A 144179-nucleotide genomic window follows, 5' to 3' on the forward strand; every position below is an offset into this window, starting at 1 on the left:
TGGGAAGTATAGAAAGAGGAGGCAGGAGCACACCAAGATGAACTTTGCCTACTTTGCCATTTTATCTAGAGCTAACATACTATATGGCACACTGTTTAATGGTGAAAACTGTTCATCTTTGGCTAAGGTGGTGGGGTGGTCTTTGGTGTCATCCATAGTCATTTTAGAGAAAGGAAAGGAGAGGTTGATGGAAAGAGAGAGTTGATGGACCTGGAGAGGGGCAGAGGCAATGAGTAAAGCTACCTTTCTTGGATGAATATACCCATGGCAGATGGTACCTAAAAATATTAAAAGTAAAGTGATGAGGATAGAAGGAGACAAAAGAGGAATAAGGTGAGTAAGAGATAAGATGGAGAAGAGTGTTGTTCAGTAAAAGGTGTAATATGTCACTGGAATATAGTTTGGATGCCCTGTCAGGAGGTCTGGGAAGTAAAAATTCAAGATCATCTTGATTAATACTTGTTTAAAACTTGTACTAATGAGTATGAGGCAAATTATATTTAATTATTTTACTAATCATATCTTACTCAATAATGTAAATGTGATACTTTTCTTGAAAAATTATGTACTATTAATATAAAAGTGTGCACTGAAATCAGTAAAATCAAATTTAGTTGATTCTTTACCAAATAGTGATAATGTTCTTGAATAAAAAATTTCATTCTTTGCCTTTTGAGCAAGCCATTCAACAGAATTTCAAAAAACAGATAAAAGAATGTAGTTCTCAAGGATTTTATAGGTCCAGCTAGCTGTGCTACTGGCAGCAAAAAGAGAGATCAGATATACTGAGATCAAATATTAATTGCTAATTTGGAAAAGACACAGGTGGTCACTAGAACATCAAGTACCTTTTTTTTTAAATTTAATTTTAATTTTTTTTTTATTGAGAAGGAACGAACAGTTCTGTAACAATGCAAGTAAACTTAAGGTTTGTTTCAGAACAAATTGTACCTACGCAGTGCTGCTAGTACTAACTTGGTCAAAAGGCCTTACTTAAGCCAGAAGCTTTCAATTGGATAAATGACTTTTCTTTAAAAACTTTCTTACTGTGTTCTTATTTTTAATCTTAATAAAAAATTGTAAAAAATTGTAATATATTACAAACATCAAAAGTTCCCATGAAATGAGACCTCAAAAACAGGTTACTATTCTGTTGCAAACTTTGATCTACTGTAAAGCTGCTTTTTAAAAATGGCTTAAGTGCTAATCTTTTGTTGTTGTTGGAATGTCTTTTGAATTGGAATCTTAGTTTTTTAGTATCAATGAAGATTTAATTTCTCAGCATCTATACAATGCTAACTATTTGAAAACGATTTCTCTGATCTCAATCTCATAGCAAATGAGAAAAACAATCTTGTTTTTTGGATGATATGGTTATACTTATTAATATGTAAAAGTTTTGCTTTCCTTTTGTTTTCAGTGAGTCAATACATTTGCTATGGTATAAAGAGAACATTCCCGAGGGTAGAGATTATTTAAACTTAATCTGCATCCAATTGACTTTTAAATTAAAAAACCCAACAACCTATTATTCTTAATTCTGTATGTCACAATTATGATTATTCAGTGGATTGTGATCATTTACTATGTAAAAATTAGAGACCAACAGTGAATATCCCTCATATAAATCTGAGCTTCAGGACCAGCAAACCTTTGCACCGTTTATTATTGCTTCCTTAATGTCCACAAAGGTTTTCCCGTCTTCAGTCATTACTGCTAATCAGCCTGAGAGTGACAGATATTATATGGCTCAATTAAAAATACCAGTGCCATCGGCCTTAGCCTCCTGGGTATTGTGACTATTTGTGTTACGTTTCATAATTTTATTTCTGGTTGTTCTGTGACAATTTCCTGTTTAGAGACAGTTTCCCTTACAACGATTGTGAGCTACTTAATAGGGCCTACATATGCATACCTTTGTGTTTCTAAGGCTAAATATATATATATATGTATATATATATATATATATATATATATATACACACACACATATATATAATGTCTGGAACATAATACCCCTCCATAGATCTTTATTATATATAAATGAGTATCTAGAAATTTATATATCTATATGTATTTGAAGCATAAATCTTTGAGGATATGCCATCGTTACATTTTTATTTTTCAGGTGTTTACTTCCCTCTTTTCTTCAACAGTTGGTAGTATTTCTCCTTGGGGAAGAGTGTATGCCAAGGAGAAATGCTGTGGCAAAGTGCCATTCAGGCAGGTTTACTATTCTGGGCTCCTGAAGTGATTTGTTTCTTTGTCGGTTACAAAGTCAGAGATAACTATTCATATATATCAGCCTAGACTGAAGATGGTTGGCAATGAGTGAGGTTTCTTCCAGGATTAAGGCCATTTTGACATCTATCAAGAAGATGGAATGGGAGTGCTAGAGGGAAATAGAAACTTAACACAGGTGGAAAACAAGAGTAGCCCACAGTCTTCTGTCTTAAGGGGCTTCTTCAATCACTTTCTGGTGACAAAAATGAAAGTGGTGCAATTGTTCTTTTGCAGAGGTGGACTCTTTTGATGTCTGATCACTTCTGGCTAAATGATTATTTGTATTTACCACATCTTTCCCCCAGGAGATGGAGGCCTTTGGCATTCAATAATAAGGCCTAATTAATTGCAATCAATACAACATGCTTAGTATGCTAAACAACACATATTTTTCTCTTTTATTTTTCTGGAAATAACACACATTTATTGGGAAAAATATACTCTACACAGCTAATATACCCTTATGCTGCTTAAGTACACAAGTCTGGAGCCTGCATTGAAAGATCGTGCAAAACTGCAATAGCACTGTTCTGCCTCTAGAGTTGGTATAATTTTTGGACTACCGGTGGTTAAAGCAGAAGCTGACCCACAAAAACATAATTAAACCCCAGAAATTTAAAATGTCAAGGCCACATTCACCAAGTAAACATTCATCTTTCTAGTTTACATTTGATGTTTTCATACCGTAGGGGGCACTGCCAAACAAACGTAATTCTATCGCGAGAAGGGAGAATTAGAAAGTAAATACAACGGGGGTTATCGCAGAGCGTCACACGTTCTTTTATTTACTTTTCGCGACACAACTGAACAGATGTTTTACTTTAAAAAAAAAAACAAACAAACATCGAAGAGGTCAGGAGCCCTTTCCTTCCGTCACTTCATCTCACCTGGAGTCTCATTAGCTCCCCAGACCAGCGCTCGGCCCCGCGGTCAGGCAGCCCCTGGAGAGCATTCAGTAAACGGCGCGGAGTCCAGGCACGAACACAGGGTGAGGAGGGTTCGCCAGTCTCTTCCCCACCATGGTTTGTGGACGTGGATTTTTGATACCTTACCAGTCTTCCCAGCTCGTCACTCAAGCCAAGAAAAGAGAGTAAAAAAGCAATAAGGGTAAAGAAGAAAACGGGTAAGACTCCTGGCAGCCGCGCGCGCACGCGCGCCAGGACGAAACGCGGAGACCAGGAGGCGGGGCCGAGGCGCCGGGCTGGAGCTCCGCCTCCTTCCCCCTCACCCCAGCCCCCCCGCGCAGGGGAGTGACTGACTCTCGCCAGCCCCTCCACGTCAATCAACCCTCCTCCTTCTCGCACTCTCTGCACCTTGTTATTAATCTCAATACCGATATCGCGCGGACGCCTCTCCCCCGGCCCTCGGGGGTGTGAACGTGTGTGAGCGAGAGCGAAGGCACCGAAAGCTAGCGTCTCTGTGCAGCAGCCTCGGGCCCGGCAGCAGCAGGCGCAGCAGCAACCCCCGCAGCGGCGACAGCCCCAGCGCCAGGAGGCCAAGGCCAAGGCCAGGCTCTGCGCCGCTCTCGGAGTAATTGCCGCGGCTTCAGAGGCTGCGGGGGCGCAGCTTCCTCCGGCGGGGGGCCTTCGCGTCGGCGGCCGCGGCCGCGGGGCCTCTCCTGAGTGCCCAGGGTCACCGTCCCCGAAACCCGGCGGCGCGGCCCTTCGTCCCCCTCCCCGCCCCCAGTCCGTCTCCTCGCTCCGGTCAGCAGTCTTCTTCGCCGCCGCCTCTGCTGTTCCTCCGGCGGCCCGGCCCGGCCCGCCCGCCCCGCGTCCCCTCCGGCCGGTGCCTCTCCCCCCGGCGGGCTGCCTGCATGTCTTTGCTGCCCTCAGCCCCGCCGCCACCGCCGCCGCCGCCTCCCCCGCCGCCGCAGCACCAGCACCAGCAGCAGCCGCCCCGCCGCCGCCGCCGCCGTCGCCGCCCGGACCCCGGCGCGCTGAATGCAGGTGAGGAGGGGGCAAAGGCCCTCCGCGACCCCAGGCCCCCGCGCCTTTGCTTGCCCACCCGCCTGCGAGCCAGGTCCGGGCCCTGCCTGTCGCGGCCGCTTCCCTTCGGGGCGGGCGGGAGTGAGGCCCGCCCGTGGGTGTTTGTGTTTGCGTCTGCGGCCGCGGCTTCGGAGGGGAAGCATCTGTGGGGGCCTGGTGCGCGCGCGCGCGTGTTTGTGTGTGTGTCTGTTTCCCCTGCCGCGGGGAAATGGCTGCTGTTGCTCCTTCTGGGCCAGAGGAAGAGAATGAGGTAGAGTGTTTTTGTGCCTCCGAGTAGAATCGAGAGTGTTGGGAAGAGGAGCGCGTCCCCGGGGAAATGAGGTGGGAGAGGGACAAATGTGCGTGTGGGTGTGCGAGTTGGGACCCTGGCCGGCGGGGAGGCTGCCTGAGGACCCAGAGCGAGTGGGTGTGTGTCGGGTGTGGGGCTGACCCGTATCGCTGTCGGAGGCGGCGAAGGTTCCGGGGTGTGTGTTGGGGGTGGGGGGCGGGGGTCAGCGCCCAGGGCCCTGGACTCTGGGGGTGGATTTCGTGTGTCTGGGACCCTCGAGTGGCGTGCCTCCCCCTACCCCCATTTTGTGGCTGAGGCTCCGGTGCCTCGCAGGTGAGCGCTGCTCGGGCTTCGACCCGGCCGGGAGGGTGAGTGTGTGTGCGGCACACGCACGGCAGCCAGGCCGGGAGAGCTGCGGGTCGGGGCCGCGCCGCTGTTCCCGGGCCCGGCAGGAAGCGCGCCGGCCTGCAGCGCGGCCTAACCGCCTCGGCGCCCGCCCGCCCGCCAGCGCGCCAGCCTCCCGCCAGCCTTCTCGGACGCCTCCCGGGACGCCGGGCCCGCGGGGGCCCAGGGCGCTGCCTCGGGCCTGGGCAGGTGAGGGTCGGAGGCGGGACGCGCGGATTACCGTCGCCTCGGCCGCCTCCGCGTCTGCTGAGGGGAGGCGAAGGCATATTTTGGCGTTCGAACTGCAAGCTCTTCCCCTAGCCGACGGTGGGACCCGAGGGAAAGTGAATCAAAGCAGTAAATCTGGTGAATACGCGGTGTCCAGATCCCTTCTCTTCATCTTTCCCTGAAGGCTGGGTGGAGGGACTAAGTGCACATTTTCAGTCTTCGTTGCCTGTTTTTTCGTGGATAAGATATATGCATCTTTTTAAGATAAGAATTTTCTTGAGAGGCGGGGGCAGAAATGGAAGCTGGCTTCCCTGTTCTGTGGTGTTGGTGAGATTGGATCGATTTTGTACGTTTGAAATTGTTTTATCCTGCCTCCTAGGGGGAAAGGCGTGTACACGCCGAGCCGAGGAGGTCGGTGAGGAAGAGGAAGTTACTGTAGCTGTCATCGTCCTATTTAGCTTATAGGCTGTTTAGGTGGGTTGTTTTCAGGGAGTTTAGCTAAGCAGTTTGCACACGTTGGAAGCACAGTACTACATTTTAGGAGATACTACTTTATTGTCTCTACTTATCTTAATTGCCAATCAAGATAGTCGCTTACAAACAAGTTTTCACTCAGTCTTCCAAACCTAGATCAAACAGCCTTTATTTGCTTACCCAGTGGGTGTTTCTGGAAGGCTGTTTTGCAGAATGGAACTATAAAGCTCAACCTGCAAAGAGGTACACAGTGCAAATTAGACCCAAATATAAATTCGTATTTGGATAATTACTTGCTGATTTATTTTACTGCACCCTCTTTTCGTTTGCAGTTAGTTAGCTCATCTAGTTAAAGCCCTATAGATAAAGTCATGATACAGATTTGATCCTCGCAGCCCATGCTGTATATAATGGCCAGATAGCTCCATTTCTAAACCTGGTTTCACAAAGAAATGTTCCAGGCTGTTCACTGGGAGGGAAGAAAAGGAGTGAAGGAGAGCTGTTTTCTAAGACCATTGCAGGAAAAACAACACTTGTAGTTAAGTGGAAAAAAGGACTTGTTTTACAGACCTCAGAACTCTGGCTGTGCCCTATTTCTTAGCAGTTTGACCTTAGCAAGTTACCTAATGTGTGTCAGCCTCTGTTTTCTCATTTGTAACAAGGAGATAATACATTTATAGTAAGGTTGTCCTGGGGGTAGGATGAGAAAACTTGTTTGGCACATAGTAGATGCTTAGTTAAATATTCTTCTTCCTGCAGCCCTGATTGTGGGCATTGAAACACATATTTAAGTACAAATACCCGTTTGGTAACTGAGAACAATATTATGTAACTGTAAGTTAAAAAATCACAATAGAACATTTCGGAGTCCTTCGATATACATAAGGTATATATAAACAACTCTTGATGTTGTATTTTGTCTTTTTCCTAGAAATAAGGCTATCATTAAAGTAGCCTACTACATTAGTTTATAGAGGCTATCTAGTCATACTTTTTTTTCCCTAGTATTTTTGAATAGGCCATCGCAGTTTCTTTACTTTTTATGAATTCTTACTATGTAGCCCTGGAAATAGTGCCTTAAGCTGTATGCAGCACATACATGCTCCCATACAGTCAAGCATTAAAATGGATCAAGGAATCAGAGTTTACCTTTATACAAAAGTGTAAGTGCCAAAAAAATTGCTGTGTAATTCTTTTAGTTCATGTTGACTGATTTGGTAAACAAAACCCTCTTGGAATATTTTCCTGAATAGCTTAAGGAAAAATCCTCAATCAACTTTCAATAGTTTTCCATTTTTATTATTTTGTTTGGAGTCGTAAATGTGTTTTTCATTTCATTTTAATTGTATTTTGGTGGGAAAAAATGATTTGCAATTTAAGGTAAAGGCAATGGAGAAGTTGAAAGGATTTTTTTTTTCTTTTTTTTTTCTGGTGAGGGCAGGGTGAAGAGGATGTTGAGAGAAGTTTCATTGGTTTAAGTTTGTAATATCTATTTACTAATGCAGGGCTCCCAGTTAGGCCTTATTTATATTTATATCAGCAATGCTAAGGTTAAAAAACAAACAAACAAACTAGTATAGTTCCAAAATTTCGACACTTTTGTGAAGGAGAGTAGAATGCAAAATATCATGGTTTTGTTAAAGTGTGTCTTATGGTTGTGTGTGCATTTACAATGAACAGAATTAATCTGCCATATGGTTATATTTAAAGGAAGAATTAGGGGCGCCTGGGTGGCTCGGTAGGTTAAGTGTCCGACTTCGGCTCAGGTCATGATCTCACGGTTCGTGAGGTCCGGCTCTGTGCTGACGGCTCAGAGCCTGGAGCCTGTTTCAGATTCTGTGTCTCCCTCTCTCTCTGCTCCTCCCCTGTTCATGCTCTGTCTCTCTCTGTCTCAAAAATAAATAAATGTTAAAAAAAAAAAAATTAAAAAATAAATAGAAGAATTAATTCTTCCTTAAGGATTATGAATGATAATAAAATGAGTAAATATACTAAAACTATAATTTTTAATACTTTAAAAACAATGAAATAGAAATTAATTTTGTCCTTAACTAGGGCAAACATTTGATATTACAAATTAAACATTATGAATTACAGTGTTTTAAAACACTTCATAATTTTTTTATTTGTGAAAATTGAGGAAAACCTTTTTTGTTTTGGCTTTTATATTTTTAACGTTTTAAAATTTATCTATTAGATTTGAATCAGTTAACATACAGTATAGTATTGGTTTCAGGAGTAGAATTTAGTGATTCATCACTTACATATAACACCCAGTGCTCATCCTGACCAGTGCCCTCTTTAATGCCCATCACCCATTTAGCCCATTCCCCCAGCAACCTCCCCTCAAGCAACCCTCAGTTTCTTCTCTTTTAGAGTCTCTTATCGTTTGTCTCCCTCTCTGTTTTTATCTTATTTTTTCTTCCCTTCTCCTATGTTCATTTGTTGTGAGGAAAACATTTCTTGGTAATCATGAAAGTACTGAATATTAAGTCATGTGGACAGTAAAATTTATTAACAGTGGAACTGCTCATTCTATCGTTGTTTAAAGTAATTATGTTACAACAAAACCAAGGTGGAAAATTGTTTTAAAATTTAATGTTACTTCAATGGGCTTTTAAACAGTCTTTCCAAAACATCCCTTATAAATGTCTTTAATTAGGGGGAATTGAAATACTTAAACTTGTGCACATATTACTTTGGATAATGTTAAGTAGAGTAATAAATACACCAGAATTTCAGTGGCTTCACACATGTAAGTTTGTATTTTGCTCACGTGTAACAGTTCTGTGCAGGTGCTCCTGGTTAGCAGACTTGTTGCTTTCCTCTGTGTGGTATTTGAGGGACCCTGACTCCTTATGTCTATGTATGGTTCCACCATTCTTTAGGGCCTTGGAGCCCTGCATGTTGCTTACTGGCCTTTTAAGAACTCCCAGACTTAAAGTGACCAACATCTGCCCACATTTGATTGGTGAGAAGTTGTCACAGAGCCTTATTGGAATGCAAAGGAGATGGGAATGTAGTCCCCAGATGGTGGACAGCTTGGGGCATTTCATGATGTTGTTTTAGATGGTAGCATATATTTATGAAATTCTGTCAAAAAGGTGAGTTATAATACTTAAAAATTGCTTTCCATCTTCAAAGAGTAAAATTGGGCCCGGTGGGGTGAGAAGGAAGGAGTTAAAGCCACAAGAGGAGGAAGAGCTCTTTTCTGTGAGGACTTTGAATGACAAGTGAAATCATGCTATTTAAAGAGAGAAATTTCACAGAGAACATAACAATTGGATTTTATAACCTTTAGTAGGTCTCTCCTTTACTGTCTAGTTATCTACTCTCATTGTGGTCTACTGGGTTCTGGCTGTTGGAGCTTTTTTCTCTTTGTACTTTGAAATCCATTGAATTTCAGTTTCTGGGTTATAGTTTCTTGGCAAACAGTTTTGAATTTTTACTTTCTATTAGGATAAAATATTATTTTTAACTTTAAGGAAATTTTGTGGACCTTACTATGTTTTACTGTTTGCTGTTGCAGTTTGTAATTCTAAAGTCATCTTAATATATGTGAGACTTCACCCTGAAAGAACAATAAAATCATCAAATAAACAACAAAGGTTTAATTATTAACTTTGTGCTCATGTTTCATGATGAAGATATTACAATTTTCTTTGATTAACTGCACTAACACTGAGCCTGTTAAGGGAATTTTATCTCTGGACAACTTTAATTTTAATTGAATTACAAGTTACTCTTTCATTACTTAGGATTATTGTAATGTGAAAGCTTAGTGCTGTGTTCTCCTTCACTTATTTTTATTTTGAACAGTTTGGTTAGGGATCTATAGGAGTTTTATCTATCTATCTATCTATCTATCTATCTATATCTATGTTCCCCAAAAGGAAGACTTTTGAGTAGTCTTGTTAACTTCTCCCTGGTACATATTTTTAACATTTTGCATTTTGAAAATTTAAGCCCTTATTTGAGGGCCCATTCTGTATCCATTATTATACTTGATTCTAAAGAGAAGTATGAAAGAACTAGAAGAAACCCTTGCAAAACTTGTAGGTTATGAGTAAAGGAGATAAAACATATGATTTAGTTATTTCAAAACATTTAATGAACAAGCCCAAGTCACTACAGTATAAACTGTTGCAGACATTCTGTGAAGGAGTAACATGAAATGGAATGGTGGGTGGGTCAGGGACTACTTAAATTGAGAGAATTTTTTTGGTAACAGCTTTTTTGAAATAGAATTCATTTACCATAGAAATAGCCCATTTAAATAACTAGTAGTGTATAGTATATTCACAGTAGTGCAGCCATCACCACAGTTTTAGAACATTTTAATCACCTGAAATACAAATCCTGTATCCTTTACCCCCCCCCCCCCCCCCCCCCCCCCCCGCCATTCTCCCATATGCTTACTTCTAGGCAATCACTGATCTGCTTTCTGACTATATTCGCCTATTCTGAACATTTCATACAAATGTAACTGTAGTGTAATATGTGGTCTTTTATTTATTTTTTTAACGTTTATTTATTTTTGAGACAGAGAGAGACAGAGCATGAATGGGGGAGGGGCAGAGAGAGAGGGAGACACAGAATCGGAGGCAGGCTCCAGGCTCTGAGCCATCAGCCCAGAGCCCGATGCGGGGCTCGAACTCACGGACCGCGAGATCGTGACCTGAGCTGAAGTCGGAGGCTTAACCGACTGAGCCACCCAGATGCCCCAGTATGTGGTCTTTTATTACAGGCTTGTTTCACTTTGTTTTCAAGGTTTCATTCATGTTATAGTACTCATTCTTTTTATGGTTGCATAATATACCTTCATATGGATAAATACTACATTTTGTTTATCAGCTAATGGACATTTGGTTTGTTTTTACTTTTGGCTATTATATAAGTAATTCAGGTATGAACTTCATATACAAGTTTTTGTGTACATAGTTTTTAGCCCTCTTGAATATATGCCAAGGAGTGGAATTGCTGGATCATATTGTACTTCTGTGTTTGCTTGTTTTTAATTTTTTTAAAAATGTTTATTTTGGTAAAGAGCACAGCAAGCAGGGGAGGAGCAGAGAGAGAGAATCCCAGCAGGAACCGTGTTGTCAGCACAGAGCCTGATGCCAGGCTGGAATTCACAAACTATGAGATCATGACCTGAGCCAAAATTAAGAGTCGGATGCTTAACCAACTGAGCCAATCAGGCACCCCTTGTTTTTTTTTTAAATTTTACTTTTTAAGTAATCTGTACACTCAGTGTGGGGCTCGAACTCACAACCCCGAAATAAAAAGTTGCATGCTCCACTAACCAAGCCAGCCAGGCACCCCATGGTGCCTTTATGTTTAAACTTTTGAGGAACTTCTGTTTTCCAAAGCACCCTTAATGTTTCACATCCCTACCAGCAGTGTAGGAGGGCTCCAGTTTCTCCACATTCTTGCCAACGTTTGTTATATCTGTCTTTTTGATCATAGCTTTCCTAGTGGGTGTTAAGTAGTATTTCGTTGTGGTTTTGATTTGCATTTCCCTAAGGATGCTGTGTCTTTTCATTTGCTTATTGGCCATTTGTATAGCTCTACCTATCATCTATCATTTATCTATGTACTTATATTTGAGAGATGTGTATTCAAATCCTTTGCACATTTTTAAATTGTTATTTATCTTTTGATCACTGAGTTGTAAGAGTCCTTTGTATGTGTAGAAAGCAGTCCTTTATCACATACATGATTTGCAAAAATTTCCCCCATTCAGTGAGTTGTCTTTTCAGTTTCCTGATGATGTCTTTTGAAGAAAAAAATTTTTAAGTTTTGATGAAGTCTAATCTAAGTTTTTGTTGCTTGTGTTTTTGGTGTCCTATCTAAGAAACCATTTACTAATCTGAGGTCATGGAGATTTATCCTTCTGTTTTGTCCTAGGAGTTTTTTTTAGTTTCGGCACTTACATTTGATTTTTGATCCATTTTGAGTTGATTTCTGCATATGACCTGATGTAGGGAGTCTAACGTGGATATCCAGTTGTCCCGGTACCATTTTTTTGCCCATTTAATTGTCTTGTTATTCCTCTCAGATCAGTTAACTATAAACATGAGGGTTTATTTCTGGACTTAAAATTTTATTCCGTTGATCTGTTTGATTTTCCTTATACCAAAGTACTGTCTTGACTGCTATATCTTTGTTATTGGAAAGTGTGAGTCCTCCAACTTTGTTCTTTTTCAAGTTTGTTTTGGCTATTTGGGGTGTCCTTTATTTCCATATGAATTTCAGAATCTCCTTGTCAATTTCTATAAAGAAGTCAGCTGGAATTTTGACGGAATCTTGTCAAATCTGTAGATCGATTTGGGGAGCATTGCCTTAACAGTACTGTCTTCCTGTTCACAAACATGACATCTTTCCATTTATTTAGATCTACTTTGATTTCTTTCAATAATATTTTGCAGTTTTTAGAGTCTAGGTTTTATACTTATTTTGCTGCCTTTATTCCTGAATATTTTGTTCTTTTAGATGCTGTTGTAAATGTAAATGTTTTATCTTTGGGTTCATTGCAAGTATATAAAAATACAATTGATTTTTGTCTATTGATCTTGTATCTTGTAACCTTGCTGAACTTAATAGGTCTAATACTGTTTTAGTTCATTACATAGGATTTTCTGTATAACAAAGGTCATATCACCTGTAGAGATAGTTTTTACTTCTTTTTTAATCTGGATGTGTTTTGTTTCATTTTCTTGTCTAATTATCTCGGCTGAAACCTCCAGGACCTTGTTGAAAAGAAGTGTCAAGAACAGATACCTTGTCTTGTTCCTGATCTTGGGGGAGAGCATTCAGTCTTCCACTATTAAGTATGGTGTTAGCTGTGAGGTTTTAATAGATGCTCTTTGCTAGGTTGAGGAAGTTCTGTAACTAGTTTGTTGAATGTTTTTCTCATGAAGGGATCTTGGGGCATTAGGGTTGTTTTCGAGGGAAATACGGAATATGAATTACAAAAGTGAAGATACTGTGTCCAGTAATGAGGGCCTAGCTTTCCCTACCCTCTTTTTCCTTCTTCCTTATTTCCTCCCCTCCCTACTCCTTTATGTTCTCTAATGTTTTCCCATTGACCCATTTGCACACTTGGAGGGTTCTTAATCCTTTTCTGAAGATTTTCTGAATAACTTACATCCTTGAGGAGCAGTGGAGAATATTGTTTCTTTTGAAAAACATTCAGTAAAAATGGGATGTTTTCCCGTGATTACATTAATAGCTAGTTTGGTGGGGGATACAAGAAGCAGAGAGAATACTGAATCATAAATGAAGAACTAATCATAGAATTAAAAAGATGGGAATAAACTTTTGTGATATCAAGGGTATGGTGTTTTTTGTTTTTAAGTTTAAGAGAGAGCGAGCATCCCAAGCAGGCTCTATTTTGTCAGCACAGAGCCTGACATGGGGCTTGAACTCACGAACTGCCAGATCACGACCTGAGTCGAAATCGAGAGTTGGATGCTTAACCGACTGAGGCACTCCAGCATCCCAAGGGTATGGTTAATGAAGAATTCCATGTTTACTTTGAACCTGGTTGTTACCAGACTTTTCCCCCAAATATTTCAGCATGAATATTTTTGTTTTTGTAAGTTTTCTAAAAAACTTGATAGCTTTCTTAGGAAATTTTACTCTGCAAAGTAAGGTTATGTTTCAGTTGATGTGATTACCCTTTCATTTTTGGAACTTTAATTGTATTTATATGCAGTTAAATTCTGATTCGGTAAACACTTTTTATTTTATCTATTTAGTTTAAAATTTTAATGTTTATTTATTTTTGAGAGAGAGAGAGCGCAAGCTAGCAGGGGAGGGACAGAGAGAGAGACAGAGACAGACAGAATCTGAAGCAGGCTCCAGGCTCTGAGCTGTCAGCACAGAGCCCAACATGGAGCTCGAACTCACAAGCCATGAGATCATGGCCTGAGCTGAAGTTGGCCGCTTAAGCACCTGAGCCACCCAGGTGCCCCTCAATAAGTATTTTTTAAAAATGTTATTTCTCTGCATGTTATAAGTCTCAGAAGTTAAGTAACTTTGGGTTTAGCCAAGAATCTTCCTGTTTACAAGTCAGAATTGCAAAGTGGTGATAGATTTTTTGTTTTGTATTCTCTTTTGTAGTAGGATACATTTCATTTTTTTAGATCATGTTAAAATCTCATTGTAGATAAAAATTTATTTTTAAGTTTTTTGAAGAAATAAGTGGTTTACTTTGTTGTGAGAGACTCATCATTCATACTGAATAGATACCAGGTGATTTGAGGCTGTTAATATGTATTTATTAATAATAGAAATTGGTGACACCAAGTTATAGCACTTTATCTTTTATCTTTTTCCCCCAAATTACTTAGAGTCTCTAAATGAGTAGTGTAGATCAGAGTTCTATAATACTAGTAACTATTAAGAGAATAGAACTAAATTTAGGGTATACCAACTGTAAATGTCTCTTTATACAAAGACTTTCTTGAGATCTTTATATATTTATGGCTGTGTGACCATAATGCTTATATTTAAAGAAAAACCAAAAAAACTGGCATGAATATGTTCTGTTATAGGTTCATATTATTAGTTCAGTCTTCTGCAACTTATGAAATAATCTATTGTGAATAATGTACCAAATGATAATGTTGAAACAGTGTAAAAATTTTAATCACTTTAAAGTAACTAACTAATAAATAAGACGCTTCTACTGGCTATCAGCTATTGTATTCAGGGTTCTGGGTAATAGAAAGTTTGGAATAGTCTCTTCTAGGAAATGGAACAGATATTTATTGAGCTACTGAGTACTAAGGTTTGTGAAAGCCATCCGCTTCCCTTTAAGTGTGTCATCTAAATTCGTTTTCATGAAAATTCTGTGTATTAGAGTATGATTCTTATTCTACAGGTGGTTAATAATGTGAACCCTTGGATCCTTTACTTCCTAGCTCTTGGGAAACTTACTTCTCCATGCTTCAGTTTTCTCATCTGTAATGAGGAGATAATAATAGCTCTTATCTTACAGGGTTGTGAGAATTAAATCAAGTAATACCTATAAAATTTTTTTTAATGTTTATTTACTTTTGAAGGAGAGAGAGAAAGAGTGTGAGCAAGGGAGGGGCAGAGAGAGAGGGAGACACAGAATCCGAAGCAGGCTCCAGGCTCTGAGCTCTCAGCACAGAGCCCAATGTAGGGCTTGAACCCACAAACCGTGAGATCATGACCTGAGCCTAAGTTGGATGCTTTACTGACTGAGCCACCCAGGCTCCCCCCACCAAGTAATACCTATAAAGTGCTTAGAATAGTATGTGGCACATCTGTAGTAACAAAACAAAACTAAAAACAATATATGTTAACCATTACTGTTTTTTTTTTTTTTAATCGGGAGCTATACAAGTTAAATAACTTGACTCCAAAATGCTCCAAAATAAAATTCCTCTTTTATTACTTACACATATAAGGGATTTACGTAAGCAATTTACGCCCAGATGAATAGTGAGTATAAGCAGAATATGCTAACTGACAAAAACCATTAAGTGCTATAACATACAGAGTACATATGGGTTGGTAATCTACAGGGATAAGGAGGAGATAGAAGTTGATCTCACCTTTATGGCTAGGATAAGGAAGGAAAGGAAAATGTAGTAGAACACTGCAGCATCCATTTTTGTTCCTTTAACTTCTATTCCTTTGTATACATCATCACTAGAGAAATCCTTGAAAAATTCATTTGACATTGCTTAAATCCCGTTCCTAAAATCCTTTAGTAATAGTAATAGTTACTATTTTTTGGTTGCATACTATGTGCTAAGGGCCTTATATAGTGAATATCTTGGCTTTGTGGGTCACATTAAGATCTCTGTCCTATATTCTTTTTTTTTTTCGTCGTACTTCTTTATTCTTTCAACAGTCCTTTAAAAATGTAAAACCATTTACTGCTGGCAAACCAAGCTGTAGTTTGCTGACCTCTCTGCTGGGAGATTTACATGATTTCTTGTTAGAATCTTGGCAAAATTGATATTATTAATCCTTATTTTACAGTTGAGGAAACTGAAGCTTAGAGAGGCAAATTTGATGAAATTCATTTAGCAAGGAAATGACAGAGCTCAAATTCAGATTTAGGTCACTGGAATTCCTAAACCTGTGTGCTTTCCAGGATATCCTGCTGCTGCTTATTTCTTTTAGAAGAAAGTGGAGATTTCATAGAATTATATGTAAGACCCATTATGATCTTATCCTTGTGTACTTCTCCAGTTTTATCATTTATTACTCCTCTCTCCTGAACATATTCCCTAGACTTGCCATGTTGAGTGACTGATAGCCCAGTTTATGGTTTGCATGTGCCTATAGTATCGTACACTTTATGGCTTTTTTGATAATTCACCTTAGATAGTTTCTACTCTAGGAAACCTTGCCTGATGATTGTTCTAGTCCTTGCTTTTAGGCCCTTTCTGTGCTTCCGTAGCATCCTGTGCATTCCTTTTTCATAATATTTACTGGGTTGTCTTGTATTTACCTGGTTTCTGTTTCTACTTTTCTATTAAACTGTGAGTTTTTAAGGGCAGAAATACTTCACTTTGTAGCCCATGTGTTTATAAGGGTTAAATTCCTCCTACCATGTATCAGTGTACTGAGTGTTTAGTATATATTAGGGGCTTAGTAACTGTTTACTAAATAAATGAATAATGGCATTGCAAATGTAGAAATTACATCAACAAATACATAGTAGCAGAAAGACAAGTCCAGGTTCAAGTAGGAAAGAGAAATTTAGTTAATTTCTGGTTAATTTTCCTAGCTTCGGTAGAAACAAGGAGGCTGATAAGGCAAATTGGAACATGATTATTAGGGAGGGGTTTGAATGCCTAGGTAAGGAATTTTAGTTTTATCCTAGGTTCAACTCTGGAGCAACCAAGTGGTTTTTACATCTGTAAATTGAGATTCTCTTATTAATGACTGAATTTTGTTATAACGTTGTTTTAGATAATACTTCTAGGGCATAGCTATATATTACTTTTGATTACTCATAATTATTAATACCACTGTTAAACACATTCAGAGCATTGGGTGTTTTGAGCAGGTTGGTGGCAGGTTGAAATTATTTAAGAAATTATCTGGTTGAGGTATGCAGAATCATTTGAAGTCAGAATGGGAGGAGGAAGGCTCTTTTTTAAAAGAGTTAAAATGCAAAGTGATTAAGTCAAGAAATAGATCTGTGTCAGTTGGGATAACTAGAGCTTTTAATAAAATGACACTGGTGATTGAATATGAAGGAAGAAGTCAGATGACTGAGAAATCAGAAGGAGGAGACAATTCGGGGAAGAAAATTATGAATTCAGTGTTAGACAAATTGATTAAAATTGGAATGATTTCTATTTTTGCCTGGATTTAGGCCCTAATTGCTTTATGCCTGAGTAATTAGAATAGCCTCATGATTGTTGTCCCTTTCTGCCTCTAATGGATGAGTGGTATATTTGGATACGGGTGGATGTTGGTGGTATGGACCCTTTTGCAGAAGGCTGTAGAGCCTTTTTAGAGCAATGATTTTAAGCGAATAAAAGAAAATAAGATGAAAAAGGAACATGTTATATTAAAATACTAAAATATATAAAAACATTTGTGATATTAATATTGTGCCTTTTTGTCAATACATTTAAATTACAAGATCTAAATAACTACTATAATTTTGAATTAGTGATATATATAGGTGATATTTTGAGATATTTGTAATAACTAATAACTTACGTTAGTGACCAAAATTACAGGTACTGCTAATATCATGGTAGGTGTTTTAGCTCTAATTGAAAGAGGTACTAAATTTTCATTAGAGATGAGTGGAAGTGGTGATGTAATTTCTTTTCCAGACACCAGGTTAGTAATCTTTGCTTGTATTATGTTCTGGTTTCAAGCTATTTGTGTATTTTTGTCATAGTACTATGCTATTTTTTTTTTTTCAGGTGGCAACATTTTTTCATGTCTGCTTTTGGAAATAATATGTGCTCCCTAGATAAAAAAATGATATTGAAGACCATAATTTCCTGGTCATCTTATCTCATGGGAGATCAAAGACTGTTGGTAGTATGAACTGTTTTCTGTTTCTAGGCAATATGTACAATATATAACCACATAAACGTCCATAACTTACATGATTTTTAAATTTGCGTTCTGATTTAACAATGTATTGCCATTTTTTTGATCAGTAGATCTGCCCCATGCTTTTAAAAAAAATACAGCATTTTTAAAAAAGTGAGATATCACCATATTGCAAAAATCACTATTTTACAGTGTATACTTCAGTGGTCTTAGTATTTTCACTGTGTTGTGAACCACCACTGCTGTCTAATTTCAAAACATTTCCATCACCCTCAGAAGAAAACCTTATCCCTGTTAGCTATTCCTGTTTTCCTATTTCTTCATCTGTTGGCAATTACTAGTCTGCTTTTTCTCTTATGGATTTGCTAGGCATTAAATGTAAATGGAATCATACAATATGTGAATTTTTGTGTCTGGCTTCTTTCACTTAGTGTAATGTTTTAAAGATGATTTCATGTTGTAGCATGTACTAGTACTTCATTATTTAAAAAAAATTTTTTTTTAAATGTTTATTTTTGAGAGAGAGAGAGAGAGACAGAGACAGAGCGTGAGCATGGGAAGGGCAGAGAGAGAGGGAGACACAGAGTCTGAAGCAGGCTCCAGACTCTGAGCTGGCAGCACAGAGCCTGATGCGGGACTTGAACCCACGAACTGTGAGATCATGACCTGAGCCTAAGCCAGACGCTTAACCGACTGAGCCACCCAGGCGCCCAGTACTTCATTACTTTTTACGGCTGAATAATATGCTGTTATATGGGCATATCATATTTGGCTCGTTCATCTATCAACTGATAGACATTTGGGTTGTTTCCACTATTATATTATATTTATATTATATTATATTATGTTATATTATATTATATTATATTATTTCAACTATTATAAATAATTCTGCTCTAAGCATTTATTAACATATTTTTGTGTGGACATAGGTTTTCACTTCTCTTGGGTATATACCTAAGGGTGGAGTTACTGGATCACATGGCAGTTTGATTTTAATTTTTTGAAGACTGACAAACTTTTTCACAGCAGCTGTGTCATTTTACGTTTCCACACATTATGCTTTCTGATGGATGAATTGTAATCCATTTTATTGATGTGCTATAATTCAGTCCCCTACTGGTAAATTAATTGATTTCCTTATTTTTGATAATTAACACTAATGCAGAGAAAAGACACATAAATGTACCTTCACACTTTTTTAAAGGATAAATTTCTAGAAGTGAACTTGCTGGATTACAATGATTACACATTTAAAATTTTGAAATATCTTGTTGGGTTACCTTTTAGAGATGTATAAAATTATATTCCCATCAGTTGTGTAATGGGATGCCTGTTTCCCCAAACTCTTATTCATGTTATTAATCTTTGCTATTCTAATAATAAAGTCATACACTTTTAAAAAAAATTTTATATTTCCGTTTACCTTTCTTTTGGCCAATCTTTTGTGATTTGCCTGATTATGACCTTTACTTCCAATTTTTCTGTTGGGGTGTTGACATTTTTTTCTTATTGATTTGTAAAAGCTGTTTATATTTTAGAAACATTGCCTCATTATCCATTATAAATGTTAGAGATTTTGTTCCAGTTTCCTCTTGATCTTTTGACTTTATGACTTAGCTCTTTGCCTTACAGACATTAGATTTTTTTTTATATTGTTTAATCTGCCGTTTTTTAATAGTCTTTACTTTGTTTAGAAAAGTCTTCTGCACTCCAAGATTCTAAGATTATTCTGCATTTCCCTGCAGAAATGTTTTACTTATTTATTTATTTATTCCTCTGTAAATGTTTAGAATTAAATTTGTCATGTTTTAGTAGAGGAATCTTGGATTTTGTGGTTGGAGTCATCCATATTCAGATTTCAGTCTAGTCACTTACTCAGTGAGGTGTTGGATGTTTCACAACTTCTCTGTACTTCAGCTTTCTCATAGGCAAAATGGGAATTAATATGTAGTTTTAATTTTAGTAAAATTAAATGTGATAATGTGTGCAAATAGTCTAGCACAGTATCTGGACACAAACTGGCATTCAGTGCATGTTTTCTTATCTCTCCCACTCAAGTCTATCTTCTTCAGCCTATTTATAATCTGATTCAGAAGATGAGGGAAAAGTTTCAAGAAGTAGAGGGTGGTCCTCAGTTTGTAAAACCAGAGAAATCATATAGGATGAGCTGACTGAAAAGAGGGTTGAAAATTGATTTAGTAATTTTGAGGTCATTTTAATAAAGAACATTTTTCATTTGAGTGATGAGAGACAGCCATATTTTAATAGAATGAAGGCTAAAGCCATTCAACATACACTAAGGATGATTAAGAGTGTATGCGTTATCCTCATTATATGTTTGAGAAATAGTTGTAACTCTTCTTGTTTCTTTCATTGTTAGAATGCTGGTAAGAGGACAGGGATAGCAATACTAATACATATATAGTATATATAAATTGTAGACAAATTTACACCATTTTTACTATTAGTTGGAATTACAGTACTTGTAGCACATTTCACAGTGAGTTCATCAAACCAGTCAAGAACTACCTCTCTATTTGGATTTTATCCTTAGTACCCCTTTTTGGAATTTACACACATTCTTTCATTACAGTTATTTGTAGGGACGCCTGGGTGGCTCAGTTGGTTAAGTGTCCAACTTCTGCTCAGGCCATGATCTCATGGCTCAGGAGTTTGAGCCCCGCATCGGGCTCTGTGCTGACAGCTCAGAGCCTGGAGCCTGCTTCGGATTCTGTGTCTCCCTCTCTCTCTGCCTCTCTCTGTCTCTCAAATGTAAGTAAACATTTAAAAAATTACAGTTATTTGTAAACAATGTTATATATCCTTTGTGCAGTGCAACTTTAAGTGCATTTTAGAAAGAGATGGGAAATAAATGTTTACAATACAGTAATCATTGTTTACATTTTCCTCATCTTTCCTAGACTATAAGATTTTAGGGCAATGAACACAGTCCTAATAATTAAAAATAATGGATTTTTGACAGTTGTTTATAATGCAGGAGTTTTGACAAATGTTTATAAAGCATTATAAACTGTATTTTTTTCCTATAAAACAGCTTCAAAATAAAGTTTTAAAAAATTGCTAATAGGGGCGCCTGGGTGGCGCAGTCGGTTAAGCGTCCGACTTCAGCCAGGTCACGATCTCGCGGTCCGTGAATTCGAGCCCCGCGTCAGGCTCTGGGCTGATGGCTCGGAGCCTGGAGCCTGTTTCCGATTCTGTGTTTCCCTCTCTCTCTGCCCCTCCCCCGTTCATGCTCTGTCTCTCTCTGTCCCAAAAATAAATAAAAAACGTTGAAAAAAAAAATTAAAAAAAAATTGCTAATAAAAATGTTCATTTAGATTTTTCTCGAATGGAGAAATAATAGGTGTGCATTATGTGTAATTGGGTTTTAGAAAGTGGTTATCAAATTCTATTCCTTGACTCTGGGGTAACTGCCTGTTCCTAGTATGTTGCAAGTATATGGTCCTCATTTTGTTAGTCTCAAAACAAGAAGGAAATTCTGTATTGGTTAGCTTAGGAGGAAGGTAATGAGTTTAAGTAACAAAACAGGAAATTTGTTTCTCTGTGACCTTTAATGAGTTTGTGAGGTTGGCATTTTGACTACAGGATTGAAATTCAGAAGAGTTTTATATTTAGTTTGCTTTGTTGCTTTTGCAGTTATCTACTTGTCAAGGAGAAAAGTAGGAATCCAAGTAAATGCTACCTTTGTGGGGAAATGATGAACAATACTCTTCCTTCTGCTGACAAAATCTGGGTATCTGTATTTTATAATGGCTGGTTTTTGCTTTTACATAGGGAGGGCCAAAGTATCCTTTCCTGGAATCAAGCTTGACTCAAAGCCTTTGTAAGTTCTCTTATTTTTTATCCTTTTAAGCAACTATTTTAGGAACTGTTTTAAAGCTGACACCCCTTCCCTTCCAACCTTTTCCGCTCAGTACAAAGCACCACTTTCTTGGCAGTAATTTATATGAGTGGAGTGGGTACTCTCCTTAGGCATTTTTTCCTGCCAAAAAGTTAAGGATTAGCTCTATTGTTTGATGCTATCTGTTTTGGATCAATGTGAGTCAGCGTTGGCCCTGCCTTTTAAATTCTTTCATAATAAGGTGCTGGCACTTTGGAACCCTTTCCTTGATGGAGCTTTTCTTTGTGCCTTATCAAGTTTTAGACTTTGGTTACTAAGGCTTTTCTGTTTTATTCCACTATTTTTAATGGATTCTTGTATTTACATATGGCTTTTCTAAATTATACACCCTGGTTCTCAGATACGTTAAACTAGTTTTAACACCTTTAAGTGTGTATCTTGCTGAGTATATCTAATGACGAAGCTTTGTGTTATTTGATTCAGGTCAAAAGTGTGAGATAGTTTGATTACTCCCAGACTTTCATTGTTAGTCAAGATTTAATTAAGTTATTTTCTAAAGAAATAGAAAAGCTAAAATAATTAGAAGAGCTATTCAATATGAAGAGACATTCATTAGTTAAATTTTTATCGATACTATCAGGTTTAGTTTTCTAGTAACAGAAACCAGTTTCTTGAATTAGTGTTTATATTTTCTTGATGCAATGCAGCATTCTTAGTTCTACACAGATGATTTTTTGCTTACATACACTCAAGACATTACATTTGTGAAATATTAAATTCTTTGGTTTTATATACCACTAGAGAGGCAGAGCCTGATATTGGAAGGTAGGAGAAGGAAAAAGGTGATTTTATTTCCTATGAAGTATTAGAATGTTACTTGAGGCTTCCCCCACCCCCCACTTTTAAACATGTTGGCTGAGTACAGTTTTTCTAATGGATTTGTCAACTTTGATAAGAACTCTCAATCGTTGATATGCTTACTTTTTAACAATGTGGCTTATCTAGGTGATCTATAATCTTTTTACAGATTACAGATGCCCTTGCATCTTGTCTCAGAGTCTGAACATATTTACTCTTGACTTTGTTTTTAGCAGCAAACATGTTTTCATTTCTGGTAGGTTTGAAGACACAGACTGTGTTGTGGATTCTTGTTTACTCACTTTCAGATTGCACAGTCAAGTGATTTAGGAGAATACTTTGGGCAGTACTTGTTATTGATTGGCAATTTTAGGAGAATGCTTGAAGTAAATTTTCTGATACTGTAGGCATCCTTGTGAATGTAATACTCTTGCTTTTGTTTTTTCTCTCTCCCACTTAACTTTGGTAGGTATACTGTAATGAAAAAGAGAAATTCAAATGAGAATTTGCACCAGTCAGATACAGTGACCTTTGATGATCAGTATGCTAAGGAGCATGCTGGAGAATAGACAAATGACTTTGCATGTTTATCCTTGAACACATGCCAGATACATTGGATAGATCTGTCTTGACTACATAATAGCATCTTAAGTACCTGACAGGGTGGAAACTTTGTTCTCCATCTGTGGCTTTTTTCTTGCTTATCTGGATATCTTACAGCTTCTAAGAGGGATGTGAGTACTATTGGAGTTAGGCTGACAGTGAATGTAGAGGATAAGACTACAAATAAAAAAATTCCAAGCCATTTATTTATTTATTTTGTATCTGTGTTAGTGACAAAGTAGGAAATGAAAGAAAGAACTGCTAGCGTGAGAATTTGTTAGAGAAATGGGAACATGGTTTCTCTTGTGTTATCTCTAAGTTTGTTGAATGGTCAACTGCACAGTAATAGGTGTTAAGTTTGTTGTTCCTGTGCCAGAAAAATGAACTGTTCTGAGTCACTATGTAGTCCATTCAGGTTACATGGATTTAGGGGGTTAAGTATGATAGTAATAGGATTTGGGTATTCCTGGGTCTCTAGCCATAATATCATCTATCCATCTATCTTTGGGGTTTCTGAGGGGGCTATTCATATGAAAAAAATGAGAATTGAATTCTTAACTTTTTAATGTAGAAATTGTGCTGGACTATTTTAAAATCAGGACCTGTTTGGACCTCCTATGCTTCTATCCTCCCTGCTTCTAGATCAGTTTTTTAAAAAATCAGTTTGCCTAAAGAATCAGTTTGCTGAAATTATTAAAGTTGTTTTCTTTCTTTCTTCTTTTTTTTAACAAAATTTAAATCTGGTGTAGTTAACGTACATTATGTTATGTTTCCGGTATGTGCAATGGTGATTCAATAAAAACTGTCTTCTTTCACTCAGCAAAATTATTTTGAAAGTTTTTCATGTTGTCATGTGTATCATCAGTAGGTCATTCCTTTTTATTGCTGAGTGATATTTCATTCTTGTATTTACTACATTTTATTTATCTGTCAGCCTGTTGGTAGACATTTGGGTTGTTTACAGTTTTTGGCTATCATAGGTAAGAACATTGGAGATCAGTTGAGTCTTTGGACATATGTTCTTATTTTTCTTGGGTAAGTATTTAGTACTGGGATGTCTGGGTCTTACAGGTATATATTTAACTATTAAAGAAGCTGCCAAACTGTTTTCCAAAGTTTTACTGTTTTTCCTTATCTTCAGTGTATGAGAGTTCCTGTTGCTCCACATTCTTACCTGTCAGCCATTGTAATATTAACCATTCTAGCAGGTGTGTAGTGATACCGCACATTTTCTGTTTTATGGATTATGCTTTTCTGTTATTTAAGAAATTGCTGCCAGACTTACAGTCACTAAGATTTTTGCCTGTGTTTTCTTCAGGATGTTTTATAATTTTAGCTTTTACTTTTACAGCCCTCCTGTTTCTCTAAAACAGACATAAGGAAAACTCCTACAATCTAGAATAGTTGTGATTACTAGTGAATTAATAATACATGTAAATTAATACATGTTACATATTTTGAGTTAATTTTTGAATGTGGTGTGAGGTAAAGGTTGAGGCTTATTTGTCTGAATATGGCAATCTGATGGCTCTAGCCCTATTTATTAAATATTATCCTTTCCCTTTAGAATTGTATTGGCAACTCTGTTGAAAATTAATTGACCTTATACCTATGAATTTACTTCTAGATTTTCTTTTTGTTCTCAAATTGATCTGTTTACCTTTATGCTAACTTGTTGCCATGATTATTGTGGCTTTGTAATAACTCTTGAAATCATGTAGTATAAGCTTCTAATTTTATTTTTCCTTTTCAAAGTTGTTTGTTCTAGGTCCTTTGTAGTTCTATGTAAATTTTATAAATTAAGAAAAAAATTTTTTAACGTTATTTATTTTTGAGGGAGAGACAGAGACAGAGCATGAGCAGGGGAGGAACAGAGAGAGCGAGACACAGAATCTGAAACAGGCTCTAGGCTCTGAGCTGTCAGCACAGAGCCCCACGAGGGGCTCAAACTCATGAACCTTGAGATCATGACCTGAGCTGAAGTCTGACACTTAACCCACTGAGGTACCCAGGCACCCCTATAAATTTTTTGTAATGTTTATTTTTGAGAGAGAGAGAGACAGAGAGAGAGTGCGAGTGAGCAGGGGAAGGGGCAGAGAGGGATAGAGAGAGAGGGAGACAAAGAATCTGAAGCAGGCTTCAGGCTCCAAGCTGTCAGCACAGAACCCCATGCAGGGCTCGAACCCACAAACCCTGAGATCATGACCTGAGGCAAAGTCAGATGCTTAACGACTGAGCCACCCAGGTACCCCTCCATGTAAATTTTAGAATGTGCTTGTCAATTTCCTTTCTTTTTTTTTTTTTTTTTACCTTTTTTTTTTTTTTTTTAATTATTTTTGAGAGACAGAGTGTGAGTGGGGGAGGGGCAGAGAGCAAGGGAGACACAGAATCCAAAGTAGGCTCCAGGCTCTGAGCTGTCAGCACAGAGCCTGACATGGAGCTTGAACCCACGAACTGCAAGATCAGGATCTGAGCTGAAGTCACATGCTTAAGCCACCCAGGCACCCCTGAGCTTGTCAGTTTCTATAAAAACTACCTGCTTGGATTTGATTGAAATTTCATTGAATGTATAGATTGATTGGGGGAGAATTAACATCTTAACACTGTTGAATCCTCTGTTCTTTGAAGATGATGTATGTCTCCATTTATTTAGCTCTTTACTTTTTGTCAGCGTTGGTAGTTTTCAATGTCCAGATTTTGCACATCTTTTTTTTTTAATTTGAATATAATTGACATGATGTACATTAGTTTCACGTGTACAGCCTAGTGAATTAACGAGTTTTATGTTAATGAGTTTTCACGTGTACAGCCTAGTGAGTTAACGAGTTTTATTAACGAGTTTTATACTATGTTTGCACATCTTTTTTCCAGTATTGTATAACTTTTTAAAATTAATAAAACATTTTTAATGTTTATTTGTTTTTGAGAGGGAGAGCGAGTGAGCACGGGCTGGGGAGGGGCAGAGAGAGAGAGAAGCACAGAATCCGAAGCAGTCTCCAGGCTCCCCAGCTGTCAGCACAGAGCCCGACACTGGGCTCCAACCCATGAACTGTGAGACCATGACCTGAACCGAAGTCAGATAGTTAACTGACTAAGCCACCCAGGCGCCCCTCCAGTATTGTATAATTTTTGATGTTATTATAAGTATTAAAAAAAATTCAGCTTCTGGTTGCTTGTTGTTTGTATCTAGAAATAAAATAGATTTTGGGGGTAATTCTATCTTGTTTCCTGCAACCTTGCTGAATTTATTAATTCTAGTATCTTTTTTTTGTAGATTTTGTAGCATTTTCTGCATATACACAGTCATGTTGCCTGAGACCAAAGATGCGTTTGATTCCTTCTTCCAGTCTCAGTGCCTGTCACATCTTTTTCTTGTCTGATTGTGTGGGCTACAGTATTCAGAACAAAGTTGAATAGAAATGAGAGCAGTCATCTTTGCCTTATTCTTGATGTTGCCAGGAAAGCATTTAGAACTTAACTATGAAGTATGATATCTGTAGCTTTTTAATAGATGCCATTTATCAGGCTGAGTATGTTCCCTTTTATTTTTTATTATTATTTTTTATTTTTTAAAAATTTACGTCCAAGTTAGTTAGCATATGATTTCACACAATGATTTCAGGGGTAGATTCCTTAATGCCCCTTACCCATTTAGCCCATCCCCCTCCCACAACCCCTGCAGTAACCAACCCTCTGTTTATTGTCCATATTTAAGAGTCTCTTATGTTTTGTCCCCCTCCCTGTTTTTATATTATTTTTGTTTCCCTTATGTTCATCTGTTTTGTCTCTTAAAATCCTCATATGAGTGAAGTCATATGATATTTATCTTTCTTTGACTGACTAGTTTCACTTAGCGTAATACACTTCAGTTCCATCCACATAGTTGCAAATGGCAAGATTTCATTCTTTTTGATTGCTGAGTAATTCCATTGTGTGTGTGTGTGTGTGTGTGTGTGTGTGTATATATATATATATATATATATATATATATATATATATACCACATCTTCTTTATCCATTCCTCCATCGATGGACATTTGGGCTCTTTCCATACTTTGGCTATTGTTGATAGTGCTGCTATAAACATTGGGGGGCATGTGTCCCTTTGAAACAGCACACCTGTATCCTTTGGATAAATACCTAGTAGTACAATTGCTGGGTCGTAGGATAGTTCTATTTTTAGTTTTTTGAGGACCCTCCATACTGTTTTCCAGAGTGGCTGCACCAGCTTGCATTCCCATCCATTTTATTTTTTAAAAGAGAATTCTTTGATCTTAAATAGGAATGCTGCTTGGATTTTTCCAAATGCTTTTTAATCTAAATGTAGGTGGATTGTATTGATTTTTTGGAATGTTAGCCCTTGTATTCCTCAGGTAAGCACCACTTGGTATGATGTATCATCCTTTTATATATTACTAGATTTGATTTGCTAAAAACAACATTTGCTAAAAAAAACATTTTATGTGCTGTCTAGTTTTGATATATAGGTAACATTCACCTCAACTTTATGGAAGAGCTTGTAGAGAATCATACTGTTCCTTCTCTAAAGGCTATCCAAGGTTGAGAACCACTGGACTATAGATGATCATCCATTTCCTTCTATTTCCAAAATTTTAATTCTGTTCTCATATAATAGGAGGTATACATGCTCATAAAGAACAGCTTCTATGTCTTATTATTTAATGAATGAACCTCTTTGGAGATGAATTAGAAGTAAGTTAAGTTTTACACAGAGCAAGTTGGATGCTTGATTTGAATTTTTTAGTGAAGCAGAATTAACTCCAAGGAGCTGAACATCTATAGGAGAGGGAAGTCAGGATTTACTATACTTAGTGGAATGCTAGAGTTGGCTTGGGCTGGTTTGAAAGAACCAGTTGTTACTATTTTGTTGTTAATTTTTCAGGAATTTTGCAAGCCAGTTACTTATTCCAACCTATTAAAAAGTTATTTACATAACAAAATTAAACCATATTAGAAGCAAATGCTGAAAACTCATAATTTCCTACTTATTTACTAATAATAATTTTGAGGTTATTTCCTTCTGAAATACAATATAATGATATGTTACTGGACATCCTGTTGACAGCTTGAAATCTGCCTTTCAAAATTTGGAAATTTTGTACCACAAATACACATGGGGGTGTATGCACCACAGAAATAGGAACATGCTACAAATAGGGTTTAATTTGTTGTTGTTTAGGAACGTGAGGAAATATTAATAATCCAGCTTATCTTTTTTCTCATGTACCATTACAAAATCAGTTATCTACTTGGGAATGAAGTAAATCTCTGCAAATTATAAAATAAACATTTTACACTACACATTCTTTCTTTTTTTCTTTTTTAAATTTAAATTCCAGTTAGGTAGCATACAGTTTAATATAGCTTCAGGTGTGCAATTTATTTTTTTTCAAATTTTTATTTAAATTTCAGTTAGGTAACATACAGTGTAATATTAGTTTCAAGTATAGAATTTAGTGGTTCATCACTTACATATAACATTCCGTGCTCAGCACAGCAGGTGCCCAGCTTAAACTTTAATATGCTCTGAGTCTGTTGTGAATAGCACAAAAAATTAGGTAAACATTCTTGCAGTAATAGACAACCGTTATCAGCAAAGAGAGTGCTCATATTTAGCAGCACCCATGACCTCTACTTACTAGGTGCCATTAACACCATTGCCCCAGGTTGTGACAACCAGAACACCAGACATTGACAAATATATCCTTTAATGAACAAAATCACCGCTAGTTGAGAACCACATTTTTAGAGAGGATTTCAGTGTGTGCTATGAGACTGCAATTTGTCATTTTAGTATTTCTTGGAGTCATGACAGTTGCATTAATCAGTATTTTTTAGACTGCCATGAGTTTTATGCAGTAGATCTTTCTTACTTTCATGTTAGTACAGCTGCTTGATTTAGTTGTGCCTTCTAGATTGGTCAGTTGGTGACTGCTCAAAATGATGGCTTAAAAAAAATTCTTTCTTGCTTGTATATGGGCTGGGGAGGGGGGGGGGGGAGGGGCAGAGAGAGGGAGACAAAGAATCCCAAGCAGGCTCAGCACTGTCAGCACAGAGCCTGACTCCGGGCTCGAACTCACAAACCTTGAGATCATGACCTGAGCCCAGATCAAGAGTTGGACACTTAACCCACTGAGCCACCCAGAGCCCCTTTTCTTGCCTGTATAGATGCCATGGATTTATGGATTTAGGCATCTAGGGAGATTTTCAGTGGATAACACCAGGCCTCAAGGTTTTGGTCATTACGCTTTGGTTTCAGGAAGGAGAGACAGGGAAACACACACTGATGATTTTACTTCTTGTAGTGTGCTCAGAGGTGGTTGGGGAAACAAATATTTTCAATCTCAGGAAAGAAAATTACTATATATTTTTTCTTTAATGTTTATATTTGAGAGAGAGAGAGAGCGAGTGAGCAGGGGAGGGGCAAAGAGAGAGTGAGACACAGAATCCAAAGTAGGCTCCAGGCTCCCAGCTGTCAGCACAGATCCCGATGTGGGGCCAGAACTCAGGGACTGCGAGATCATGAACTGAGCTGAAGTCAGTTATTTTATTTGAGGAGTATTTTATTTGAATTAAAGTTATTGAACTGAAGAATAAATACAGTGTGAAGTGTTATTGGTAGTATGTTTTTAAAACATGCTTTTAGATACAGTGTTTATCATTCAGATGTCTATATTCTGGGAAGAATATGGTTTTGAATCTCTAAATTAAAAACATCTAGTATTTCCTTTAGATGTAGTTTGCTATATCAACATTTTTCATATTATTTTTTTTAATGTTTATTTACTTTTGAGAGAGCACGAGCAGGGGAGGGGCAGAGAGAGAGGGAGATACAGAGTTTGAAGCAGACTCCAGACTCTGAGCTGTCAGTACAGAGCCCGATGTGGGGTAGGGAGTCTTGAACCCATGAACTGTGCCAAACCCATGACCTGAGCCGAATTTGGATCCTCAACCTACTGAGCCACCCAGGCGCCCCTCATAATAACATTTTAAAAAATACTCTCACCCTCTCTCTGCTCCTCCTTCATTCATGCTCTGTCTCTCTATGTCTCTCAAAAATAAGTAAAAGTTAAAAAATAAATAAATAAAACAGGCCGCCTCGGTCACTCAGTTGGTTAAGCGTCCAACTTTGGTTCAGGTCATGATCTCATAGTCCGTGGGTTCGAGCCCCACGTTGGGCTCTGTGCTGACAGCTCAGAGCCTGGAGCCTGCTTTGGATTCTGTGTCTCCCCCTCTCTCGGCTCCTTCCTCATTCATGCTCTGTCTCTCAAAAATAAGTAAAAGTTAAAAAAATTTTTAAAAATAAAATAAAAATACTGTTACGCATGTATATGAGTGATTTATAGATGAAAAATATCCTTCATTCATAGCTTAAATAATGCTCAAGGAAAATCAGGTTAATTTCTGTAATCAAAATATTGGAAAAAGCTTCAGGAAAATATGAGTGCAACAGATGAATAAACCTTAGAGAAATTATATGCCACAGTATTACTTCTATGGTTTTAGGCTTTTAGTAACTATACATTTTGCAAAAATGGTTAAATATACTGCCTTTGATCAAGGAAAATACGGATGTTTAAATGGACAGTGATCCCTTTATGTAACTCATTTTGTGACTGTAAGTTTAAAATTACCTTCTCCTTTTTTTTAATATGAAATTTATTTCAAATTGGTTTCCATGCAACACCTACTGCTCATCCCAACAGGTGCCCTCCTCAGTGCCCATCATCCACCCCCCCAACCATCCCCCATCAACCATCAGTTGATTCTCAGTTTTTTAAAATTACCTTTCTTAATTGGTAGAATTTCTTTATTCATCTTTGCGTTTTTTAGAGTACAAAATTGTTATTTATCTTCATATTTTGTAGGTGTCTGTAGGTAATATATAACTTTCTCACTATTGATAACATGCTAGATTATTAGAATTATGTCAGGTTTTTTTTGTTTTTTTAAGTGCCACATGTGCATGATAGGAGGAGTGGCAGAGAGAGGGAGAGAGGATCCCAAGCAGGCTCCTTGCCGTTTGCACAGAGCCCAATTCTGGGCTCCCACAAACTGTGAGATCATTACCTGAGCTGAAATCAAGAGTTGGGCACTTAACTGACTGAGCCACCCATGCACACCTGTCAAAGATTATTTTTAAAAATGTGAAAGTTTCACATGTATCTTCAAATATGTCAAAACCTTTTTAGTTTTTAATTAAAAATAATAATGAAATACTGCACACCTATTAGAATGGCCACAAGCCATTTGCAGCACCAAATGCTGGAGAAGGTGTGGAGCAACAAGAGCTCTTTCATTGCTGGTTGGAATGCAAAATGGTGCAGTCACTTTAGAAGACTGACAGTTTCTTATAGAACTAAACATAGTCTTACCATATGATCCAGCCAGCAGTCATGATCACTTGGTATTACACAAAGGAACTGTAAACTTATGTCCACACAAAAGTTTGCACACAGATGTATATAGCAGCTTTATTCATAATTGCCAAAACTTGGAAGCAACCAAGATGTCCTTTAGTAGGTGAGTGGATAAATAAACTCTGGATAAATAAACTCTGGCACATTCAGGTAGTGAAATGTTATTCATTGCTAAAAAGAAATGAGCTATCAAGGCACAAGAAGCCATGGAAGAACCTGAAATGCATATTACTAAGTGGAAAAAAAGTCAGTCTGATAAGGCTATATAATGTATGATTCCCAACTGTGTAACATTTCTGGAAAGGACAAAACAGTGAATGCAGTCAAAGGATCAGTGATTGCCGGTTGTTAGGGAGGAGGGAGGGATGAGTAGGCAGAGCACAGAGGATTTTTAGGATAGTGACATTATTCTGTACAGTGCTACAATGGTAGATACTTATCATTATAGATAGGTCAAAGCCCATTGGATGTAAAATAGCAAGAGTGAACCCTATTGTAAACTATGAACTTTGGGTGGTGATGTGTCAGCAAAGGTTTATTGATTGTGACAGATGTACCGCTCTAGTGGGTGAATGCTGATAGCGGGGGTTGGAGGGGGAGGATACTGTATGGGGGACAAGGAGTATACGGGAACCCTATTTGCTGCTCAGTTTTGCTGTCAACCTGAAACCTCTCAAAAGTAGTTTATTAAAAAGTCCTTTCTTCCTATTATAATAACAATATATTGTCAGCATAGAAAAGTTAAAGAATATAGCTAAATAAGAAAAATAAAAATTACCCACAATTCTATCCTTCTTTCCTTTTTTCATTCAAGTTGGTACACGTTTTGTGTATACAGGTTGTTTTTGTTACAAAGATGGGATTATGGTATATGTAATCAGTTTTTGTTTTCAGTTAGCAATACATCTTGTATGCTTTCCCACATACATTAGTGTTCAACGGTTTTTAAAAATTGAATTAGTACCCATCTACAAGTGGAGAACAGATTGTTCTGGTTTTTAGAGAGATGCTTTTTAACTAAAAATAGGTTACCAGTTTTCTGGTTAGGCTACAAAAAGTAAATATCCACACTATTACCAATCTAACATAGTGTTTCTATTTGGCATTATTGTAGAACTGTAGATTGGCACAAATGCTGGGCATATTAAAACCAACTGATAGATTTGGGGTAAACCTTATTTCTGTAGTATTTTATATCTTATGTAACTTTGAAAAACTGTCATTTAATGATTTAAATAATTCTATATTCTATTTAAATAATTCTATATGTTTAAGTAAATAATAGAATTTTAAGGTAGTTGTTAAAGGAAACTTATAATAGGCTGTTAACAATATAAAAGTTACTGGTTTTATTAGAGGCTAGTTCTTTTAAAAAATTTTTCTATTTTTTTATTTTTAATATAATTTTAATATAGTTTTTTTTATTTTTAATTTACATCCAAGTTAGTTAGCATATAGTGCTGTGATGATGTCAGGAATAGATTCCATGATTCATCCCCTATGTATAATACCCAATGCTCATCCCAACAAGTGTCTTCTCTAATGCCCTTTACCCACTTAGCCCATCCCCCCCACCCACAACCCCTCCTGCAACCCTCAGTTTGTTCTCTGTATTTAAGAATCTCTTAATGTTTTGTCCCCCACCTGTTTATTAGTTTTGCTTCCCTTTCTTATGGTCATCTGTTTTGTATCTTAAATTCCTCATATGTGTGAAGACATACGATATTTGTCTTTCTCTGACTGGCTAATTTCACTTAGCATAATACCCTCTAGTTCTATTCACATAGTTGCAAATGGTAAGATTTCATTCTTTTTGATTGCTGAGTAATATTCCATTGTGTATGTGTGTGTGTGTGTGTGTGTTTGTGTGTGTGTAGTACATGTACATACATACATATGTATACAACCACATCTTCTTTATCCATTCATCCGCTGATGGACATTTGGGCTCTTTCCATACTTTGGCTATTGTCGGTAGCACCATTATAAACATTGGGGTGTATGTGTCCCTTTGAAACAACATACCTGTATCCCTTGGATAAATATCTAGTAGTGCAATTGCTGGGTCATAGGGTAGTTCTATTTTAAATTTTTATTTTTTTAAAAAAAAATTTTTTTTTTTAATGTTTATTTATTTTTGAGACAGAGAGAGACAGAGCATGAACGGGGGAGGGCCAGAGAGAGAGGGAGACACAGAATCTGAAACAGGCTCCAGGCTCTGAGCCGTCAGCACAGAGCCCGACGCGGGGCTTGAACTCACGGACCGTGAGATCATGACCTGAGCCGAAGTCGGACGCTTAACCAACTGAGCCACCCAGGGCCCCCTAAATTTTTTTTTTTTTTTTAATGTTTATTTGTTTCTGAGACAGAGCATGAGTGGGGGAGGGGCAGAGAGAGAGGGAGACACAGAATCCAAAGCAGGCTCCAGGGTCTGAGCTGTCAGCACAGAGCCTGACACGGGGCTCCACCTCACAAACTGTGAGATCATGACCTGAGCCGAAGTCGGTTGCTCAACCGACTGAGCCACCCAGGCGCCCCTATTTTTAATTTTTTAAAAAAATTTTTTTTAAAGTTTATTTATTTATTTATTTTAACTTTTTTTTTTAATTTTTTTTAATTTTTTTATTTTTGAGACAGAGACAGAGCATGAACAGGGGAGGGTCAGAGAGAGGGAGACACAGAATCTGAAACAGACTCCAGGCTCTGAGCTGTCAGCACAGAGCCCGACGCGGGGCCCGAACTCACAGACCGCGAGATCATGACCTGAGCCGAAGTCGGCCGCTTAACCGACTGAGCCGCCCAGGCGCCCCAAAAGTTTATTTATTTTTGAGACAGAGAGAGACAGAGCATGAACGGGGGAGGGTCACAGAGAGAAGGAGACACAGAATCTGAAACAGGCTCCAGGCTCTGAGCTGTCAGCACAGAGCCTGACGCGGGCTCGAACCCACGGACTGTGAGATCATGACCTGAGCCGAAGTCGGACGCTTAACCGACTGAGCCACCCAGGCGCCCCCTATTTTTAATTTTTTGAGGAACCTGCATACTGTTTCCCAGAGTGGCTGCACCAATTTGCATTCCCAACAATAGTGCAAAAGAGATCCTGTTTCTCTGAATCCTCACCAACATCTATTGTTGCCTGAGTTGTTTATTTTAGCCATTCTGACTGGTGTGAGGTGGTATCTCATTGTAGTTTTAATTTGTATTTCCTTGATGATGAGTGATATTGAGCCTTTTTTCCATGTGTCTATTAGCCATCTGAATGTCTTCTTTGGAGAAGTGTCTATTCATGTCTTTTGCCCATTTCTTCACTGGATTATTCTTTAAAGCAAGGATATACAATAATTTGGTTAGAGTTGGGGCACCTTATGTGGCTTAGTCAGTTAAGCATCGGACTCTTGATTTCGGCTCGGGTCACGATCTCAAGATTTGTGAGCTCCCCTGTCGTCGGGCTCTGCACTGACAGAGCCTGCTTGGGATTCTCTCTCTCTCTCTGTCCTTCCCCCACTCATGTTTTTTCTCTCTCTTTCTCTGTCTCAAAAATAAGTATTAAAAAATTATGGTTAAGGTTGATTTTACTAACATTGTAAAGAATATATAGCTTCTTAGTTACTATTGTACATATTTTTGTCACCATTCTGGAATGACTGGCATCACTTCCTAACCATCACTAGAGAGTGCTTTCTCATTTATTCATTTCAGAACTCTCTCCTGAGACGTAGGGCTTTATTATTTGGTATATTTCTTGCACTCTAATTTCTCCCCCCTTCAAAGAGAATCATGAGGAAACTGAATTTTACAATATTTTTTCCCCTTAAGGTAATTCATTTGTCCATCTTAATTTTATGGAACTGAATTGGTATAGCCCTTTTGCTTGTTATAGTTGATGTATCCATGTATAAAAACTAACTTAGTGTCTTTCACTGAATAAGTATTAATTCAGACATTTTATGCTTTTAATGTAGCCATTTATGTGTCAATGCAACTATAGTGTTTTTCAGTAAAAATGTGTTAATTCTGAAATATTTGAATAGAAATTTGGGATGGCCTAATAAACATTTCTAAAACTATAGCCAAGTATCACTGAGTAGGAATTTTAAATGAACTCTCAGAAGCATAAATTTTGGAGTTTTTTTGCATTTCTTAGGTATAAAATCATTCTTTCAGATGGAATAATCTTAAGTCTAGATTTCTACTTACATGTATTTCATGTATCTCATATTTGCATTTCACATATGTTTTTCAAAATCTGATAGAAGGGATTTATTTTAAACTTAAAAGAATGTATTTATTTTGAGAGAGACAGAGCACGCAAGCAGGGAAGGGGCAGAGAGAGAGAGAGAGAGACAGAGAACGACCCAAGCAGGGTCTGCACTGTGAGCGCATAGTCCTACACAGGGCTCGCTCTCATAAACCATTAAATCACAACCTGAGCCGAAACCAATAGTTGGATGCTTAACCAACTGAGGCACCCACGCGCCCCTAGAAGGGATTTATTTTAGAGCTAGAAGCTAGGCTAGTTGCCAACTCTAAAGAATCCTGTACTTAGAGATAGTTTAAGTGGATTCTCTTAATTTCAAAGAAGACTATGAGTACACATTTTAGAATTGGATCTTATGCTAATTGGATCTGTTCACTAGTAATTATAACTGTGGTTGCTGGAAAGCTTGGGTTAAATGTGATGGCAGTCAGTGCTGTGCTATAGTTTGCTTTTATGCTGGGAAGTGACAATATTTTTATTTATTTTTAAAAAATTATTTAAATCCAAGTTAGTTAACATATAGTGTAATAATGGTTTCAGGAGTAGAATTTAGTGATTCATCACTTACATACAGCACCCAGTGATCATCCCAGCAAGTACCCTGCCCTCCTTAATACCCATCACCCATTTAGTCCATCCCCCCAACACCCCCCCCCACCCCCCAGCAACCCTCAGTTTGTTGTCTGTATTTAAGAGTCTCTTATGGTTTGCCTCTCTGTTTTCATCTTATTTTTCTTTCCCTTCCCCTGTGTCGATCTGACTTGTCTTTTTCTGATTTATTTCGCTTAGCATAATACATTCTAATTCCATCGACATTGTTGCAAATGGCAAGATTTCATTCTTTTTGATCGCAGGAAGTGAAAATATTTTTGTATTTCCTGTAAGCACAGAGCTGTTAAGGCATTTATAATGCCTTATATTATCAGACTCTGTAGAATACATGAGCCCATTTGGAAGTGTGACTAGAAGAAATGCTACTGAGCAGAAGAAAGTAAAGAATGAAAGAAGGAGGCAACCAAGACTGGTAGTATCATGTTTATTATTAGACTGTCTTATGGCTGACAGATTTATATTAGGAAAATGATCTATAGGAAAGAGTCAGGCAAGCAAAACAGAATTTTGAACTTTCCATGGTCTTTCCTTTGCCCTCCTATATACAATGCCATATCTCCATACTTAGCATGATAATTTTTAGCAACCCTGAACTACTTATAATCCCCCTCTCTTGTGCATGTTTGAGACAGGGGGAGGAGGGAGGGAGGGAGGGGTTTAACTTTTCAAATGGCCCAGGTCACATAAGCTCTAATTGGCATTTATTAGTCAATAATAAAGTTGACTTATTGTGACTCTTTGATATTAAGTTACCAAGAGTCTGCAAAATGCTATGGATTTGTGTGATTTTACTTGCTAGTCAATTGATGCTATTTTTAGGCTAACATATTTACAAATGCCTTGAGAAGTTAGAGATAGGGAAATCCTACATTCCTGTTAGTTTATTTTCCTTTTTTACTCTCTTAGTGGTTTTTGGATGGGAAAGGAGTTTTTTCCCCCAACTTCTGTTTTACCAAGAGACAAGAAAGCTTAAATTACTGTGTTTCCTGAGTTTATTTCTGATGGCAATATTTTTAGTAATTATAAATTAACAGGTATATATCTAGTACATAACAAAAAAATTCCCTTATTCCTTTTTCACTCTACCCTCTTTCCACCCTAGCCCCTGGCAGCCATTTACCAGTGTTGTGTCCCATTAGTTTTGATTATTCTGAAATGTCCTATAAATGGATTCATACAGTACATAGTCCTGAATGAGTTGAGATGCAATTGACAAATTTAACATTATATTAGTTTTAGTTGTATGGCGTAATGATTTTATATATGTGTATACTGTGAAATGATTACCATAATAAGTCTGGTTATCAGACTTATATCACCACACATACTTAGATGGTTTTTTTCTTGTGATGATAACTTTAAAGATCTAGATCTTTAAAGAAAAAAATACATTTTTTAAAGTAGGTTCCATGCCCAACATGGGGCTACAACTCCTGACTCTAGAAGCTCAAGAGTCTCATGTTCTACTGATTGATCCAGCCAGGTGTCCCTAAAGATCTATTCTCTCAGCAACGTTAACATATGTAGCATAGTATTTAAACTTTTTTTTTTTAATGTTTATTTTTGAGAGAGTATGTGCTCGTGCACACAGAGGGGCAAAGAGAGAAGGACACACAGAATCCGAAACAGGCTCCAGGTTCTGAGCAGTCAGCACAGAGCCCGAAATGGGGCTGAGATCATGGGCTGTGAGATCATGACCTGGTGCTTAATCACCTGAGCCACCCAGGCACCCCTATATAGTACAATATTAACTCTAAGGTACCATGTTGTACATTATCCCCAAGACTTATTTTTTTAACTGGAACGTTATACCTTCTGACCCCCTTTATTCATTTTCCCTATCAGTCTGTTCTGTCTACAGTTCATTTTTAGTTTTTTTAGATTCCATTTATAAGATCATACAGGCTTTGCCTGACTTACTTCACTTAGCGTAATGCCTTTGAAGTATATCCATGTTGTTGCAAATGAGAAGGTTTTCCTTTTTATGGGTAAATAATATTGCAGAGTGTGTGTGTGTGTGTGTGTGTGTGTATTTTACCACATTTTCTTCATTCACTCATCTGCCAATGGATACATAGGTTGTTTGCATGTTTTGCCTATTATAAATAATGCTACAGTGAACATGGAGGTGCAGATATCTTGTTGAGATAGTGATTTTGCTTCTTTGGATACATACCCAGAAGTGGAATTGCTGGATCATGTGGTAGTTCTATTTTTACTTTTTGAAGAACATCTGTCTATACTGTTTTCTATAGTGGCTGTATCAGTTTACATTTTTACCAGCAGTACACAGGGTTCCCTTTTCTCTGCATCCTTGCTAACACTTGTTATTCCTTGTCTTTTTGATGAGAGCCATTGTGGTTTTGATTTGCATTTCCCTGATGATTAGTGATGTTGAGCCCATTGTCATATATCTGTTGATGCTTCTTGGAAAAATATATTCAGATCTCCTACCCATTTTTTAACTGAATTGTTTTACCTATTGAGCTGTATGGATTCTTTACATATATGTTGGGTATTAATCCCTTATCAGGTACATGATTTGCAAATATTTTCTCCCATTCTATAGGACATCTTTTCATTTTGTTGGTTTCCTTTACTGAGCAGAAGGTTTTTAGTTTGATGTAGTCCCACATGTTTGGTTTTTGTTGCCTTTGATTGTGGTGTCAAATCCAAAAATCATTGCTAAGACTTGTGTCAAGGAGCTTCCAGGAATTTTGTGGTTTCAAGCCTTACATTCAAGTCCTTAATCCATTTTGAGTTGATTTTTGTATATAGTGTAAGATGCACATCCAGTTTCATTTTTTTGCATGTGACTATTCACTTTTTCCAACACAGTTTGTTGAAGAGGCTCTCCTTTTCCCATTGTATATTCTTGGCTCCTTTGTTGTAAATTGATTGATTATATATGTGGGTTTATTTCTGGACTGTATTCTGTTCCACTGATTTACATATCTTTTTATGCCAGTACCATGCTGTGTTGACTGCTAAAGCTTTGTAATATAGTTCAAAGTCAAAGATCGTGGTGCCTCTAGCTTTGTCCTTCTTTCTCAAAATTGCCTTGGCCATTCAGGGTCTTTTGTGGTTGCATACAGATTTTAGAATTACTTGTTTTATTTCTCTGGAAAAGTGGCCGTTGGAATTTTGATAGTGATTATATTGAATCTGTAGATTGCTTTGGGATAGTATGGACATTTTAGCAATATTCTTCCAAACCATGAGTGTAGACTATCTTTCTGTTTCTTTGTGTCATCAATGTCATAATGTATTTGTTGTACTCATCTTTCATCTCCTTGGTTAAATTTATTCCTAGGTATTTTATTCTTTCTGATGCAGTTGTAAATGGGATTGTTTTCTTAATTTCTCTTTCTCATACTTATTAATAAAGTATATAGAAATGAAATAGTTTTGTGTGTTTTGTGTCTTGCAACTTCCCTGAATTTATTAGTTTGACAGTTTTTTGGTGGAGTCTTCAGGGTTTTCTATGTATAATGTCATGTCATCTGCAAACAGAATTTTACTTCTTTTAAAGTTTGGATACCTTTTATTTTTCTTGCCTAATTGCTCTGGTTATGACCACGAGTACTATGTTGAATTAAAGTGGCAAGAGTGGGTATCCTGTCTTATTCCTGATCATAGAGAAAAAGCTTTCGGCTTTCACCATTGAGTATATTTGCTGTGGTCTTGTCATACAGCCTTTATTATGGTGAGGTACATTGTACTTACCTTGAGTATTGTAATGATATTTTTAATTTCTCCCAATGCATTTGACATTCACCTATGTTGCGTTTATCATTAGTTTGGTCCTTTTTCTAGCTTGAGTAGTATTTCATTGTATGACTGTACCACAGTTTATGTAATTGTCAGTTGAAGATCATTTGATTTTTTTTTCAAGTTTGGGGGGCTTATGAATAAAGTTGCTGCAAACATTTACATACAGTTTTTTGTGTGAACATAAATTTTTCTTTTGCTTGGGTACATACCTAGAGATGAAATTGGAGGTTGTATAAAAGTATGTTTAGCTTGATGAGGAACAACCAAACTCTTTCACAGTGGCATTACTGTTTTTGCTTTCCACTAGCGAAATGTGAGGGTATGTGTGGGTGTATGTATGTATGCATGAATAGGTGTGTATGTATATAAGTATGTGTTTGTGTATATAAACATAAACACAAAGACAGGTATGTGTGTGTGATATCCTTGTTGGCCCTAGTATTGTATGTGTGTAGTGATATCTCATTGTCACTTGAGGTTGAATTTCCAAAATGCGTATAGTTGAGTATTTTTCATGTGCTTATTTTGTATTTGAGTATCTTTGGTGAAGTGCCTGTTGAAATCTTTTGCCAATTTTTTTATTAGGTTGTTTTTCTTAAGATTTTGTTTTGAGAGTTCCTTTTATATTCTGGAGTGCTTTTACAGATTTGTGTTTTGCAAATAATTATTCTCAATCCTGGGCATGTCTTTTCATTCATCTTTCTTTTTTTAATTTTTATTTTTTATTTGTTAATACTACATCCAAATTAGTTAGCATGTAGTGCAACAATGATTTCAGGAGTAGATTCCTTAGTGCCCCTTACCAATTTAGCCCTTCCCCGTTCCCACAACCCCTCCAGTAATCCTCAGTTTGTTCTCCATATTTATGAGACTCTTATGTTTTGTCCCCCTCCCTGTTTTGATATTATTTTTGTTTCCCTTCCCTTATGTTCATCTGTTTTGTCTCTTAAAGTCCTCATATGAGTGAAGTCATGTGATATTTGTCTTTCTCTGACTAATTTCACTTAGCATAATACCCTCTAGTTCCATCCACGTAGTTGCAAATGGCAAGATTTCATTCATTTTGATTTCCGAGTAATACTCCATTTTATATGTATGTGTATATGTGTGTGTGTGTGTGTGTGTGTGTGTATATATGTGTGTATATATATATATGTGTGTGTGTATATATATATATATATATATATATATATACACACACACACACACACACACACATACACACACACCACATCTTCTTTATCCATTCCTCCATCGATGGACATTTGGGCTCTTTCCATACTTTGGCTATTATTGATAGTGTTGTTATAAACATTGGGGTGCATGTGTCTCTTTGAAACAGCACACCTGTATCCCTTGGATAAATACCTGGTAGTGCAATTGCTGGGTCGTAGGGTAGTTCTGTTTTTAGTTTTTTGAGGAACCTCCATACTGTTTTCCAGCGTGGCTGCACCAGCTTGCATTCTCATCATTCATCTTTCAAAGAGGAAAAGTTTTAAATTTTCTTGATATTCAGTTTATCAGTATTTTTCTTATATGGATCATACTTTGTGTTTTATCTTAGAAATATTTGCCTAATCCAAGGTCTTAATTTTTCTCTTATGTTTTCTTCTAAAGTTTTATGGTTTTTGGTTTTACACTTAAATTTACTATCCTTGTAAATTTGTTTATGGTACACGGTTGGATTAATGCCTATTTATTTATTTTTGCATGTGGATGTCTAATTGTTCTAGCAGCATATTTTTAAAAATCTATCTCTATTACACATCTGTGGAAAATCTATTGGCTGTGTGGTTCTATTTCTAGTTTCTCAGTTCTGTTCCTTTGAACTATATGTGTCTATCCCTTTTCATCCATACAAAACTGTCTGGATTACTATATCTTTATAGTAAGTCTTGATATTAGATAGTGGGTGCACCCAAGTGTATATATTTTTTTTCAAAAGTATTTTGGCTATTCTAGATTTCTGTATATAAATTTGAGAATTAGCTTGTTGATTTTTACGTGGGGAAATATTTTGAAGAGGTAAAAGATGACTTAAACCATGAAGGGTGGATAGAATTGGACATCCACTGAAAGACATAAAAATGTATATATCAGAGGAAATAGAAAACACAAGCTACACCAAAAAAGTGAAAGGATAAAAAGGGTTAAGGGGAAGAAATCATAGTCCTGGAAAAATTGATGTTGTGAAAATTTTTTTCTAATTATCTCCCATTTTCTGCAGGATAATTAGATTGTGTTCGATATCTTTAGGTAAGTGAGAGGCAGTAAGTAAATACAAGAGGCATTAAAGCATAGTGATTGTTAGCTAGAGACTAAGACCTAATTTGGAATGTAAGAGAAGAATTGTAAGCTTTTGTTGTCCAAATCAATTACTGACGAAATAAAATGAAATGTGCTAATTATTTTGAAATTTTGAAGTGATTGGTAGATTTATAATCTCAGGTCTCCATTTTTCCTTTTATTATTTATGTTTTATGTTGCTTTTGCTGTGTTCTGGTATTCCACATATGAGGGAAAATTTCAAATGTGCAGAAAAATTCTATTCTGATCCCCCCCCCCCCCCCCCCCCCCCCCCCCCCGCATAGTGCTTTCTTTAGCTGACAAGTAGACTATGCCCTCACTGCTTTATGGAGTTAGAAGCTTCTTTTAGTTATCATTGTGGATTAACATAAAGCTACCTTTGGATTACCTTTAGAAAGAAGTATAGTAACCATTATGACATCTCATTTTCATCCATGTATGCCTATGCATTTTGTTTGGGTAGGTAACTAGTTTGGCTTGGAATTTGAAGTAGATCCCAAAGAATAAACTGAATAGAATGAAGACACATTGAATTCAAATATTATTATTATTATTTTTAGTAATGTCTACACCCAATGTGGGGCTTGAACTCATGACTCTGAGATCAAGAGTTGCATGCTCATCTGATTGAGCCAGCCAGGCATCCTGAGTCTAAATATTTTTAAAGACCAAAAGAATCCTTGTTACTGTTATCTAATTATTTGGTTTGTCAGTAAGGATCATAGAATAAATAATGTCGCAGTGTTAGAAGAGTATTTGCTATCACCTTAAATTAAATGTACTTATAAGTGTTTAGCCTCATTATCTTTGGTCCATTCCCCAATATTAAAACTTGGGGCACCTGGATGGCTCAGTTGGTTAAGCATCCGACTTCTGCTCAGATCGTGATCTCACAGTTCCCATGTGTTTGAGCCCTGCATCAGATTCCGTGCTAACAGTGTGGAGCCTGCTTGGGAGTCTCTCTTTCTCTCTGCTCCTCCTTCACTTGTGCTTTCTCTCTCTCTCTCTCTCTCAAAAATAAACCTTAAAAAAAAAAAAAGTAAATGCTTCCCTGTATTTCTTTGAAAAAACAATAAAACAAAAACTTACCATTCTTGTCCTGGGAGCTGTAGTTTCTCTACTTGTCATTGACCATTCTGTGGATTACCTATCACATTTGGCCCTTGAACAACTCAGTGGTTAGGAACGCCAATCCCCCATGCATTTGAAAATTCATGTACGACTTTATATTACCCTAATAATGGCCTACTGTTGACTGGAAGCTTTACTGATAACATAAAGCGTTGATTAACACATACTTTGCGTGTTATATATATTGTATTATATATTGTACTCTTATAATAAAGTAAGCTAGAGAAAAGAAAATGGTATTAAGAAAATCGTAAGAAACAAAATACATTTTCTGTAGTGTAAAAGATCTGCTTATAAGTAGACCTAAGCAGTTTTTTAAGGGTCAGCTTCATTACCCTTTAGTTGTACTCTTTCAGAATAGTGACAAGAGGGAACAATGCAACTACCTGATAAGGGGGTGGGTGGGGGGGGGGGAAGGTAGTAACAAGAAGTGCCAAATTCTTTATAGCACTATTTGGAAGTAAACTATATATTCTATAACTTTATTTTAAAGCAGCGCTATGAAAATGGTATAAGCTACGTGAAGGCAAGGATGTTGTTTATCTTGTTTACTTTAGAAGTCCTAGTGCTTGGTGTAATACATGATGGTAGTAGGTCTACAGTAAGTATTTGTTGAATAAATGTTAAACTGGTCAGAAACATGAAATTCCAAAAACCTGAGGTTATTATTTTTTTTTAAATAAAATGACTTTACCATCATAAAACATGGGTTTTGCTTTGTTTAGTTTAGAGTGAGAGAGAGTCATGAAAACTTTGGGGTTCTTTTTGAGTAGGCTCCACACCCAGTGTTGGGCTTGAACTTACAACCCTGAGATCAAAAGTCAGATGTTCCACCAACTGAGCCACTAAGGTGTCCCAAACTTTGGGGTTCTTTTTGAATGTTTGCATTATTACCATATATGGACTTTAGCTAAATATGTCATTGCAGATAAATGCCACCAGAGAGACCCTTGTATAGACCTGTAGTGGGAAATGCTAATGAAATCATTATTTCAGGGTATGTTTTAAGCTCTTAAGCGTCATCAGTCTTTATCACTATGATCCTGCTGTATGCAGTGTGATTTGCTAAGGCACTTTTTTTTTTTTTTACTATCTGCTGGTGAGCCCATTCAGGGAAGGTATAATGATTAATAGTTCTGTATAGTTAAATATTGATGAAGAAATAAAAACTTCAGAAATGCTGCAGCACAAGGGTTAGTTTGCTTTATTAAAAAAAGTTGAACTTAGATTTATTTTCTCAGAAAGCAAAATGGCCTTAATGCTTAAGACCAGATGGGAAGGATGGATATTAGGTAGGTAGGTATTCAATAAATAACAAATAATGTGTTATTTGGGAATAACCTTTGGGAATAAATGTCAGTATAATACAGATTTATCTGAGAATGTGTAAAATGCAATAAATCATAGACATCTTGCTCTAAAAGTTAAGCAGAACTATCTAGTGTGGGCTTAATTTTGTCTTCCTCTAACTTTGGGAACCCTGCCAGCATCTGTATTTCTGCCAAAGATTACTTTGCAGACTACAGTTGAGATGACCAGTTAATATTTGTATGGAAATAAATGTATGTTTAATGATTTTTATTTTAGAGTTGAGTTAGAAGTCTCTGATTCATTATGAAACATTCTTTGGTGCTTGTAGCATTCTTTCTTTCTTAGACTGAGTTCTAAGTAATAGTAATTGTGCTGTACTATAAACTTGGATAAAATGACCTTAAATTTGGACAGCATGTGAGAGGGAAACTTTGGTTTAATACCACAAGAACTTAAATCTTTATATGTACTATACAGGCTGCTCTTTTTTTAAGTTGTTCCAGATGACCACCTATTAACAGAAGTCCAGTTCTAGCTTTAAAAGTTTGCTCTGATTTGGCTCAGATTAGATTTTGTTCTGTTTGGGAGCAGGGAGCAGTTGTTATTTTATTAGCTTCAGATATAAAATTTGAGATTTGGGATTCTTTAGCAATAGTGTATTTGGATGTATTTCATATATATTTTGTAATATGCTGTTCATTGAAACGACGTGATATACAGGTATGTTACATTTTTTTGTTTTGGAAGCTCCATTTAAAATTTTTCTAGGGCAGGGGCACCTGGGCGGCTCAGTCGGTTTACCATCCAACTTTGGCTAAAGCCATGATCTCACAGCTCCTTCGTTTGAACCCTGCATTGGGCTCTGTGCTGACAGCTAAAAACCTGGAGCCTGCTTTGGATTCTGTCTCCCTCTCTCTCTGCCCTTCTCCTGCTCTCCCACTCTCTCTCAAAAATAAACAAACATTAAAAAAATAAAATACAAATTTCTAGGTCAAAATAGCTCTTGTGTTACATATAATATTGCTTGTAATTGAAAAATTGAAATACATTTTCTATGAAGTTCATATTTTATAAGTTTACATGAGGTTTTTCCTGTGGAACAGAAGAGAAACTAATGAAAATCTTCACTATGTGGTAGTGATTAATCAGCTTTCAATGGTGGAGATTAAAACTAGTTTACTTTTAGGATAGTTCATGTAGGAACTAAGAAGTCAGACATAATTCGGTTCTTTGGCCAGGACTGATGGTAACTCTCAGAAATTTTGCACTAGGATCTGGGAAGGTCATGTAGGTGCTATGCTAAGATCCAATGGATGGAAAGTGGGTGGCAGGTTTAAAGAAGCTTATGTAGTTAGCATTTGGGGAGCTATGTGGAGTATTTTTTATAGTGTTGAAATAGGGTCGAAGACTGGAAAGTTAGGTTGTGTTGCCAAAGGGGCTTTTATTGTACTCTATTACAAGATAAGGATACCCAGTATAAATTAGGTTGATGTAATGGGAGGATCCTCTGGGAACTGATGTAAGATGTTGTAAAAATTAGAAAGTCATGGAAAAACCAAAAGCTTCCTGTTTGATCAATTTGAAAAAGAAGATAGGGAAAGGAATTAGCTGTTAGGCTTTCCAAAATAAAACATTTCTATTTTTTAGATAAAATGTATTCATCACTCAGTATTTAAGTCTTGGAATGACCTGTATATGAGACTGTTAGAAACCACACTATCGGTGTCACATTTAAAGAGTTAAATACATTTGAATTAGTATTTTATATTTTAATTTATTTTGAAATAAGTTTTTGAGGTATGTCTCCAATGTGCAAAGTTGGTGATGAGGAACTGAGAGGGAAAAAATAAAGCTGAATAAGAGGCTTTAATATTACCAATTTCCCAAATTTGAATTCTCTAAGTCTTTAGTAGCAATTTTGAAAACCTGATGTTTGAGACAGTAGTGATCACCAGAACTGAAGACTCTACTAAGTTGCTTGTTAACCCAAAAGTAAAATGTTACCACTTTAATCAGACTATTGAAATTTATATTCATTTTTAATTAAGTGCTTGTATTTTCATTGGTTTCCTAATCAAATCTGGAAGAGATCTCTGACCGCTAATATGGCAGTATTAATATTACTTTGGTTTTACATGTAAACACTGGTAAACGTTTCATGGATTTGTTTTGCAGGAACAGATTTTATAAATTTTAGTGGATTTAGGAAGATGGAAACTTGTGAAAAATTAAAAAAAATCATTTTATATAGTAGCTGATTTCAAGATTAGAATTACAGGGCCAGAAGAGATGGCAATTATTGACCTATATAGATTTTTAAAATATTTAGGGAAATTGAACATGTCGATTAATTAGCATTTCCTGGGAATAATTTTTAGAAAAGCATTGACTGAAAATTGGCTGTGAGATGGAAAAAGCAGGAGGAAGGTGGCAGATTTTAGTATTACAAAGCATATATTCATTCCACAAATACATATTAAGGGCCTACTATGTGGAAGGAACTATATAGCAATATAAAAATGATATGCCTCCACACAGAAATGAATGATAGTCCCCTTAAGGAACATACCATCCAGTGGGAGCCATTATTAAAAACCACATTAAGTTGACCTCTATGTTTTATGAAAACGAATTAGAATTTTGAAACATTTGTTTTGCATATTTTGCAGTCTTTATTTTTTACCCATCTGCAATGTAGTTCATGGATTTTGTAGCATGTTGTTTGTGTGTTTTGGCTTTCCTTACTCTTGTGTTTTTGCAGATTTTCATACTAGTATGCAGAAGTACTCACAGAGGTACACATTCCTCATGCACGGTAGAAATTCTGAAAATCTTGTTATCTAAAAATTTTATTTTTTGAAGTATTTTACATAGGCCGAATGTGGTAGAAATCAAGTTTTTTTTTCCCATGGAAGATTATCATATTCTTTGTGCTGTATGAAGATCCTGGGATATGTATGGGAAATAAAAGGGTCAGTATGAACCAACTTGTACGATAAGATTAAAGCGGAAGGAAGGGCTTAACCTGGAAACTTGGAAGCAGACTACTGTTAAACAGATTAATAAATCTGGAAAAGTTTCTCTTTACCCCTTTTAAAAGAGGAAAGTGACTATTTTACCTTCAGAAATATGAGTAGATTATGGTGTAGGAAATTTTGATTCTGTTCTTATAAACTAGCTTTGATTTTTTTTGAAACATAGAATACCACTAATTTTTCTTTATTCTCTGTATATAACAAATTTCAGACCATGTGAAAGTAAATTACATTGAATTATAAATTCTAAACTTTAGTTGGAAACACTCTCAGATCGAGACACTTGGTTTTGGGGTGTGTGTGTGTATGTGTATGAAATATGAACAAAGAGAACCAATATACTAATAACAAGGCAACTTACAGATAGCATGTAGGATTTTAATTAGGTTCAGGGCTTTGTCATTTGCTATTATTGCTATATCTAAACTGGATTTTATTTTCTGCCAGTTACCAAGCAGTAATTCTTGTGTTGGACTCCTTGAATGGCTACTTTCAGTGCCATTTGTCATATGCTTCATACATTGCACACTTGAGGATTTTTATATCTAGTTTTTACCATTCGTGATCAGTCAGTGATTATTTTGGCAGTTACATGAAGAAGAGTATATAATAATACTAGTTTCAATTCGGTGGCATGGACACTTCTGAGAGTGAAAAGGAATGATGCTGCCTCAGAACAACAGGTTAAACCAAGACAGGCTCATACTAAGATATCATTCTGTGTGATGCTTTTGACTGCAAGTGATGAAAAACACAAGCTAAACTAGTTTAAACAATAAGTAATATATATTGGCTTGTGTATGCAAAAAGCCCAGTGTTCGGGAGTCCTACAGGTATGATTTGGTGAGGACTCTGGCTTTGTCTATTTTCTAGACTCTGACTTCTGTGGCTGGCTTCCCTTACAATCGTTGGATGGTTGCCAGTAGCAATCTGGGCTATATTCTTCTATGATTAGCAGGATAGAGAAGCCTGAATAGAATGCGTCTTAAGCTTCATGGTTATTAGATACTTCTGAGCTAATCTCTGTGACAAGAGGAATGTCATGTGCTGATTGTCTTAAATACAAGATATTTGAATATCACCGAGGCAAGGAGGACAGGATTACTTTGATATTCTTAGACTAGTCAAAATCCATTCAGAAAACTGGTGTAGGGTCTGTCTGTTTGGGAAAGCAAGGCTGCTAAAGCAAGAATGGGTGGAAGTTCGGGAAGCAACTACAAAGTTCAATGTGAAATGCAATGTCTTTGCTTATTCGCATTTTCCCTTATGCATCTGTTACTGAGTTCCTGCAAGAGCCTAACATACTGCAGACATGTTTTCTTCTAGTGAGAATTTCTAGTATGAAATGACTTAGCCTGGCAAGGGGAAAGGAAAAGAAAATTTACATCCCATTTTTCTTTTTTTCTGTGAGACTGTGGTAATTGTTGATTATCCTTTTTTTTTTTTTTTTTAACAGACTAATAGGGATGCCAAAGGAAAAATATGATCCTCCAGATCCTCGCAGAATTTATACCATCATGTCAGCAGAGGAGGTAGCCAATGGGAAAAAATCTCACTGGGCAGAATTAGAAATCTCGGGTGAGTGGAATCTGAAGCGTTTAATCCAGGATATAATAGCAATAATGAGCAAGAATTGAGTATTGTATTTATTCCTATGTTGTACATTTGTAATTAGATGAACTAATTGAGAAAATAAAAGATTCTGAGTACTGGTGTTTAATTTACCTGTGACTAAATATCTTTTTCCTGTTCTTTCTTTTGAAATAATACCTTGAGCCAGAGTTGGCATCTGAAATTGAGGACATTGGGAGTTTTGTTTCTGAGTAACCAGGTTCTTTGATATAATAGATTTAATTTTGGCTATTGCAGAGTAATTATTTTTGGAAATTGAAATCTTTGCCATTTTCCTATCATCCTAGTGTTGGCCTAGTAGGAAGCTTAGAAGCTGTTGATTCCAAAAAATAACTATATTACATGACCTTTCATGTTTAGGATTTGTTCAGATAGAATATGATTCCTAAAAACTTGCAGCCCTAATGTACTAGTGAGAAAAAAATCAGACAAACTCAAGCTGAAAAACTCAAACTGCAAAATACCTAACCTAGTAATCCTCAAAAGTGTCAAGGTCATAAAAAACAAGGAAAGACTGAGAAACTGTCACAGACCATAAGAGACTAGGGAGACATGATGACTAAATGCAAAATGGTATCTTGAATTGGATCTTATAACAAAAAGATGGAAAACTGGTGAAATCCAATATAAAATCTGTACATTAGTAATGTACCAATAATGTACAAAAGTAATGTACTAATATTAGTTTCCTGGTTTTGACAAATGTATCATGATAATATAAGAAACTAACATTAGGGGAACTGGATGAGAGGTATACAGGAACTCTATATTGGTAGCTTTTCTGTAAATCTAAAATTATTATAAAGTTAAAAGTTTATTAAAAATAGAATATAACTACTGTTTTTTTGTTTATTAATTGGTATAATACAGATAATGTAGAATGTGATACCCCTGTCCCCCCCCCCCCCCCCACCAAACAGGCTTTCATTGGGAAGCATTAAACCCACATTATAGTGTTAATAGCAAGAATTACCCGTATATTTAGCTTAAATGTAATCTGGTGGGTAAATGTTGGTAATCAGAAGAATGAATATCAGCAGATCCTATTGGGCTAACCCAGGGTTTCTCAGTTAGGCACTGCTAACACTTAGGGCCAGACAGTTCTTTGTGGTTGGGGGCTGTTGTGTGCACTGTAGGTGATTTAGCAGCATTCCTGGTCTTTACCCACTAGATGCCAGTAGCACTCCTCTTTTTTTTTTTTTTTTAAAGGACATTAATTTTAATTTCATTGTAGACATGATAATTGGAATTTTGAATTTTTTTAATGTTTATTTTTGAGAGAGACAGTGTGAGTGGGGGAGAGGCAGAGGGAGAGCTGTCAGTACAAATTCCCACATGGGGCTTGAACTCACAAATGTGATATTATGACCTGAGCCGAAGTCAGATGCTTAACTGACTGAGCCACCTAGGCGCCTCATGATATTGGAATTTTGATAATGAAGATAGTTCTCCAGCAGTTTGGGTCCTTAATATGATAGTTAGCCACATACATGTTTAAATATAAGTTAATATTAACATATTAATATATTAAGTATATATTAAGTTTAAATACATATGAATATTAACATGAGATATTACCATTTTGTAAATAATTCCATTAAAACACATGGGATAAAAGGTCGCTGTAATACATATCAGTGGACATCTTAGGGACTATAATTTACATAAGTTATAATTTTTTAAGCTGAAATATAGTTAACACACATCGATACATTAGTTTCAGTTATACAGCATAGTGTTTAGCAGTATTCCCGGCCTCTACCCACTAGATGCCAGTAGCAATCCTCTGGTTTTGACAGCGAAGAATGTCTCCAGAGTCCCAAAGTCCCTTGGGGAATAAAATCAAAATTGCCCCTGGTTGAGAACCACCTGATTAAATCCCAGGTAAGACTTAAATAAGGTTCTTTTACCACAGCCTCTCTTCACTTGAACACTTTCTTTCCTATTAAAATACAAAATCCTAGCTGGCACCTGAGCCTGATAATAGATAGCATGAAGGAACCTGTGACAGAACCCTGGACAGATCTGAGCTTGAGTTGACGACTGCTTGATAGCTATGTGAAAAAGTAACATTGACCATTTGACATTTTGTGGCCTCTATACACCTTCCACTGCTCTTTTAATCAAGATCTGTTGTTTCAAATGTGATATGTAATTAAATTCTATTTTACTTCTGTAAAGTTTATAAAATGATCTTCATATAAATTATTAAGATAATATCCCACTTTACAGCAGCTGCGGTTAGGTGATTTGCCCAGATCTATATAGCTAGTAAGCGGTAAAAATCAGGATTCTGAGATAGGTTTTCTGAATCTTTTCTAGTCCATGTGCTACAATAGCTGTCTGATGCTGACTGACTGATAAAGCTTAATGTGTGACCATTTCACTTGAGTATGTTGCACTTAGTGCAAAATCTTAAACCAGAGTTGTTGATTGTAGCATCGAAAGCTGGGAACGATACCTCTTTTATGGGTAAAATGGTTTTCCTAATGGTCAATCTGATGTTGGTTCTAAATCATCGTAATTACTCTTGGTAATTTAAAGTTTGTAGAAGAATCCAGGCCCAAAATATGGACAAACCTTTCACTATTATTTTTTGTGGAGTATGTAAGAAATACTTTCGTTAGGACTGTGCCTTAAAATTCAAGACTGTTCTGTCACAAAAGCTTAAGTCAGCCTGATGTTTTCCTTGAGAACTCACCATCACCCTGACTCCAGGGGTCTCCTTATTATGCCACATCTCATTTAATACATGGGGAGTTCATGAGAAATAATGGTTGTTAGGCAAAAGTGACATGAAATTAAAGAACAGGTAGGTTTGGAAGCAGTCAAATGGCATTAATAGAAAACTAACCTCAAAGATGCAGTATCTGTATATTGCAGTCTCTTCTACTACTTTTTAGTCCTTGGAGGTTAGTCTTTATCCTGGGCCTAGAATTTAATGCTTCAATATTTTGCCTTTTAGGTAGAGTGCGGAGCTTAAGTACGTCACTTTGGTCATTGACACACTTGACAGCACTGCACCTAAATGACAATTACCTTAGTCGCATTCCACCTGATATTGCCAAGCTTCATAATCTGGTTTACCTGGATCTGTCATCCAATAAACTCAGAAGTTTACCAGCAGAACTAGGAAACATGGTGTCTCTCAGGTAAGGAAATATTACTGATATGACTCACTATATAGAATTCTAAATTTACCAAATAAGAAAATTATGAGATATTAATCCTCTTGCAGTAGGATTTTGGTATGCATTTGAAGATCAAATGATAAAAATTGTCTAAACAGGGCTCGAGGTGGCATCCGTTGAACATTTCCTTTCTTTCAATTTGAAGCTTTCTAAGTAGAAGTGTGCTTGTCTTACCAATTTCTTTTAACAGCCTTGAGGTGGGTTGGGATTAAAATATTAGGTCTCGCTTTAGGCTCAGGCATGTGATAAGATAATCATAAATAATTGAGAAAATATTCTGATCTTGTAAGTAAACTTCTGGGAACATACCTGTTTTATAAGGTGAAGTATACTTAAATGTCACAAGTCCTTAAGGAAACCTTAGAACTTGATAGTAAATGGATTTATTTCTTGTCCTTTAGGGTTCTTTAAGAATTTCTTCATAGGAAAAAATTTTGTAGGTCCTTTAAGACCTTGTATAAATGTTTTTAGTGTAGGCAGGTATTGCTTTTCTATGTTTATTTGCTAAGTGGTAATTTTTTTTTCCCGGTTAAGTAGTGATATTTAAAATTGCTGTCATGTGTTTAAAATTAAACATTTATATTGTTTTAGAATCTTATTCCTTATTTTCTTAAAATACTTTTTAGTCATCTAATAATATGGCTGTTTATTTTTTCTGTAATCTGGCCAAAATTTCAAAATTATAAGCTTGGATCTTACCTATATTATCCTATTATCTGTATTATGCTTTATTATCTGTGGTTATATCCTATGTCAGTGATTGTTCATCATAGTATCTTAATGTGATTACAGTGTAATCAGTTATAAGAATTGATAAAGGTGATTGGTTGTTACATTTTTCTGTGGAGTATACTGGATTCAAGGATACTGGTTGTCTTTGGATACAAAGAATATCTGTCACTTTGATTTGGGTAGGCATTTGAGTGAGAGAGAAAAGGGAATGGAGTTAGCCTGTGAATGATATGTAGTTCTTGCAGCTTTAGTAATCTGTGCTGGAGAATGAATAAATTATAGAAACATTGTTAACAGTTGTGGTAGTTACACATTTTGTACATTTTTTGGATTGAATGTGTCTTGCAAGTAAATATAACTCATGGTATGTTAGGGAAGGCTAAGAAAGTAATTGTAGATATTAATAAAGTTTGATATATTAAACTTTTTTCTTTTCTTTTTTTTTTTTTTTTTTGAACAGGGAATTGCTTTTAAATAACAATCTGTTACGGGTTTTGCCTTATGAACTTGGTCGGCTCTTCCAGCTACAAACTCTAGGTTTGAAAGGTAAGTGATGTTAGAAGATGACAGTGTTAACACTCACTGAGTATTGAGGTGTTGTGAGCCTTTTAAAGACAATTTTGGTTACAATATAGGTAAGGTTTTCGCATAATTTTGAGAATGTAATTATACTTTCTCTTGAAAGTAAAGTGGTTCTTCAGTATCAAATTGAGCTTCAGCATTTCATCATACTGCCATCATTTTAACAAATTTGTATGGGGAAAAATTTTAAATATATTTTATATTTAATTTTCTGTAAAATTCTTACATTTCTTAGAGGAGGTATTTTAAATTGACACTGTAGTTCCGCTTGCCACCCCACCTATAAAAGAATGACTTAATAGGGTAAACCCCAGGCAGAATATTCCATATCAGGTTTTGATAGAGTAGATAAAATTGCACTGACATATTGTTTGTTATAAGAGAGAAAACATAACAGTAAAGATGAACTATACCTAATGAGAATGATTGTTCTGAATAAAGTATATCAATCCAAGATAGATGTTCCTTTGATAATCTCATCTCAGGCAGTTTGGGATGAAAGTCATTCTCAATTCATATTAATAGTGAAATTTGTTATAAAAATCTCTTATGGCATAGCATAGGAAGAAGGGTTTATTTTGATTTTAGAGGACTAAATACAGATGTACTATATTGGTTAAATATTTTACTCTATGCTCATGAGGAATGGACATTAATCAAAGCCTTATAAAGTAAACACTTCCTTATTTTATTTTCCTTCTTCAAAGACAATTTGAGTCTCTGAGAACATGTTCTGTTCTGTTTGCATTTGCTTATGTCATATAATGGAGTATTAAGAAAGAAGCTTGAATATGAATTGAAAGAATCCTGATATTATTGGTTGACATGACAGAAATAGTATTAGATTTCTTTGTATAGTTAATCTTTTGTAAATTAGATAATTATATGAATGGTATGTCTTGTGTTTTTACTCTCTCTGTAGGACTTTTTTTTTTTGATATTTTTTATCCTATATGAAGAACCAGGGGATACTTATATCTAAAATATTTTCTTGAAGATTAACCCCAAGGCATTTCATTTTTAACTGTTGGGACATTTCACCTTAATCTCTGTATGCTGAATCTTATTCTTATATGTTAGACTTGAAACAGCCATCCAGCTAGAATTGGAATGAGTGCAGGTCTGTTCTTCTCTATTAAAAAATATTATGAGGGCACTTGGATGGCTAGTTGGTTAAGCATCCAACTCTTGATTTCGGCTCAGGACACGATCTCATGGTTTAAGATTAACAGCATGGAGCCTGCTTGGGATCCTGTCTCTCCCTCTCTTTTTGTTCCTCTCCCATTTGTGCTTGTGTGCTCTCTTGGTCTGTCTCTCTCTCAAAATAAATAAACATTTAAAAAAAATTACAGAATGACTGTCATTTTTTATAATCTTATTAGACTCATGAAGCATGAAATTCACACTTTTGTACTGATCGTTGTAATTTTTTTGTCTCTAAGAATAACCATTGCTTCTTTTAACATCAATTAGAACAGCCATTTTTGGGGCACCTGGTGGCTCAGTCGGTTAAGTGTCTGACTTTGGCTCAGGTCATTGATCTCATGGTTCATGGGTTCGAGCCCTGCATCAGGTTCTGTGTTGATAGCTCAGAGCCTGGAGCCTGCTTCGGATTCTTCCTTCTTTTCTTTCCGTTCCGTTCCGTTCTTTTTTCTACCCCCCCCCCCCCCCCCCCCGCTCATGCTCTCTCTCTCAAAAATAAGCAAACATTAAAAAAACTAAAAAAAAAACAAACAAAAAAAAAACCAAAACAGCCGTTCTCCTCCTGCTAATATTGATGGAGAGCACATCAGTGACAAATGAATAATTTACTATTGAACTCAGTGGATTTACCCTTTGTACAATGTGATGTTCCTGAAAACGCAAATATTCCCTATCTTACTGTTTCATACCCCATTCCGTATTATCTCATGTAAAGACCTATTCCCATAAAATTTATACTAAGCATCAACTGAATGAATCATTCTGAATATCTGTTATCTCCTTGTCCTTCATCCATTTTACTAGTTAAAATCTTAGTCTTCCAAACTACTGTTTTTGGCTGGCCTTTGATCCTAGTGTCCTTTTGTTTACTGATTCGCATTTGTTAAAGTCTCTTCTTAGACTTCTAGTCCTTCAAATTGGGTACCAGCTCTGCCTCGTGAACTATCACTTAGCTTTGTTCATTCCTATGAATAAGTTTCTTTTTATTAAACTTCAGTTTGTTCTAAGGTAAATACCTATCTGCATTCCTTTTCTCTTTGAAAATCTATTATTCTGGTAGAGTACCACTTTCTCTTCAGGTGATCCAATACAGAAAAGCCAAGGACGTTTATTATGCTAAGGAAAATAGAAATAAGTCAGTCAAAGAAAGACAGATACCACTTGATTTCACTCATATCTGGGATTTGACAAACTTAACAGATGATCATAGGGGAAGAGAAGGAAAAATAAGATAAAAACAGAAGGAGGCAAACCATAAGAGGCTCTTAAATGCAGAGAACAAGGGCACCTGGGTGACTCAGTCGGTTGAGCATCTGATTTCGGTTCAGGTCATGATCTCCTGGTTTGTGTGTTCGAGCCCCACGTCCAGCTCTGTGCTGATAGCTCAGGGCCTGGAACCTGCTTCAGATTCTGTGTCTCCTTCTCTGTCTGCCCCTCCTCCACTCGTACTCTGTCTCTCTCAAAAGTAAAGAAACATAAAAAAAAAAAAATTTAAATGCAGAGAACCAAGTGAGGGTTGATGGGGGTGGGGTAAACAGGTGATGAGCATTAAGGAGGGGACTTGTCCGGATGAGCACTGAGTGTTATATGTAAGTGATGAATCACTAAATTCTACTCCTGAAGTCAAGACTACATTGTATGTTAACTAACTTGAGAATAAAAAAAGAAAAGAAACCCAGAGCCATTTCTGCCATCTTTCCAAAGTTTGAGATGGTAGAAACAGGATTGGTTTAGAAACAGGAATAAAATGTCCCTAATGAATGGTAGCTTTACATTCTTAGGAAGGTAAGACTTGAAATTTCCTAATCTGTTTTAGTACTCATAAAATGGCACTGTGTTTCCAGAAAAGGGAAGGGAGTGGAATGGAGCATTTATTTCACTTAGGGTAATACCCTCTAGGCCCATCCATGTTTTCACAAATGGCAAGATTTCATTCTTTTTTATGGCTGAATACTGTTTCTGTATGTATATGCCACATCTTCTTTATCCATTTACCTGTCAGTTCTCAACAGAGGTTATTTCCAGATCTTGGCTGTTGTAAGTAATGCTGCAGTAAACATAGGGTTGCACATATCTTTAAGGTCAGTTGATTTTTTTTTAGTAGACAAACAACGTTGCATTAGTTTAAGGTGTACAACATATTAATTCAACTCTATATATTAAGTTGTGCTCACCTCAGTGTAGCTAGCATCTGTTACCATGTAACACTATTACAATACCATTGACTATATTCCCTGTGATGACTTTTCATTCTCCTGACTTATCCGTTCTATGACTAGGAGCCTTTCCTATTCACTCATTTTGTCCATTGGCAGTTATCTGGCAGCCATCACTTTGGTCTCTGTATTTATAGGTCTGATTCTGCTTTTTGTTTATTCATTTGTTTTCTTTTTTATTCTGTATATAAGTGAAATCATGTGGTATTTGTATTTCTAACTTACCTAGGATAATACTTTCTATGCCTGTCACATCACAAATGGCAAGATCTCTTATTTTTAATGGTTTAGTAATATTCTTTTATATATATATACACCCTGTCTTCTTTATCCATTCATCTATGGATGGATATTTGGGTTGCTTCCATATCTTGGCTATTTTAAATAATGCTGCAGTAAACATAAGGGTGTGTATATCTTTTTGAATTAGTGTTTTCATTTTCTGGTAAATGTGCAGAGGTGGAATTATTGGATTGTATTAGATTTCTATGTAACTTTTTGAGGAACCTCTGTACTATTTTCCTGTTTAAAATTTTTAAAAATTTAAATCCAAGTTAGTTAACATATATGTAATAATGATTTCAGGAATAGAATTTAGTGATTCATTACTTACATATAACACCCAGTGCTCATGGCAGCGTGTCCTCCCTAATGCCCCTTGTCCATTCATCCACTCAACACCCCATCAGTAACCCTCAGGTTGTTCTCTGTATTTTAGAGGGTTTGTTTCCTTCTCTGTTTTTATATTATTTTTTGCTTCCCTTCCCTTATGTTCATCTATTTTGTGTCTTAAATTCCACATGAGTGAAATCACGTATTTGTTTTTCTCTAACTTACTTCACTTAGCATAATACACTCTAGTTCCATCCATGTTGTTGTAAATGGCAACATTTCATTCTTTTTCATTGCCAAGTAATATTCCAGTGTGTGTATACATACATGTATACACACACACACACACACCACACATCTTTATCCATTCATCAGTCGATAGACATTTGGGCTCTTTCCATAATTTGGCTATTGTTGATAGTTCTGCTATAAACATTGGGGTGCATTTGCCCCTCCAAATCAGCACTCTTGTATCCTTGGATAAGTACCTAGTCATGCAATTGCTGGGTGTAGGATAGTTCTATTTTTAATTTTTTGAGGAACCTCTATATTGTTTTCCAGAGTAGCGGCACCAGTTTGCATTCCCACCAGCAGTGCAAAAGCTTTCCTCTTTTTCTGCATCCTCACCAACATCTTTTGCTGCCTGAATTGTTCATTTTAGCCATTATGACAGGTGTGAAGCAGTATCTCATTTTGGTTTTGATTATTTCCCTGATGATGAGTGATGTTGAGTACCTTTTCATGTGTGTCTTAGCCGTCTGGATATCTTCTTTGGAAATGTGTCTATGTCTTTTGTCCATTTCTTCACTGGATTATTTGTTTCTTGGGTGTTGAGTTTATGTTCTTTATAGATTTTGGATACTAACCCTTTATCCGATATGTGATTTGCAAATAATCTTCTTTCATTTGGTTGGTTGCCTTTTAGTTTTGCTGATGGTTTCCTTTGCTGTGCAGAAGATTTTTTTTTTTTTTTTTTAATCATCCTGATGAGGTCCCAATAGTTCATTTTTGCTTTTGTTTCCCTTGCCTCCAGAGACATGTCAAGAAGTTGCTGTGGCCAAGGTCAAAGAGGTTATTGCCTGTCTTCTCTACGGTTTTGATGACTTCCTGTGTTTCATTTAAGTCTTATCTATTTTGATTTTATTTTGTGTATGGTGTAAGAAAGTAGTCCATACATGTCTTCTGCTTGTTGCTGTCTCATTTTCCCAGCACCATTTGCTGAAGAGATGGTCTTTTTTCCATTGAATATTCTTTCCTGCTTTGTTAAAGATTAGTTGGACATACATTTGTGGGTGTATTTCTTTGTTCTCTATTCTGTTCCATTGACCTATATATCTGTTTTTGTGCCTGTACCATACTGTCTCAACGATTACAGCTTTGTAATAATATAGCTTGTAGTCTGGAATTGTGATACCTCCAGCTTTGGTTTTCTTGTTTAGGATTGCTTTGGCTATTCAGGGTCTTTTCTGGTTCCATACAAACTTTAGGATTGTTTGTTCTAGCTCTATGTAGAATGTTGGTGTTATTTTGATAGGGATTGCTCTGTACTGGCTTCCATAGTGGATGCACTAATTTACATTCCCACCAACAGTGTAAAAGGGTTCTCTTTTCTCCACATCCTTGCCAAAACTGGTTATTTCTTGTCTTTAGATACCAGCCATGCTGACTGGTGTGATGTGATAGCTCATTGTGGTTTTGATATGCATTTTTTTGATGACTGTTGATGTTGAGCATCTTTTCATGTGTCTGTTGGCCTTCTGTATGTCTTTGGGAAAATGTCTTTTCAGGTCCCCTGCCCATTTTTAATCAGTTTTTTTTTTTGGGGGGGGGGTGTGACTTGCAGAGTACTTTGTATATTTTGGATATTAAGCCTTCATAGATACAGCATTTACACATCTTCTCCCATTCATTAGATTGCTTTTTTGTTTCGTTGATGGTTTCCTTCACTGTGCAAAAGCTTTTTAGTTTGATATAGTCCAGTTACTTAATTTTGCTTTTGTTTACGTTGCCTGAGGAGAGAGATTCAGAAAGATATTAAAACCAGTGTCCAGGACTTGACTGCCTTTGTTTTTCCTTTAGGCATGCTATGGCTTCTGGTCTTACATTGAGGTTATTAAACCATTTTGAGTTTATTTTTGTGTGTGGTGTGAGAAAGTGGACCAGTTTTATTCTTTTGCATGTACCTGTCCAGTACTTCTAATACCATTTTGGAACTGATTTTTTTTTTAATGTTTATTTATTTTTGAGAGAGAGAGCCCGAGCAGGGGAGGAGCAGAGACAGAAGGAGACAGAATCCGAAGCAGGCTCCAGGCTCTGAACTGTCAGCAGAGAGTCCATGTGGGGTTCGAACTCACAAACCGCCAGATCATGACCTGAGTTGAAGTCGGATGCTTTAGCGACTGAGCCACCCAGGCGTCCCGGAACTGATGTTTTAATATAGTATGAGGGGGTCTCATTTAGAGACTGATGTAATCCTGTTTTTGTTCTATGTATATAACCAACCATCTCACTATCATTTAGTGAATAGTTTTCCCTTTTCTCACTGATCATCAAGAAAGTCACCTATCAGCTATGGTAGGGTCTGTTTTTGGATCTCCATTTTGTATATCCAGAAGTCAGTTTGTCTAACCTTGCACTAATTACTACATTGTCATAATCATTTTTATGGCTTTATATTAAGACTTTATATATGGTTTGGGAATTCCCTTATGTTTTCCTTTCACAGTGTGGTGGTAGTCTGGCTGTCTTCAGTCCCTCATACATAAGAAATAATTTGTTATAGTTCACCAAAAATGTTGTTAGAACTTTGGGGCTGCATTGAATGTGTAGGTCAATTCAGGAAGAATTGACTTTGTTTTTATTATAATTATTTTTTATCATTATATTTTAAAATATAATTTATTGTCAAATTGGCTTCCATACAATAATACCCAGTGCTCATCCCAACAAGTGCCCTTCCTCAATGCCCATCACCCACTTTCCCCTCTCCCCCACCCCCCATCAACCCTCAGTTTGTGCTCTGCATTTTTAAGAGTCTCTTATGGTTTGTCTCCCTCCCTCTCTGTTTGTAACTATTTTTTTCCCCTTTCCTTCCCCTATGGTCTTTTTTTTAAGTTTCTCAAGATCCACGTATGAGTGAAAACTTATGATATCTTTCTCTGACTGATTTCACTTAGATTAATATCCTCTAGTCCCATCCACGTTGCTGCAAATGGCAGGATTTCATTCTTTCTCATTGCCAAGTAGTATTCCATCGTATATATATAAAGCACATCTTCTTTATCCATTCATCAGTTGGACATTTAAGCTCTTTTTCTATAATTTGGCTGTTGTTGAAAGTGCTGCTATAAACATTGGGATACATGTGCCCCTATTAATCAGCACTCTTATATCCCTTGGATAAATTCCTAGTAGTGCTATTGCTGGATCATAAGGTAGTTCGATTTTTAAGTTTTTGAGAATCCTCCACACTGTTTTCCAGAGCAGCTGCACCAGTTTGCATTCCCACCAACAGTGCAAGAGGGTTTCCCATTTCTCCACATCATCGCCAGCATCTATAGTTTCCTGAGTTGTTCATTTTAGCCACTCTGACCAGTGTGAGGTGGTATCTCGGTGTGGCTTTGATTTATATTTCCCTGATGATGAGTGACATTGAGCATCTTTTTATGTGTCTGTTGGCCATCTGGATGTCTTCTTTGGAAAAGTGTCTATTCATGTCTTCTGCCCATTTTTCACTGGATTTATTTATTTTTCGGGTGTGGAGTTTGGTGAGTTCTTTATAGATTTTGGATACCAGCCCTTTATCTGATATGTCCTTTGCAAGTATCTTTTCCCATTCTGTACGTTGCCTTTTAGTTTTGTTGATTGTTTCCTTTGCAGTGCAGAAGCTTTTTATCTTGATGAGGTCCCAGTAGTTCATTTTTGCTTTTAATTCCCTTGCCTTTGGAGATGTGTTAAGTAAGAAATTGCTGTGGTTGAGGTCAAAGAGGTTGTTGCCTGCTTTCTCCTCTAGGGTTTTGATGGTTTCCTGTCTCACATTCAGGTTTTTCATCCATTTTGAGTACAGTGTAAGAAAGCAGTCTAGTTTCATTCTTCTGCATGTTGCTATCCATTTCTCCCAGCACTATTTGCTTAAGAGACTCTTTTCCATTGGATACTCTTTCCTGCTTTGTCAAAGATTAGTTGGCCATGCATTTGTGGGTCCAATTCTGGATTCTCTATTCTATTCCATTGGTCTATGTGTCTGTTTTTGTGTCAGTACCACACTGTCTTGATGATTACAGCTTTGTAGTAGAGGCTAAAGTCTGGGATTGTGATGCCTCCTGCATTGGTTTTCTTCTTCAGTATTACTTTGGCTATTCGGGGTCTTTTGTGGTTCCATACACGTTTTAGGATTGTTTGTTCTAGCTTTGAGAAGAATGCTGGTGCAGTTTTTTTATTTTAATGTTTATTTATTTTTGGGAGAGAGCATGAGTAGGGGAGGAGTGGAGCGAGAGGGAGACACGGAATCCAAAGCAGAGTCCAGGCTCTGAGCTGTCAGCACAGAGCCTGATGCGGGGCTTGAACCCACGAACCGTGAGATCATGACCTGAGCCGAAGTCGGACACTTAACCGACTGAGCCACCCAGGCACCCCTGCCGGTGCAATTTTGATTGGGATTGCATTGAATGTGTAGATTGCTTTGGTTAGTATTGACATTTTGACAATATTTATTCTTCCAATCCATGAGCATGGAATGTTTTTCCATTTCTTTGTGTCTTCTTCAGTTTCCTTCATAAGTTTTCTAAGGTTTTTAGCATACAGGTCTTTTAAAGCTTTGGTTAGGTTTATTCCTAGGTATTTTATTGTTCTTGGTGCAGTTGTAAATGGGATCAGTTTCTTGATTTCTGTAAGAATTGACATTTTAATATATTGAGTCTTCCTATCTATGAATTTTAGCATCTTGTCCATTTATTTAGATCTTAGTTAATGTCTTCAAATAAAATTTTATAATTTTCTGCACATCTTTTGTATAGAAATACAAGTACAAGAAATACTTGTATAGAAATACAAGTAAGAAAAACTGATTTATAGTAAAGTTTTTGCCTAATTCTCATCCTTCTTAAAATTTGCCTGCGGATTCCTTTGGGTTTTGTATGCAGGTAATCATTTAATTTGCTGATGGTGGTTTTGTTTCAAAATCTTATGTGCTTATTTCTGGGTATTTTACTATAATGTTGAGTAGAAGTATTAATACTGGGTGGGTATGTTTCTATTCTAAATTTTAAAATAAATGCTTCTAATATTTTTCCATTAATAATGATACTTGCTTTATAGTTTTTAGTTTTTTAGTTTTTTTTTAGAAGTTTTCCTTTTTTAAAAAAAATTTTTTTTTAACTTCTATTTATTATTGAGAGACAGAGAAGACAGCATGAGTGTGAGCGAGGGGCAGAGAGAGGGAGACACAGAATGCAAAGCAGGCTCCAGGCTCCAGGCTCCAGGCTCCAGGCTCCAAGCTGTCAGCACAGAGCCCAACGCGGGGCTCGAAATCACAGATCGCGAGATCACGACCTGAGCCAAAGTCGGATGCTTAACCAGCTGAGCCACCCAGGCGCCCCAAGTTTTCCTTTTTTTAACAAAAGGTTTATTATTCATTTTTGAGAGGGAGAGAGACAAGCTGGGGAGGGGCAGAGAGAGAGAGAGAGAGGGAGACACAGAATATGAAGCAGGCTCCAGGCTCTGAGCTGTCAGCACAGAACTCGAAGTGGGTCTTGAACCTACAAACTGTAAGATCGTGACTGAGCCAAAATCAGACACTAAACTGACTGAACCAACCAGGTGCTCTGAAGCTTTCTTCTGTTTCTATTTATGCAAGTGCTGAATTTTATTAAATATTTTTTTCATCAATTATGAAATGATTATTTTTCTCATTTCATAGGTTGAGTTAATAAATTATATCTGTACAGTTTTTACTTTTTATTCCTTTTTAAATGTTTTGTTATGTAATCTCTACACCCTCTTTTGGGCTCAAACTTACTATGGTGTGATCAAGAGTTACATGCTTTTCTGACTGAGCCAGCCAGGTGCCCCATCATTTCCAATTTAACTACACTTGTCTTACTGAGATAAATCCACCCTGGTGCTTTCATATGCTGGATTTATTTTGATAATATATGTCAAGGACTGTGAAAGCTTGGAGATTTTTACTCTTATAAGCTAATAAGTTAGCCAATTATTGTTTCATGGATAGTGGCAGAAGACAGTGAGACTCCTGGGTCAGAGACAAAGAACATTATGACTTCAAACAATAAGATGGGCCCAACCAGCCACGTGCTGTGTACGCAGTGAGTTTGCATTGCACCTGCGTAGTTCAAGTCTATCACTCCAGCACTTTTGAAGGAAGAAGCAAATACTGTAGCAAGCAGCAAAAAGCTAGTCCTGATTCCCCAAAGGGCAAAGAGTTACATGGAAATATTACTATGGTTGCCTTAACCTATCTAGTTGCCAGTATAGCTAGCTATAGAAACTGCTCAGTATCAGACTGATAGGCCTCAGCATCTGTCATACTCACCAAGAATGAAGAGGGAACTACAGGGTCCCTGGTGGACTGCCTCTCTCCAAAAAATTTCTGTTAGGAATTTTAAACATATGCTCATGAGCAAAATAGACCTGAATAAGATTCTTCCTCTGTCCTCTTTAAAAAGTTTGTATAAGATTCAACTAACATGTTCCTTGAGATAATTCTATAAATTATTCTATAGAGAATAATTGTATAAAGCTGTCACTGCTAGGTGTTTCTTTATGAAACATATTTAATTACCACCCCAATATATTTGTAGTTAGAAGGATCATTGAGGATTTCTAATTGTTAATGAGTCAGTTTTGTTGGACCATATGTGTAGTATTGGAATTCGTTTGCTTTTTAATTTTTCAAATTTATTTGTATGAAAGTGGTCATAATATATATTTGTCCATTAGATCAAATTTATTGCTCAGATCTTTTGTCTTTACAAATTTTTGGCTATTTACTCTTTTAGTAATTAAGGTACTTAATGCTAAAATTTCCACTAAAATTGTGGATTTATTCATTCCCCCATGTAGTTCACCCAGCTTTTGCTTTATAGCTTTTGAGATTATTTTATTATGTATACTGTATACTACTATACCTTTTGGTGAACAGAACCTGATATTGGGTAGTGAGCCTCTTCCTCCTTTGTTAGTATTTTCATCTTAGTCTTTGTTTGTCTAATATTACAGCTGGGCAAGTTTTCTTTTGGTTAATGTTTGTCTAATATATCTTTTTTCATCTGTTTACTTTTAACCTTTCTGTGTACTTATGCTTAGGTGTATCTCTTGCAAATAGTATATAGCTGAACTTTGTTGTTAATCCATTCTGGCTTTATGTTGTTTTTAATGTGGGTTCAGATCAGTTGCCTCACCTATATTGTAATTATGAATATTTTTGTGTTATACTATTCTACCTTTTGATATCACCTCCCCCTTTTGCCTTTCTAGAAATATTTTTTCCTTTTGTCTATATACTTTTATTGCTTTGGAGTTAGTATGTTCTATTTTTAGATGTAGCGATTACTCTTGAAGTTATTCCTTAAGTATATTTTTGAAAAAATTAAATTTTTAGCAACTTTTTTACTAAGTTACAGTTTATAGTAGTGAAATTCACCCCTTTGGTGAATGTTTTGGTGGATGTTGTTTGTTTATAGTTTCATAACCCTCACCACAATTGAGAAATGGAAGTGTTCTGTCACCCCTCACTTCATTTGTTACTGAAGTCAACACCTACTCTCATCTACTTTCTATACTATATGGAAACACACACTGTGTAGCCTTTTGAGTCTGGATTCTTTCCTTTAGCATAATGCATTAGAGATTCATCCATGTTGTTGTCTATAACAGTAATTCATTTCTGTTGCTGAGTAGTATTCCATTGTGTGGATGTACAACAGATTTTTATTCACAAATTGAAGGACTTTTGGGTTTCCAGTTAGGGGTGATGAGAAATAAAAGCCCTGTGTAAACATTTAAAGACAAATTTTTGTGTGAAACAAGTTTTTATCTTCCTTGGGTAAATACTTGGGGTGGGATTGCCAGGTTGTATGGTAGATGTGTGCTAAACTTCATAAAAAAAAACCTTTTCTGTAAGCAGCTGTATCATTTTGCTTCCTCACCAAAAGTATGGGAGAATTTTAGTTGCTGTGCATCATTGTCAGCACTTGGTATTATCAATCTCTTAATTTTTGCCATTTTAATAGAATGCAGGGATATTTCATTTATTTCTTTAATAATGATACAATGTGTCTTTTCATGTGTTTATGTATCTTGATTCAAGTGTCTATTCAATTGTTTGCTTAGTTTTATTATTGAGTTGCTTTTTTCTAATTACTGATATTTAAGAGTTTATTATATATTCTGGATTCAGATCCTTTTTTAAAATAAGTGTTTTGCAAATATTTTCTCCTAATCTGTGGTTTGTGTTTTCTGTTTCTTTATAGGGCCACTCTCCAACTTTGTGATTATTTTTCACGTTTGCTTTTATACTTCTAGATGCTATACATTTCTACATAAATTATAGAATCAGCTTATTTTTGCAAAATATCCTGCTGAAATCTTTTTTGGGATTATGATGAACATGTAGATCAGTTTGAGGAGATTCGGTATCTTAATCTTGAGATTATGTTTTCCAATCTGTGAATACAGTGTATCTCTTGCGTTTATGTAGGTCTTCTTTACTCTATTTCTTTAATGTTATATAGTTTTCAGCATGAATATCTTACAAACACTTTGCTATATTTGTACTTATTTGATATTTTTGATGCTGTTGTAAATGATACTGCTTTCTAAATTTCCAGTTACTCATTGATATTGTAGAATTAAAATGCAACTGATTTTTAAATATGTTGCCCTGTCTCTTGCAACATTTGTAAACACCTACAAAATTCTGTAAATAGACACTGTTTCATTTCTTTCTTTCCCATACATAGTCTTTTAATTTATTGCCTTGTATTGGCTAGGACAGTATAAATACATGTGATGATAGTGCACATCCTTGCCTTGTTCTCAATTTTAGGGAAAAGCACTCAGTCTCTCACCATTAATTATATCAGTAAAAAGTTTTCAGGTGCATAGGTGCTTTTTCAGGTTATATAAATTTACTTCTATTTTGCATTTGCTTGAAAGTTTTTATCATTGATGGAAGTTGAATATGGTCAAATACTTTGTGTACAAGTTTTGAGATGATCATATAATTTTTCTTTAATTTGTTTATATGTTGAATTATGCTAATGATTTTCAGATGTTGAGCCAACCTCTATTCCCATTTTAAAAACCACTTGAAAAAAAAACCACTTGGTCTTTATGTATTCTTTTTAATATATTGTTGGATTTGATATGCTAGTATTTTGTTCAGGATTTATACATTAATGATCATAAGACATGCTGTAATGCCTTTCTTACAATGTTTTTTATTTGATTTCGGAATACTGGTGACCTCATAAGATGGGTTGGAGAGTGTTACTAACACTTCTAAAGTGTATTTTATTTGTTTATTTTGAGAGAGAGCGTGCACAAGTGGGAGAGGGGCAGAGAAAGAAGGAGAGAGAGAGTCCCAAGCAGGCACTGCACTACCAGTGGGGAGCCTGATGCGTGGGACTTGATCCTTCAAATTGTGAGATCATGACCTAAGCTAGAATTAAGAGTGAGATGCTTAAAGGACTGAGCCGCCCGGGTGCCCCAAGTGTTACTAACACTTCTATTTTCTGGAATAGTTTGCATAATAACATTTGTATACTGCTTTCTTAAATTATTGGTAGAATTTTCCAGTAAAACCATATGGTCCTGGAATTTTCTTTGTTGAAAGTTTTTAACTGTTAATTCAATTTCTTTCATTGATAAAGGACATTGAGATTATCCCTTTCTTAGTATAACTACCCCAGCTCTCTTTTCTGTTTGCATGGCATACCCTTTTCTATTCTTTTACTTTCATTCTATTTGTATCTTTGAATATATAGTATGTCTTTTATGGACAGCATATAATGGATTATTTTTTATTATTCATTCTGCTAATCTCTGCATTTTAACCAGAGATTAATCCAGTTACATTTAATGTGTTTGCTGATAAGGTAGGATTTTTGTCTGTCATTTTACTGTTTTCTATGTGTTAGGTTCTTCTTGTTCCTCTGTTCCCCAATTAATGCCTTTTTGGTTAAATGAGTATTTTCCAGTGTACCAATTTAATTCCCTTGTTTCTTTTGCCTATATTATTTTGAGTTATTTTCTTAATGGTTACCTTAGGGATTACAATAAAAATCTTAGTTATAGTAGTCTAATTTGGATTAATAGCAACTTAATTTCAATAATATAAAAAACTTTGCACCTATAGCTTCATTCGCTTCTCATTTGTTCTATTATTGTCATAAATATTATCTTTACATATTATATGCCCATCAGCATAGATTTATTATTATTGCTGTATGCAGTCGTCTTCTTAGCTAGATTAAAAACACTAATTGTAGTTATGCTATCTTCATTTATACTTATATAATTATCTTTATTGGCATTCTTTATTTAATCATATGAATTCAAGTTTCATTTCAGCCTAAAGAAATCCCTTTAGTATTTTCTATAGGACTGATCTAGCCACAAACTCATTCAGTTTTTATTTATCTGGCAATGTCTTAATTTCTCCCTTATCTAAGAAAGATATTTTTGCTAGATATAAAGTTCTTAGTTGACATTTTTTTTCTTTCATCACTTTGAATATGTCATTCTTCTGCCTTTTGACCTCCACAGTTTCTGATGAGAAAATACAGTGTTAATACTATTGATTGTCTGTACATGATGTGTTGCTATTTTCCTGTTACTTTAAGATTCTGTTTTTGATTTTCTGTAGTTTTATTATAATTTGTTTAAGTGTGGATCTGTTTCACTTTATTCTACGTAGAGTTTGTTAAGCTTATTAGATGTGTATATTAATACTTTTCATCAAATTTGGGATGCTCCTGATTATTTTTTCAAATTTTTTTGTTCTTTGCTTGCTTCCTCTTCTGGGTTTCCCATCCTACATAATGTTGGTATACTTCTTGTATGCTGGTATATCTTTAATCTCTGTTCATTTATTTTTCCTTTCTCCCTCCCCCCCCCCCCCCCCCCCCCCCCCCCCCCCCCCCCAGTTCTTCCAGACTGTTATAACTTTACCTGGCCTGTCTTTAAGTTCATAGGTCCTTTCTTCTGCCTATCCACTACTACTCTTGAGTCCTTCTAGTAATTATTTTCATTGTACTTTTCAACTTAATAATTTCTGTTTGGTTTCTTTTTTAATATTTTGATTTTTTTAATGTTTTTATTTTTTCTGGATTTATTGAGATGTAATTGAGATATAACAGTGTAAGTTTAAGGTATACAGTGTATTGATTTGATATACTTATATATTGCAAAATGATTATCAGCATACTTGTAGCTAACACCTCCATCTCATCACATAATTACCATGTATTTTTTGTGTTGAGAACTTTTTAAGTTTAACTCTCTTAGCAAGTATATACTACAGTGTAATTAACTATAGTCACCATGCTGTATATTAGGCCCCCAAAACTTGTTAATCTCCTAACTGGACCTTTGTAACCTTTGACCATTATCTCCCCTGCTTCCCTCCCCCCTAGCCACTGGAATCCGCCAGTATACTTGCTATTTCTCTGAGTTTGGCTTTTATCCAGGTGTTTGCTTAATGTGATTCTTAATGATTTTACTAGTTTGAATCACTGAGATCTGCCCATCTTCAGAAGAATAACAGTCTGTATTATCAGGGTAGACAGTGCTTACAGGAAAATGTAGCAGTAACCAAGAGAAGAGATGAGGTTGCTTCATTCTTTTTATCTTCCTGATTCTGTTTCCCTGTGCTTACTCTTTTCTCAGCTGGAGGTGACTATCCCTGAAAATTCCTCAATTGTTCTTATTCTGTCAGAAGTGGTTTTTTTTGTTTTGTTTTTCCTGAAAGATTTTCTTAATGCATTGTGGTTCTTTAAGTGGCTATCTTGGTAACACCAAATGTTGTATGTCAACTGAATGATCTTACATGAGTATCCACATTTATTGTCAGAAGAGATGTGAACTTTGTTTTGGCCTAAATTTTAGGAAAGTCAGTCCCAAAGCTGATATAACAAACATGAAACCTGTCCTATTTCCTTCCTGTTCCTGCACTTTGCTGAAAAATAATAGAAATTATTGCTTTTTAAAATTTGTGTTTATTTACCTAGTTTTAGAAGAGCTACTTATTTTTTTGAGGTATAATTGACATACAGTAATACTGTTAGTTTCAGGTATACATCATAGTGATCTGAAATCTTTATACATTATGAAATGATCCCCATGATAAGTTATTACCATTGATTGCCATACAAGGTATTATATTATTGGCTGTATTCTCTATGATGTACATTACATTCCCATGACTTATTTTGTAACTGGAAATTTGCTCCTTTTAATCCCCTTCATCTATTCTGCCTGCCCTTAATCCCTCCCACCTCTGGTAACCAATAGTTTATTTCTGATATCTGTGTGTTTCTGTTTTTTCTTTAAGTTTTATTATCCAAGTATACTTGACATACAATGTTATGTTAGTTTCAGGTGTACAGCTTGGGGATTTGACATTTGTGCACAGTACACAATACTCACCACAGTAAATGTGACTCTCTGTCACCATACAAGGTTATTGCAGTGTTATTGACTACATTCCCTATGGTGTACGTTTCATCTCTGTGATCTCCTTGTTTTATAACGAGAGGTGTAACCTCTGAATCTCCTTCATTGATGTTTCCTACCACTCACCCAGCTCCCCTCTGGAAACCAGCAGTTCTTTGTATATAAAGGTCTGTTTTTGTTTGTGTGTTCTTCATTTTTTTCAGATTCCACATATAAGTTAAATCATATGGTATTTTTATTTTTGTCTGACTTACTTCACTTAGCATAATGCTCTCTAGATCCTTCCATGTTGTCTTAAATGGGAAACTTTCATTTTTAATGGGTAAATAATATTTCATTGCCTACTCATACCAATTTTTTTCTTTGTAGATGGATAGTTGTTTCCATATCTCAGCTATTATAAATAATGCTACAGTGAACATACAGGTGCATATATCTTGTTGATGTTTTTGTTTTCTATTTGGTTACTTTTTGTGATTTTGATTTCTTTTTTCATCTTCTTTGTTGAGACATCATTGTCATACTTCTTTAGATATGGTTTTCTTTAGCTCTTTGAACATATTAAAATAGGTTTTGAAAGACTTGTAGTATAGTCCTCAGGTACAGTTTTTATTATCCTCAGAGACAGTTTCTATTCATTGTTTCCGCCCCCTGTTATAAGACATACTCTTGTTTCTTTGCATCCTTTGTAATTGCATTAAGAACTGGGACATTTTAAATAATGTGGCAACTCAAATTATGATACCTCCTATTCCAAGGGTTATTTGTTGTTTGTTCCTTTAGTGACTTTCAGAACTAATTCTGTAAATTTCATATTTTTTTTTTTATCATGTAATTATATTGAAATCTCTCTTCAGTTTAGTGTTCAGTTAATGCTTAGGCATAGATCTTTTAAAGTTCCTGGAACCAGTGAATCTTCCAATCTTGGCCACGTGGCTCTTTGTGTGTTTTGGGAAATGCTTTCAATAATTAGCCAAGAAGTATACCACTCTGCCTTAGCCTTTACTTCTTACTTGTGCACAGCCTCAAGATCAGGAAAAGGTGAAAGTACACTATTTTTTGGTCTTTCATGAGCATATGCAGAGCCCCCCACAGTTATGGTCTCCTAGAGTGCCTAGAATATGTCAGAGCTTTTCAAACTCTTTTTTTTATTTTTAATGTTTGTTTATTTTTGAGCAAGAGACAGAGTGTGAGCCGGGAAGGGGCAGAGAGAGAGAGAGAGGGAGACACAGAATCCGAAACAGGCTCCAGGCTCTGAGCTGTCAGCACAGAGTCTGATGTGGGGCTTAAATGTACGAACTGTGAGACAAGACCTGAGCCGAAGTTGGAAGCTTGACAGATTGAGCCACCCAGGTGCCCCTGTCAGAGCCTTTCAGAACCCTTATTGAGCTCTTATCCCAAGCTTTTCTTAAGCATTTAGGTTAGTCTGTTGTTTGCCTTACCTGTTTCTATGACCTCAGGCAGCCATAAGTTAGCATAAGTAAGCATTTACCAGTAATGGTTTCCTCAAACATGCCTTAACACTCTCCCTACCCTTCATTCAGGTTGAAGGCTTTTAGCACTTGGCAAGAGTCAAGGAACCACTACCAAAGAAGTCAGAGATAAATGACTAGTCATTTGAATGAGGCTTTGAAAGGCTGGAGCTCAATTTTGGTTGCTTCAGTGGTTGCCAAGCTGCCCTGGCAGTGAGGGACCAGAAGTTATCTAAACCCCAAAAATTACTGTCTTCACTGCTATTCTGCCCTTTTGTTCTTACAAAGGGGCAAATTTTTGGAAGTTCTTAGTCTGCCATTTGTGGCTTCATTTTCTATCCATTTCTGTTTTCAGCGAGGGGTGGTATTTTCTGTCTTTCAAGGAATTTGTCATTTTTTTTCTAAGTTGTTGAACCTAAGGACCTAAAGTTTTCTTAATATTCCTTATCCTCCTAATGCCTCAAGGCATTAAAGAGGGCTGTTTCCTAATCTTTAATTCTTGATATTGGTGAGTTGTGTCTGTTTTTTTTCTTCTGATCAAATGTAGGTTTATCAAAAATTTTTTTGCCTCTTTTTCAAAGTATCATGCTTTAGATTTGGTAGTAGTCTCTTGTTTTTCTGTTATAAATTTTATTGATGTCTCCTCTTTGTTGTTCCTTCTTTCTATTTTCTTTGGCATTCATTTGCTCATTTTTTAGATTCTTAATTTGGAAGTTAAGTCATTGCTTTTAGATCTTATTTTCTAAAATAAAGCTTAATCCTATAAATTTCCCTTTAGATACTAACTTAGGTACATCATACAAATTTTGATGATGTATTTTCATTTTAGTTCAGTTAAATTTCCTTGTGACTTTCTCTTTGACCCATAGATTACTTAGAAGTATAATGTTTAATTTCTTTTTTTTTTAAATTCTTTTAATGTTTATTTTGAGAGAGAACGAGAGTGAGCAGGGGAGGGCAGAGAGAGGGAGATACAGAATCCGAAGTAGGCTCCAGGCTCTGAGCTGTCCACACAAAGCCATTGAGGGACTTGAACTCACAAATCATGAGATCATGACCTGAGCTAAAATTGGCTTAGCCAACTGAGCCACCCAGGTGCCCCATTTTGTGTGTGTGTGTGTGTGTGTGTGTGTGTGTGCGTGTGTGTGCGTGTGTGATGTCTAATTTCAAAATACCTGGAGTTTTTTTAGTTCTCTGTTGTTGATTTCTAGTTTTATTATGGTCAGTATGCTTTGGTTTTACTTCTTTTAAACATGTCACAGTTTGTTTCCTAGCCCAGAAAATGGTGTCTTGGTAAATGTTTGTGTACACTCGAAAAGATCATATATTTTCCTCTGTATGAGTATGGTGTTATATAAATATCGTCATATCGGTTGACAGGTTTTTCTCATTTCCATCTCTACTGACTTTCTGTTTACTTTTTCTGTTGATAACTAGTGGAGGAGTGTTGAAGTCTTAAATACCATTTTGCAGTCTTGGGAGATATTATTCCACTCTATTCCAGCTTCCATTCTTGCTAATGAATTTTATTACCATTACCGTGTTTGTTTTGTTTTGTTTTGTTTTTAAGTAGCTGGTTATTTTCCCCAAAGGGTTTTAAGGCTTTCTATTTACAATTGTCCTTCACAAGTTTGCCGTACAATGTAAAATGAAATCCTTTCATGTACTTCTTTCTATATGTTGTGCTTCTTCTGTCAGTGTATTCATTCTTTAAAAATTATCTTGTGAAAGTTTGCAGCCTTTTTCTATTTAAGTAATGTGTCTTCTCACTTCTCTTTAAACTGTCTTTCCAACAGGCCTTGTTTCCTGTTGGCTGTCATATGTCAGAATCTAAATTTTTTTTCCAGTTTTCTTGTTTTTATCTCCTGTTGCCTTTGGGTTTTCCCAAAGGACTCCGAGCTTCTAGTTCTGTTTACCATAATCATCTGTTATTATACAGAAACAATACTGATGTGATTGCATGATGTGGAAGGGGAGGAAGAGTCCTATAGTTTTATGATAGGTCTCAGTCCCATTAAAAATGGGCCTGAATTAGATCTCCTTCCTACTTTCTCCACCCCAAATTAGGCTAGAGAGGGCTGGAGTGTTGGGTATTTACCTCACATTAAATGGTAAAACTTCACCTGATTATACTCTGGTAAAATAGTTTTCCTTGCATGCAGGACTTGTTAAGGAGAGCATTACTCTTCCTGCCAGAAGCATAAGGGGAATTTTTATCCAGTCTTTATATTAAAAACCTGGTCAGTCTCCTGGAAGTAAAACTCAGAGAATGTTGGATATTCCTAAGACTGTGTTCCTTCTTGAGTTTTTAATTCTCTAGTTAATGTCTTCCAAGCCTCTGACAATTTGTCGATTATGATTTAACCTGTTTCAACTATTACTAGTTCCATTTCTGGGCTTCTGTATCTGGACTTTAGCTGCCACTAGGCTGTGATTCTCTGTATCTGCCTGTTTGTGTTTAGGGCAGCAGTTTGCCTTATGATCTTAACTGTGGGGACAGAGTGACAACTTCCAGCTTCTTTCCTTAGATGTTGAGCTAGAGACCCAAGTCCTATTCTCTGTTTCTAGAGCTCCAACTTAATATATGTTAAGATTTTTCATTTTTATTTTTTTAAAGTTTATTTACTTAATTTGAGAGAGAGCAGCAAGCATGACCAGGGAGAAGGGCAGAGAGAGAGAGAGAGAAAGAAGAGAATCCTAAGCAGGCTCTGAGCTGTCAGTGTGCAGCCTGGTGAAGGGCTCAATCTCACAAACCATGAGATCATGATCTGACTGGAAATCACAAGTTGGACACTCAACTGACTGAGATACCCACGTACCCCAAGATTTCTTATTCTAACTCACATATTTTTACTGTTTCATATTTTATATCTTTCTCTTATTGATGCATTTTGGGTAGTTTCTTTGAATGTATTTTCTGTTCAACAATTTTATTTTTAGCTATAATCTGCCTAACTCATTGACCATGATTTTTTTTGCTAGTACATTGAGTATATGTACTAAACTACCCAAATATTTTAGTATGCACCTTGACTGACTGATTCATTCATTCATTCATTCACTCATTTATTTATTTATTGATGGATGCACCTTTTTTATGGTATCATTCATTCTTTCTCATACAGGACTATTTGTCTTTCAGTTAGAATATTGTCTTCAAAGATAAACAGAACTTATAAAGGTTAATTCATTGTGCTGATTTGTGATAGTACTTCAGAATTGACTAAGTTTAATATATATGTTTACATATATAGGTGGTTTTGGCAAACAAATTGTAGGCAGCTAGTATAAACAGTGAAATCTGGAAAGAAATAACTTTTCTGAAATTTTTATGACTGTCTTAAAGTATTTCTTTAAATTCACATAATTTCTTAAAATTAATGTAACATTAAATACTGTAACATTCACTTTAGAAAGTTAGTATTTTGTTTTATTGCATACATTTGTCTGGTCCTAACAATTGTAAGTCTTACAGATTTTATTTTTGTATTCTGATTTAGGCAATCCTTTATCACAGGATATTCTCAATTTATACCAGGACCCAGATGGAACCCGAAAGCTACTGAACTTCATGCTTGACAATCTTGCAGGTAAGTCTTAATGACAAAATAGTGAACTCAACATGTATTACTGCTAGCTTATATGTCACATGTTGCTTAAGAGCATCTGACCTTTTTTTTTTTTTTTTTATAACTTTTTACAATTTTGGAGTTATTATATTTCATGGTAGTGGGACAATCTTTTCATATACCGAGTACTTTCTGTTTACCAAGCAATATGTTACGAGCTTTAGTTATATTATTTAATCTTTCTAAAGAACCTAGGAGGTAGGAATTTTTACTGGTTGCACAGATGCAAGTTCTGAGATTCAGAGAATAAAATGTGATTTTCCCAAATTACACAGCTGGTTCTCTTGATCACAGGTACATAGTTATTAATTGTAAGCAGATTACATGGATCCCACACACTGTACACATTTTTTTGTGAACAAAATTACTAGTTTGATTCACTACACATTCGGGGAAATTTTGCAAGCAGGATTTTGATTAAGAACACCAACTCTGTCATAAAATATTAGTGACAAAAATGTAATTTAAAAAACCAAATGCAATCAGGAAACATGTGCTTATGGGCAATGCATAATCTTAAAAAGAATTTAAAATAACTCTAAAGTTACTGATTTTGTCCCTTCATTTCATAAAAACTACAAATTCAATTTCATGATATACAAAAGAAAAATGTTTCAAAATAGTACAACCTAAAGGAGTTTTTGTGTTTGTGGATTTCAATAATAGAATAAATCTCTGTTTTTAAGATTTCAAAAAAAAGAAAAAAGAACACCAAATATATCTGACTAAAATAGTTGTATTCCAAATAGAAATTTTTTTAATATAAGAAGTCTATTAAGTATTTGACTTAAAACTTGTTTTTGCTTAAGCACTCAAAATATGAGTAAATGTATAGATGCTTGAATTCAGATATTTTTCTTGGAATAATGTCTTTCTAAAATATAGAATCCCAAACAGAGACATCTAGATTCCAGCATCAGGCCATCATCACAATATGTTGTCTATACTTTTTTTTTAAATATCTCCATCATAGAAGACACCTACGTAAAAAAATTTTTAAAAATGGTGATATTTACAATAATGTAAAACCAAATTAATATCATTGCAAATTTTTTTGGCTTATAAAGACTAAAGTTGATTGATGAGAGAGAGATAATAAACTTGAGAGGTTCTTTCAGTAACAAATTAAGACTATCTAGCTAAAAGTTTAATTCAGCTGTATATATAGCATGTGTACACTAATTCCTTTTTGCTTTAAAAATACAATTCTCCTTTGTCAATATAGATGTAGCCACTTGACCCGGTCATATGGCATGTGTGTGGGGTTTGTGTGTATATAATTTTAAAGGAGGTCTTCAGTGCTTTAGTTATGAGTCATTGTTGGCATATATGTTGCAGACATCTTCTCCCATGCTCTTGTTTGCCTTTCTACTTTCTTAATTTGTCTTTTGATGAACAGAAAACATTTTAACATAATTGAATTTATTGAGCTTTTCTATTATGGTATTGCTTTTGTGTCCTTTTTAAGAATTTTTCCCTACCCCAAGCTCAAGAATATATTTTCCTATATCTAAAAACTTCATTTTTTTACTTGTAACATTTAGAGCTATAATCTTCCTAGAATTGAAATTTGTATATCATAGGAGTCTATATTCATAACTTTTCCATTTGACTTTGAGCCTTTTATGGGAAAGACTGTCCTTTCATTACTGTATTTTAGTGCCATCTTTCTGATAAATTGTCATTGTATGTATGGGTTTATTTCTGGGGTTTTGTATTCTCTATTTAATTCTGTCTTTATGATAATATAACAGTGTCTTTAATTATGGTATTTTTATAAGATATCTTAAGATTCAGTAGAGTAAGCCTTCCGTCTTGATTTGATTCTAAAGTCTAAGCTAGTGTTGCCCCCATCCTTCTTTACCCTGTATTTTCATTAAAATTATTAGAATTGGCTTTTCAGGTTTCTCCCCTCCCCCAAAATATGGGAATTTAGGTTGAGATTATATTGAATCTATAGATTGCTTTGGAAAAAATTGACCTGTTTACAACACTGGATCTTCTAATCTAGCAGTGTTGAATATTCTTTCATTTATTGTGCTTTCTCTAATTTCTCTTGATACTGAGTTTTAGGTTTCTGTGTAGTATTCTTTACATTTCTTATTACATTTATTCTAGGTGTTGAGTTTTTTGATGCTCTCATAAATGGTTTTTGTTTTTTTTTTTTTTAACGTTTATTTATTTTTGAGACAGAGAGAGACAGAGCATGAACAGGGGAGGGTCAGAGAGAGGGAGACACAGAATCTGAAACAGGCTCCAGGCTCTGAGCTGTCAGCACAGAGCCTGACGCAGGGCTCAAACTCACGGACCACGAGATCATGACCTGAGCCAAAGTTGGCCGCTTAACCGACTGAACCACCCAGGCACCCCATAAATGGTCTTTTTGAAAATGAATCTCAGTAAGATTATTATTGCTCATTTATGGAATACAGTTGGGTTTCGTATATTTATTGGTATTCAGACACCTTGCTGAACACTTGAAAGTGCCTTTGATAAATACATATTCAGCCATTTCACTAAAATCTTTTTAATCCTAAGGTATTTTTATTTTAATTCTACAGTTGTGTCATTGCACATAACAACACTTTCATTACTCTCTAATTCTTATCTTTTGTTTCTTTTTCTTGCCTTATTGTACTTGCTAAGATCTTTAGTAGGTGCTAACAGTAGTGGTAATTTGTCTAATTTCAAAATTTATTAGCTTTTTGAAATTATGATTAAGTATGGCATTCACTGTAGTTTTTATATATATCAGATTAAGAAAGTTCTATTCCTAGTTAGAGTTTTTCATTTTTTAATATGAACAAATGTTAAATATTATCAGATGCTTTTTTTCCTTAAGATGAGAATATGTTTTCTGGCCTTTATGCTGCTAATTTGGTAAATCCATTGATTTTAATGCTATACCACCTTTGTATTCAATTCAAGTAGGTTGCAGTATAGTATTATCCTTTTTATATATCCCTTTATTCAGTTAGCTAATATTTTACTTAGGACTTTTTGCATGTAAGTTTAAGTGAGATCGATCAATAATTTTCCTTTCTTCAATATTCTTGTCAGGTTTTAGTATAAAGATTATACAGGCATCACAAAATTTATTTTCTGTTAATTGGAAGAGAATATTTATGATTGGTGTTGTTTCTTAAATGTATGGTAGAATACATCAGAGTCTGGGGTTTCTTTGAAGGAAGTTTTCAATTGCTGATTTAGTTTCTTTAATAACTATAGTACTGTTCTGATACTCCATTTATCAGTTTCTGAAAGTTGTGTTTTTTGGTAATTTTCCCATTTTATCTAAATCTTAATTTTTTAAGAAAATCTTCAAATTTATTTCCATGAAGTTCAGAATATCTTTTAATGTTCATTTGATAAATAGTGTTGTCTCTTTTTCATATTCCAGATATTAGTTATTTGTGTTGCTTTTATTTACTTCATGCATAGTCTTGCCTGCAGGTATTTAGCAATATTTCTTTGGGAGAAAAAAAAAGAGCCAATTTTTAGTTTTAGTAATACTCTTATTATTTTTTTTAACATCAGTGATTAAAAATTTTTTTTTAATGTTTATTTTCGGGACAGGGAGAGAGAGAGAGAGAGATGGGAAGAGAGAGACAGAGACAGAGACAGAGAGAGAGAATGAGCCAACGAGCGAGCAGGGGAGGGGCAGAGCCAGAGGGAGACAGAATCCAAAGCAGGCTCCAGGTTCTGAGCTGTCAGCACAGAGCCCAATGCAGGGCTCCAACTTGACCTGAGCCGAAGTTGGATACTTGATGAGCCATCCAGACACCCCTGATATCAGTGATTTTTTAAATCTTTATTCCTTGGACTTTCATCTGTTATTTTTTCTAACCTTTTAACATCTAAATCATTAACTTTTAGACTTTGTTTTTTTCCCAAAGTGTTTATTTATAAATCTCTCTTTAAATCTGGCTTTTAGCTGCATTCTTCAGGTTTCAATTTGTATTAATTTTTTATCATTCAGTTCAGTATATTATCTAATAGCTCTCATCATTGTTTCTTAGATTAATCACTTAGAAATTTCCTTATTTCTAGGAGATGTTTTATTTGTCATTGATTCCTACCTTAATTCCATTGTGGTCAGAGAGTAATTTATTAAAAAAATTTAAATATTTTATTTATTAGGCAGCATATGCTTAATTTTTCTAAGTGTTATGTATGCACTTAAACAGAATGTACATTCTGTACTTATTTGGTGCTGCATTCTATATATATTAGTTTAAGTTTATTAATTGCCTGAGTATGTCATACTTGATAATTACTGATTTTTATTCATTAGCGACAGAGCTGTGTTAAGATCTCCCATTTTGATTATAAATTTGTTTATTTTTTATGTCTCTTGCAGGGATCAAAAGGATTGATTCTTTTATCATGTAATGGCCTTCTTTGTTCCTAGTATTTCTTATTAATTACATATAGTGAGGGTTTATTTTATATACCTTACCTTTCTGGTTATTTGTAATGTTTACCAGCTCATTATGTACTTCTCATTACTTTATTGATATAGCTATATGAAAATAGCTATGCAAATTCTTCTTGGTTAAAATTTGCACAGTATATCTTTTTCTCTTATGTTTAATGTTCTGTTTCCTTATATCTTAGTAATTCCTTCTGTCTTGTTTTGGGTTTATTTTTTTTCTTGTTTTTGAAGTGAAAACTTAGATTTTTTTATTTTAAATCCTTTCTATTTTATAAATCCAAGTATGTAGCATTATATATTTCCCTCTCAGAACTACTTTAGCTGCACCCCGCAAATTTTGATATGTTGTATTTTCATTTTCATTCTGTTTAATGTGTTTTTTTTTAATTTCCTTTGAGACTTCCTCTTTCATTCATGGGTTATTTAGAATGTGCTGTTAAATTTTCTGTTCTTTCTGTTACTCTTCTTTGATTCCAGTTTGGGACCAGTTGGAAAACATTCTGCATTATTTCAGTTCTTTTAAGTTTACTGGTGTTTGTTTCATTGTCTTGGCTAATGTTACATGGGTGCTTGAAAAAGCAAATATTCTGTAGTTGTTGGTGGATTGTTCTATAAATGTAAACTATGTTAGTTGGTGGTGATGTTCCACTCTTCTATATCTTTTCTAAATTTTCTACCTAGTACTCTTATTACCAAATACTGACATTATAGTGTTGAACTCCCCAACTGTAATTGTAGAGATATCTGTTTCTACTTTCAGCCCTGGCAGTTTTTGTTACATGTATTTGAAGGTACATTGTTTGATGTATACATATTTAGAATTACTACATAGTCTTGCTGAATTGAACCTTTTATTATTAAGTAACAACCTTCTTTTTCTAGTATTTTCTTTGCTCTTAAGTCTGTGTGTCCGATGTAAACATAACCACTCTACTTTTTTTGTTGTTGTTTCTTCCTAGCATGGTATTTCTTTTTCCGTTGTCTTTCAACTTTACTATGTTGTTGTATTTGACATAAGTTTCTTATAGACAACATATAGTTATGTGTCTGCCCCACAAGAGTCTGCTGTTTTAATTTGTATATTTAGATCATTGCATTTTAAATAATTAGCAATAGAGGTCCCTGGGTGACTCAGTCCCTTAAGCATCTGGCTCTTAATCTTGATTTAGGTCATGATCTTGCATTTCCTGAGATTGAGCCCCCAGTCATCAGGCTCTGCACTGATAGCACGCAGCTTATTGGGATTCTCTCTCTCCCTTCCTCTCTCTGTACCTTCCTGTGCACGTTCTCTCTCTTTCTCAAAATAAATAAACTTAAAAAAAATTATTGATATGTAGCATTTAATTGTGCCATTTTAAATAATTGTTTTCTGTTTGTTTCCCATATGTACTTTGTTTATCTTTTCTTGGTTTCCTGTGGGTTACTTAAATATTTTTTAGGATTCTACCTTGTTTTATTTGTGCTATTTTTGAGTATATTGTCTTCTATAATTTTCTTAATGTTTGCTCTAGAATCACAGTATACATAGTTAGTGTAGTCAACTGATAAAGGTATTTTATCACTTTAAGTGCATTATCGATGCCTTCCACTTGTGTGCCTCACACTCCCCACTTTTATTAAAATATGTATTTTTTTTTTCTTCTACCTGCACAGAGTATCACACAGATGTTATGATTTTTGCTTCGGCCATCAGCTATGACTTAAGAAGCTCATGTGGAGAAACATAATCCATTATGTTTACCCCTGATTTTACTCATTGCTTGTTCTTTCCTTTTTGATGTTCTGGTTCTTCTGTTACCATTTCCTTTCTGTTTAGAGAACTTCCATTATCCATTTTTTAAGGGCAGTTCTGTTAGCAACAAAGTCTCTTGGTTTTTCTTTTATAACATCTTTATTTCCCCTTGATTTCTGAAGGGTGGTTTTGCTGGGCACGGAATTTGTGGCTTGACCGTTCTTTCTTTCAGCACTTGAAAATGTGCCACTTCCTCTGACTACCATGGTTTCAGAAAAGAAACCCATTGTTCCAATAGGTAATGTGTCCTTTCTCTTTGATGTTTTTGAGATTTTTTTTTCTGTCTTTAGTTTTCAGTCTATGATATGTCTTGGTGTGGATTTCTTTGGGTTTATTCTACTAGAAGTTTGCTCACCTTCTTGAATTTGTAGGTTTATGTCATTTACCAAATTTGAGACATTTTCATCATTGTCTCTTAGAATACTTTTAAGCCTATGTTGTTTCTCTTTTCTTCTTGACTCTGATGATATGAATTTTAGAGGTTTTGTCTCTCAAGCTCTGTTAATTGTTTTCCCACAGTTTATTTTCCTTTAATTGTTCAGATGGAAGAAATCTCAAATTACTAATTTTTTTGTTTTTTTTATTTTTCTTGCCCTTTCAGTGAGTTTTGTTATTTTTTATTACATTTTTAAGTTCAGTAATTTCATTTTGGTCATTTTTTAAAAATTAGAACTTCTTTGGGCTTTTTATTTTTTCATTTGTTTCAACAGAATTTGTAATTACTTCTTGAAGCAGCTTTATGATAGCTGCTCTAAAATCTCTGTCAGATAATTTCAGCATCTAAATCATCTCTGTTGATCTCTGATGGTAGTCTTTTCTGCCTTAGTTTGTGATAATCCTGGTCTTTGGTGTGACCAGTGATTTTTCAGTTGTACTCTGGTTGTCTTGAATGTTATGTTTGGAGACTCTTGAAGCTTTTATTATTAAAAAAAATTTTTTTTGATGTTATTTTTTGAGAGAAGGAGACAGAACAAGGGAGCATGGGAGGGGCAGAGAGACAGAGACAGAGACAGAGAGAGGAAGGGAGGGAGAGAGACAGAATCCTAAGCAGGCTCCAGGCTCTGAACTGTCAGCACACAGCCTAATGAGGGGCTTGAACTCACTGACTGCCAGATCATGACCCGAGCCGAAGCTGTTCGCTTAACCAGATGAGTCACCCAGGTGCCCTTTGTACCTTTTAAAATCAAATGTCAATTTTAATAGGCAGTTGCCCAGTTTAGGTTTAGCATATGGGTTCTGTTAGCCCTTCCAGGCTCAGCTGACACCCTCAGTGTGGGCAAACTAGGCCCATTGCTGCTGGTCCCTGGAGGGGTGGGATGTGTTGGCTCTCTTGGGCTCTGGTAGAGAGATTGCCATGAGCACTTTGGATTACCACCGCCACTGAGTGTGAGTTTCTCATGTAATATTTGTTGCATTTCTCCTTTTTGGCTTCACTGGCCAGAGGAATCAGAATTTTTTTGCTGCCCTTACCCAGCTGTCTAGCACCCATTGTGGCATGTATGGGAGATAAAAATGGGAGGATTACTGTTTTATCACATTTTAAGTATAATGCTGAGAGATTACTATGTTAACTCCTGTCTCTTGTATTCATGGGGACACTTATCTTCCATATTGATCCAAATTCTGGTACTGTTATATCTATTAAACAGTGTTTTGTTTTGTTTTTTTTGATGGTAGCCCATATAATTATATTTCTGTTCTTTGTCATATCACTGACATTGTAGTTTCATCTTAGAAATTAATTTTAAGTGTATGTCCATATGAGTATATCATTCTCCTTGTAAGAAATGTTAAAAATTCCTATTAAGACTAGAATGTTTTTTGACCATTACCTTTAATTCCATGTTCCCTCCATGTAAGTAAACACACTTGTAAATTGGGTGTGTATTTGTGTAGATATTTTTCTAGACTTTGATATGTAAAAATTACACCAGTAGAAATGTTATGGTATTACTTTTCATGTGTGTTTTTAAAATGTTTTTTAATAAAACATTTTATCATTGCATATTTTCTAATTGTTTTCATTCAGTTTTTCTTATATATTTTTCTATTTTAACACACATGTATCTATCCCTTTTTTCTTAAACTATACCATAGATTTCTCTAAAATGAATATTAGCCATTTACCCATGTTTTTGCTGCTATAAACAGCAGTGTAATGAGTATCTATTTGAATGCTTCCTTAAAAATTTTTTAAATGTTTATTTATTTTTGAGAGACAGAGAGAGACAGCATGAGTGGGGGAAGGGCAGAGAGAGAGAGGGAGACACAGAACATGAAGCAGGCTCCAGGCTCTGAGCCGTCAGCACAGAGCCTGATGCGGGGCTCGAACTCACGAGCCTCGAGATCATGACCTGAGCCAAAGTCGGATGCTCAACTGACTGAGCCACCCAGATGCCCCTAATGCTTTTTTTTTTTTTCAACTTGTTTTATTTTTTATTTTTTTAAATTTACATCCAAATTAGTTAGCTTATAGTGCAACAATGATTTCAGGAGTAGATTCCTTAGTGCCCCTTACCCATTTAGCCCATCCCCCCTCCCACAACCCCTCTAGTAACCCTCAGTTTGTTCTCCATATTTATGAGTCTCTTCTGTTTTGTCCCCCTCCCTGTTTTTATATTATTTTCATTTCCCTTCCCTTATGTTCATCTGTTTTGTGTCTTAAAGTCCTTATATGAGTGAAGTTATATGATTTTTGTCTTTCTCTGACTAATTTCACTTAGCATAATACCCTCCAGTTCCATCCACATAGTGCAAATGGCAAGATTTCATTCTTTTTGATTGCTGAGTAATACTTCATTGTATATATCATACCACATCTTCTTTATCCATTCATCCATCGATGGACATTTGGGCTCTTTCCATACTTTGGCTATTGTTGATAATGCTGCTATACTCATTGGGGTGCATGTGTCCCTTTGAAACAGCACACCTGTATCCTGTGGATAAATGCCTAGTAGTGCAATTGCTGGGTCATAGGGTAGTTCTATTTTTAGTTTTTTGAGGACCCTCCATACTGTTTTCCAGAGTGGCTGCACTCCCTGCATTCCCATGAATGCTTCTTTAGCAGAAAGGGCTGAATCCAGGAAATAGCATTGCTGGGTCATAGGGGATATGGATGTTTAAAATTTTAAAAGATGTCCTCCCAGATAGCCGTACCAATTTATATTCTTACCAGCCACATATGCAAGTATTCATTTCTTATCACCATCACCAACTCTGGATATATTAAAAAAATTTTTTTTGTCAACCTGGATAAAAACATGCTGTCTCATCTTTTTCCTGATTACTGGTGAGATATAGTGTCTTTTCATGTTTTTGACTCTTTGGACATTGTTGGTGAATACTATGCATTTTACTTATACTGATACACTGTGATACATTAATTAAAATAGATTAGTAATGTTTTGGGAAGCACCAAAATGGCAGCATCACTGTACATGTTTTATTTTGAGGATTCTTTGATTTCTGAATTTTTAACCATTTGCTGATAAGGAACCCCAACAACTAGAAAGTTCCTTGTTTACACTGCACTGTATTTATATATTGGGCTTTCCATTTTTTACATAGTTGCCGTGATTGTGGCATGGCACTCCTGGCAGGCATGATTGTTTTCCAGGATTCAGTATGTTGATCCAGCTGCCTGGTTTGTTTGCCATCTTATGATAAGCTTCATTTCTTTCCTGGCAAGATATGGAATATGCAAACTAATGTTTGTTCCACTCTGTGAAAACTATGGAAGCTAAAGCAAGCATCGTTTAGGTAGATGTTGGAATACCAAAATGCTCAGTAAGGTGAAACTTTAAAAAAACTTTTTATAAATGTTTATTTTTGAGAGAGACACAGAGGCAGGGAGAGAGACAGAGCATGAGTGGGAGAAGGACAGAGGGAGAGGGAGACACAGAATCCCAAGCAGGCTCCAGGCTCCGAGCTGTCACTACAGAGCCCGACCCAGGGCTTGAACGCACGAACTGTGAGATCATGACCTGAGCTGAAGTTAAACACTTAACCAACTGAGCCGTCCAGGCACCCCTTTAAAGTGAAACTTTCAAGATCTTAGATATTCTGGGCAAAATTACTGTGGCTGGATGAAGATAAGAGTGTTTTGTTTTAAAGGAACATATTTCTCAGCCACTAAATACCCTGGGAAAAATCCACAAACTTGAATCCAATTATCCTGTAATTGTGAATGTTCTTAAAAGGAAGAAGTAAAAGCGGTAGTTAAATCTTGGTGAATTTTCTCTCATCTGGTAGTTGGGTAGCTTTTAGTTCCATGGTATTGATAATCATATCTGAGTAATTAATGTTTAACCAATGCCTTCCTTTTTTTCTCTATAGTGTAGTTCTAATCTCTTGCTTTGCATGGATGTTCTAAAAGAGAGAAAGTTTAAAATCAAGAAATGAAGGCTGTGTAAGTGGAAATGCCAATTAGGAGTTTCCTAATGTTCTTTTCACATTTTCATTTGTGTATTTTCTTCATAGGTCTCCTTAAACTTCTTTTGTCTTCTTTATATTTCAGTATTAGAATTTTAAGTCAGTTTGTGAGGCATTAAAACTAAAGAGACAACAGAAGTTGATTTGACATTTTTAAGTAAATACTACTGATTTTAGAAGATGTGAAATTAATATTTAAAATTTTTTTCCCTTCAGTTCATCCAGAGCAGCTTCCTCCGAGGCCATGGATTACATTAAAAGAACGAGACCAAATTCTGCCATCAGGTAATTTTTCTTATTCTTCCTTGTAATAAAGCCTTACAATTGAGTAAATAAATAAATAAGTAAATCAGGCCTTCCAAGTGACATCTTCACACAGGGTATTGGATGACTTAAAAAAAAATGAATTTTCCTCTGAAATTTTAAACTGCTTCAATACTTTATCTTTCTTGAGTGGGTAGAGTGGCAGCACTTGGGAGAGAATAATTTAGACTGAGTTTATACTTGCTATATTGGAAACAAAATATGATACCAGGCCAGTGGTGTAGTGATGGTAGAAGGTAAGTATTTAAGCAATTCAAGGATACGGTTTAGCATTTTTCGAACTGCAGTATTGTAGAAAATATAAATTTTTTATGTCTTTGTAGAGACCAATAATGATTTGACATCATTTATAGTGGTTCTTACTGCTTATTAGACATTTTATAATTGGGAATTCTACTTACAATAAGTTATGAATTATTATTTACCCAAATGCCTTCTTTTTAACCATAAGAGTATCTAATTTTTCATTATATCTAATTTCATTTTTTAAATTAACAAATGAAAACTTTATTGTTTTAATACCAAGGTTGAACCAATCACTGAATACCAACACTTTAATAATTTTTTAAGGCTAAACCAGGGAACTTATTGTGTACTTTTTAAGGCCTTCTGTTTGTGCTGTATGTTCTTTTTTAAAGTCAAGAGTATTTAGAAAAAATTATATGCTTTGGTATTGAGAAACATCTTCATGGTTCTGTTTGCATTTTAGTAACACTGAGAAATATCAGATCTACAGTACATTTCTGTGTCTTCCAGAGTGCCTCTTTAAAATTTTAAAATCTTTCTGTGCCTCTTTAAAAGTGCAGAGGCAGTAATTTTAAAACTACCACACTCTAGAGCCACAGTGTCAGCCTGTTCTAGGAGCCACTGTATCAGGTGGTATCACGAGAAACACTTCTATTAACAGGATACACATAGATGATCTGAGTAAAGGAAAACTTTAGGTTTTCTACAGACCCTTAACTTAGGTGGATTTATTTTGTTTAGCCTTCCTTAATGCATAATTAATTGTTCCCTTTATGATACTAAAAACACCATTTTTCTGGTTCTTCAAAGTAATCCCTTTTTGAGTATGAGTGAACATAATCTTGAAGTGAAGCTTTCCTACTACTGCATACCTACTTTTCCATTAAGAAAAAGAACAACAGAAACATGTTTTTTGTCAGTTATTGAATTTTAGAAGTAATGCATTCTTGGGTTTTCCTTACTGAAAAATGAGTATGAATTTTTCTTGGGATGTATTGTACTTTTCTGAGTAGAATCTGAGTGCTAAAATGTGCCTTTTACTTCTGGTGAGTAGGGAGATGTGCATAACAACTTCTGACAGTTAAGGGTGATTTATAGGCACAAAACTATAATGATAGTTTTGGAAGAATGAGTCCCAGATAGTTAAAAAGGTAACAGTGTACAAAATGGCCACCAGTCAGATGCCCAGGGGTCCATTGAACTAAGTTTCTCTTAATCCTTTTCTCATCATCTGAATCTTTACCAGCTTCAGTCAAGTAGTATTACTCATTAATTGGATTCCTCATCTTTTATTTAAGTGTGTCATTCTCAAGAATATGGACTTCCCATTATAATCACCTGGGATGCTTTTTAAAAATATGAATATCCAGACCCTATTATACTAACTTAATTAGTCTTGAGTAGGATCTTGGGTACGAACACTTTTCAAAGAAAACGCTGGACAAAGTGATTCTAATGGACTGCCTGGATAGAGAATTACTGATAAAAATCAGGGCTTTTCATACTAATGTATATGTGAATCATCTGGGGAATTTGTCAGCTTATAAGGTTCTGACCTAGTAGGGTCTTTGTGGTACCAAAGATTCTGTGTTTTTGAGTTCCTAGGTGATGACTGATACTCTTGTTCCTCAGAACACATTTTTGAGTAGCAAGGATTTAAACCTTGGTCTCCTATTAGTTTGCTCACAGTCCTTTTATATATAGTTCAAGGGCATTTTAAAATGAAAATTCAATTTTGGAAATGAACGTATGATTTGTCAAAAAGGATTCTCACAACTAAACTTTGTCCATATATTTCTGGCTTAGAGCAATATGAATAGTAAGAGGCCCCCAAAAGTATTAAATAATGGGTATTTTGTTAATAAAAATTAATGAAGTTAGAGCCTTTTAATGAACAGAACTAAAATTTACTTGTGCAGAGCTTTGCTTAAAAAATGTCAAAAAATTAGCATTCTGATTTAGAATTTGAATTTTTATTAAAATATATTTCCTAAAAATCTAAAATATGAACTATATGTCTAATTCTAGTAAAAGCTCTTTGATGTGATGGACTCCAATGAAGTTTTAGTAGGTCCAGTGTAACAGAATTTTGCCCAGGGCATCTCACAGTGCTGCCATTGGGGCAGGTTTGTGTGCCATGTGTGCTTGTGCAGGGACGCACATGACGCCTCTCTGGAAAAAGTTGCCTAATTTTCTCCCTTTTCTCTTTTGTTTTTTTCCTCCCAATTCTTAGCATCATTCACGGTTATGTGTTACAATGTGTTATGTGATAAATACGCCACCCGGCAGCTATATGGCTATTGCCCGTCCTGGGCATTAAACTGGGAATACAGGAAAAAGGGAATTATGGAAGAAATTGTTAACTGTGATGCAGATATCATTAGTCTTCAGGTAATACTATAGAAATTAAATTTTCTGGGGGCACATGGGTGGCTCAGTCGGTGAAGCGTGTGGCTCGTGATCTTGGGGTTGTGAGTTGGAGCCCCACGTTGGGTGTAGAAAAAAGAAAATAATGAAATAATAAAATAAAAAAATTTTTTCTTAAAAGATTGAAACTTAAAGGTGAACTTAATCTTATTTCTGGGAGAGAGCCTGTGTTCAAAACAAAACTCAAATTATTTTCTTTTCTCTTAAAAAAAAAGATAATTTTTTTTTTTAACGTTTATTTATTTTTGAGACAGAGAGAGACAGAGCATGAACGGGGGAGGGGCAGAGAGAGAGGGAGACACAGAATCAGAAGCATGCGCCAGGCTCTGAGCCATCAGCCCAGAGCCCGACGCGGGGCTCGAACTCACGGACCGTGAGATCGTGACCTGAGCTGAAGTCGGACGCTTAACCGACTGAGCCACCCAGGCGCCCCAAAAAGGATAATTTTAATAAGCACACAAGACATTTCCACAGAGGAACTGTTTTGCTAAAGTCCAGTCATCCACTTAAATGCATTTACTCTTAAGCGAAAATTGCATCCATTATTCATGTTAATAGTTCATCTTATGAACACATCACTGGTATTGCTGAAAGAGAAAACTGCAGAAGGTTGTGTCTTTTTAGACACAGATTCTGATGGAATCTGTAAAAAAAAAAAAAAAAAAAAAAAAAAAAAAAAAAAAATTGTCCACTGTTCCTTAATGACAAATATTATAAACATTAAAAAATGTTGTACTGTAAATAATGCATTTTTGTCTTGTTTTAAAAACCATCTCTGAAATTTAGACTTTCCTGTTTTATAACATTTTATTATGATGAATTTAATTGAAGAAGCATCTTTCTGTTGAGATGTGTTTTATCACTTCTTTTCAACAGTCAGCTAATGAATAGCCAAGGTTTATAGGTAGTGTTTAGTAATTTTTTCTTAGCAACTTTCGAAAGAATATTAAATGTTTATGAAGTATTTAAAAATTGTAAGTGTTATAATTTCGTGGCTACTTTTCAGCGTAGCCTGAGAAGAAAGATTTACTTTTTAAATACTTGTTTTTTTTAAACTAGAATAGCTTGATAATTTATCTTTATGTTGTTTATGGTTTATGACTTCCTGGGAAATAATAAAAATCTTCAAAAGTTAAGTTTTCTTATAAACACTGAAAACTGACATAGAATTGGGGAAGGAAGCAATAGACAAAGTTGGCTTTGTTGTGGTTACTTAATTGTCCTCTTTTTATTTAGTATTTATAGTAATAATAGCCTCACATTCCTCTAAGTATAGTTTGAAAAATAAAAACATCATAATTTTAAAAAGTATTTTTTTATTGTAATAGTAATTCCATAGTCTAAAATCTTTATCCTAGAGAAATTGAATATTTTGAAAAAATAAATAGAATGATGGGAGAAAACACCTAATCTCATAATCCAGAAATCGTTGCTGTGTTAAAACTTATGAAGTGTTTGTTGTACACAGATATTAAATTTGCTTTCCTATTTATTTACAGATATATTTTCAAAAATAAAGTTGAGATCATGCTATTGTATTTAATGCACTTTCCATATTAATAAAATTCTTCAAAACCAATTCATTATATGAGTATACATTTATTGAGTAGGCATTTGTTCTGCTGTTGAACATTTAGGCTATTTGTAAGCTTTTATTATAAAGTCATGTTATAAGCATTATAGATAAATCATTATGTTCACATATTATTTAATTTGGAAAGATTTGTTAAAAATATTTTATGGGTCAAAGAATAAAATTGTCTAGCTTTATATAATACTGGATTAGCAGAGACCATTGGATGATTGGTATTCAGTTACCTAAAAATTCCTTAAAGTAGAGCTTTTTGTTGATAGATCTTAACCTTCTCACTTTTAAGTATCATTCCTTTCTACCACAGTTGAGAAAGATAAAATTACCTCTCTATATAAAATTTACTATTCCCTCCTGCTTAATTTATAATATGCCCCGTTTTGCCAGATTTGAGGAATTAAAATATAGTAGAATGAACTCTAAATTGGGACTAAAGAGACTTGGAACCAACTAGCTGTGTGAACAAGAGAGAATCGTGCAAGCATTTCGAGTGCTTTCAGGTTTAAAAGCTGCCATTGTCAAATGGCTCCTGCTAGCTGTAAGAGAAGATAGACAATATTTGTTATGTGAATTATGCTAACTTAGTCACATCTCACTCATAATGCTAAACATTTTTATATCTTGATTAGAGTTTTCCTCTGTCATGTCGATGACAACTTTTCTTTCACCTCAGGAAGTGGAAACAGAGCAATACTTCACTCTCTTTCTGCCAGCATTGAAGGAGCGTGGATATGATGGGTTTTTTTCTCCAAAGTCACGTGCCAAAATCATGTCTGAGCAGGAGAGAAAGCATGTGGACGGTTGTGCAATATTCTTCAAAACAGAAAAGTGAGTTAAGGAAACAAATAATAATAGTGTATACTGACTTTAATTATCACAATTTGAAATTGTCTTTGATTTAACCCTATAAAATGAACAAAAAGCTAGAAAGCAAGTGATGTAAAAATTAAAGCTGTTGGTAGTGTTACATTTCTTAGGCTGTGTCTTGGAAATAAGAGTCTTTATTGTATTATTCTTTATTTTTTATTACCAAATTACACTAAAAATTTTGAGAGTTATGCTTGAATATGGGATTATCATGTTTCTAAATATATTTTTATGAAGTAAATAGTTTTTGTGTAAATAAAAGGTAGTGTAGTGCCTTTTAAGATTTGAAATGAGTGATGTGATTTTCTTTCTGTGATTTTTGTTTTGACAGTTGGCTTTCTCAGAATCATTAGTTTTATTAACCTTTTTCAGTTAACATTTCATGTATTGAATCATTTACTAAATGTTTACTGAATATTTGCTTTGTGACAAGTGCTGTGCTAGTCAAATTAGGCACAAAGATAGACATGACATAGCTCCTAATGTCACTCAGAGCTCTAGTAGGAAAGGTAATCATATAAGAAGATAAAAATAAGATATATACAAAATAGAGATCTGCATAGGTAGGTAAGAGAGGATGGAAGGGAGACAGCTTATTTAAGGGTTGATTGAGATAGAACAGTGGAAAGCAGTCATTATCAAACACACAGAAAACATGATTTGTGTTTTTTCAGAGCTGTTAATGTCATTGATTAAGTCAAAAGGTGAGAATGTTATGAATGTACATATTAGAATACATAAATGATCTTGTAGAAGCTTCTGGTTGTGAAGTCGTATGCATTAGATGTACGACACTGCATTCCCTGCTTGAGGGTGCAGAGCCACAATCTGTCATCTTTTGAGTGCTGGCTGAGCGGCTAGATGGTTAGAGGCACATTCTTTAGTTATCATCTTAAGGAAAAGAGAAAAGCACATTTTTTGCCTCAGAAAGGCTGCTAATTTTAGAGTGGAAAATTGAAGGAATCTCCAATAGAAGACTGAAATATGTAAAGTCTGATAGAGGTTGAATCCCGTGTTTAATGATTTGGGTTTGATACATTGGATAGGGAATCATCTACTTATAGGATAAGCATATAGATGTTTGTTACTATTTTCCGGTGTTGTCCCCCTTTTAATACCAGTTATAACAAAGCCAGTTACATGTTTTTATTGATACAGGCATACTTACTAGCATATTATGTTATTTTAAGTGAGTTAAGTGAATTTGAAGATACTTGCCTACTTTTTCTCATTTGTACCTACTTTCCTGTCTTTTCTGTGAATTTTTGTTTTTTTTCTGTGAGTTTTTAATATATCTCATTTTGGCTAATCATTAGTGCAGAGGCCTGCAGTATTTGACTGAGGTGAGAATATACTAAATTCTTCTAGTTGGCTGGTGATTTTTTTTTTTTAAACAAATTATAGAATAACAATAGATATTACTTCAATAATAATGTTAGGCCTTTTACTTTATTTTCTTATTTAATTTTTTTTTAAGTGTATTTATTTTGGGTGGGGGGCGGGGTGGTTAGAAATGGAGACAGATGGAGAGAGAGAATCCCAAGCAGGATCCACGTTGCCAACTCAGAGACCGATGCTGGGCTCAGACTCAAGAACCATGAGATCATGACCTGAACTGAAATCAAGAGTCATAGCCTTAACTAACTGAGCCACCCAGGCGCCCTTCTCTTATTTACTTTTTAAAGCACCCCTCAGAACTAGGAGTAGAGCTATATCATCATTTTTATAGGTGAGAAAACCAAAGTACAGAGAGTAGCCTGGCTTGAGAATCAAAGCTTTTAACCATGGTGCTAAACTGAATCTTTAGGTTGCTTGTTGAGCTTCCGGTATTACTTGTACCTCTTATACAGTTACCTTATTTAGAAAAATTGCCTTGAATTTGATGTTTGTTATCTGTGTTCATATACACATTTCTTGAGACACCATAATTGAAAAAAGAATACTGATAATATTGAGATAAAACATCAGGTTCTTTTTCCATTTGCCATTGTTTCTTCTGGAAGGAAGATAATATAATTTTTATTATTCCCTTCATAGTTTGAGAGGAAAATCTAAAATGCCTTGATAATTTACTAGAGGTAGTTAAGATTTGAACTAACAATTATAACTATTATCTAGGGAATGTTAAACAGTTAAGTATTTTAAAAGTTGATGTTTGAATTATTAAAAATGCTGCAAATTAGTTAAGAGATGAACACATAGGGAATACTTAGGTGCAGCATTTGGTTTTCTCCCCTACTTCAACTCTTTTTGTCTGAATAATAAGTAACATGGATTCAGTAACAGATGAATACTTTGAGTATAATACCTTATTATATTCTCTTCTGAGCAGTACCAAATACTGTTGATGTCAAATGAGCTAATTATCCAATGCCAAACTATCCGAAATTTAACACAAAGTATACTACCATGCTTTTATTCTATTCTTTCTTCAGATTGGAGAGATAGTACAGTGCTAAGAAAAGAATTTTTAAGCCAGGTGGTTCTCCTATTTATGTAGCTATATAATCTTGAATGAGTCACTTGCCCTTTCTGGGCTTTTCTCCTTTGTATATATTTGTATATTGCCAGGTGAGATAATTTCTTTATATAGTTAACAAAACTTAAAAGTCAAATGGTAGTTGTAGGAAGAGTAGTTCCAAATCTCATTCTCAAAGTATCATTCTTCTAAAACCAGAGTATCTCATAATTTTTAACCTTCATAGATGACAGCTTATCTCTTCATGGGAAATGGCAGAAGGTAGGTAACAATAAATAGAAACTACAATTACTGTTTTTTACAAAATACTGTAATAAAAATTTGTTAACCCATTTTGATGAAAGGATAAGATATTGCTTAGCAAAGGCTAGGACACATATTACCAATTTTCTGAGAATTGTAATACAATAAAATAGTCCTTGTGTCATATTCATTGCAGTTTAATTTAATCATTGGGGCTTCAGAAGGCACTTCAAGATTTGGCAGGACCTTTTGGTCAACATTATGAATGTTTTTCAGGTAGTTAGATGCATGGGGATACCAGAAACGAGAAATTTTGATTCATAAAAATGCCAAAAGTCAGCTTTTGGTTTGTCCTTTATCTCAGTAAATATTATCTTCAGTCCAAAGTATTTTATAAAACATATATACATATATGTGTGTATTTTGTTGTGTGTGTATGGAAAGACTGTTAATATAGATAAGTTTTTAGACTCAGAAACTTAAATTTCCTTTTGCCATATTTTGTCCTCTGGCCTTAGCAGTTAGTAGAAATGGGCTTGGAACCAGATACATAATTTGAAGAAATTGAAAATGCAGAAAAATGGAGATGAAACAAGATCCAGATAATGACTTACTTGCTGTTCTCGAAGTTAGCAGTTCTGATCTGAACAGTTTAGCTTTGTTTCACATCAGTGAGAAAGGGAAATAGGAGAACAGCCATTTTAGAACAAGTGACCATTACTGTGAAGAGACAGTCTCTTCCAGTAGGATTTAGAACTAGGTTGTCATGGTGCTCAGTCCTTGCTGTATTGTCTGTGCTTTCTAACCTGCTTCCAGTCTCAGAGGTACCAGGTAAGGCCAAGTCTTCGCTTTTCCTTCCTATGTTAATACAGTAGTTTTGTGCTTGAGAAGAGGGCACCCAGAGGTTATAGTTTCATTCCAAAATGACCAATCATGATAATTCTATCTCACTGGTTTCTCATATACTGATTTCCTCTGTCCTAGGTAGTGGTTGCCTTAGAATTTGTCTGTGTGATTTTTAAAAACCAGATTGTGATTTCTAGTTTATAATGTTAACTCTCTCATAAATTTAGTCTGGAACATAAAATTACTGCTTGGTGCCACAAATGCCACAATAGATACAATAACTGCTTCACCTAACTTGAGAGATTTCTTTCTTTCTTTCTTTTTTTTAAAAGTTTATTTTTGAGAGAGAGAGACAGAGGCAGAGTGTGAGTGGGGGAAGGGCAGAGAGAGAGAGAGGGAGACACAGAAGCTGAAGAAAACTCCAGGCTCTGAGCCGTCAGCCCAGAGCCCGATGCAGGTCTTAAACTCACAGACTGCGAGATTATGACCTGAGCTGAAGTCGGACGCTTAACTGGCTGAGCCACCCAGTCACCCCTAACTTGAATGATTTCTTATATGGCTAAAATGATCAAGAATGTGAAAGTGGTTTCAGTGTTTCAAAGAGTTGTACAAAGTTACGTAGGATAGTACATAATCTACTTTTCTTCCCTATTTATGCTGGTCTCTAAGCTTACCTTTTTTAGCAAGTTATTTTCTGGCACTCCCATGATTATTTAAAGGGACCCAAGAACATATTTTATAGCATCTTATACTGAATATACAGTAAAAACTTCCATTTGGTTTAGGTTTAGGAGTGCTGGAATATGATCCAGAAAGGGTCATAGTTTACCTTGCTGTGGTTATACTTTTGACTATGTACCTTTTGTTCCTTTTGGCTTGTAAATGAATTCAGGGAGGGAATATTACTCAGGTCTTACAGATTGTTTTGTTTGCTCATAGTTGGCATTCACTGTCTCTCTCTACCGTTGAATTAATTACATCACAGCCTATAAAATTACTTCTAGATCACAGGCTAGTAAGAAATTGAGTTATCTCTTTGTTCTGTTTGAAGGGCTGTTTTGGACATGTTCTTCCTGTATTTGAAACATTCATCCTAATAATCTATCTCAAATCATGTGAAAAGGTGGGGTCTTTGTTTTTTTATTATATCAATCTTTATTGTATATGATCTCTCTTATGCCCATTTGACTTTCTGTAAAATAACACTTTCAGAAAGGTAAATAGAAGACTTCTGAGACTAAAATAAAGAAAATAGCATCAGGAATAATGCTTATAGCATATGTGTACTAGGTATAGAATAGGAGTACTAAAATGAATTGAAATAGAGGCACATTTAAAAGTTTTTACTCATTACCAAGGCCTGATGGTTTGGATTAGTGAGTGGAAAGCAGCTATAAACCAATATGTTTTTTTCAAAACATTTAATAGAAGGAATGAGGAAGACCTCTCTGTATGTCAAAATGTCACCTGTATGTAAATCTGTGAGACAAAAAGTAGAAGCAGAGTGGAGTGCACTGGCTGTGTGTAGGGAGGAAATTAAGAAGTAAGGTAACCAATTAAATTGGTAAGGTAATTTGGATGGAAAATGGAGAATAATTTCTTACTATATTATAAATGTAGTATAAAATATGAAAAGAAGACAAGCTGTAGGAGACTATGGCTATCTTCACTAGTGTTGGAAATGTTCTTAAGGAAGGGTACCTAAAAAAAAGTTCTTGAGCTACAAGAGGCACATCTTACTTAATTCTCACTGTGAAGAAGGAACTTTCTTTGGTTCCTTAGTTCTCAACTATCTCTTTGGATCTTCAGCTATTGGTGAAGTAGAAATGACAAAACTTGAGCGTGACTCTGTCCTCTTTAGTATTTATAAGTGCCAAGGAAAGGAGTATTAGTTAGAAGGACATATATACTCTGTTTAGGAAAACTGGTTTTGTTTTTCTGAACTTTTTGAAACCAAAGACATTAAAAAGTTGATAATCCAAGAAGACTGGGAAGTTATAAAAGTCAAAAGTGAGGCAATACAATAATTAATTATACCAGTTGGGAAGAAAGTTTGGAGAGGTGGTTGGAAGCATGTAGTAAACTAAATAATTGTTCAGGAATCACTTTTATTTATTTTTAAAAATTTTTAATTTTTGTTTATTTTTGAGAGAGAGTGAGTGAGGGAGGGGCAGAGAGAGAGAGAGGGAGACAAAATCTGAAGCAGGTTCCAAGCTCTGAGCTGTCAACACAGAGCCTGATGTGAGGCTTAAACGCACTAACTGTGAGATCACAACCTGAGCTGAAGTTGGACACTTAACTGACTGAGCCACTCAGGTATCCTGTGGGATTCATTTTTAAATGATGTGTTTTTTATTTTTTTTTCCAATGGAGAAAAGTCAGTAACTAAGCATGTATTTTTATTTCTTTATTTAAACACTTAAAAAAGTTTTTTAATGTTTGTTTATTTTTGAGATGGGGGGGAGGGCAGAGGGAAAGGGAGACACAGAATCCAAAGCAGGCTCCAGGCTCTGAGCTGTCAGCACAGAGCCCGATTTGGGGTTTGAACTCACGAACCAAGAGATCATGACCTGAACTGAAGTCGGACACTTTTAACCGACTGAGCCACCCAGGTGCCCCCATTAAAAATTTTTTTAAATGTTTATTTTATTTTTGAGAGAGAGAGAGTGGGGGAGGGGCTTAGAGAGGGGGAGACATAGAATCAGAAGCCCTGATAGCAGAGAGCCCAGTGTGGGGCTCGAACTCATGAATTGCGACATCATGACCTGAGCTGAAATCAGATGCTCAAACGACTGAGCCATCCAGGTGCCCCTCAAATGTGTATTTAAAAAAATTGTTTTTAACATTTATTCATTTTTGAGAGGGAGAGAGACAGAGCATGAGCGGGGGGGGAGGGGCAGAGAGAGAGGGAGACACAGAATCCGAAGCAGGCTCCAGGCTCCAAGCTGTCAGCACAGGGCCTGAAGTGGGGCTCAAACGCACGGACTGGGAGATCATTACCTGAGCCGAAGTCGGACGCTCAACCACCGTTTGAGCCACCCAGGCGCCCCTCAAGCGCATATTTTAAAAAGAAGTTGATTGAGAGGTGTCTGGGTGGCTCAGTTGGTTAACCGTCAGATTCCTGATTTCAGCTCAGGTCACAGTATCACAGTGAGTTTGAGCCCTGTGTTTGGCTCTGCACTGACAGTGCAAAGCCTGCTTGGGATTCTCTCTCTCTCCCTCTCTCTCTGCTGCTCTCCCACTCACATGCATGCATGTGTGTGCACACATGCATTCTCTCTCTCTCTCTCTCTCTCTCTCTCTCCCTCCCTCCCTCCCTTCCTCCCTCAAAATAAACAAATTAAAAAAAATTGAACCTGTGATCTTTGCCAAGAAGATTAAGAAAAAGCAGAGGCTTGGTGAAAGCGTTAAGGCAACAAGGATATTTTAAATACCATGTACTGTAAAGAAGGGCTATTACCCATTGTAGGTTGTGTAATCACTAATTGAGGATCAAGACAAAAAAAAAAAAAAACACTGGGTTTACATCTTCTGTTTTGCTTTCACGATCTCTATTGAGAATTATCTTCAAAGTGGAAAGACCAAAGTAAGACAAGTGAAGAGGAGATTGGTAAGACAGGAGAGTCAGTATACTGACTGAACTAGTTAGGTTTCCATATCAAGATAATTACACCTTTTGGTACTAAAAGATCTTGCAAAAGTATAACTATAGAACTGGCATGGGTAATCTATTATGAATGTTGCAGTATAGAAGTTCTAGGTTGTTGAAGATGAATAAACCATCTCATTTTTCTAAAAGATAAGGTAGTTTGGTGTTCCCCTGTGGAAAGGAACAGAGAAGAAATAGAATTGGGCATAGAGAACAGAGTTGTGTTGCAGGCCTGTGAACAGCCTCAGAGGACTCTGCCAGCTGTAGCTTTGGAGCTGAAATGACCTGTGAGAGTTAACCCAGGAAGGACCCAAATCCCCAAACCTTTATCTTTTGCTTTTGATATATAACTGTATGAGGGCCGCTCCTAGAAGTACTTGACCTTGGATGAAGTAGCTCTTTGCAGCTGGAGCAATTCCTGGACAATTGATGAGGAAACTGGGCACTGTGTTTCCATAATCATTCCTTTGCAAAGTCTTTGCAAAGTTTAGGATCAATAGGTGTGAAGTACCTGTAAAAAGTCTTGATACAACGTTGATCCTCAGTAATGGGCAGCATGTATTATTTTTATTACTGGTTCTGTCTTATTGAGACTTTCGATTATTTCAGAGAAGACCAATACATACACATAAGATTTGTGAAAACCAAAAGATGGCAGGGATATTTAATCTTCTGGAAAAAAAAGGATGAAGTTTTAAAGGGCCCTTAAACAGTAACTTCTTGGACATCAGCCATAACAACTTTTTTCTAGATAGGTCTCCTGAAGCAAGGGAAATAAAAGCAAAACAAACAAAAGCAAACCTGGGACTACATCAAAATAAAAAGCTTCTGCACAGCAAACGAAACAGTCAATAGAACTAAAAAGCAACCTATGGAATGAGAGAAGATATTTGCAAATGGCATATCTGATAAAGGGTTAGTATTCAAAATATGTAAAGAACTTGTACAGCTCAACACCCAAAAAACCAAATAATCCAATTTAAAAAATGGCAGAAGACAAGAACAGACATTTCTCCAAAGAAGACCTACAGATGGCCAACGAGCACATGAAATGATGCTTATTATCACCTATCAGAGAAATACAAAACTACAATCAGATATCACCTCACACCTGTCAGAATAGTTAAAACCAACAACACAAGAAACAACAGGTTTTGGCAAGGATGTGGAGAAAAAGGAACCTTCGCACTGTTGGTGGAAATGAATACCGGAGTATCCAATGTGGGAAGTAGTATGGAGGTTCCTCAAAAAGTTAAAAATAGAACTACCCTATGATCCAGCAATTGTACTACTGGGTATTTACCAAAGAATACAAAAACACTGATTCAAAGAGATGTATGCACCCCTATGTTTGGAGAAGCATTATTTATAATAGCTAAGATAGGGATGTCTGGGTGACTCAGTTGGTTAAGCGTCCGACTTTAGCTCAGGTCATGATCTTGCAGTTCGTGGGTTCGAGCCTGCTTTGGATTCTGTGTCTGTGTGTCTGTCTGTCTGTCTCTCTCTCCCTCTCCCTCTCCCTCCCTCTCCCTCCCTCTCCCTCTCCCTCTCCCTCTCCCTCCCTCTCCCTCCCTCTCCCTCCCTCTCCCTCTCCCTCCCTCTCCGTCTCCCTCCCTCTCCCTCCCTCTCCCTCCCTCTCCCTCTCTCTCCCTCTCTCTCCCTCTCTCTCCCTCTCCCTCCTCCTCCCCCTCCCCTGCTCATGTGCTCACGCTTGCACTCTATCAAAAATAAACAAACATTACAATAGCCACTATATGGAAGCAGCCCAAGGTGTCCACTGATTGATGAATGGATAAAGAAGATACACACACACATTGGAATATTAGTCATGAAAAAGAACAAGATCATGCTATTTGCAATGACATGGATGGAGCTAGAGAGTATAATGCTAAGTAAAATAAGTCCGAGAAAGACAAATACCGTATGATTTCACTCATATGTCGAATTTAAGAAACTAGCAAAGGGGGAGAAAAAGAGACAAACCAAGAAACAGGCTCTTTACTGTAGAGAACAAACTGATGGTTACTAGAGGGGAGGTGGGTGAAGTAGGTGATGGGGATTAAGGAGTGCACTTGTGATGAGTACTGGGTGGTGTATGCAATTGTTGAATCACTATATCATATACCTGAGACTTAACACTGTACGTTAACTAACTGGAATTAAAATAAAAATTAAAAAAGTCAAGTTCCCTTAATATGTGAGTGGGTGTACTAATGAACAGAAATTCAAGAAAGGGTACTCAATAGAAATGAAGTCTGCTACTCTTAGATTCTTAAGGAAAAAGAAAGAGTAAGGGATAAAATCATTTGAGGGTACAGAAAAATATTTATATGCAAAAATGTTCAATAGCATTGGTTATAATAGCTCAAGTCAGAAATAATTTAAATGTCCACCACAAATCAGTTAAATAAATTGTGAATCTGTAAAGTGGCTTATATAATATAATCATATGTATTGATTTTGAATAATAATTTATAGGGAAGTATCCCTGATAGAATGTTTATTAATAAGCCAAAATATAAAATTAGAGAGTATTATCTTAATTATATAAAAATATTTGTATGCAAATGCATGGAGAAAAGTCTAGGGAATTATATTGACTTGTTAATGGGGATGTTTGGTTGCAGATAACTTTCAATTTTCTTTATATTTTTTCTTGCTCCCAAATCTGTACAATAAACATATGTAAGATAATAAAGTAACGTTTTCCCATTTGTTTTTAAGCACCTATAAAATGCAGGACTGAAGAGACCTGGTTTAAGAGCAGAAAAGACCAAAATTAGTTCTTATTTGGCTTATAATTAATATGGCTCTCCCCAAAGTGCAGTTTCTGTCTTTATTAACAAAAATAACAATCGCAAATGAAGAAGGCACTAGTTCATTGAGTTGTTCAGGTGAACAGCCATCTCACACCATATGTCATATAAGGAGTTGGCCATTTCTTTTATTAGAAAAGACGTAATGGTGTGATATTTAAAGTAGTGTCAAGTAGAAGAGATTCTAGGTTTTAATCTATATTCTTTTAAAGAACATATCTAGATCGAGCTTTATTGGGTGAAAGATAGAGGGAAACAAATTTTAGTTGATGAGGGCATTTCTAATTGTTGCATACCCTCCCTCTCTCACAAGGACCTGACTTCAGTAGAATTAAAGTATTCCAGCACTAAAAATATTACTGTTAAAACAGGATTTTCACACTTTCCTACAGAGCCTTGGATTCCTATAAATAAATCTCAAGAGTTCTGTAAATATTTAGAAGGTACTTCAAAAACTTAGTACAAATAATTAAACTTAATTTAAAAATAACATATTCACCCAAATATTTCAAATATCAAATGTTAACACTTTGCAAATTAATAACATGTTTTGGATATGCTGCTTGATAGACTTGTTTTGGTGCAGACCTGAATCAAATTTTCACCTGCTTGCTTAGGTTTTCTGAGTTCAAGGTCAGTTATTTACCACTTATATCTGTGTGTCTCCGTGAATCAGGATGTTTCTTAATACTCTGCAACCAAAACAAAATACAGAAATAAGTTGGATACAGAGACTTATACAAGACTATAATCATCAGTACCCTCTGATTTAAAATTTTTTTATTTGTCAGAACAGATTCATTGTTTTCAGTGATTGATTTATTCAAACACAATACTACTTTAATTTGTTTTATCTATGGGAATATTGCCAGAAATTGTTTGAAAAAGTCTGATATGGAGGATGGTCAAGTCTACCTATGGAACATATTTTGAATCTTCTCTTTATTTCTCTTGCCTTAGTCCAAGCCACCATCACCTGTCATTTATATAACCTCAAAAACTTTGTTTGGTCTCATAATTCCCACTTTAGCTCCTGTAATCCATTCTCTACTAAGCATCTGGAATGATCTTAAAACATATAAATTAAGTAATATGTCCTTGCTTAGAACCTTCCATTATTCCCTTTCCTCTCTAACATCATTTCATAGCCTTCCATTATTTCTTCCTTCATGTTTTAGGAAAAGATCACCTCCTTAAAGTAGAGAATGAAAACTATGCTCCCTTCTATCACTCTGGGTTAGAAAATAAATATGATCTGACTTTTTATTCTTCTCCATGCGTGAGACCTCTCCCAGAATTGGAGCAGGGAGTGGAGTATCGTTTGTCTAGCACAGTGTCCTGCAGCATAGTAAGACTTTAGTCAATATTTTTAAAGAGATAATTGCATATTTCTGTTTCAAAGCTAGGAGGAAAATGGGGTAGTGTAGGCCTGTTAAAAGGACAGAGGTGTCTACTCCATGTAATACTTAGCAAAAAGTAGTATATTTAGTAGGTTTTGGCCATTTATAAGATATTTTACAAAACTGATAAAACTAGGCTTAAAGAGTTTAAATGGCTTGACCCAAAATCATACTGCTATTAAATTTCAGTGCTAGACTCAATTCTATTAAATACTATAAGTCTACAATACTTAATTTGTAAGTAAAGAAAGAAAATACTATTAGTGCAGAAACTGTAGTCCCAGAGGGAGCCATTTTCTGCCTTATAGAAGCTGTTAACCCTGAACCCTTACATAATGTAACTCCAGCTTTCTGGAAAAGGCGAGATAGTAAAGTTGGCTTCTCCTTAGTTGAGATAAGGGTGTGACCCTGCATTTTCTTGACAAATCTCTTGATGTGGTAAGAATAAAACTGCAAACAGGGTACGTAGATTTTACTCTGTTCTTTCTCCTTAATATATATATATATATGCCATAATATATATATATTATGCCTTCTTTGCTACATGGCACTTCTAAGAAAGTTCTTAATCTGACTTCTTATGTTTCACAGGCCAGAGCTGATTGCATGGCCCTTTGCAGATGGAAGATGACTAGGGAGACAGTAAATTGTATCTGTGTCTTGTGCTCCCTCATTTAATGCCTTTTAGTATGATAGTCCAAGTATCTAATATCATAATAATAATGTGTTGTGCCTTTTAGATTTACTTTGGTGCAGAAGCATACAGTGGAATTTAACCAAGTGGCAATGGCTAATTCAGATGGATCCGAAGCTATGCTGAACAGAGTGATGACAAAAGATAATATTGGTGTCGCTGTGGTATTAGAGGTCCACAAAGAACTATTTGGAACAGGTGAGTGCAGTTTAAAACGTTCTTACTAAAAATAAATACCATCCCATGCTTTCCCATCTTAAACAAGTGCACAGACTCTTTATTTATTGCACAGTTATTTTCTTGTCTTTAAGGAAAGTTAAGGGAGATGGGCGGGAAAATAACACTATTATGTAAACCATCGTATATTTCTAGAGATATTACTTAATAGGTAATTTCTAAAAAGGAAAGTCTTTAATATTGCAATTAATTCCAAAAGGTTATTTGAAGTAGGAAATGCTTTAGTTAGGCTGAATTTGGAAATTATGATGAGTTGGTTCTGTTTTTCGCCATATTTTTAGCTTCTTGAGTGTGAAATCTTTTGTCTTTAAGGTTAAGCACTTGGCAAGTTTTCTCTAATTTCTTTGTTACATCTCAGTCATTGTCAGGGTAAAAGCAGGATCTTTTATCTACCTGGTACTTATCTTTTACATTTTAGATTATTTATAGCTTCCTTCAAAGTCAGAAACTCAATATGTACTTTGCATATCCAAACCTTTTTCCCCCCTTTCTGCTGCCTGCCTTTGAGCATTTCATTGTTTACTTAACTATTATATTTTAGGCAAGAGCACAGAAAAGATGTAAGACCACATTAGGGCTTTATTTTTAAACTTTTTCATGTACTTACTATAGAAGAAAAGATTTTTGCTTTGGGTATTGATTTGTATTATTCAGACCATGCTTGTCAGACCTCCTTTTCTCTCTGTTCTTCAGTTTATCCCTCATCGTACAATCTTTGATACAGAATTAAAATTTTTTTCTTCTTTTTTTTAGCCTTTCCATTTTTACCTACTTTTATGTCCTTTCCAGTCCCATTCTTTCAAAAGTTTGGTACCTCTTTGTCTGGTAATGTGAAAATTGAGTTTCTTTGGAGTTTTATTCTCCTTTTACTTTTCAGAAGAGTAATTATAAATTACACCGTAGACACTTTTCACATTTTGAAATATGTCTCATAGTCCTATGAGAGGAATTTAATATTATAGAAGGTGTTCATGGCCCCTTTGTTTTTAATAGTTTTTAATTTTTAATATAGTGAACATTTAGTCTACAGCCAGAAGTGACACTATAAAACTTACAGGAAAGAATGGAGCTTAGAGAATTTTGGCCACAAATTTTTATATTATGATCAAATTGCATTAAAAATGACTGTTTCTATGTTTGTAAATCATGTGTCTGATAAGGGGTTACTCTCCAAAATATATAAATATCTCATAAAGCTTAGTAGCAAAACAAAAAAACAAAAAACAATCAGGTTAAAATATAGGCAGAGGGTCTGAATAGACATTTTTTCAAAGGCAGAGATGGCCATCAGGCATATGAAAAGATATTCACCATCACTAATAATGAGGGAAATGGAAATCAAAACCACAATGAGATAGTTATAGTAGTTAGTGTGTCTATTATCAAAATGACAAGAAATAACAGGTCTTGTTGAGGATGTGGAGAAAAGAGAACCCTTGTGCACCATTGGTGGGAATATAAACTGGTGCAACTACTATAGAAAACAATATGGAGGTTCCACAAAAATTAAAAACAGAACTACCATATGATTCAGCAATTCCACTTCTGGATATTTATCCAAAGAAAATGAAAATACTAACTTGACAAGATATATGAACCTTCATGTGTATTGCAGCATTATTTACAATAGCCATGACATGGAAGCAACCTAAATGTCCATAAACAGATGAATGGATACAGAAAAGGTAGTATATATGCACAATGAAATACTATTCAGCTATAAAAAGAATATCTGCCATTTGTAATGATGAGTTGACCTTGAGGGCATTATTTTAAATGGAATAAGTCAGAGAAAGAAATATTGTACAGTCTCACTTATCTATGGAATTTAAAGAACAAAACAAATGAGCAGAGAAAACAAAACCAAAATGTCAATTGTACCTCAATAATTTTTTTTTTTAATTTTTAATGTTAATTCACTTTTGAGAGAGAGAGAGAGCACAAGCAGGGGAGGGGCAGAGAGAGGGAGAGAGGGAGACACAGAATGTGAAGCAGGCTCCAGGCTCTGAGCTGTCAGCACAGAGCCTGATGTGGGGCTGCAACTCATGAACCGCCCCCCCAAAATCATGACCTGAGCCAACTGACTGAGCCACCCAGGGTGCCCTCAAATTTTAAAAAATGACTCCTTCTACCACATATAACAGACACTTCAGTTACTTATTACTCAACATTGAAGATAATTATACCTTGGTGTAAGGTGAAAGGAAACTATCAAAATAGTAGACTAGAAAGTTAGGTCTTTTTCTGCAGAGTTTATAGTTTCAATAGAAAAATTTAAGAGACATTTGTATAGAATTTTTTTTCGTAGTTTCAAGTTTTTATTTAAATTCCAGTTAACATACAGTGTAATGTTAGTTTCAGGTATAGAATTAAATGGTTCAGCACTTACATATAACACCTACTTCTCATCACAATAATCGCCCTCCTTAATACCCATTGCCCATTTAACCTATCCCCCCATCTCCCTTCTAGCAATCCTCAGGTTGTTCTCTTTATTTAAGAGTCTTTTTTATGGTTTGCCCCCCCCCCCCGACCCCCGCCTGTATTCATCTCTTTGGTTTCTTAAATTTGGTGTTTGTCTTTCTCTGATTGACTTATTTCACTTAGCATAATACTCTCTAGTTCCATCCATGTCATTTCAGATGGCAAGATTTCATTCTTTTTTGATGGCTGAGTAGTGCAACTGCTGTATCATAGGGTAGTAATATAGAAATTTTAATAGAAAAATTAATTTTGCATGTTGACTAATATGACATTAGTATAAAAATGTATAAAGTAAAAAGTGAAAAGTTCCATATCTCATTCATACTCTCTTGTTAATTTCTTTACTCATTACTACATAGAGACTGTATGTGTATAGTTATATTTAAATGCATCATGTCACACAAAGTGAGCTTTGTGTTTTAAATATCTTATGGATGTCTTTATTAACTGTTGTTTATGAATGTTAACTGAGTTTAATTTTCACAATTTTTAATGTATTATCTATCTTGTCTCCCATTTCAAAAGCTAATGCTTTGACAACATTTAAAAAATTTTAGGTGGTGGGGAAGAACCTTAAAGTTTTCTGGTTGAATATCTCACTTTCCAAATGAACCTGAGTACCAAAAAAGTTATGTGACTGGCCCAACACCAAAGTAAATAGTAAAAAAAAAACCCAAGTCGAAAACCCAAGTGTCCAGATTTTGAAAGCACATTACTCTCTAAGTCTCCTTTTTAAAATTACTTTATTTGGGTGTGTGATATGAATTTGTTTTGGTAGGAAACTTCCTTCCTTACGTAATTTGTATGATTTATATATATATGTATATATATATGGTGTTACTGCCTTTTCTTATGACCTATCACTCATGTGCTCAGGGAATGCATGGTGAATGAGTACTGGGCAGTGGGAAGAATTTAAATTTAAGGTTTAGGTCATTCAAATAACTGAAAAGCTGCCTCATTAGGTAATTGTGATCTTTAAATGACAGAGATATTTAAAGTACTTCTTTACAGCAAGAACTCATCAAATGAAGTACTAGAATCAAATATTGATTATATCATGATACAATTCTTAACTTGGGCATATAGAGCAGAAGTTGGCAAACCTTTTCTGTAAAGGGCCAGATAATTAATATTTGGACTACATGTAGTCTCTGTCACAGTCTTTCCAAGAAATTTTTGTAGAAATTTTTAAAAATGTAAAACCAGGCTTAGCTCATACAGGCTGTATAAAAACAGGTGGTGGGCCAGATTTAGCCCATGGCTGCAGTTTGCCTACCCTGATCTAGAGGAGTAATTCCTATGTAGGGATTACCAGAATCTTAGCACATCAGCTTCTAAAAACTACATTTTGAGATAAAGGGGAAGATATACATTAATGGGGAAAAAAATAAGGAAGAGGCTGTGGATTTGAGGGAGAAAACCTTAAGATGCTGCTCTTTTGATACATAAAACAATCTTCTCCTTTTTCTAATGTTTAAATTTAGGTATGAAGCCTATTCATGCTGCAGACAAACAGCTGCTTATAGTGGCAAATGCCCACATGCATTGGGACCCAGAGTATTCTGATGTGAAACTTATCCAGACCATGATGTTTGTCTCAGAGGTTAAAAACATTCTGGAGAAAGCCTCTAGTAGGCCTGGCAGCCCAACTGCAGATCCTAATTCCATCCCGCTGGTGCTATGTGCAGATCTTAACTCATTGCCAGATTCAGGTATTTATAACATCATTTCCTCATTGCTTTCAGTTTTACTCTAACTTCTCTTTGGAGGACCAGCCACCTCCCAACTTTTGAGTGGAGAATTTCTCTGCTAAATTAGAGAGTGTATTAATAAGACTCCTGGGAAGATAGGGCATGGGGTTAATTGAGAGTTTAGTAAAGAAGCTATTTCTAAAGATGTGTACAGGGTTAAGGGACACAAAACCATGGGCGATGCAGTACTCTACCACTTGGGGAATTTGAGGCCCTTTACCACACCTTCACCTAAAGGTTTGGAAAGTGGTAGGAACTGCTGTCACAACTTGGAAAATGTAGTTCTAAGGAGAGGGTTATGTAGTAGGAGCAATGGCTTTAAATTATAACTGATGCTGTCAATCTCTGGCATCAACAGAAAATGAGTCAGGGGGAAATATATATCCCTACCTCACTCTACTCTCCTGCCAGTGCTGCCCATTGACCAAATGCAGCTAGAAGCTAGAGTTGGAGGGGGTTTGTAGTTGTTGCAAGTAAAAATCAGCCTCCTGGAGCACAGAGTGTAATGGGGAAGAGGCAACCAGGAAATATTTAGCAGCAGGAGCTATCTAAGTTTAGTAAGGTTGGCCACATTTTAGTGAATTCATTAAGTGATATATGAATGCTGATAATAGGTGCAGAAGACTGACCAACATTCTCCTGGGATTTGACATTACTTCTTGAGCTCCACTAAACTACTTTATGTCCTAACTAATTTTAGATCTTTGCAAAAAACTAGTTCTGCATTTTAGATATTCAAGTTCAAATGTAAAATGTTCAGTTATTACTATTTTGCTATTACTGAAGCATATTCTAAATTTTGTACATTTTCAGTAAGCTATTTTAAATTGTTTAGATAATCCCTCAATAATAAATGTGAAATAACCCAAATGTTTGCAATTGGAAATTCATAAAAGTCACAAATCTAGAAAATATTTACTTTTTTCCTTAGTAAATAAATGCTGAAATCATCCTCTTACAAATGTTTGTCTTTAGCCCCTAACCCAATTGACACCTTAACCATGCCTTCTTTTCTAAGTTCTGTTTTTTTGAGTTGAAATGCTCTCAGGTATAAGTTTCTCCCATCTCAGTTAAGCCAGTGAACTGTCATTTGAAAGCACAGCACGATGAGCTGATTCTGGAGCCAGACTGTCAGAGTTGGATTCGGTTCTGCCACTTAGAAGTGCAATCTATGACTAAGTTCTTTATTTTTAAATAAGAGGGTAATAATTTTATCCACCGCATAAAGCTGCTTGTGAGGTTTAAGTGTATAAAGCAGTGCCTGGCATGTAATAAATCCTAGATAAATGATCACTCCTTTTCACTTCTTCACAGTACTGATACTGTGTTTCATCATTTATTCATTATATGTTGTTATCATTCCTGATCACAAATAGAAAGAGATGGCTGACCGTGTTCACTGATCATCATCATTAGGGTTGTGATATATTTTTCATTTTACTTATTAAATGGAAGCAATGTATTTTTGAATGCTTCTACTCTCTTTAGCTTTTTAGACACATCTAATATTTTTGACCAAGTAGTATATCTGGAGTATATGATGTTCTTTATAGTATCAGACTGAAAGAACTCCCTGTAGCTCAAAATAAAGAATATTTCATAGCTGAAACTATAAATATTGAAATGTTGAAGATGCAAGATCTATTTTTGTTATAAATGATTTTTTATTATGTATGCTATATTTTACATACTCCGAAAGTTGATTGCATGGAACAGTTAAATACTAAAGAAGTAGTGGTTTAGGATAATATTCTAAAAGCCTTCAGAATCAAAACCTTCTTAGTGAATGCCACCTTGGGCCCAGGAATCATCTTTAGCTTGAAGTACCATTAAGAAAACTGAAGATATTTCTGGGTGACCCTGATGCTTTGCTCTGAAGTAGGCAAATACCCTTCAGTTTGATTTAACCATAAGAAATTGTTGGTGTTTGTTTATTTTATTGTTTCTTGTTTTGTTTTGTTTTGTTTTGAACTGTCACAAAAAGGCAGTTGCATATGGGTCAACCTAATAATACCACTCTGAACCTGGTACATCCACCTGACCACAAAATTTTGGTCACAAAGTCTTACATAACGTCTAAATGCTAAATGATAGTATTTCTTCCTTCTTTATTCTGGTAGGTGTTGTGGAATATTTAAGCAATGGAGGAGTAGCTGACAACCATAAAGACTTCAAGGAACTAAGGTACAATGAGTGTCTTATGAACTTCAGCTGCAATGGAAAGAATGGAAGCTCAGAAGGGAGAATCACACATGGCTTCCAACTGAAGAGCGCCTATGAAAATAACTTGATGCCTTACACCAATTACACCTTTGATTTCAAAGTGAGTGACCGCCTCTGAGCTGGTATAGAAATTATTTCAAATACAAACATAGGGCAAGGAAGGTCTATATTATTATATGCCTAATTGTATAATATTCAGGAGTTTTTATATTCTCTGTCTTGGCTAACTTTGTCCCTAAATGTAAGGAGGTTTGTTATTTTTCTTTTTTGTTATTGCTGACTTGAGAATTTTTTGAACCCTGATTTTTTCAAATTTCAAGTAATATTGATAAATAGCAAAAACTTCCAAAATGCTCACTTTGTGCCAGGCACTGTTAAAAGCACTTTGTTTAAAAAAAAATTTTTTTTATGTTTGTTTGAGAGCAGGGGAGGGCCAGAGAGAGACGGAGACACAGAATCCGAAGCATGCTCCAGGCTCTGAGCTGTCAGCACAGAGCCAGATGTGCTTGAACTCATGGACCATGAGGTCATGACCTCTGAGCTGAAGTCAGATGCTTAACCGACTGAGACACTCAGGCACCCCAAAGCACATTATATTTTTTAATATCGTTAATCTTCACCTGTCTATACCATCCTTAAATTTCAGTAAGAATCTAAATGTTAAGCATCCTGATTAGTTAAGTTCATCTTGAATGAATATATAATATTCTCTTAGAAATTTCTTAGTACATTCCTTTGATGTCTTGGTTACCTTTAAATTTTCCAAGTTTCTTTGGAAGATGAAGTTACAGAGGGTTGTACTTAGGGTCTGATATATATCCATGTAGTCAAACTATTACATTCCCAGGCAGGAGAACAAAAGAAAGATACCTTTGCAGAATAAGAAAAAAAAAAATTTAGAGGGCCCATTGTACAAGACAAATTGTTCTTTAGAAAACGATTGATTGTAGTGGTTTTCTGTAGTCAGGTTTACTTTCCCTTTGCCAATTTATCTGATCACTCTGCCTGTAGCTGTTTTATTGTTTGACTTTCTGGCATTTCAGGCCATCTATACCAAAATCTTATACTATCCTGAAAAAAATGCAGATTTTAGAAAGTCGTTTGGTGTAAGAAGCCTAGAGGGAATATAATAAAAATACCAAAGGAAATTTTCAAAATGGGCTCGTCACACCTCCAATAACTTTTTTTTTATATTTTCAGTGCTTGTTAGCCCCTTTCTAAGGAACAAATAGTAGGAAGAAGAAAGGAAATTTGTGCGCTGATGGTATTAGTCAGCTTTTGTAATCATGAAGTGGAGAAAAAATTGCTTAGAAGAAAGTGAATCTAATTTTAGTATTTTTTATGTTAGAGCAGATAATACTATCTCTAGCGATAGTTGCTTTTGTTCAAATCACTCATATGCAGTAATGTGCTGGCAGATATTTAATAACCAGATTTCTGCGAATTAGAAGCCCTAACTTGTGGTGTTTGTTGATTTCTGTGGTGTAAGTATTCCCACTATGGTAGATTTCAAGCTCCCAAATAATACAGTTGAATTCAGAGTTGAGATGAAGCAATAAGAAAGCGGGAACTAGCCTACTATAGCACACTGCTGGTCTTCCATAAGCTTAAAGGAAACCTCTAGACTTAATGATACACAGTTTGTTATAAGTTAATTGTCATCTTTTTGACTGTATTGATATATGATACATCTCTGCCAGCACAAGCCAGAAAACCTAAATTAAAGTTTCCTAAAATAAGTGTTTAATAATTCTACAACTTGTTTTGGCAAGTGTGTGGTTAAAAAGACCAAATCATTTCTAAGTCATCTAGGCTTTGATAGAAGTTATTTTTTCCTTGTCCACAAAGTGAAAATTTGGGTTATTAAACTAAGCCATCTTTCTTAATCTTCTGAATTGTTTTAAAATCCTTTGTTGATATTTCTTCAAAAGATTTTATGTTTTTAATAATTGTATCAAAAATCTTATTGGGGCACCTGGGTGGCTCAGTTGGTTAAGCGTCCAACTTCGGCTCAGGTCACGATCTCGCGGTCCATGAGTTCGAGCCCGCGTTGGGCTCTGTGCTGACTGCGCAGAGCCTAGAGCCTGTTTCAGATTCTGTGTCTCCCTCTCTCTCTGACCCTCCCCCATTCATGCTCTGTCTCTCTCTGTCTCAAAAATAAATAAACGTTAAAAAAAAATTAAAAAAAAAATCTTATTGAACCATTTGCACTGTCCAAAGACGTACAGGTAAAGAACCAAAGGTACATTACCCAGAGTGTTTGATGTTTGAATATGTAGGATAGGATGAGATGGAAGGACAGTTATAAATCTCTGAGAGACAGGCATGTATGGGAAGATAAATATTCTGGCTGGTTGGCTAGATCAATGGATGGGATGAGGGGGTGGGATAGGATGACCAGAGAACAAACTGTAAGGGCATTCCTAACAGAGAATGAAGCTTTTATCCAAGTAACAATGAATGTTTCAATTTTATACAAAGCATTTTATACCATCCCAGTATTAAAGGCAGTCAGTAAAAATAGGTAATATCAAATATAAAAATGTTATGTAATTAGTATTACATACAGATCCAAATATAATATTCTGTCATCCCATCAGTGGATTGTTGTTATTACCATTATTTTTTTACTTGGCTTAGCATTTGTTTACTTTCTTGGTCCTTGATGAGGTTAGAAATGTAGAAAAGTGATATTTAGAACTCAGATTCATTTAATCTAGAACTTACTTGGAAAAAAAAAAAGGGTGAGTAAGCAGTTACGAAAATTACTTGTAGAACAGGTGTCTTAGTGATAGCTAACAATACGCACCACAGACTGTGTGACTTAGACTGGACGTGTAAGATCAGGGTACTGGCATGGTTGGGTTCGGATGAGGGCCCTCTTCCAGGTTGCAGACAGCTGTTTTCTTATATCCTCACGTGACAGAGAGGCTGAAAGAGCTCTCTCTGGGGTCTCTTTTTATAGAGCAACTAATCCCATTCATGAGAGTACCACCTTCATGACCTAATTACCTCCCTAAAGTTTGTACCTCTTACTGCCATCACATTAGGAGTTAGGATTTTTGTGAATTTGGGGGGAACAGAAACATTCAGACCATAACACCAGATTCATTGAATTAACAGCTTAATTCAGACTTTCTACTGCTGCTGCTCTTTCCCCATCAATCTAAGGGTGTGCCCGAACCAGTTAATGAAAAGAGGAAGGACAATTTTCATATTTTGTCAAGTAGTAAGTCTGAAGTCTTTCTCTGTTACATTATGAAATTTATAATATACGATTTTCTCTTTTATAAGACAATACTTAGCATAATGCTGGCTCATAAATTATTTTCATCATTTTTACTTTTTTTCCAAATACAGTTTTATAGACTTACTATAGTTTTTCCTAATACAGACTGTTTTCCCACATTGTAGCCTTTTTTAAAAACAAGTTTGAGTCAAAAAAAGATTAAAAATCATTAGTTTAGTAACCTACTTTATAGATATAACAATGTGTAAATGTGCATACATATGTACAAATATTTGGGTGAGTTTGTAGATATGATCTTGCTAATAAGGGTTTTGATAAGAGCTTTTGCTCTGGATGTTTCAAACTAAGAAAATAGGTACAAGTGATACCTCCAATTAAATGCATCTGACTTTCTGGCGTGTTTAACATCTTTCTTGGGGCCTATGTTTGCAAAGGATTCTGCAAGTCTAGCAGCTGATGTGCATAATGACACTCTAATAAAATGATGTGGGAGGTTTATGGAACATAAGTGACAGAATATTTCATTTGTGTTTTGTTTAGTTTATAGTTGAAGGAAAGGATGGTCTCATAAATGCTAGTAAATCTACCCTGACCCTTGTTAACCTTTTTCCTAAAATGCCACTGCAAAATTAGGCATTAGCCAAAATGAAAGGATAATACCTTGTACTCACATAATTTCTTAACTATTCGACTTGGAGTGTTAATGGCAGAAAATCCTTGGATTCAAGTAGGTACCTTAATTTGTGGGAAGGTTAAGGTTTGTAAATGTTCAGCAAAGCCCTCTTCCTCAAAAGAACTATCTCCTTAATTTGGTCATGGTCATGTCAAAATCAACCTGAGGTAATTATTTCCAAATTTCATAATAAATTTTTTTCACCAAAAGTTTTTTTTTTCTTTCTTCTTTTTTTTCTTAAGTAGCCCATTTCACTGTGATAACCATTTAAAATATTGCTGGAACTCATTATGTATAGCATTTGTAAGTAGATACTTCTAGATCTGGAAATATTTCTTCATACTTGGGCTCAGGCTCTCTTGATGTGGATAGGAAGAAATTTGACTTTGCTGTCTTGTCTCCACAGCCTGGGGCAAAAAAAAGCACTTCAGTTTTAAAGCTTAATGATCAGACAAACCAAATCACCTAGTTCTCAGAGACAAAACTGATATAAATATATAGGGCCCTGCTGAATATTTTTTGCTAAGGAATCCAAAATTTACAGTATATTTATAGTTGTGAAAATGAGTATTCTAAAGAACACATTAGAAACGTTAACTGTAGGTAGTATTTTGTAAGTATGTAGCATATCTGGGAAAGCTGAACTAGAACTGGCAAATCTGAAAACATGCTTTACCATGGCTTTGTGTGTTTGGTATCTTGATGTGTAGATAATGGAAAATAATGCCAATTAACATTAAAAGAATTAATTTGAGTCCTACCTTTTCATTATGCATTTATATTAAAACAGCTTATTGTAAATGATTTAGTGTAGTTCCCATAATGTTTATACTGATGGATTTAATTTCACTAACCTAAGCAAGACATTTTTAAAGATGCCTAGACATAATTTGGTGTGTTTAGCTTCTCAGTTTGCTTACCACTTACGCACAAATGCAAGGCTTTATGACTCCAGTAGAGCCCTGTATTTCCCTATTTAGCCGTCTTTATTTCATGTCCTACCCACTGAAGATTTGAGTCTTACATGACCCCATTGTCAAGACAACAGGTACTACAAGTACAAGTTACTCAGGTATTTGGCTTTTACAAATTATGGATTGTTTTTTATATATCTTGAGTTACTCTTTTTTTTCTAAGCATATTTTTTTCTTTTTTCTCAATCCCCAATCTCTTTCCAGGGCGTGATTGACTACATTTTCTATTCCAAGACTCATATGAACGTGCTTGGTGTCCTGGGGCCTTTAGATCCTCAATGGCTGGTTGAGAACAACATCACTGGGTGTCCACACCCTCACATCCCTTCAGACCACTTCTCACTGTTAACACAACTTGAACTCCACCCTCCACTTCTGCCTCTTGTCAATGGTGTTCACTTGCCTAATCGGAGGTAGTGGAGTACTGCCCCGCAAAGACGGGGAGATCTGTTGCTATGGACCTGTACAGTTGTAAATCAAAGTATGTAGGAGTGAAGTATGGCCATCCTTAAGCTGCTTCTTCAGGTTCCTTTCATTATGTGTTTGCTCTAAGATTTTGTACATTTTTGTGCATATTGGTATCATTTGGCACTAGGGCTGGAACCAAAGTATTACTTTCCAAATTTTTAATTTAACATGTTTTTAAATTGGACCTTTTTCATATTATCTTAGAGTCAGCATTTGTAATTAATAAGTCACCAATTCAAGGCCCAACAAGTGTATTTGTTTTTCCAAAACAAATACTTTCTTTTGAATGGTTTCAAATCAACCATTTTTGTAAAAGGCAATTAAAAAGAACTATAAATATAACATTTTAAACTGAATGATGGCATGCCTTGCAGGAAAAATTTCTTGGATTTCTGTTTTCCATTATAACAAACTGGTTTTTGACTCCCCAAGTCTTTTGCACATTAACAAAGCACTTAAATTTGCTAGATCTGTACATAAACGATGATATAGCCTTTAACCATAATAAGAAAAATTGAGAAATTAAAGGTGGTTGCACAATATGCTTTCAAAATCAAGCATTTAACAGTACATGACAGTTGGGCAAGTGCTGGTTATTTTTTTGTTTTGTTTTGAAGAATCACTCTGTATTTTGTTCCTCTATTAGTTGTAACCACATTAGAAGTATTAATTTTAAGACTTTCTCTCCAGTTTATTTATTGGGGAACAGTGGGTAATTTCTACTGCCACACATCTTGAAAATAGAATTTTTTAACATTTAGGATACCCACAAAATTAGTGTCCAGTATTTTTAATTATTCCCATCCACCTTTTTCTGCCTGGTTGTGCTAAAGAAACAGATATGATCTGTACGATTTTGCAGGTATAATCAAATGTTAAACAAACAAACAAAAACCAGAACAACTGCTGAATGAAAAGACCCTGATCAAAGTTTTAAAAGGGAAAAGTGATACAAATATTTCATGTGTTTCCCAAAGTAGGGCAAGTGTCTGCTGGTTTTGGCTTTTTGAGGTGGAAAAGATTTTGGAGGGAGAGAGAACAGGGAGTAGTTGAAAACCTCAGATCATTTTTCCTGACTCTAGTTGCCAAATGGCCATTATATGCTTTTAATCTTTGTTTCTGTTGTCTGTCAGGGTTGAATTAAGAAGCTACTGGTTTATTCCCAACTGTTGATGCTCTTTAGAAACTTTGGAATCCTTTTTTTGCCCAGGAGGGGCCAGTTGAAAATCTGTGACTCAAGAGGCAGTGAACGTAATAACCGTTTTCTGGGGGAAAAAATTGGTTGGCTACTTGACGTTAATTATGGCACAGTAACAGGAAAAGGTTGTGTCTGTGTTTTTAAGTTTTTCTTTATTCTGCTTTTTTGCTGCTAAAAGAGTTTTCTGAAATTTATATTTTAAACTTTTCATGCACTTTACTGTTTCTAGTCTCAAAATGTGATATTTTTAATAAACAAGAAATTTTCCATTATGTGAATGAAATTTTAAAAGAAAATAGCCTATATTTGTGTCTCACTAATATATAAAGTACAGGTCAAATTTAAATTATTTAATTAGTTTTAAATATATACAATTTGTCTCCTCTTTCAAACCTGACATCGTAGGCTGTTTTATTAGTCTTAAATGATGCATTTCCTTTGGTCATTTTATACTAATTTCTTCCATAGTAAATTAATCAGGCTATATAATATTTCCCCTGAAGGGTAATTTTAGTGGGACGAGGGTGGTGGGATGATGTAATGTCGTATATGGGATCGCATCAGAAGGGTTCTGTAAAGCCTAAACTCCCTTTTAAAAGTGCCTAGTGATAGAGGCGTTGTTTGTCATCTTTTATAATTGGAATGTAATTGTAGTTGAGTGAAGTTTGATGTAAATAAAATATTCTTTTAAAAATGGTAAAGTACCAGAATAAACAAACAGAAACAAAGAAACAACCCTTAAGGTGACAGATTTTCCTCAATGTGCAGGTATCCCTTCTTATATACCTCAAACATTCAACATCTAGCCATGCAAATTGATTACCTGAACCATAGTACTGGAAAGTAGAATAGCATGAAAAACTTAATTTTGTGGACATTACCTTTTTTTGTAATCAGCTACTGTATGTTTTATTTTAAATCTTTTGTTTTGGGTGGATTTTCTGCTCTGGAGGTATATGCACTAACAAAACATTTTCCTCCTTTCATATACGCATGTTAATTAGCAATGTGAGCAATATTTCCTACCATACTTCACTCCCGATATTTTTTGAGATGTTTGTATAAAATGGAATTTAAAGTTCACTTATGATTGTATATGAACCACAGAGGAGCCCATTTATTAATAAAAAAAAAACTTTTTTAATAGTTAAATGTAGAGGGAAAAAATAAAAAAAAAATTGGGAAACATTGTAAACAGCTTAAGTTTATTTTGTGTATGATCGAGGCACTCTGTTGCAGGAAGGTGTGTAATTGGGTTCTCTCTGCTTCCAAATGCACTCTTTCAAACCATTCATTATCCTGTGTATTTTTAATGTGGTTTTAGTAAATGTTGGTAGTAGCTCTGTTGAAGTAGGTAATTGTGTTATGTTTTGGGTGGCACACACACTTGGGGCATGGTAACCCAAATTTCATGTGCACGGTTTCCCTTTAGCCCACTGCCCAGATTTCACACACTTTCACCCTTTGTTCCCTTTGTAAAAGGAGTGGTATCTGTTTTGAGCTGCCAATTCAGATGATCAGAAATGCTGCTCTCCTCAGTATTGTCTTGTTAAAACGCATGCCATTTGGAACTTTGGCAGTGAGAAGCCAAAAGGAAGAGGTGAATGACATAGGGTATATATTCAATGAAAGTAAAATATTTATGCTTATATACTTTCTAGTTCTCAGAATAAGTTTAATAAGCTTTATGCCATGGGGCTGCTGCATATTTTATGTGAAGTTAAGAGAAAATTTGGGCATTTTTAGGTTGTGATAATGTGTTGTGTTTTTTTTTTTTAACTGTTAAATATGATTTCTGATCTTTGTGTAAGAACTGGAGTGTTCTTTAAATTTATTGAAACAGTGTTTGAGGAAGGGAAAACTGCACTGTTTGCTATTACAACAGTCCTACAAGTGCATGTCAAGTCACCCACTCTCTCAGGCATCAGTATCCGCCTCATAGCTTTACACATTTCGATGGGGAATATTGCAGCATCCTCAGGACTGACATCTGAGAAAGGCTCAAATCCACTTACTGCTCCTTGCTTGTTGACTTTGTTTTAAAATATTGTGCCTGGTGTCAACTTTTAAGCAACAGCACTGCCTAAAAGCAAGCAGAGAACAGAATCCCAGCACCATTCTATAGGCAACTTTTTAGAATTCAGATATAGTAAATCTGTTCGAGATTTATGATGTTTTATGTAAAAAAAAATTTTGTACAACGTAGCTGAATATTTTTGTTTCATTTCTTTGATGTAAGGCGTGTGAACGTTCGTTTGAATATCACATGTTAAAGTCAGGTAATGGCACAATGGGTTCTGAGACCAGCTTCCCCCCCCCTCCCTCCCATTTGCCTTGTTCCAAGCTCTTTCTTTTCAAATTACTTTTCAATATTCATAGGCAGATACTTAATTTTACTAATAAGCATCCTGTGTGAATGTATTAAAGAAGCCACTGTGTTTTAGTGTTATAGTTTGCAGAAGTATAAAGCTTCGTTCTTCTTTGTCCCTCTTATTTGGTATGTTACAGTTATGTATTGAATCACAGAGATGGGAGAAAGTTGAAAGATATCTAAGGCTCATATCACTTGATTCTACGGTGGGTTGTATTAGAATTGAGGATGTGGCACATTAAAACTGGAACATGGGCAAACATAACTATGTTCCATTTAAAAATTGTATCTTCTAATTATCTATTGTTAAGTGGGTGAAAAATTAAGTTTGCATTTGTATTCCCAAAAGTTTCTAAAAATCACAAATGCCATCTGTACTTTCAAATCAAATAGCAAGAAGTAGAATAGCACAAGACAAAATAGGTTAAATGTGTTCTTTGATGGAATCAGAGGCATATTGTTTTCATTCCTAATATAGGGCTAGATTTTCTAGCGAATTGGCTGTGTCCCAGTACTTACAGTACTTACTTGTTTCTAAGTCTTCTATTCTGAGAGATTTTAATAGCTTTGTAAAATGCACTGACTGATCAGTAGCTTTGGCCACAGAAAACATAATCAATTTCTGATACATTTGGCAGGCCATAGAATAATGGTTATATAGCAAGCAATGACTTTATGGCACGTTTTAAAAATAGCATTCAAATATACTTTTTGACAGAAATGTGAATTCTCACATTTATAAGGTATTCTCTTTCCTACCTGCCCTCCCCTTTAAACAAAAATCAACTTTCTAATATGTAGATTTGTTTAATCTTTTCCTTCTGAGTTGTATCATGTTTATAGAACTGTGAGAATTCTAGGTAGACAAATTAGGAAAATCAGAGTATTTTTCTAAGCCAGGAACTTCAAATAAAGTTTTCAATTTGTAGACTGAGAGAACTTTTGTAGTTACGATTGCTTTGAGTGATTTTAATTTTTTTTATGGCATCGTGATCATCAATTTCAAATCCAAGTAAATTAGTACACCTTTAACCTGGCTTATTTACCAAAGTTGTAATCTGTTTAAGAACAGGATGCCAAAAGCATCTTTCATTTTACAGAACGATTTGGATATCTCTGTTGTATAAACGTCACCTTAAAGTTTAAGGGTAAGAAGAAAAAAGGAAGCACTTACACTGCAGGGTGTTCTGAATACGAGCCACAAAAAGAAAAAAAGGTTTTTTTCAGGAAGGTGGTAAGGGAGAGCATGCATATTTCTTGTTTTAACCAAATACCTTCTTTATGTAAGGTTCTCTGTTGAATTACATAAGTCCTATGGCAAGAAATAGGGAGATACTAGGAAAAGCAAGCTTTGTTAACCTACTTAGTAATTTCTTTTGACGTAGGTTTGTTTGGGTTATTCTTGGAACCAAAGGAAAACAGGCATGTTGAGGTTTTATTCGATGTATATTATGACATTGAAGTAATGGAATGTTTTTAAGTAAAATAGATTTTACTTTCAAAGCATATGAAATAAGGACATTTCTGCCTATTAAATGTTCATTTTTTATGGCACTTACTATAAATTCAGTAGCATTGTACTGAAATTAGAAATTGTGTTATCAGAAATAAATCATATTTTGAAAAAGGTATGTAAATGCCAAGTGATATGACTCTTTTGGCATAGTAGCTTGGTACATTCAGCTTTCAGAAACTTTGAGAAGGCATAGTTTGGCACCTATTAGTAGTTATTTTTCTTATAATCTCCCCAGATTTAGATAATTTCCCTACTTGTATGTGTGTCACTTTTAATTCTAAAGGCATAAGAATCATGGTAACTTTTAGAAGTGGTCCTTTCTTGCTCATTTCAGTTTTGTGTTAATTTCTAGTTACTGACCTATGACTGTATTTCCTTTCAAACTATCAGTGGTTATATGTACCACATTTGTTGAATTAGTTATCTTAAAACTCACACAATTGGCTCAGCGTTGATGTGTCAAACAATGGCTTTGCTTCTTAACAGGCTTAGTTTCCTGCTACTTGTTTCAGTGTTGATACAATAAGTGATGCAGTAGTCTGGGTGTGTATGTATTAAGCTGTACTGTTCTTTCTCTGTGCTTAACTTGCTAAAAATATATTCCCTTACCTATGAAATTCCTGAGCGGTGCTCTGCCAACTTTTTTGGGGGGGGAGGAGTTTGGATGGCTGTATTACTGCACACTGGATCTGGAATTGTTCAGTGTTGTGAGTGGCAAATTTCTTAAACACCAGCAGCACTGAGAAGTGCACTATGGGCATTCGTACAGTTGTCCAAATGCAAGCAATTCTTTCATCTAGGAGAAGTTGAGGAATAGAGTTCATTGGAGTACTTGGAATATTTTGAGGAGGATGAACGTTTCAAATTTGGCTTTTTTACCTCTGGATGGGGTGGTATGGAGGGAGATTTTTTTTTTTTTTGTAAAGAGAAAGCATGTTTGTACCTTCTCTTTCGGAAAGGCCAGGGTGTTGGTCATATTCACTATAGGTTAACTTATATCTTCTTTTGTGATTTCTTTCAACCATAAAACAAGTGCCAACTAGTTGTCCACGAGACGATCTACTCTTCAACTCAATTTACCGTTTGAATAGGGAAGGATTCATTTATTCTCATTATTTGGCATTAAGCTAATTTATTATTTTGCATAAATTTGAGTAATTATGTGGCCTATAAAGTGTTTTTGTAGCAAATTTAATGGTTGGAAAGAAAAGCACTTGAGTTTAAAACTGAGCAAGATATTTTGGTAATTTTTCCCCTGAATACATAGTAGTTTCTATTGATGTCCCAAAACAAATTCTCCTGTTTTAGGTTGTATATTTACTTTGCTTTTGTCCTAAGAAAACGCCAAGCACTAAATCAATTTGTTACCGTGTTCCAATAATCAGTTTAAAATCTAAGATCTTTCTTTTTTCTTTTCTTTTTTCTTTTTTTTTCTTTTCTTTTCTTTTTTCTTTTCTTTTCTTTTCTTTTTTTTCTTCTTTCTTTCTTTCTTTCTTTCTTTCTTTCTTTCTTTCTTTCTTTCTTTCAGAGATTTAATGAAGTGCCATGTAATTGTAGCTACTAGTGTTTAATGTTTAATAGACTGGTTCTGTGGTGTTCTAATCATTTAACACTCTGTCATCCTTGAGAAAGTGGTTCTTTCTTATTGAACACATTCTCTCTGACAAAATCACCAGCTGCTTTATTTTTCTATTTATTACAGTTAAACAGTTGATGAGGTCTGAAACTTGACCAAACTGCTCAGCTGAGATGTTTTTCCACAATAGACACTGTACAAATGTGCGTGTATAAGGACACAGTTGGGTGGTAGTATTTTTTCGTTAATGTGAACATTGATTAAACAAAGCAGTCCTGCCTTTTAAATCTTGTGGCAGCTCAGAAGGGAGGTGCTTAAGAACCTTAACTACTATGTCAGATGACAAAATACTTTTTTCCATTTTGGAGATTGGGTACTGCTCACACATGATGTATAGGGCTAAATATATGCTTGTTTCCTTGCACCTGTGTACTTCCTCTTCTCTCCCTCCCTTTCCTTCCCCTGTAGGCAATAAATGGCCATTTTGCAACTGCATACCTTTGTCTTGGTTTTTTACTCTTTATCTGTGCAGTATGTGTCTGCTTTTAGGTGAGTATATCTCTTGGAAAGTTGAAGTAGGAAGCCAAGGTAATTCAGGCAAAAAATTACAAATTTATGCTACATATTTTTTCTCTGATGAACTGCTTAAACAATACTTGTTTAGAATAGATTTGGAAGTTAGCTATATTTATGACTTGCTTTGGCTGAAGAAATCTGAGCAGAGAGGAACATGTGTCACTTCTGAGTGAAGCTTTAAGACCCAGTGTGCAATTTGCCATATTCCCTTCTCTTGCCTTGGTGATAATGTGGAAGCCTGAGTTGAGATCCACCTTCCCATCCTAGATCCTTGAGTGACTTTGATGAGCAGAGCTCCCCTGCTGCCATGCACAGAGCATGTAGGTTGAGTGAGAACTGCCAAATCTCAATGTCTTCTCAAACTGAAGTTTTGTTATTGCAGTATGAGCTAGCCCATCCTGATCTACAGTCATCAGATCTGCCCAGTTACTGACATAAACCACTCTTAATTAATAGGTGGACCTCTCAAGACCCAGAGTAAACTCATTCAATAAATATTCAAGTATCTACTATGAACAAGCTGCTTTGGGGATATAAAGTTGGACAGGTTCCCTAAGTTCCATTTATGACACAGAAAATATCAATGTATTTTAGTCATAGTAAAGGTATCTAAAATCTTAGAATCTTGGAAGTGGGGAGGGAAAGGGCACACAGTGAAATAATTAGTAATTTTGAAACTATGGGGATATTCAGTAGAAATATGATTTTAAGACACAGTGTGATTAAGACCACATTGTTCTTGAAGAGCATGAAACAAACTGAGCTATCCAGTTTAACAAGGGCTTAGGGAAGATAATGGCAGATTCTTCTGGAACAGATTGCGAACATTGACAAATCTATAGGCTAAAAGCTCAATACCTACGGATTGGTCCTTTTTACCCAGGATCCAATACAAGCCTGTCACTGACCCCAAGAACCCTCTCTTTTTAGAGGCCTTGATGTTGGCCAGCCTTTAGGAAGTACTCCAAAAGTAGAGTCACTTGAAGTGTATCTTGAAGGGACCAGGTGTTGAGACACTGGCTTATTAAGATACTCCTAAAATAGGGCAGTCAAGACACTCACCAAGTGTCCTTGCATTCCACCATGTGACCTTGATCAAAATGTACCCTTCTTGGTAAAATAGGTGTAAGAAATGAAATGATTCAAAAAGCAGACACCAAGACCAGCTTGCATACGGATCATTTATTTGGAGAAGTGATCCCAGCAAAGAGTAGGGTAGGAACAATGGAATATGGAGAACCAAGTCAAGGGTACAATTTTGAGCTGAGCACCTCTGTGGGCGACTGGGGCGTAACCTTGCTATTGACCCTTTGGGAGCTGACTAGAATGCACCTCAAAATTGTCTTCATGAGGGATGGGAGAGGAGAGTATTTATGGGCTCCCATGAGAAAAGGGTGTTCATTCTTTTTCCTATGTTTGTGCATCTGTTGTGCTGAATCCAATATAATAGTGGATAAATGGGGTGGTGCAGAAAGCAAAAGGCAAAGTGCTGTTAAACTTGTCTGACATTGGTTGCCAAGCTATGATGTGCATAAGGAATGAGCTGAGAGGATGTGAGGCAGAGGACAAGAGTCTGACACAATGACGCACTAATCTCAACAAAATACGGAGTAGGAGAACAAGGTACAGTCCATTGTTGCAACTGATTCAGAGGCTATGATTAGTATTTGTCACCTTCTCTCTTGCAGATTTTACTCAGCTTTGCACCAGCACACCATTGGGTCTAGATTGCTTTTCTAAGGTTTGGTAATCCAGACCTTCATCCCGACGAGATGTTTTGTGCTTGTTGGGCATGTTTATGGAGTTTGCCCAGTCATCCCTACACATGAAAGAACCAAGAGCTGCCCCATGAATCCCTTGGATTCTAGATATGCTCATTCCTGCCTCCCGTTGTGTAGCAGCAACCCTACCTTCTCATGTTAATATGATGTATTTTTTTTTTAATGTTTATTTTTGAGAGAGAGACAGTGTGAGTGGGGGAGGAGGAGAGAGAGAGAGGGAGCCACAGAATCCAAACTAGGCTCCAGGCTCCCAGCTTTCAGCACAGAGCCTGATGTGGGGCTCAAACCCACGATCCATGAGATCATGACCTGAGTCGAAGTCGGCCGCCCAACTGACTGAGCCACCCAGGCGCCCCTATGATGAATTTTCTATACCAGCATTGTGAGCCCCAAATGACCCCTTCCTGGGGACAGCCTACATCCAATGCCTGGGAAGTTAATGAGTATTATTAAGGTTCAGTCTTAGTCCACCTCAGCACCTCTGAAGTGCCATCCCATCCTCAGAGTTTTCAACTAATTGCACATTAATCTCTATTTCAGAATATGCTTCCCAAGGAACACAACCTGCCACATCAAATTTCAAGGAATCATGCCAGCAGCAGGTTTTGACTGCCTCCAGGACTTCTTGCTAAGACTTAGATCTTGAATCACAGTAGAGTGCCACCGTGCCAATAAATTGTTCCTTATGCAGTCTTCCTTAGGTCTCTCAGATATAACACTTTCAAGATCCACTTCCATGTGTTTCTTTAGTCCTTGGTCATAATGTTAGCCCAGGCCTTGGAATTCTCTGGATGTGGAAGCTAGTTTCTTCTGGCTTAAGTGTTGTATACCTCTGCTCAGGCAGTGCTGTGATGTCACTAGTTACTGATCTCAAGTTCAAAGAGGGGAGGCATGCGTGGATCTTAAGGAGGACAAGCAGTCTTTTGGGGCACCTTCTGCAAGTAAGAACTTTGCAAGTCATGCAGGCAAAGCGAGATTTCTTTGTTCTAGCAAGAGACAGGGCTGTAAGAGTTCAAGGACATCGGGGAATTTGAACTTCTCTGGCTTTTCTACCAGATGTTCCCATTCCAGGTTTCTGAGTTTCACTTTGACACCCTTGAAGATTATGCTCATATTCATTGTGGCTCTGCTACTATTATATAAATCATGGGCCTGATTTTTAGCACTGTTTGCCCCATGGCTACTGAAATAATTATTAAGCACTGCCCTGGATTCACAGCATATCTTGAGTTATAGCTGGGTAATCTGAGCCTGTCATTTTATTTTTTCAAGATGTCTGAAGTCAGTTTGGAGAACCAGACAGCCCCACAATTCTTACACTTAAAATTGTGCCATGCTATTTAAATGCTACTGCTTCTCATGTAGCCAGTGCTTCTCTTACAATTGTACTTCAGATCTATCACCAGTGAAAGCATACTGGGGTCATCAACCAACAATGGAGTGACTACAGAGTGATCCAGGTCCAGAAGCATTTGCCTTGTTGGGCTACCTCTGTTAATTTTTGTCTTGGCCTAAGTTTCTCCAAAAGACAGCCTGGAAGATCTTCTTGCAGGTAGTTGATGTTGGGATGTGATCTTAAGAAACAAGAGAGGACACTAGGAAGAGTTGAACAGGGAAAGAGGGAAAGCCAGTTCAGTGGTGAGTTCTTGAGCTGATCACTTCTGTGAGCAGCTGAGACTTGATCCTACCAGGAACCCTCCGAAAAGCCAAGTAACATGTGCCTGTAAGTGTCTATCTGAGGAGTGGAAGGGGAGATTTATCCATTGGATCCTAGGCTCTCTTGGTCAAAGTTCACTTACCTGGATGTTAACTCTCACATATGTTCAGGCTCAGCTTTTATCCTCAAATATGACTTGGGGGATCTTGAACTTCTGTTAAAACAAGCCAAGGCAATGTACTTAAAGTTACAATAGCAAACGATAAAGTTCTTATTAAAATAAATTTAGAGAACCCCTGTGTTTTCTAAGCATATTATATATACTTGTATCCCTTTATTGTAGATCATGGAAAATATGTAAATTAATATAAAAACTAGAATTTACTCATATAGGTCTTATTTTGTGCCGGGCAATATTTATATGCTTTATATATAAGAAATCATTTAATCTTCACAACAACCCAATAATATATGTACTGTAATTCTCTTAATTTTTTCAGGTGAGGAAACAGGCTCAGAGAGGTTAGTACTCAATAGCTGTGTAATCTTGGTCATGAGTTGGTGTAGGATACAGGAAAGGGCTCTGCAGCAGGTCAAGACTAGAGTGCAAGTGGCCCCTCCTATTGGGCCATGCAGAACTATGGCATTAGAGTTCCAGCTGCTGCTACACAGTGGGAGAAGGGAGGAATATATTTGGCATCTAGGTGAACATTTGAGTGACTCTTGGCATTTCCTTGCTCCATTTTGCTGTTAAATTGACAAGTGTAAGAATCATGGCCTGAAAAGGGCATGGTAACCAGGTTCTAGGTTACTCTACTAGATCAGCTACCAAGAGCAGTAGAGATGCTAGTTGAGAATGAGAGGAAGCTTAGGGTGAGTGGCTAGTGGAGGAGGGAGATGGTATCATTTGTAGCCCCTGAACAGCTGCAGCACGAAACTAGTTCTTCTTACTAATCTTTCCCTTGTAAGTTTTGGAGGGCAGAAGATGCAGATGCTTTCAAAATGTATTATATAAAACAAGTGACTGAGTGGCTCAAAGTGGTGTTGTGGTGTTCCCTCTTCAGGACTGAAACACTCTTTCATCTGAGAGGACTCTCCACTGAAAATGCTTCTGATAAGTCCTCTAGGCTGAGGAGGGACAACTGCCTTACCCAACATTATGCCCCATTCTGGGAGGAGTTACCCATCTGTGGCCAATGGCTGGTAAATGTAGGCTTAATAAGTTAATAAGCCTTCATATCAACATGTGACAATTCTGAATGGACATGGCCATCTCTAGAGTCCCCATGGCAGTGGTTGAGGTCTTTGTTGTGACTGCATTGCTTTCTTTACTTCCCAGGTTTGATCCTGGCACTCTCCAAAAAACTTTCTGAATGCCAGTCTCCATCTCAAAATCTGTTTCCTGGAATATCCACATGGTAGGTAATTACAGTAGGCCTCTCAGATTGTTAGAATCTTAACTAAAGAAAACTATAGTACTTGACATATATGATAAGTTCCTAGTATGTATAGGTGTATATATTTCATATATGTGGGATATATTACATATATAAGTATATAAAACACTTAAAGAGGGGCAAAACATAGAAATAAACATGTAGCCCTTATTTAAAAGATCTGAACATTAAATGGTGCAACTTATGGGGATTTATGGTCTCTCTATATGGATTTGGTTTAGAAGTGTCTATAATAAGAGATTGCATTAGTTAGGATTCAGTTGAAAAAACAGAAACGACTCTATTTTAGTCAAGATGAGTATAATGTAGGGAATGGGTTAAATGGGGAGAAAAAAATGAAGTCAGTGGATAGTAAAGCAAACCCGAGATTAGCAGCATCCAATAGCCACTATAGCCTTTAAGCCACTGGAAATCAGGAGAAGATGGGATTACTAGCTCCAAGAAAGTGGGTTTACCTGTCAGGAGCTAGAACCAAGGCAGGCACCGCCTGTGGGAGGTGGTGTCACAAAGGGAGGTTTATGTTTTGGGGCTGGGATCACAGAGAAGACTCAGGAGTCTGCTGGAAATGCTACCTGTAGCAGAAAGGCCCTGGCTTTCTTTCCCTTCTTCCTTACAGTTTTCTACCATGTCTCTCATTGGCTAAACCTAGCCAGAAGTGACTGGCAAAGAAGCCTGAAAAATATTGCTAGCCAGGGGTATATTCAGAATAGAGGAAAGACTGAGGAATGCATGTGGGAGAAAGCAAGCAAATATTTAGCACACACTTTTTTATTCTGTATCTGTTCTCATGCTTCTAGCCAATTTTTTTCTTATACTTTACCTGCATTGTCTTTTTTTATTTAGTGTGGTAAAAAACATAACATTTGTTGTCTTAACCATTTTTAACTGTTCAGTAGTGTTAAGTATAGTGTTAAGAAATCATTGCTAAATCCAATGGCTTCCTATGTTTTCTTTTAAACGTTTTGTAGTTTTAGATCTTACATTTCGGTCTTTGGTCCATTTTAAGTTAATTTTTGTAAATTAAGTAAAGTTTATTAACCTTAAGTAAAGGTCTAACTTCATTCTTTTGCATCAGATATTTATTTTTCCTTGCACTATTGAAAAGACTGTCCTTTCCATTGAGTGGTCTTGGCACCCTTACCAAAAATCATTTGGTTGTTTACATGAAAGTTTATTTCTGGGCTGTCTCTCTATTCTGTTCCATTGGTCTAAGTGTCTGTCTTTGTGCCAGTACCACAGTGTTTTGATTACTGCACCTTTGTAGTAAGGTTTGAAATCAGGAAGAGTGCATCTTCCAGCTTTGTTCTTTTTTTTTTTTTTAACATTGTTTTGGCCATTTAGAATCCCTTGAGATTCCTTATAAATTTTAACATAGGCTTTCTATTTTTTTTTAATGTAATTGAGATTTTATAAGGATTGCATTGAATCTGTAGATCACTTTGTGTATGGACATCTTAACAACATTAAGTCTTCTAATCCATGAACATAGAATATCTTTCCATATATTTACATCTTCTTTTATTTCTTTTGACAATGTTTTGTAGTTTTAATCGTGTCTCTTACTTCCTTAGTCAACTCCTAAGGATTTTATCCTTTTTGATGCTATTGTAAATGGAATTCTTTTCATAATTTCCTTTTCAGATTGTTTACGGTGAATGTACAGAGGTGCAACTGATTTCTGTGTGTCAACTTTATATACTGTTGATTTTCTGACTTCATTTATTCGTTCTAACAGTCTTTTACTTTTGTAGAATTTTTAGGGTTTTCTACGTATAAGATTATCATCTGCAAATAGAAATAATTTTATTTTCTCCTTTCAAATTTAAATGCCTTTTATTTATTTTTCTTGCCTAATTTCTCTGGCTAGAACTTATATTACTATATTGAACAGAATTGGTAAAATTGAACATCTTTCCCTTGTTTTTAATCTTAGAGTAAAAGCTTTCAGTCTTTTACCTTTGAATATGATGTTTACTGTTGGTTTTCATATATGGCTTTTATTATGTTGAGTAGTTTCCTTCTATTCCTAGCCTTTTCAGTATTTATATCATGAAAGGATGTTGAAATTTGTCTTCCTTAAGTTGTAAAGTTAGGTTGTTGTTTTGAGCTTTACAAAAAAAGAGAAATCATAGCTATAAATGTCTCCCTTAGTACTGCTTTTATCATATTCCATAAGTTTTGGGGTGTTGTGTTTTTATTTTCATTTTTCTCTAAACATTTTCTAATTTCCCTTGTGATTTCTTCTTTGTGCCATTAGTGGTTAAAAATGTGTTGTTTAATTTCCACAAATTTGTGAATTTTCCAGTTTCACTTATTGATTTTCTAAGTTTGTCCTGTTGTCTGAGAAGATAGTTCATATGGCATCTATATTGGCCTACTGCCTCTGGCCTCTTAAGTTTCTGATGAGAAATCTCTTGATAGTCTTAAGAGTTTCTCTTTGTGTTTGGCTTTTGAAAGTTCATTGAGCTTCTTGGATGTTTATATTTATGTTTTTATTTTATTTTTAATTTTTAAAAATATTTTTGAGAGAGAGAGAGAGAAAACAAGTGCAAGTGGGGGGGGGGGGGGGAGGGGCAGAAAGAGAGGGAGACACAGAATCCGAAGCAGGCTCCAGGCTCTGAGTTGTCAGCACACAGAGCGCAACATGGGGCTCGAACTCCAGAACCATAAGATCATGACCTGAATTGAAGTCGGATGGTTAATGAACTGAGCCACCCAGGTGCCCCTTTGTCTTTCATCTAATTTGGGAAGTTTTCACCCATTATGTTACCCAAATATTATATGTGCCCCTTTCTCTTTTTTTCTGGGAGTCCTACAAAGTGGATACGTTAATCTGCTTGATGGTGTCCCACAGGTCCCACAGGCTTTATTTTTTTTTTTTTTCCTTTAATTTTTTTTTTTTTTTACCTTCCTCAGTCTTATAGTTTCTTTCCATTGTCCTATCTTCAAGTTCATTAATTTTTTCTTCTGCCTGCTCAAATATGCCTTTGAATTCTTATAGTGAACTTTTCATTCCAGTTATTGAATTTTTCAGCTCCATAATTTCATTTTAGTTTCTTTTTTGGTTTTCTATTTATTGATATTTCCAATTTGTATATACATTTTTTCTTTGCTTTATTCACATTTTTCTTTGTTCTTTTAGCATCTTTAAGACAATTGTTTTAAAGCTCTTTATAATAGATCTGCCACCAGGGCTTTTTCATTTCTGTGGTGTTGGTTGTGATCTCTCCTCTTTCATTTGTGATTTTATCAGTTTGCGTCCTTTCTCTTTTCTTTTTGAGCAGTCTGGATAGGGGTTTATTCTTTCAAAAACAGTCCTTAGTTTCATTGAACTGTTCTACTGTTGTGTTTTCTTTTTTTATTCTATGTTGTTTATTTCTGCTCTAATCTTTATTATTTCCCTTCTTCTGCTGGCTTTAGGCTTTATTTGCCATTGCTTTTCTTGCTTTTCTAGCCCCTTTAGGTGTAAGGTTAAGTTGTGTATTTGGGAGCTTTCATGCTTCTTCAGATAGGCCTGAATTACAATGTATTTTCCTCTTAGGACTGCCTTTGCTGCCTCCCAAAGGGTTTGAACTGTCATGTTTTTATTTTCATTTTTTTCCACATATTTTTAAATTTTTTCCTTAATTTCCTGGCTAACCCATTCATTCTTTAGTAGAATGTTCTTTAACCTCCATGTATTTGAGGGCTTTCCAACTTTTTTCTCATGGTCAATTTCAAGTTTCATAGTGTCACGATCTGAAAATATGCATGGTATGATCTTGATATTTTTGTACCTTTTATGGGCTTTCAATATGCAGATATCTTTAGGTCTAAATGAGTCTCTTTTTTAAAAAATATATTTTAAATTATATTTACTTATTTTGAGAGAGAGAGAGAGAGAGAGAGAGTGGGGTAGGGGCAGAGAGAGAGAGAGAATCCCAAGCAGGCTCTGTACTGTCAGTGCAAAGCCCAATATGGGGCTCAAACCCATGAACTGTGAGATCATGACCTGGGCCAAAATCAAGGGTTGGAGGCTTAACCAACTGAACCACAAGGCACCCCTAAAATGAGTCTCTTATAGGCAGCATATAAATGGTCTTTTTTTTTTTTTTTTTTTTTTTAAGTCTATTCCAATACCCTATGTCTTGATTGGGGCACTTAGTCTATTTACATTCAGAATGATTATTGAAAGATATGAATTTAGTGCCATTGTGTTTGTTATCTATAGATTTTGTGTTTCTGGTGATGTTTTCTGCTCCTTTGCAGTCTTTGCTGTTTTCCACTTAGAGTCCCTCTTAGAGTTTCTTGCAGGGCTGGTTTAGTGGTCACAAACTCCTTAAGTTTTTGTTTGTCTGGGGAAGTCTTTATCTCTCCTTCTATTCTGAATCCCAGCCTTGCTGGATAAAGGATTCTTGGCTGCATGTTTTTCCTATTCAGCACGTTGAATGTTTCATGCCACTCCCTTCAGGCCTGCCAAGTTTCAGTGGACAGGTTTGCTACTACCCTTATGTGTCTACCCTTGTAGGTTAAGGACCTTTTGTCCTTAGCTGCTTTCAGAATTCTTTTTTTTTTTTTTTTTTTTTTTTTATTTTTTATTTTTTTATTTTATTTTTTAATATATGAAATTTACTGTCAAATTGGTTTCCATACAACACCCAGTGCTCATCCCAAAAGGTGCCCTCCTCAATACCCATCACCCACCCTGCCCTCCCTCCCACCCCCCATCAACCCTCAGTTTGTTCTCAGTTTTTAACAGTCTCTAATGCTTTGGCTCTCTCCCACTCTAACCTCTTTTTTTTTTTTTTTTTTTTTTCCTTCCCCTCCCCCATGGGTTTCTGTTATGTTTCTCAGGATCCACATAAGAGTGAAACCATATGGTATCTGTCTTTCTCTGTATGGCTTATTTCACTTAGCATCACACTCTCCAGTTCCATCCATGTTGCTACAAAAGGCCATATTTCATTTTTCCTCATTGCCACGTAGTATTCCATTGTGTATATAAACCACAATTTCAGAATTCTCTCTTTACCTTTGTATTTTGCAAGTTTCACTATGGTATGTCATGGTGTTGACCTGTTTTTGTTGATTTTGAAGTGAGTTCTCTGTGCCTCTTGGACTTGGATGCATGTTTCCTTCCCCAGATTAGGAAAGTTCTCAGCTATAATTTGTTCAAATAAACATTCTGCCCCTTTTTCTCACTCTTCTTCTTCTGCGACTCCTATGATGTGGATATTGTTTCATTTCACAGAATCACTTAGTTCTCTAATTCTCCCCTCGTGATCTAGTAATTTCCTTTCCCTCTTTTTTTCAGCTTCATCATTTTCCATAATTTTATTTTCTATTTCATCTATTCTTTCCTCTGCTTCTTCAATCCTTGCTGTCACTGTATCTAGTTTATTTTGCTTGGCATTTTTTTTTTCATTTTTTAATTTATCCTGAGTAGTTCTTGGGGTCTTTGATCTCTGCAGCAAGAGTTTCTTTGCTGTCTTCTATGATTTTTTCAAGTCCAGCTATTAGTCTTATGACTGTTACTCTAAATTCTTGTTCAGATACATTGTTTATATCTTTTTTTGAGCAAGTCTCTGGTTGTGATTTCTTCTTGACCTTTATTATGGGGAGAATTCCTCAACTTGTCATTTTGGCTAAGTTTCTGTCTTTTGAGTGTTTTAAAAGCTTGTTATGTGTTCTGCACCTGAGAGTACTACTGTATTAAAAAGGGCCTGGGACAGGGCCTGACACTCCTAGAAGTATTTCTGGTGTATGCTGTGTGCACTCTGCTGTTGTGTTTTGGGTGCTCTTTCCCACTTGTCAGTCCTCTGCAGAGCTCTTCCTTGCTTGCCGTGGTGGAGTGTTTGGACCTTTAACTAGGTGCACTTTGATTTGTCTGTTGAAGTAACTCTGGGGGGAAAAAAAGGTGGGGGGAGCCTGATCCCAGAAAAAGAAAAATGAAAAGGAGAGAAAAGAAAACCAAATATAGAATAAAAAAACTATAACGCTGATTCCAAGGAAAGAGAAAGGGAAAAAAAAGGAAAGAAAAGAATAAGAAAAAAAAAGAAAAGAATAAGAAAAAAAAAAGAAAGAGAAAAGAAGGGAAAAGAATAGAATAAAAAAGCCTGATTCAAAGAAAAAAATATATATATAATAAGAGATGACAAAAAAAATGAGAAACTATGAGCCTGATTCCAAAAGAAAAACAGAAGGAGGAGGAAAGAAAGAAAGAAAAAAAGAATTGTCTGTTGGTGCCTGGGGGTGGTGATTGTGCTGGTCTGGAGGAAAGGCTGGCTACATATTGGGTCAGTAAGTCTTGCTCCAGTAAATAAGCAGTTGTCAGGCATGGAGGGAGCAGGGTTTGGGGTAAGTGGGTCCCACCTCCACTGGGGGCCACTTCACTGCTCTCTGAAGTCCAACCATGTTGGTGATGGTGGGAAAATGGTGTCATCCCAATCTCTCCTTCCTGGACTGGGGATCTCAACCCATGCTATTCAGGTAGCCCTCACAGAATAGCGAGGGCAGCTCGGCCAGGTCCTTTAAGACTAATGGTTTTGAATCTCAGCCATGCGCCAAGGAGAAGGCGCAGGCGAATTGTGGTGCTGGGCAAACTGGGTCTTTTTCAGAAAGTGTTTCTGTTTATTTCTTTCCCATTGAATGAGCCATACTTTCCTATTTCTTTGTATACTTCGTGATTCATTTGTTGTTGCTTTTGAAAACTGGATATATAAATGTATAATGTGGTAATTCTGAAATCAGATTCTCCCCTTCTCCGGGGTTTGCTAGGTTTTGTTTTGTTTTTGTTTTTTGACGGTTGTAGGCTATTTCTGTGCCACAGATCAGCCTGAGGTCTTGATGTGTTATTAGATCTTTTGTGAGCCTGTGCCTTTCCCTAGGCATGCAGGGTCATTTTATAATTTTAGCTGTAGATACGGTTTTTTTGTCTTTAATGTTCTGGAGGCTCCCAGAAGGAGAAAAAGAGAAAAATGAAAGGGGGGAGGGGATGCTACTGGCCCTTTAAATACCTTGGAAGTCCCTTCAGCCAGAGCAGGAGGGCTTGCAACCATGAGGGGAGAGGGGAGCTACCATAGCATTGGCTATGTTACTTTGTTTCTTTGCACTGCTGTGATCAGAAGCAGCACTCAAAGCACAGATCACCAATATTTGAAGGACGGGATTCTTTTTGCTCACCCTGGCTCCAGAGAGCTGTGTGTACTGCTGCCTGCCATGTAGCTGGGGTGAGGCAGCAGCTACTGTGCTAGGACCTGACATTGACCAAAATTAATCACACTTTATCTTCCAAAGCCTCTCCCGGAAGTTACAATAGTCTTCAATAGGCTCCAGAGTTCTAAAAACTTACATCAGACAATTTTCTGCCAGTGCAATTGTTGTCTAGGTGGGGAGACAGATTCCTGGTGTTTTCTACTCCACCCTTTTCCCAGGATCCTCCTCCACTTCTAACTATTTATAACATCAATGTGACCACAATCTATTGCTGATACATAACAGGATGCAACTATCCTTTATATGAATATGCTCCTTTCACCAAAGAATTTCTTAATACTGTGGCGAAAGGAATGTCTTCTGGACGATTCAAGTTGAGGGTATGGTTGGGAGTGGCTAAGCAGTTTGTATGTTATGAATCTACTCCAAATTCCCATCTCTAGGATTCTCTAGACTCCTTAGCCTATGCTATGCTACCCAGTATGGTATCTACTAGCCTCATGTGGTTATTGAACACTTGAAATAATGATTTTAAATATATATATTGGATTAAGATATGGGTACTAGAAAATTAGAAAACATGTATGTGGCTCACATTATATTTCTGTCTGGTAACAGTGTTCTTCAGTGTGCCAGGAAAGTTCTTCCATCTCTACTTTATACCTTTTTAGCTTTATTTTACTAAGCTAATAGGTAGTTAATGCTACCCCTAGTGCTTGAGCCAACACATTGAATCCTGAATTCCAGGTAAGTATAGCTTTGTCAATAAATTCAACGTGATCCAATCTTTATTTCATTCTAAGTACTCTTAGAATATATTTTTCTATGGTCTGAATGATTGTGTCACTCCAAAATTTATGTTTAAATTCTAACCCCCCAAAGATGATGATATTAGGAAGAGATGCCTTTGGGAGGTAGTTAAGCCATGAGGGTGGATCCTTCATGAATGGTACTAGTGCCTTATAAAAGAATATCCAGAGAGATTCTATGCCCCTTCTACAATGTGGGGACACCTTAAGAAGGTGCCATCTATGAATTAGGAAGGGGGCCTTCACCAGAAGGTGACCATATTGATACCTTGATCTCGGACTTCCCACCTCCAGAACTGTAAGAAATAAATGTCTGTTGTTTATAAGCCATCCAGTCTGTGGTACTTTGTTATAGCAGCCCAAACAGACTGACATTTTCTCATACATGTTCCCCATATTTCTTTCAATACAAATTGACAGAATTCTGCAACCCCTCTTGTGTATTTTCTATCTTTTATTGGAGCAGGTCCTCACTTTTCCATCTGGGCTGTGTTGGGTGGAACTCTTGTTGTGAGACTAGAGAAAATGATGGGTGGTTAGCATGGCTTCTGCAGAGATTAAGCATTCTCTTCTCAGGCAATTGCCACAAGTGAAGTCATGTAAATGTTTTTATGCAAGTGAAAATTGGGGTGTTCACTTGGCCAGTTGACAAGAGGGGAACTGCTTCTGCTAAGTAGGAAGGTCCAAGGAGCTGGAGAGTTCACAGCCTCTACTGTCTATCCAAATGTCACCATCCAAAGTCTCAGTGAAACACTCTTTTCTATCCAGGGCCCTTAACTTAGCATAAAATACTTTTTTTTCCTAATGTCTTATTTATTTTTTGAGCGATAGCATGAGCAGGGGAGGGGCAAAGAGAGGGGAATCCTTCAGAGGGAGGATCCGAAGCGGGTTCCTCACTGATAGTGCAGAGCCTGATGCAGAGCTCAAACTCATGAACTGTGAGATCATGACTAGGGCTGAAGTTGGATGCTCAACCAAGTGAGCCACACAGATGCCCCTTAGCATAAAATACTTGATAAGAAATTTAACTAATGTTGCGGCAACTTTGAATCCTGTATTATTAAGACTTGGGCCTGATTTTCAGCCATGTCTGTCCTATGGCTATAGGACTATAGAATGTGACTACATAGCTTAAGATTTTGTCTTAAAACTTCAAGGTGTTAGGGTTATCTTTGTGAATACTCTTCATAATTCTTGTTAATCAAGATTATTATAATGGTCGAGTGTATCAGTTACTTAAACAAAGCCTCGTCTTTACCCTGTACTTTGTCTCAAGAAAACACAGCTTATAGTTGAAGTAACTATGATGTCACTAATGCCACAAATTACTAGTGTAAGGTCTTCACTGCATTTGTCAAACAGATGATAACTCAATCCCAGTTCCATGTTGAGTATCAGTCTCCTGTGACCATTCCCGGTATGAAGACTGTATCAGTAAGGAGCCATTCAGGGAAGTAGAAACCACTCTGGATATACACAAACAGAAGAGATTCAGTGCAAGGTATTCATTACACAGGTAATGGAAGAACTGAGAAGCCAAATAAGTAAATACTGAGACAATCCTGAAGTTGGGAAAAGCAGGGAACTGCTACCATCATTTTGGTGGATGGAGTGTAGGGAGGACAGAGTGTTACCAAAGCTCAGAAACTGGGCTATATAGTAAGAGCTGGAACCTCTCAGTGGCAATCTTGTAAGATCTGAAATACATAGGAATGATTGTCCCATGGGAGCTGATGTCATGGAGGAAATAGCCACTGACAGGGATGCCACCAAAGCAAAGAAAGAGAGGGCAAGATACCCTGGCTTTTTCTCTTCTCCCACCTGCATATATCCCAGCAAGGCTTCCCATTTGCCAAGTCGAGTAAGATGCCACTTGTCAAGAGAGCCTGGGCAATGTAGACCCTGAGATATAGGCAGAACTAGGGAAGATTGGGAATGGATCTGAGAGCAAGCAGGCAGATGACCAGTTCAAGAAGCATATCCCTTTCCTTTAACTGTGTACACACTCAGTGGGGTGGTGGCTTCATGAAGATGATATGGTACAGACCTTGCTTCAGAAAAGCTTGCAAATATATGGCTGTATTTATGTCATTAGTATTAACAGCATGAATAGTAGATGGATTTTGTAGCATTATTTCCTGGTAGGACTGCCTACATATTTTTTATATATAGAAGAAATTATCATAGATATCTTACGGGAGGCATGAAATTACTTAAAAGAGCAAGCTTGTAAATAAGATTCTATCTAAGCAGTTCTCCTTATTCTGACTACTTTATACAAAATTTAGCCTGTTAAGTGAGAAAATAAGAAAACTCAAAGAACAACACACACCTTCCCTCCTGTAAGCTTGGCTTTCTTTAGTAATTTGTAACTACATAGCCAAGGTGATCTGTCTAAATTTAGTAGTACCACAAATGTGCTACTAAACATACAGAGAAAAAATAGTATGGAAAATCCTGCTTTAAGATATTGATTTCTGTGGAAACTTTAATCTTTATTTTTAGTATTTCCACATCTATAAAATATTCTATGGAGGGAGAAGGGGTCCCCTTCTTTTAAGAGTCTTATTCAAAGCCAAAAATACTGTTGAAAAACTTTTTGCTTAGGCCTTTAATAGTTTGTGGACTGTACCTACCAAAAATCAGATAAATTTGAAAAGTTTGCATTCTATATCAAGCTTCAAAAAAAAAAAAAAAAAAAAGGACTTTGTGTTTTGAATATGTGAATTCTTTACTCTGCGATCAGGAAGTTAGACTCAGGCATTGAGTTAATAATCCATGGAACAGCTTCCATTTTTTCCCCTCCAATGGAAGGGAAAAAGTTTTGTTTGAGAGGCTGACAGCGTGAGAATGTACCACTTCTTTTAATCCTCCAGACTGGGTTTCTCCTCGACACAATTGGCCAAACAGTTATTTCTGAAGAGTTGTGGATGCTATCCACACGACCAGGTTCTCCAGTTGACATGGGAATGCCTTCCATTAGAACGAGGGGATAGCTTTGGTAATCACCATAAACCTTTGGCTTTACAAACAGCTTACAAACCATGTGACATTAAATACTGGATTCAGTACGAAGAAGGCAAAAATGAATGTATCTTCTACTCTCTTGATGAAGGCCAGCACATAGGCATACTTTTGGGGAAAAAAAATAGAACCATTAGGAGATTCATAGGGAAAAGTTAGGGAGGTGAGAGGATACCAAAAACTAGGTTCTTTTTGCAACTTCATATTTTTGGAGTGTCGTCTTTGCACAGTGCACTCCATGTTTATTAAATTAATTCATTAAAGAAGACTTAGAAATATGATAGCCCTTCAAATATTGGAGAATTATTACCATATGGAAGAATAATTAATTATTCTTTAATAGCCTCCCTTTGTTCTTAATTTTCCTCCCCTTAAAAACACACTGAACAATAAATGCAAGAGTTTAAAAATTGTCAGAAATGTTTAGGAATTGACTACATAGGGACTTCCTTGCTACCATTCCTGGAAACACCATAGGAAAAAATATGGTTTCTGTAGATGAACAGGCTAGATGACCACTAACTGACCACTAGTTGGCTTCCCAACTCTGGCACTAAGAATTATAGAATCTTCAGTTTTCACTGTTGTTCAGATAGTCATGTTCATATTCATTAATAAAAAGTATCTTTAAAATATTCAAAGAATTAAAATATAAGTGGGGCTGAAGGAAACATAATGACCAATTTATGTAATAAATTGAAAAAATATATATAATTGAATAAAAATATATAATTGAAAAATAGTTGAACTCTTCACTGGACATAATTAAGCCTCTTTCATTCTGCAGAAAGTTCATTACCCTCTCCTCTTGAAGGAGAAGGTGGGAAATAAATTTGACAATGAAGGAAAGGGAAGACGACTTGTTTTTTTTTTCCCTCGTGTCTTACTCATGCACTCATTTTTTTTAAAGTTTATTTATTTTGAGAGAGAGAGAGTGCGTGAGCAAGCGCACACATGCATGCTTGGGGGAGGGGAAGAAGGGCAGAGAGAGAGAGGGAGAGAATCCCAAGTGAGCTCTGTGCTGAGCAGGCTCCATGCTGTCATAGCAGAGCCCAATGCAGGGCTGGACCTCACGAACCATGAGATCATGACCTGAGCCGAAATCCAGAGCTGATCACTTAACTGACTGAGCTACCCAGGTGCCCCTACTCTTTCAGAGAAGCGTGTTAGTGGAGTAGTGAACCCAGAAGCCAAATATCTGCCAACTCTTAAACATCAAATCACTGACCTTGGTCCTCATTTTATTGTACATTTCTGTCACATTCAATCATGATAATTCTGAGAACTTTCCATTTTCTTGGCCTTTGTGAACCTTCAGAAGAGTTGAAAAAGACATGGGAAAAACCATTTCTTTCCTATCTATCTTGTTCCTTTTCTTTCTCTCTCTCTCCTACACTTGAATTATTCCAAGCATCAGCCGTACTTGCTTCCTTTCCTATTCGTTATTTCAGCCATCATTTTTGCTTAGATGACTCCCATGTCTATCTCCACCCTTGATCTCTTTCTTTATTTTTACCCCTCTGTTTCTGACTGCTTCTCTAGAAATTCTTGGGCACATCTAATTTCACTATATTCCAAATTAAATAAATCTTTCCATTATTAGTCCTTTTCCTCCTCTTGGTTTTTTAGGTAACGTAACAGATTCCAGTCAAGGTTAGTCTATGGTTTGGGGAGCTGTGGAAAGAAAGAGGTCAATCAGATATATTACAGATGTGTGACCAGTCGGACTTGATAACTAATATCTTCCTCCAAATAATATCCATGTTATTAAGTACATACCCATTATTACTAATTTAAGTTGTACAGAGGGTCATTGATAGACTATTTACTTTGCTGATTTATAGTTTTACTTATAAGGGACTTCTAAAAGTTCAGTACTAAACTCCATCTGTCAACTCTATTTATTATGATTCAGGCTCTTAATTGTCTCAAATTCACCTTCCGTTCTGTGGATATCTGGGAACTTAATCACCACAGTTTGGGTGGTGGTGGTGATATGTGTATGCTTGCTATAGTGTAAGGACAATATACAGATAAAGGACAAGAAAAATTTTATCAACTGTAGACATTCATAAAAATGGAAAACTTATCAAGGAATTAATTGAGTCTATAACTCCGGTGCCTCTCCTCTGTATACTTCTTCCTCAAATTTCAAGCCACAATGAATGGAGTTTGTTATTGGCCTACACTGACCTTCTTTTTTTTTTTCTCTAATGTTATCTATGGGTATTCCTCTGACAAGATAACATTCTGAGTACAAATGGAATAAATGGAAATGGTTCTTTGTCTGACAGGGCTGAACTGTGTTTTAAACATCTGCTTTCTAAATACCTATTAAAGAACTCCTCCAAGTAGATGCCATTATCTATCCATGGAAATACTCAGCTGTCTGGAGGGACAAGTGTAATATCATATGGTCTCTCAGTGTTTCTTGCTGTGTCCTGAAAACAAATGCAAGAGAGAGAGAAATAAGATCCTTTCTGCTATATATGCCAAAGGCCTGAGCGTGCCTTATATTATAGTTTTTAAAAGCAAGTGTTGTATTTACTGGTCTATTTGCCAGAATTAGGCAATTACTATACACAATTCTAATCTTGCCTGTCTGAAAATGAAGTTGTGGGACTGTCCTGTTTTAATAGAATTGTGTACTCATGGGCAACCAGTTTTTCTCTAGTGACGGTGCCCTGTGTTTTTCTCAGGGATTCAAGGAGGAGAGTCTTATTGGAAAGAAGGAACAGGAGAACTATTTGCTGTGTTCTGCATTTCTGCTTCCCTGATCTGTGACTCAGAGAGGTGTCAAGAATAGGGTCTGGGATGACTTTGAGAAGAAAGGAGAGAAAGTAGTTGGTTTTTTAGTGGTGGTGATGTTGAAGAACTGGTAATAGAAGAAAGTTCCAGGACCTGGTGGAAGCAATAAAAATGGTTTATCCCACATGTTGGTTGTAGGTTTATGCTAGTTAACATGCTATACCCACAGCACAGCTATTGTATTTGCACTCATGTGTTATAACTATGAATATGTAAAAGCTTTTTTTAAATCAGTAGCAGTTTTTTAAAAATGTTTTTCAGAATGTATATGCAGGAAAAATAATTGGATAAAAATGCCTGTAAATGGTTACTATTTAATTCATTTTTATATTCTACTTCTTTTCCATTTAACATTATACCTTAGGCATTTCTCCAGGTTAATAAATACACTTCGAACCCACAGAATATTGGAAAGCCATTTAAAATGTTTTAGTTGTGTTATCATAGGGCTAAATTTTGTATTGAATACATAAATTGCTTCTAATATTTTGCTATTATATATCTCTGAAACTAACGTAAAAGTGCTAAATGTTTTCCTTGTCAATATCAAAACTTTGCTGACACTGAGTGGAATTGCAGAGAAGCATTAAGATATTACATGACTCATACCTAGTCACATATGGAAGCTTGGGTTTCCAAGCCACCTCCACTGTTAAAACCCAGGAAGCCAGGGGTTAAACTCCTAGCAGATGGTGCTGCTGCTCATGATGCTGCTGACTGAGCATCCCAGGAATTTAAAGACTTGCTTAAACAGGGTTAATACATGGCCTGTGGGAAGACAGCTGGTCTGTAGCAGAATTAGAGGTCAGGAGGTGAGCCACATTTCCCTGAAAACAGAGGACTCACAAGAGCCAGAATCAGTGAAAGCCATTTAGGGAAAGGAAAAAGTAGAAAGGTTTTATTTATGGGAGTAATTGAATGAGAGGGTAGATGGTGCCAGGGTAGAACAGAGTAACTACTAAATATGGAGGAGAAGGATGGGAGCATGAAGGACGAAAGAGACAAGGATGGCAGTACACTGCCCCCACAGCCTCCACTCTTGAGATGTGGAAAGAGACCATACCTCCAGCTCATTTCCCAACCCCAGCATTCGTTGATTGACTTATGTTTTTGCCAGTATGTGGATGTGTGTTAGGAGAGCTTTGATCTTGCCAGGCTGTTAGATATTTAACATGGCTAATTCGCTCTTTAAGAGGACCCAGTGGGATGTTATCAAGTTGGAAGAAGATATTAATGTCTTAGAATTAAAATCTCATCAAGGACAGTGACTGACATCTATTGCAGTCCAAATTCTGTCAATGCCTTGAGGATTTATTCTTTGTGGAATGCTTTGTAGATACGGTAGGGGTTTGAAGTGAAAAAAAAAAAAAAAAATACTCAGCTCCCAGGTAGTTTACTATGTAACAGAAGGGTGGTGGATGACAAAATTAGATTCACCAGGACCTATAATACAAGGTGACTAAGAAACCTGGTACAGAGAGAATGATAGGAAGTTCAGAAGTAAGAAAGAGACAAGAATCAATTAAAAAAAGACAGTTTTTTTGAAGGATGTAGGAAAATATTAGCAAAGATGTAGGAATGTATTAAAAATGAAAGAGGGGCGCCTGGGTGGCTCAGTCGGTTGGGTGGCCGACTTCGGCTCAGGTCATGATCTCGCGGTCCGTGAGTTCGAGCCCCGCGTCGGGCTCTGTGCTGACAGCTCAGAGCCTGGAGCCCGTTTCAGATTCTGTGTCTCCCTCTCTCTAACCCTCCCCCGTTCATGCTCTGTCTCTCTCTGTCTCAAAAATAAACGTTAAAAAAAAAAATGAAAGAAATCACATAAGCAAAGGTACAAAGGGACTGTCCCCTTCCCAGCACCTAAGCATGCATATATTTCATCTTAAAGTACTCAGAGATCTCTTTATGGAATAAGTCAACCTAACTTCAATTCTTTTGTAAAATAGTGTTCCATTAATGTATTTTGAAAATTTTTAATGTTTATTTATTTTCGAGAGACAGAGTGCAAACAGGGGAGGGGCAGAGAGAGAGGGAGATGCAGAATCTGAAGCAGGCTCA

General features: G+C 36.1%; 1 protein-coding gene across 1 annotated transcript; it reads left to right on the forward strand.

Moving 5' to 3' along the window:
* Positions 1 to 3671: 3671 nt before the first annotated feature.
* CNOT6L (CCR4-NOT transcription complex subunit 6 like) lies at positions 3672 to 119560 on the forward strand. The gene is made up of 12 exons (XM_042936119.1): positions 3672 to 4229; positions 49346 to 49467; positions 52487 to 52673; positions 53905 to 53990; positions 75723 to 75812; positions 86729 to 86797; positions 89316 to 89473; positions 91774 to 91928; positions 104141 to 104292; positions 108303 to 108530; positions 110690 to 110892; positions 115894 to 119560. The coding sequence occupies exons 2-12, from the start codon at positions 49356 to 49358 to the stop codon at positions 116104 to 116106; spliced, it is 1653 nt and encodes a 550-aa protein (XP_042792053.1). The 5' UTR covers positions 3672 to 4229; positions 49346 to 49355; the 3' UTR covers positions 116107 to 119560.
* The last annotated feature ends 24619 nt before the right edge of the window (positions 119561 to 144179 follow it).

This window comes from Panthera leo, chromosome B1 (assembly GCF_018350215.1).
Source record: "Panthera leo isolate Ple1 chromosome B1, P.leo_Ple1_pat1.1, whole genome shotgun sequence".
NCBI lineage: Eukaryota > Metazoa > Chordata > Mammalia > Carnivora > Felidae > Panthera > Panthera leo.

Excerpts from the sequence above, each read along its gene's own strand:
- CNOT6L (XM_042936119.1), top strand. The coding sequence starts at position 49,356 with ATGCCAAAGGAAAAATATGATCCTCCAGATCCTCGCAGAATTTATACC. Across the intron at positions 75,813-86,728 it reads CATGCTTGACAATCTTGCAG|TTCATCCAGAGCAGCTTCCT; the intron begins GTAAGTCTTAAT and ends TTTTCCCTTCAG. Across the intron at positions 108,531-110,689 it reads TAACTCATTGCCAGATTCAG|GTGTTGTGGAATATTTAAGC; the intron begins GTATTTATAACA and ends TTATTCTGGTAG.